Below are 144,179 nucleotides of genomic sequence, written 5' to 3'. Positions count from 1 at the left end.
CCACAGCTGAGCCAACATGCAGACATTTCTTTTCTGTGTGAAGAAGTGACAGCTGTGACACCTTGACATAGTGTGATTACCTGAATATTGGCAGTTAATATTATGGACTCCTTCTGTCAACCTGGTTCTTCCAGTAACATTGAAAATCTCTCCTTCTTTGTTCCCTCGCTTCTAATGTAAAAGTGCATTAAAATGCACGGTGCGGCTGCCATAAATACATATCAATGACAAACGGCAGGCGGGTAGATTAGTGTGCAGTTTTTGATCGCTGTCAAACCCCATTCTCTATCAGCTGGAGCTGACGATATAAATGAGGCTCATTGTTTTGGGCTTAGGTCAGAATATGAATTGTGCGTGACGTTTACACACTGGAGAAGAAATCTCCCATAATCTTCACCTCGAGTTAATTACTGCAGACAAACATTACGGACCGCCAGAGACTCTTATCACGACTGCTTGAATACAGAGGAGATTTGCCCCACATCTGATACGATTTTAAACTCTACGTAATCGTTGCAACAAAACAATCTGTTTGCCCTATTGTCAAACGTATCCCTTTTTTTTTCCTCCGTGAGCCGATCTGAAGGAGATGGATGTACATTCACGCTAATTACCGCAATTATTACTCAGTGATGACATAACATGCTCTCAAACAATTACCCCTTCTCCCTTTCCTCTCTCCGTCGCTTCCTCCCACACCGTCTCAGCAGAACTATTCCCCTGCACAAATATACGCCTGCCATTTATTCCAGCTCATAAGGGAAAACTACAAGCATATCATCCATTACAGTGCACGCCAACATAGAAACTAAACAACACCAGCACCAGGGAGCCAACTTACATCCTGCTGAGCACAAGATGTTGGGATGGTGACACTCTCTATTATGCCAAATTTACAAGACTGCTGACTAAACCTTTCTTGCTTATGCCTTACATACGCAGAAAAAAAAATAATAAACTGCCTGGAGTGCAGAGAGGCATCCACCTTTAACATGCTGTAGTCCTTTACTGACTCAGAGCAGTGTTCAATACGCTAGAATGTTTTTATTCCTGATTTGACAAGGCATAGTTGCTAAAAATACACCCCTATTTACTGCAATAGCTACGGGGTGGGTTATAGGCTATGTGTAACCACGCACGGCCGGGAGCTCCCGAGTACAAACACTACAGCCTTGTCTTGTTGGCCTCAGAGCAGATCTACGACAGCAGCGTCTCCACGCCTTGTTTAATGCCCTGCTCAGGGACATTTTAGCTCACGGTGGATACTAGAGGGGGGATCTTAACACAAACTCTTTCTTCCACCCCGCTGCGTCACGCGTGGCCGAAAAAGCATCTTCTCTCTGCATCATTATCTTTTTTTGTGTGTTTCGTTTTTTCAACTTGTTCTCGATATGCAGCATCACCCGTTGTATTTTGACGTGAAAAGAGATGTTCCAAAAGCAATATTCAAGAAGTGATTCCTCTCTAGGAATGTTTGGACTCTCATCAAAGTGCTCTCCGTCGGTTAGTTTCCTGTCTCCAGCCAGCCTTGTGCGTGCCACATGGCAGAGGCTGTTGAGGGCCTGTGGGGGAGTGAAAAGTGAGTACAATGGACAAAGGCATGTGTGGCACCTCACATCCATTTCTTCTCTTCCTCGCAGCTATTATTGTATGAAAGTGCTGTCGACAGCTTTTGCACTGCACCATGCATTCTCAAACAATAGGAGAGGTACCTGCCTTTTTGCACATGGAAATGATGCCTGCGAAATAAAAGGAAGGAAGGTTACGATTTCTAAAGAAAGACACCCTTAGATCGTGAAACTCACTTTTAACACTCAACAATTTAGAAGTGTACTGCATAATGGCGTGTCAAGTTTGACCCCAGGATTGTACTACGCTGCTGAAATCCTACATTATGGTCAAATTCAGTCAGTTCTGGTGATTGGCAATTACCATCAAATGAGATAATAATTACTGCCACTCATATACACTACCTGACCAAAAAAAAGTCACACGCTAATACTTCATTGGACCTCCTTTAGCTATGATTACAACACGCATTCTCAGTGGCACAACATTTATTGCTGCCCAGAGTTGCATTCATTTTGAACCCAAGACCAAGGGCCGCCGCGTTAAGTGTTCTCCAGCACATCCCGAAGACTCGCAGTGGGGTTCAGGTCTGGACTCTGTGGTGGCCAATCCATGTGTGAAAACGGTGTCTCATGCTTCCTGAACCGCTCTTTCACCATTTGAGGCCAATGAATCCTGGCATTGTCATCTTGGAATATGCCCATGCCATCTGGGGGGAGAAGAAATCCATTGACGGAAAAACCTGCTCATTCGGTATATTTAGGTAGTCAGCTGACCTCATAACGTTGCTGGACCTGAACAAGTGAAGCTACTCCAGATCAGAACATCTTTTCCACAACCACAGAATATGACTTCTGACATGGTTGTTTAATTCATGAAAAGCTACTCACTGCATCAGTTCGGGGTTAAATGACTTGTTGCCAGCTCAAACATATTAATCACAGCAGTAATTATCCAATGGAAGGCTCTTACCTATTTGCTTAGTTAAATCCCTGTGGTGACTTTTTAGTTGACCAGGCAGTGTATTGATATGGGATAACGTCTGCATGACAATGTTGATAATCTGGTACAGTTATAATAATAATAATAATAATAATAATAATAATAATAATAATAATAATAACTTTATTTGTATAGCACCTTTAAAAACAGCAGTTAACAAAGTGCTTTGACATGGCTAAAATCACAACACACACACAAATACAGTAAAAAGCATCATTGTATAAAATGTACAGAGGACATAAGAGGAAATTATTGTTAACTTGATTAAAAAGGTGCTTGCAAAGAAAGAAAAACAATGGGATAAAGGGATAAAAAGATAAAAAGACGGCATCACAGGAAGGCAAGTCTGTAAAAATGAGTTTTAAGAAGTGATTTAAAAGATGACACTGATTCAGCAAGCCTTATCTCCGCAGGCAGGTCGTTCCAAAGCCGAGGCGCTCTGGTCTTGAGCCTCGGCCTTGGAACCGCTAAGAGAGACCCGCCCACGGATCTAAGGCTGCGAACAGGCTCGTATGGGGTCAGCATGTCTGCGATGTATTCTGGGGCTAGACCTTGACGAGCCTTAAAAGTGATCAGTAAAATCTTAAAATCAATTCTAAAACGTACAGGGAGCCAGTGGAGTGAGGCTAAAATTGGAGTGATGTGATGCCGTCTGTTAAAACCAGTGAGAAGCCTGGCTGCTGAGTTTTGAACCAGCTGGAGGCGGGAGAGTGATTTGTTATTGATGCCAGTTAGGAGGGAGTTACAGTAATCTAGACGGGAAAATATGAGGGCGTGGACTACTTTTTCTAGATCAGACTGTGATAGAATATTTTTGATTTTGGAGATGGTTCTGATGTGGAGGAAGCAGGACTGAACAACTTTGTTGATGTGAGGGATGAAGGTGAAGTCTGAGTCGAGGAGGATACCTAGGTTTCTGGCAGTGGGCTTGATGTTACCGGTTAACGGACCAAGACTGATGGGACTGGAGATGGAGTTTGGCGGGTTAAACAGTATTATTTCTGATTTGGAGTTGTTGAGTTGGAGAAAGTTATGGGCCATCCAGCGGTTCACATCTTTCAGACAGTCTAAAACAGCAGCCAGGCTTCTCGGATCGTTGGGTCTCAGCGGGAGGTATATCTGTGTGTCGTCAGCATAGCAATGGAAGGAAACATTGTGCCGCTGGATAATTTGGCCGAGTGGGAGTATATAAACAGAAAATAAAATTGGACCTAAAATAGAACCTTGCGGTACACCATAGGCTATTTGGGTTGTAGAGGACGAGTGGTTGCCTATGGCGACCGCACAAGTTCTGTTAAAAAGGTAAGAACAAAACCAACCAAGTGCAGTTAAATGTCATGATGGCTGTTTAAGTGCTGGAACTAATGCATATTTTGATTTGATTAAGTAATTGATTTACAATTGAAGCCATAACATGTAAAAAAATAAAAAAATAAAATAAAATACCCAATACAGGTTACCAGAGCCCAGAGGGACATCTTTAAATTGCTTGTTTTATCTTGCCAACAGTCTATGTAGATATAACAATGATATCAAAGAGAGAAAAAGCAGCAAAAGCTCAGATTTGAAAAGCAAATTAATATTTGGCATTTCTGCTTGGTAAATGACAACAGATTGAATGCATTTAATCCCATATCATTTCTATCAGATTCTGTCACCATTTCAAAAGGTATTTAGGAATAAAAACTGGACATGACTAAATGTGACTAAAGCAGACAGGACATAGGAGTTCAATAAAAACACACAGATCATTGGCTTGATAATGCAGGCACACTTGTTCTCTGATGTGACCTGGAGTGGGACGGCCAAATAGCCGAATAAGAGCAATAAAAACAATATTATCTCCCACTCAAAGACAAGACAAGATCATTTTTCCTGAGCTTCTCTCTTTCCAGTGGCTAATATAAAGCACACATTGTGGATTTAGTGGTTACAGCTGCACTAGATCTTTGAACCCAGATGGATGGACACGGCTTTACTCATCCTCTTGTCCCTGGTTCACATCGTGGCACAGATTGTGAAGGATTAAAAGATTTGCCATGTGGCCTTCTTTCGCCTTTCAAGGTTTATGCCTCATGTCACAAATATTCTCGAGTTTCTAATGTTAGCATGACAATTATATAATGTCCTATATCTTTCAATTTATCTAAATAAAAACTTGCCGGCGGTATGTTTATGTGAAAACTAAAACAGCGTATTAGTGAGCTGTACGCTGCGATACATTTTCTATGGTGATCGGATGCCAAGACTGCCGAGGCCTTGAGATTCACCTCCAGCCTAATCACACCATCACTGTTCCCCCCCGTGCAAATGTGCCTGTTGATGGGCTGTCTAATGTGAGAGCTGTGGCCGGGCTTGGAAGAAGTCATCCACTCGCCTCATTTGGTCGCTTCATTGCACTCTGGGAAATATTTCATGAGGTCTAAGTGACTAAAACACACGGTGAGCATTTTTTATCACATCTTACATTTTAATATGGTTGAGATATTTTAGAAGTTTGAAGTTGAGGAAAGAAACTTGCGCTCACTTGCGTTGCATGACGTTTAGATCCCTGAAGGAAATATTGCGATCATAGGACGTCAGTGATGATGATATTTATAACCAGAGCTTATTAAAATCTGTGTTGTGCATATCTGATTTATTTGAAATCCGTGGGTTTGATTGGGGCAATAACTACAACTGAGCTTTCAACCTAATAGCAGCTCATCTTAAATGACCGATTTGTATTGTTACTGCATTCATTGTGTTAATTATTATTATTAAGAAGGCTGCCAGCCTAATGAAAACCATTTTACACTTCTAGTTACATTGTAGCAGCTTTGATTTTAAAAGGATCAAATTAATTTGGTTTATTACAATCTGGATTTTCTTAGGTTGTTATCATCTTTTAAACTTTTTAAACTTTGATAACATTATACTCACCAAGTAATTGCTCATGACACCTACATAATAATAATAATAATAATAATAATAATAATAATAATAATAATAATAATAATAATTCATAGGGTTTATATCATACTCTTTTGCATAGATTTTACATGATATGCTGGACAAATACAGAATAAAAAAATAAAATGAAAAAGAAACGAGATACAAATACAAAAATACATAAATACACATACAGCTATCATGAAAAAGAGGTCATACTGTACTCTGAACAATAAAAGACAAGTAAACTTAATATTTTCCACTTGGTGTGGAAATAGACACTAAACATAGTCACCTACTGAAACATGCCTTCTTAGCTAATTCCTATTATTATTTTCACAACAAGAAATCTCTTTTTTCAAGGTTTTCAGGATTGTGAGTCTGGCAGATGTGGAGATCTCGACCACATGAACTGTACTCAACTTGTTTTTACTCCTTAGAGTTTATTTGGCACCTGAAAGGTCCACCTTTACCTAATGACTCCTTCAAGTTGCTGCTCTGTATGCAACCCCGTCTCCTAACGCCTGAAGTTCCCCTCTAGGGGATCAATAAAGGCTCATCTTATCTTAGAAATTATGGATATATATATATATATATATATATATACTGCTATTTATTTTGCCTTGTGCTGTATGTTATAAGGGAAACAATAGCCTGGGTTATGTTATGTGGCAGGGTTTTGTCGGGTGAGTGCAAGGTTGTGTACCGCGCACACGGCGTGGGAAGGAGGTCGGAGAAGTGTGTGGACAAAATGCATGGCTTTGGTACTGGAGACGGGGGGATATGCAAGCTGACTCCTGCATGTGTTTGGGTTACGCAAGTCACTCATGACTTTAATATTCAACCACAATCTTTCCTCAGCCTTAACCAAGTGCTGCGAGTGCCTCACCCAAACCACAGAACGCATGCTTTCGTTGCTACGAGCAGATGCTGGATTGCAATTTGTTTTGTCAGTGAACATTTTGCAAAAAAACATTCTGCAAGCTTTGAAAATTGGCAGAGGGATTTGTTTAAAAAAATGTCCTCTGTAGATAAAACGTGTAATCCAGGTGGCATTGTGTTTCTGCGTTGCATGTAAAAACATTTCTAGGAGTGAGGTTGTGTGGAGAATGTGGCTCAAGAAGACACGTCATATCGGCAAGCATGAGGTTTGACATTTAGTTACTCAAACCTGTGTGCTGTCACATTAATTCCATCCTTATGTGACAGGGGCTACTCACTAAAGGTGTGGCTTGATGACCCTATTACTGACCTTATCACCTTGGGAGCCGCCCCTTAGTGGGAAAATAAATGCATGGACGTGCTCTGTCACAGACTGCAGCGATGGCTGAAGGCAGTGTATGGATTGCTTTGTATCGCTCAGCATGACGTTGGCCACAGCGGGAACCACACGCCAATTCACCCAGAAAATATGGAATGAATTCATGTGCATCAGCAGTTCATCATGCATGCTCAATATGGTGGCTGTCTAAGTGAGAACGTCAGTAAAGCTTCTTTTTTTTATTTGTTGCATCTGTACCAGAATAAAGAGGAGAACTCACAGGCTCTTCACATTGAAGAGGCAATACGACTGCTTGGGTGAAGCGTTCAAGCACACTGCCGATGACATCACTTGTGATCGTACCAAAACGACTCTCAGACCTCTCATGGATCTGCTGCCAGGATCGCTGGCTGACCCTGAATGAAATGATAGGGACATCAAACCGAGCTTTAATCGGTTTGTTGCTGCAGGAAAAGTAAACTGTTCCCCACACGTTTTAACCAAAGACTTTGTGAGGAAGTCAAGCTCATTGATTGAAATATATTGAACAGTATATAAAGTTTAACACACTAGAAACGTTTAAATATGTTTTTAAAAAAGGTTAGCAGTAGGAGACTAAATTAAACATATGTTTAGCAAACAGAGGTAACAGCTGTTAGAAGTGGAGTTTCAGTGTATTCTTTGGGTCCATCAGATGATTTATATTGATTAAATTGATTTCTTTTTATCGCATTTGTATCTTCAATTAACTCTCAAGCTAAAAGGGTCACTGTGTTCAAGTAATTAGTCCATTATCCACATTTCCCAATGTTTTTTTGCTTTTGTTTCTTTGTTCCTTGGATTTTAGTGTCTTGACTCTATTGAAATTACCGACGTCTCGTTCCTCAGCCTAAGTAGCCAACATAATACACAAGAGGCCCAGAAATATGACCCCGTCTGCACTTTCATTATCTTGAGGCTACATGTTAACAATCTCACATTCCCTTCACTTGTTTCCAGTGTTTCGGCCATGGCCTGTGTGCCATTGTCATTATTATTTTTATTTTTTTAATGAATGCCTTGCTGAGCACCTTGTGTTTTTCCACTCCATGTGTCACGCTTATTTTGTGTTTTAAACAAGTGTGGCAGCTGAGTCTTCAGTTTGCTGTATTTTTAAAAAACAACTCTAAATTGGTTGTATGAATATCATCAAATGTTGTAATGTTTCATTGAAGTGGGTTTGAGTGACAATGTTTCAAACATTATATTTTTACAAAATGCTCTTCTAAAAATATATATTTATATTTAAATACTTTTTTGCAGTCTTGACTCTTTTTAGTCAGGAGTCACAAATCCTCATCTCCAATAACTCCTTCACTAATAACCATGACTTTTAATTGATCCCTTTTTAGTTTATTACTGATCAATCATGAAATGAAATAGTTTAACTCAGTTGTTTAATTTGTTGTTGCTTAATGCTGCAGTGTGTGTGTGTGTGTGTGTGTGTGTGTTAGTTTTCTGCCTTGATGAATACCAGATGTGATGTCACAGAATCAGCTTGCACGTGAATATGTTAACTCAGATTTAAGGTGTTAACTCAGATTCAAGGTGAGCACAGAAACGTTTCCCCTTGGACAGTTGAATTTGAAAATAGCCTCCTAGTGTCAAGATCAACACAGGCCTACATCGTTCTGCACAGTGAAGCTCCAATGCAACAAAAAACGAAAAGGATAAAATAAATTTGGTTTAATACAATCTGGATTTTCTTGGTTGGGTTATCATCATTTTAACTTTGATAACATTATACTCACCAAGTAATTGCTCATAACACCTAAATAATAATAATAATAATAATAATACAAATTCATAGGGCTTATATCATGTTTTTTGCATACTTAGACACTTTACATGATATGCTGGACAAATACAGAATACAAAAATTAAATTAAAAAGAAACAAAAATACATAAATACACATACAGCTATTGACTCATGAAAAGAGGTCATACTGTAATCTGAACAATAAAAGACAAGTAAACTTAATAGTTTCCACCTGGTGTGGAAATAGACACTAAACATAGTCACCTACTGAAAAATGCCTTCTTTGCCAATTCCTATTATTATTTTCACAACAAGAAATTTCTTTTTTCAAGGTTTTCAGGATTGGGAGTCTGGCAGATGTGGAGATCTCGACCACGTGAACTGTACTCAACTTGTTTTTACTCCTTAGAGTTTATTTGGCACCTGAAAGGTCCACCTTTACCTAATGACTCCTTCAAGTTGCTGCTCTGTATGCCACCCCGTCTCCTAACGCCTGAAGTTCCCCTCTAGGGGATCGATAAAGGCTCATCTTATCTTAGAAATTATGGATATACTTTTTAAAAAAACACTTGTTTGTGGGGAGAGAGACATTAAATGATAAGTCTGGCATTTGTCTGCATGTTTAAATGTCAACAAACCACATTAAAAAGAGCAAAAACGTAAATCCTAAACTAAAAAAAAAAAAATAACACTAAATTATGAATTTACTCAAACAGGAGTAAAGTGCATTTATTAGGGAGAGCTGTAATAAAAATAAACTACCGTGCCCATGTTCTTCCCAATGGCGGATCATGTCACCCAGTAGCTATAATGGTGCAGGTCACTTATATGTTTATTGAAAAAATGTAATTCTATGGCACAGGAGAAAAAGCTTCCGGATGGTTCTGGTCTTTTCATTCGAGTTGACAGGAAGAACAATATTTTAGTTTTTTTATGTTTTCATATTCATATTTTCATATCACCACATTCCTCAAGCCCAGTTGAATGTCAGAATGACAAAAAATGGAAAAGAAAAAAGAGCTAGTTAAATTTAAGGAGTGGTAGTGAATAGAAAGTGGAAATCAGATTCCTAAGTGAAGAGAGGGAAGGTGATTGTAGTCGCGAGTATTTCACTGCTAATCATGAAACTCCACTTTTTGCTGTCAGAAGTGCTGCCATCATTATTTCCCCTCATATTTGGGCTCCCCCTGTGCTTTTAGCGATTTCTTTCTTAGCAAATACATGTCACTATGTTGCAGTCCTTTCTTAATTTTAAAATGCTCATGTCTCGTATTTGTGTGAAACTGAAACAAGAGGCACTTAAGCAAGCAATTTAGCAAATTAGCAGTAATATGAGTAATTGCTATCCAACCTTAACAGTGGCATTACAATATGTTAATAATCTCAAAGTATTAGAAACCAGATGGAATTTGCAACACGAGGAAAAACTTGTGGAAAAAAAAACTTCAATAGGACATCATCAAATTTAAGAAGCAGAAATGTGGGGCATTCATTACTGCAGTGCACTGCTGGCATACGACTTTGATGTGTATATGATGTGCAAGTAGAAAGGGAAGAGAAGAACCGACACCGAAACGGTAACTACTCCAATAACAGAGTCGAAATCCTGTTGAAAGGGCCATCGCTTTTCATACACTCCAATTACATGACTCTCCTGCATGGCCATCATGAATCATAGAACAGATCATGATCCTTTAATGGAGACATTGAATCACTGACGAGCTGGGCTTGGTTGTTTCCGGATCCTGTTATTCTGTGCTCAGCGGCGTAAGGAATGGACTGAAACGATTCTTACTTTTGGCAAATGTGGTATACAAAGTGAAGTGAAGCACACAATATTGCGCCTTGATTGAGGACATAACTGAGGGGAACGATGAACGATGATGATGGGAAAAATTCTGCTCCTAATGACATGGAAAGAAACAGGAGGGCATATCAGTATTGTCAAGGGTCAACAGTGAAGTGTGACTGGCTTGTGAATTTCTTCATGAATAACGTACTGATTTCCTGCCCGCCTAATGACTGTACATATTGATGTATCTGTTTATGTTAAGAAGCAGTGCTTTTCAGGAGTTATAAGTGACTATGTTTACATGCGCACAAAGGCTCCTGAGTCTTTTTGGCATATATTATTATATATTTGCATATGACCAGCATGACAGACCTGGTTATACAAATGATCGTAACAGTATCCAGGTGATTGTGTGCTTGCACTATATTCAGCTTCAACAATGATGGTGAGAAACCGGGATAAGACGTTTACATGTGCATCATATAAGCAGGATGTAGTCTGTTAAACAGGAGACTAGAAACTGCCTACAGGAGTGAAGAAATCTCAATATGTTTGTCCTCCTCGACTGTGTTCTCCCCCTGATGGATTTGTGATATTGGGCGAGTGTTTAAATGTGCGGCTCAATATTTGTGTGTCGATACGTTCCAGCCAAAGTTTCCTTTGGACGACAAAACATCAATAAGAGTAAGACTTTAAAAAGTAATTCTAAAGTTTTATAAAGGTGAATGCATGTCTGCATATACACCAGCTTTAACCCAAAATCCAAGCCCTATTGGTAGATCTGAGCTGCATAGGACTCCTCTTACACTATCTTTATTTTCCGTTAAAAGAGCATCCCTATATCATGGCAGCTGAGTTTTGAGGTTGGATTCGCTGCCTTCAGGTAATCCTAAAGCCTTAACTGTAGCCTGTGTGCTCTGTCATTTGACTGACTGATGTGCTTTCATGAATCATGTGGCCAGATTTCTAAACTGACGAAATACATTTTGTCATCCCGACATCTCCATCCAAGCATACAAATGGCCCACTGTAGAAAGTTTGCCTCTGAAAATTGGAATTCACCGGGAAAAAAATAATATATAGACTTTGTAATGTGATAAAACAAAACAGTGCTCCATAAATCACCTCTGTGGTATGAAATGTCCAACATGTTTAATTTGGAAATGTGATGTGTTCATTTCAGATGGATGTGGAGCAGATGTCTTAGCTTATTCCACTTTCCTTTTTTTTTCTGGTCTGTGTTGTCGCTCGAGGGCTTTCACATTTTGAGGTCCTTCCAGTGATGCTTGGCTGCCCTGTTTGGAAGAGTCATCCAAAATCAAAAATGCACTGTGTTCTTTCAAATAAATCAACTCATACATTATATCTTTTTCTAGCATCCATTTTCTTTATGCCTTTAACTATTTTTGATCGGCCATAATGATCACTGGTGATCAGGTCAATGACATTCATAAATCATGTTAGTTCTCAATCAATCACAATTTATTTTGAATTAGGTTTTTTTGGCCACATAAAAGTGAATCTCATAACAATCAAACACAGGCAAATTGTCATTTCTCCCATGCAACAGTTTAAAGCAGATGCACACATCTGTCTGTGGCTATGGATACACAACAGCTTAGTATTCGTGTTACTCCTCTTTGGAGTGCTTCAGCTCTGAAGGGAAGTTCACCCACAGTTTGCTTTTTAAGGAGATGAGGGACTCCTTTGACGGGGAGTCAATCCACCTTACAAGCCCCCCTCATAACTTTAAAAACACCAGCCACTGACATGTGAATGTGACTGCGGATGCGACAAGCCTGCATAAGATGTATCAAAGTTGGAGTAGAAATGGTGACAGCATAGGTCCGATCTCAATACCCCCCTAAGGCCTCAAGTCCTGAACCCTTCTCTACCAGATGAGAAGTAATTACTGAAGAAATCTATTTGCCCCAATAAGCAAAAATACATAAGAAATGGTTGATGAACAAACCGTGTGTGTCATACAGCCTACGGTTTAATTCCTCTGGTTCCATGTGTTTTTATGTACCATCTTAAATAATTAATGTTTCTGTGTAAATTAATTTGCCAGGCTGAACATCCATGTGCCATCCTCTATGTTTTCCTTTTTTTTATGCCTCCAGGCGTCCCTTGGTAACCCCATGTTTGACGTCACATGCTATGAATTGTGGGTAAGTCTTTCAGAAATTCAGGCAGTGTGTATAATGGACTTTTCGAGTCTGTGAGTGTGGACATTGTGACTTTATGACTGTAATATGATAAAAGCCACAGCTCATGGAGATGGAACTGGATCATTAAAAGTGTGCTTAATGTATATGCAATAACTGCATTCAGCCTTGATTACTGTAATGCTCTTTAATATTAGGTGTCTGCCCGTGATCAGTATAATAATAAAAGCAACTAGGAATTAACTGCACATCTCCAAAAAAAAGCATGTCTCTAAACAGAGCTTTCTTTTGTGTGATAACTGTGTGCTGGAGTATTTAGTTGAAGAAGAGCAATATCATGGCACCACAGTGGAAACACACACACCCATGGCCATGCCAGGAGACATAAATCAATCACAAACTGTGCCCGTAGTTCCCAACCTGATTCACAAGAATGTCTTTCCTCATCATTCCTGATACCAAACACTGGTTTCCTGATCTTGTTTTCCTCACCGGCTGCTGGAGGAGGCTGTGCAGAGACAGTATATATTAGCAGGTTTGAACGGGGAAATCGGTTATGCACCACTGGCAGTGTAAGACATGTAGTCAGCAAAACTTGCAAATCTTTTAGTGAGTGTCGTAAAACCTCCCAGACATACTTTCAGGGTCACACAGCCACAGAAACACTGCGTATGTATTTTTGGGACAACTCATGCGAGTGCGGGGGAAAGTAGTTCCACTATGGATTTGATGGATGCTTGACTTGCATTTGTCACACTATCGAAATGATTTTTTTTCAAACGTGTATTACTGCCATAAACCACACGTGTCCTGAAAGTAATCCCACCCTTTCAAACAGCACTGAGTGATGCGTCCGTAAAAAAGCTCCACAAACAAGATGTTTTGCAGTGGCAACACTGTTGTCTGCCAGGATGCACACACGTCTCTATGCACTGTGCTGTCCAGAATCAATACAAGGTTTTTATTGGGATTTTAAACTTTTGAGAAAAGAAACTGCTAACAACATTTTGAACCAAAAAAAAAAGCACTCTGGATGAAAATATTATTTGATCGAAAGGTTGTTGATTGGAATTAGTACAGAAGTGAGTCATCACTCCCTCTGCTGCCCGTCTTAAAGACCTTAGGTGTTTACTGAGGATCCGTGTAATATTTCACAATTTACCTGTCAGCTGCACCTTCAGTAGACATCAGCTGCTGCCTGTATTCATGGACCTCTTTTTACCCAGAAACTGATGGCTTTTTCTATGTGAAGGCTTAATCTTTTTAATACTAAGTCAATACAAGGTTAGGAGGTTTTAATATATAAAAACATGTTTACATGTGTAATTCATGGTCACTTAAACTGTACAGTTCATTTTTCAGATTTTGGATTGTGTGTCACCGATCAATAGGCCGTTAGTGCTCAAATTACAGTGTGTAACGGCTTTAAATAACAAGACAAAATCTGCTCTGTGGCAGTGTTACAGGACCCCAGTGTCAGACCGAGGTCCAGATCCAGACCTTTATTATGTGCTGACTTATGTGCCACTCTTTGTGGCAACTGGTGTAAAAAGGCTTCTGCATGTGTGCAAAATGTTACAATGACTGATATTTATAACCTGCAATTTAATGCTGCAGCTGCATATACCGCTCACACACGCGCACACACACACACGCGCACGCGCACACACACACACACACACGCACGCACACGCACACACACACACACACACACACACACACACTGTTTAGCCTTGAAAAAACTGAAGTATGCATCTTGCTTGTCTATTGAGTCTATTGAGGCTGGTAGGGAAATAAATATGGGGATATACATTAAAAGAGAAAAACACTTGTGTTGACTGCATGTGCTTACAGGAGATTCAAAGTGTAGTCAAAGCAATACTAGCTATATCAACATTTACTGGTTGTGATGAGACAATTTGTCATTTGTGCAAACATTTTTTTAGATAGTATGATCAATGATCCAATATGAAAACTATGATTTGTAACAAGTTAGATGTATTTGACGTGTTAAATTGTACCCAAATTAATAATAACAAGCTTACTTATGACTTCATGCACAAAGTGCAATTCTGCATTTTCACACTATAGGAGTTTATGTTTTTGTAAATAAAATACCTTATTGCTTCAGCTGCTGCCGTCGACTAGAAAGAATTACCGATGTGCTACGTTTGTTGCCAGCTTGTCTCAGGTTGACTGCTCATGCAGGTAACATTAACATCAGCCCTCAGTTGCACTGTAACACCCCCTACAGTAACATGTATTCAAATATATCCTGCACCAAAACAAGTTAGACATGAGCGCAGTGATAATTTGGAGTTATAATTTGAAATACTACTTGTTGTCAATTATGCGGCCCCTCAGAATAGCTTCAAGCTTCGCTCGGTAATGCTGCTGATTGGATTTGTTCACATAAAAAAGAGCAAAAATAGAGGCACAAAAATAGTGCCGAAAGTCACTCAAAGGGACGTATTAAAGCACAATGTTTCAAGAATGTGTTTTAGAACATCCACAAATTGAACACTTGAAACACCTGTCAGCGATTCTGAACTTCTGCCTCAGGGAATCAAACTCTCAGTCTCGAGCTGGGTTTTTTTACATGAGAGGCTGTGTTCAACATTGTATAACGGAGGCAGACTAGCCAAGGAACAAACAGCGTGATTTAAAATAAAAAGCAGCTTGTTGACACATGTACAGCCTCAACCTTAGGCATGTTTATCAGTGGGGGGTGGGAGCAAGTTGTCACGACAAGATTAAATACCTTTTCTTTTCTTTTTTTGCCGAATGTCATGTTTTTAACTCTAGCATAAAAGCTGACACCCCACCCAACCATAAACTGTAAACCCACGTTCACAAGTGATGCATATACCGTTAAGACGATTATTTTCAGCTGTTATGAATGAGTTATTAACTATATTGCGAGTGATGCCTCTCCATATGATTGAGTTTCTCCAGCCCTGTGCATTCTGTGGGGAGCAGGGCATCGTGGGGCTGCCGTGACAAGCTCATCCATCAGCACAGCATGTTCAAGTCGCCATCAAATGCCTGCACCGCTCCATAAAGTGGAGGAGGAGAGGTGTCACTCCCTAAACAGGATATATGGTCTCTGACTGAGACACAAATTAGACAGTAAATACATTAGAGTGGAAGTAGCCTCTTCCACAGCAACATGTTTGTAGTGCCGCTGTGCCAGAAGCAACACTGCGGGGCTGGTTAGAGGGGGCAGCCCGCCCACCAACGAGACATACACATTTGCATTAGACTACCTCGGCATCTCGCTCACATCGGAATGGAGCATTGCCACAGTGACAGTTTGATCTTTTAAGGGGGAATTCAATATAAATTAGTGATTCAGTTCATTAAATTTCATGCTCAAAGTCAGTACACATGCTTGGATATTATTTTCAAAATTGTTTTATCACGTTGGCATTGAAATTTTCGAGTTGGTTTGGTAGCATCATTATCATCTCTTTCAACCTTGACTGACCATTATTCAAAGCATGTAATTCAGGAGGCACAGGTGGAATGCAGCCCATCACACATTTTCATTTGGCATGCGCCGGCATGAATCCGTGTTTGAGTTATTCTGGCCTATCTCGCCTTGAATGCTCGTTTTCACACATATAAGTGCACGGTGCACAGACACAAAACAGACACAAAACAGACAGAGCCAGAGAATGTCCCCCCCCTCCCCCCTTTCGCTTCCCAGTTTGGTGCAGCCAACTCCCAGCACCTGCCTCCTCCGGGCCCGGAGAGGGTTTACGGCCGCACATCCTCCGATACATACACATGGTGTCACCAACTCCTACCAGTGAGCAGCCGTAACGTTCAAGAAAGTTAATACGATCCCCCAGAATGTGCTCGCCCCGTGACCAACGGGAAGGTCACGTTTTGCTTTTGCAGCAACAGAGACGACACCGTGCTTCTCCACGAGTGAACATGGCTGTTTGTTGTGTTCGTTTAACCAAGCCTGAGGAAACATGACTGGGGATTGAACCTGCGTTTCTGCAGGGGTGGCGTTTTTTTCCTCTGTGCCACCTGTGCCCCCAGCTCAAATCCTTTGTTGGAGTAAGACATCAAGCAAAATATCTCCCCGAAACAAAGCGCAACGAGCATGAAGAAGTTGTATTGGCCATGACAAGTAAAGCCCAAATTCGGTGAGATGTGTGAGGAAATTACTGGTTTCATGGGCGGCAAGCGAAATGTTGTTATGGAGCTTGAGGATGAAAACCGAGGTGACTTGTCTTTTCTGTGTGATGTAACAGAGTGTTTCAGTGCCCCGAATGCCTGAATGTGAAACTGGAAAGACACAAACGCAGCCACTCATGAATATGCATGCTGCGGCAAAAGGCAATTCAAAGAAATCTGCATTCACTGGAACCGCAACAGGAAAAGTAGGGAAATTTAGGACGAGGTTTATGAACCTTGATTCACATAAACAGAGTTTTTGAAAAGTTTTACAAATCCTGCAGTTGATGTGGAGAGTTTCCAAAACACCGACACACGGAGCTGAATTAATTAGAGTGTAACAGCCAACTGAGGGCCAAGTTGGAATCACTTGAGGCAGAAGAGTTTGCCCCTTTCATCTCAGATACAATTCCACAAATCCGCCTCGAGGCTGCCTGTGCACCAAGTATGTTTGGAAACATTTACTTGTGTAAACAAATGCTCTCCGTGATGAGGCTCAGAAATCATCTCACGGGCCCACCTGACAGGCAAGAAGAGGCATCCATTTTTTATTTATTCATTTTTTTCAAAAGGTGTCTACTACCTGATTACAATGTACTATTTCAGCAACAGCTTTCACATCTATTGTTTTCAAATGAGCGATCACAGTGGAGTCAAACCATAGGGCAGCTGCACAATGAGTGTGAAAACAATCGCAATGAGCGTTGGCATCAAACACAAAGATAGTCAGACCACCAGAAAGAGTGTTGTTTTTTTAATGATTCAGATAGAATAATGCAGCGCGGCGAGAGAGGCCTTGTGTGGCTTCATTTGCCACGCGAGATACAAAGCTGCTCAAATTAAACTCAATATTGACAGTGTGAGGCTCTGACTGTCAGAATGTGCAAAATGATGGAAAGGTCAAAAACATGATTTGGGTGTACATGTTCGACAGAAGGTTAGTGACTGTGTCAGAATAGTTACTGGCTGTCAGTCCATAACAAAGTAACTGGCACGTTCGGAAATGTCACAAACAGGCTTTATTACTCACTGAGATTGAAAATGTGCACCCTGTAAATATGAAATAGTACGAGATATATTTACACGTATATTAGGATGCGAATCCAAGTGGAGTCGGACAAATATATCCTGCATATTTAGGATGACAGTGTTTCTCAGCAGTCAAAGGAGCCACACACAAAAACGAGCAGAGCTACATGAAGTATTAAAAGGACCACGCGCACATCAAACAGGAAAATAATAAACAAAAGAATGTTTTCATATCAACAGCAGATGAACGAATCCCACGTTAAAGTCAAAGCACACAGTATAAATACAGATCTCTAATCATTCTCCCCGATGACCCATTGCATGCATTAATTTGTTTATCCACTGGTGGACACATTTAATGTGTTTACCATATGCATTAAAAGAGCACTTGACTGATTTAAAAATTGCATAACATCGTCGGACTGGCGATGGGCAATTAAAAAGGAAAGGATGAAAAAAAATGTTTGCATCGTAACCAGAGAACCCAACAAGCCCTCCAACTCATACGACCAAATAGGTCGTGTGTCACGTCCTCAAATATACGACCTCTGGGAGCGTATTGCGGAGATTCTTCCGCAACGATAGTAGTGGTTAAGGTTAGGGTTAGGTCGACGTGTGGAGGGGGTCTCTGCCGATGATTGTCGAGGGGCAATCGTCCGCGCACGCGCGGGGGGGGGGGGGGGGTGTAGGTTTAGGTCGACGTGTGGAGGGGGTCTCTGCCGATGATTGACGGGGGGCGATCGTCCGCGCACGCGCGGGGGGGGGGGGGGTAGGTTTAGGTCGACGTGTGGGGGGGGTCTCTGCCGATGATTGACGGGGGGCGATCGTCTGAGACACCGGAGTGTCGATATTTACTTGACCGCTAGAGGGCGCGCTATTTTGAAACGTAACATATGGTCGTAATTCGGTGCTTGACACACGACCTATGTGGTCGTTTTCTCGAGGAGGACAGTCTGAGAGAACCTCCTTTTACCTCCATTACCCACAATGCAACTCGATCTCCACTGGTATGAGGAGTGGGCTACATCTAACCCCCAGAAGTCTTTGATCAAACTTGAATCTATGACATCACTTGAGGTAATTCATTCGACTTATACATAATTGCATTTTTTTTTCTTAGCTTTTTTTTCTTACACCTTGCATTTTTTAATATCTTTATCGCCCTATGTTTTATGGGCTATCACATTTTGCTGAGATGATTACTGCACCTTCGAAACAATTTTCGTTTCAATAAAAAGAAAAATCCTTCCCCGATATTTTCTTCATATCTCATAGTAAAATACAATATGAGTAAATAATGACCACAATTTTGAGTAAAGTTTGACATCTGGTGTCATCTTCTCCCCTCCCACCACTGTTTTAATGCGTTACCAGCAGGGCTCAAGCACATTGACCGCAACAGGATGCTCGGACAGCAGGATGCTCGGAAGCTCGGAAGCTTTGAATATCGTCAGATATTTCCCACAGAAGTTTGGACGCCTCAGAAACAGCATTAAGGACAGACATGGTGGATTTCTACCATGGGAGGAAATGGAATTAGGGAAGAATGGGCTATTAACCAAAAAAATCAATCCCTGGAAAGAGGACAACCTACCGAAACACACAAGCAGCACATCATGAACACAGATAGGAGAATGAAACACACACACACACACACACACACACACACACACAGGAAGAAAAAGACAGACAAAAGGAAAGACTGAGAGAGAGTGAGTCCAGGTAGGCTGACAGTCCAGCAGAGAAGATATGTTTAGGATTTCAAAATCCATAATCCTGATCTGAAGAGAATATCCTTACCTACTGAGCTTTACCACATGTGATCATTTACTGTATACTTTATTTCTAAGAGGCTATAGAGTATCTAGTTCGGTGTTGAATCGAACATTGTCACGTTGAAATTTCCGAATTGATTATTTAACACTCTTCGGAGGGCGTTGCTACCTGATCTTAACCAGTGTTCCCACTCTTCTCTGGAGAACATTATCAGGACTGTTCCATCACATTTCCAGTGATCATCTGATATGACAAATCGTGCCATACACTAATATGTTCCTCTGTGTGGGAGTCTGATTTAAAGGACTTGCAATCCATGGCTATAATTCATGTATGAAACCATCTCTTACATTACATGATTATGATTCTGAACATAATTTAGCTATTTCAGATGGAAATGTGATCCATTGTGGGGAGCTCTGATAGATAGCCCGATAGCTCATTCTCAGTAAAAGAAAAATTGTGTTTTCAATGCCTGGAAAATTGGTCCACTGTTTTCCAGGTTTTCCAGGACGCAGGGAAACCCTGATAACTTTGACAGATGAGAGTGGGGAGAATCGGAAATTAAAGTGACAAGCTGCGTGACATTCTGATTGAAAAAGAGAATAGACTGTAACTTCATTAGTGCCAGCCATCAATCAACTTGAGCAAAGTTTTACAGACATCTTTATGAGAGAACAGACATCCAGATCATAATTTGATGATTCATCAAAATCACTCAACTGCATACAGCTGGGATTTGTCATACAGTACACTTGGATCCGTCAATATTTTTGTCATATCGCAATATTTTCCTTGTTAACTGATACAAATACAAGTTCAGAAATAATGCCATTTATTCATATTTTGTTACTTAGAGTTAAGGGGAGGACTGTGTTGTCGGATAATAGGAGCAGATTCAGAATTGATGGATAAGCCCAATGAGCCTTCTAATACATGATCAATTTGCTTTGGATTTAAACAACCAAAAAAACAAAAAAACAAAACAATTTATGTCACATGGGTCATATAATCATGTGTGATTACACAAGGATATGATACATATATGATGGGAAAGACACAGCCAGTGTCCGGTAGGATGGGTGCTGTATGAAGCAAATGTCTAGCAGAATTAAACTGATAAATCTGCCCACCAAATAGCTCCCGTTTTAAGGATTTATTTGCAGTAACGTTTTGAGCACCAGTCTCTTCCTCCTGTGCTCAAAACGTTACTGCAAATAAATCCTTAAAACGGGAGCTATTTGGTCTGCAGATCTATCTGCTCTAATCCTACTTGATATATTCTATCCTACCGGACACTGGCTGTGTGTGTATCATATACTCATGTATTCAGACATGATCACATGAACTACATGACAATTGTTTTTTAGTTCAAACTAGGGATGCAAACAATTAATCGATTATCGATTAATTGTCGATAAGAAATTACTCGATTAAAATAAATTAATTGCAATTAATTGCGTTTTGAACCCGTAATTCCCCGCCAGTCCACGTGAGGGCGTGCTTGACGCCAGACGTACTTGACGCACATGCGCGGACACAAGCGAAGCAGGGCTCTGACGACAACAAAAGACAAAACGAGAAGCGGGAGCAGTGTTTCCCACCCTTGATAAAATAATTTTGGGCGAACATCAAGACTATGGCGGCCTAAATTAGACTACGGCTCTAATGATAGGCCTAAACAGGAGGGCAGCAGCGCTTATTTGTAAGGGGAAACCCTCGCGGCTGGTTTGGCTCATCAACATTCTGTTTTCCCCCGTCGCCATGGCAAGGCGTCCCCCGCGCCGACCCCCCCTCAGCTGGCCAGTTTGACGGCGCGTATAGCCCCATTCACATCCGTCGCTACTCGCTTTCTCGCTGAATTCTACTCGCTGGCAAAAAAAAAAAAACTCACTGCCGCCGCCGGCTAGTTTCAAACAGCAAATCTCTGTGGAACTCTCCGTTGACGTCAACTGTCAATCATCTCTATTCTACATTCTGATTGGTACTCGCTTCACTCGCATCGCAGAAAGTTACATTATTTTCTCTCCGTCCCCGCCCACATCGCATCGCCTGTCCTGGCCACATCCCGTTAGAACACATTCACATTCATTGACAGCTGTCGCTCAGAGATGGGCAAGTGGAGACGTATGTGAACGGGGTCAAAATCAAAACACCAAGGAAGGCTGAGGAATAGTCACCCACTTATATTAATAATAATAATAATAGTCATAATAAACTAATAGTATAGGCTCAGCACTGTGTTTTAGTCATTTTTTGTTTTCATCTTTTCTGGAATGCTTAAACTCCTCAACCCCATTTAGTATGTCAATATTTGTATCAGTACCAGCAGTTTGTAAGAAATTGGTCAGGAAACGATATGTCATATTTTGGTTCTCAAAATTCCCCAAATTGATGCATTAAAATATTCAAAATATGATTTGCATTTTTCTTTATATCATAAGGATGATAGCATTTGATGTTACGTATACAGTAGATAGAACCTATTCAGAGGGAAATTCAGCTTCTCAGAAGAATTGCCGCTTATCAATTAATCGATCATCGATCGATAAGATGAAACAACTATCGATTAATGAATTACTCGATAATTTGCATCCCTAGTTCAAACCAATTGTACTAACATGTATTACAAGTATCATGGCTCATCAGGATAACATACTTGTTGTTCCCCATCGAGTTGTGAACATAATTACTGCACAATTATAGTATGGAATAACACCTTCTCTGTGCTGTGAAATGTTCTGTGCTATTTTAAAATGCAGTCGTACAATGTGTCAAAAGTGAATTTGCATTTCATTTTGACATTGTATCTCTTCATGTCAGTTAAATGAACAGTGTGAAGCATATAGGAGGATCTACATGCAGAAATAAAAAACAATATTACCACGTATGTTTTTTTGCTGTATAATAACCTGAAATGAAGAATCATGTTTTTGTTAGAATTATCCGTTTGAATCTAAATAAAGAGAGGGTCCTCTTCACGGCTGCGGCTGACATGTTTCGATAGTAGGACAGAACATAACATATACGCAGAACAGGCAAACCAAACATTTCTTCATGTCTGTTTTCATGTTCTTCCACACACTTCAGAACGAGAGAAGTTGGTTCTCAGTTGGTTGTGATCTAATGAGTGAGGGGGATACTGTCACTAATTGCATTTAAGAAATAAGTTATTTACTGAATGATTTTGCAAACATTCGTTAAGAGTAGCAGTAAGCAAATAATACCTTAACACCTGACAGTTAAATTTAAAAAGCAAAACTTTTTGTAGCAATTTGCTATTTAGCACAAAAATGTTTTAGATGCCTTTCAGAAAATAATGATGAATATTAGTGAATATGTAAAAAAGCACGGTATGACACATGAGTCTGTATGTATGGGATTTAAAATGCCAGGAAACAACACACCTGTGTCCTACTGCATAATAATCTGTGTACGGTCTGAAAAGATGGAGCACATAACATATCCGGCATGCGATTGTGCTCATTTGTTCGTAAAGCATTTAGTTTAATTAGTAGGGGTGTAACGGTTCTGAACCGAAACGGAAAACCTCGGTTCAGAGGACTTAGGTTCAGAAACTCATTCTATCTTCCCGAACCTCGGTTCATCCCCGCCCCGACCGCACACGTGTGTCAGGTCACTCAGGTTTGTTTCATTTCTGCAAGATGGCTAATAAACCTGAGCTAGCAGATCCCCTGTGTTTACACAGCTTCTTCTTCGTTGGTGTTTAATAGCAGTCGGCGTATTTCCGTGACGCGAGTTTCACGTGAGAGTATGAAAAGGTTTCATAAATGCTTATATTATCAGGTCGACAAGTGTTGACATGATAATACAAGCATTTATAAAAAATCGGCAAAACTTTTTCATACGCTGGCGTGAAACTCGCGTCACGGAAACAGCTGGGTAAACGCCGACTGCCATTAAACACCAACGAAGAAGAAGCTGTGTAAACACGGTGCCGTCTACGCAAACAGCGTAGCTTTAGCAGTAGAAGCTATCAGGCAAGTGTTCTTTTTAAATAAACTCCTGATGTAATTACAAACTTTAAAATGCCTCGTTTTGTGAGTACACAACCTATGTGTACTACTGCAGAAGTTTGGTAACATTCCATGCATTATTAGTGGGGACATTTACGAGATATACTGTAAGTACCATAGCGCTATTACGAAGCCGTTCGGCTGATCGCCCTATCTTGACCACTGCTGACCATCGCTGAAAATGCTTCCGAGGGGGTGTTTGGCTGGATGTCTTGGTGGAAATTACCTAGGGTGCTTTTTATTTATTTTTGTTATACCTCAGACTGGTGTAAGAAGTTTTTCATTTTTACTTTATTTAGACAATGTAGACTGGTCTTAAAACAAATGTTTATTTTTTGTATTCCTTAAGAGATTAATAGAAGTGTTTTAAAAAAATTGTTTTGTTGTGGACTTGTTTAAAGAGAAGTGTTATACTGTTATGTTCTTGATATATCCTTTAATAAAATCCAGACATTTTTTCTGGAAGTTTTCCAAAAGGTTTTTCAGTATGTTTTTAAAAACCGAGGTTTGAACCGAACCGTGAGTCAAAAACCGAAGTCGAACCGAATCGTGGTTTTGGTGAACCGTTACACCCCTATTAATTAGCATAAAAATGAAAAGAGACAAACTCCAAAACTCTTTAAATATATAAATAAAGCCGACTTCAATATTTTGTGAATGGACGTCGGCAGTCCAAATAAGAACCCTAATTTGTGCAGTTGGCCATCAAGGCCAAACAATAAACAAAGAATCTGTTCTGTTGGCTGTTATAAACACACTTGTTCAAGACATAAAGAGCGTCTGATGTGAAGAAACCATTTTTGTACAGAAAATAAGAAACAAAGAGATGTCTGACTAGAAGACCAAAACTGTTGCAAATATTGCAACACACTTGACATGTGGTTTAGGTTGTGATTTTGTTCCATTTATTTTCCCTTGTATGTGCTATTGATTCTTCTTCTTTGAGCATCTGTGTTGTTTTTTTCCTCCTTTTTTGCAGTGAGGTCAGTCCCATTGAGACCTGTTACCACCTCCTTTTGTAGGTATATATAAATATATTTTTATTTTTTTCAAAGTCAAAGGCAAAAGCATTATGTTATCCAGTGAAACCGTGTTCAGTAGAACGGAAGTAGCTTCATCAAAGATTCAGTCAAATCCTTGTAATTTTTAAATTTGTGCAAAAATAAATTTGTGTAAAATATACACAGCTGTCATATACAAAGTAATTTAAATATATATATATGATCTGTAAAAAATAATTACCCTATTTATATGCCACTCAGCCATTGTGAAAGACCATCGTAAAATACTTATGCTCTTATGATCATCATGTACTTCGCACTGATCAGAGCAATTTTCCACCTTTAGAATACAACATTATCTTGGGAGCACTTTGACATAAGTAATCTGTTTGAGGCACAGCTTTAATTTTCTTAACTACTCTCACAGAACCATGAGAGACTGTTACAGCGCTAGAAGACACAGACAGATGATATGCAACCTGCTCTGCCTCCTCCGTTCGTTCACTGCCTCCCCTCTGGCTACTCCAACAACACGCCAACACACAAGAACGGGAAAGGGCCATTTTAACTTTAGCCCTTTGACATTGTTACAGACCTTGAGGTGGAACATTTCATCATAAGCTACAAACACATTTCTTCTCCGAACTGCAAGAATAAATGTAAAATAAATAAATGAAAATACACAAACACTCCAGAAGCTTGTTTTTCTGCCGTGCAGTGTTAAATCCTCTTTACTAACACTTAAATATATAATTGAAATGTATTATTGAGGGGTGTTAATTATTTACTAAACCTAAAAAATATAAACTACATGTAGGATTGTATTATTTATTTTAACGCTGTGTTAAATGAGAGGGTGCTGCAGGTACTTTTCCAAGATAAAATGGAACCCACTTTTCTTAGTTATTTTCTCTATTTGATTGTGATTGCCATTATTTGGCCTAAATATATGTTGTTTAACATTTTAGTGGATATTTTTGTACCATTCAGTGCTGCCGTTTCAAAAAGCAGCTATTCACTCCCGATATGAATCTCATTCTGGCAGAGAGGCAGCACAGCTTTGCATGATTGGCTGTATTGCCGTCCTCTCACACTCCCACAGACATGCATTTGATTTGTCACCAGCATCCAAAGTCTTATCTAAACACTGCGAAGAATCTCAGAGTAAATGTTCCCCGTTGGCACACTCCAGCAGCACAGAAAAAACAGCTATTCTGCAAAAGGATCTCCTAAGTACCTTTTTTTATAGGGAGATTAGAATGCACTGAAAATAAAGAGAATACATTATGTGAAGATGACTTGGCACATAAAAACATGCAGGCCATGGTACATTATTACCATACGATAAGAGGACTGCAGGAAGTTTTCATTCAATCCTTTCTCGTGAGAGGAGAATGAAAAAAAAAAACAGGCCAAACTTAAGTAATTGGCTTCAGAAGTTGCAGCTTTCTCCTCCACCATTTCTAGGCTGAGAGGGAGAAACCTGCCATGCTTGTCAAATCTTCCTGACTGTTACTGTGATGGCCAAAGAGAGTAAAAATGGCATCCATCTTGTAAGAATAAGGGGGGAAATACAGGTTTATTCATGTGTGAAAGAATGTCTCGTTATGAAAGTGAAATATGTCAAATTGGCAGCTACCAAATTGCTATTTTTGAAAATTAAATTTTTCAATTCAGTACATCGTTAAACAATTTGGAACTTTTAAATATGCAATTTATAGCCACAAAGAATCTTTGCCAGGCGCCAACAGTAGATTATTCTTGTAAATTCGCCACTTTTAATCTCTTAATTTATGTTGACAAAGGGAATTTTTAGACATTTAACACACTGAAGTTCTCTGGCATTCTGTATTGCTTTCAAATGGTGTCCTTACCTGTAAATGTGTGTGTTTTTTGGGAGGGTAACTTAAATGTGCATGTGGCACCTATTCACATGAACAATTAATTAATTTAAATTAATTTATAAACCCCTGGAATTTAATAGCTCATATGTGCTTCAGCAAGATTAAAAAAACATTCCCACATCTGTGCTTACTGACATTTCCATAATAAAGTTTTAATATTTCCAGAAAAGAGCTACCTGCCCTATATTCTGCTGTGCATTGTGCTTGTACTGTGGATACTAGCATCCCATTCAGACTGTGAGAGAAACCCATTTGGGACTCTGGTCTCTGGATGAGACCAGGTTTAGTGCGCTGCTGTTCCACTAATGGTGGAAAAACAAAACTGAAACAACTTCTGATCAGGCATAAATAAGCTTAAAAGGTTATTTTCGACACAAATGTCAACTTTGCCACCTCAAATAAATGCACAGAGCTTCTTGCCTGTGCTTTTAAGTGGGAAGCATCCTGAAATAGGAAATCAGTCCAAAAAAAGGGAAAACATGAATATAATTCAAACCACTGTAGGTTGCCGTAGCCTATCGACTGTCAGGAAATAATGAAACATTCACATATGGCTCAAAGCAACCTACTCTTGTGACTTTATTCTCAAAATACCTTCCCCCCCCCCCCCCCCAAAAAAAAAAAAAAAAACCTAGGCCTATGTGTACACTCTTTTTCTAACTCTCCATCACAGATAATGTAATATAACAACCTGTCAGGCAATAACACATATTTCTAACACCGGCGGTCCAACACACCTAATATTTCTCTTGATAATGATCTCATGTCACATGTAGCATACATGTAACAGGATGTGATTTATGGTCCGACAACTAGTACATACAGTGTTAGCACGAGTTTGAGATACAATCACAATGACCTCTACGGAAAGTAGCAGGCTGCATTCTTTTTTTTATTTTTTACCTCTAAAGGATTTGAATAAGAAAATAAGAAGGTGCAATAGAAATTCCCTCAAGGGGAGAGCAACAACAGTTAGAGTTAGTCGGTTCTAAAGAGGTAAAAGCTAAATGTTTGATTTCGAAGTGATCCTTTTGAGGGGCTGTGCAAAAACTAGCCTTGAGCAATACAATATCAATATGGTAGCATATTGTGCATACAAGTTTTGCTACATGCCATAGCAGATTCCTTCCAAAAAGGAACACTTTGTTGGTGTGCATTCTTTTGTCCCAGCATGTTTAATACAATACCTAACAGAAATGCTGTGGCTGGGCCGCCCAAGAATGCATCCGATTCTAACCCTTTACCTAGAACTGTAATTCTCTATTATTCATTATGAGAGAGGAGGAAAAAAATCAGCAAACATAACCATAAGAAACAAGATACAATGTTCACAGACGAAGGCTACCATTTGTTCAAGAAATGCTGTATAGTCTTATATCATTTCTACTTGCGTCTCCCTCTACATTACATCTCAGTATAAAAGTATTTCTGTTTTTTATTTCCTCTCACTTGTGCACAGAGCATGTGTTTCCATTTCAAGACATTTTGCTCAGTTCACCAAGTTCCAGGCAGGATAAGTAGACAAGTGAATCCAAACAGCAAGCTGTTATCCCAGTCAACAATAGCAGGTATTGTGGTGAAATCTCTTCAACTAAACTCACATTCCGTCACTGTTTTAAGAAGTCCTTAAATACTGAGTAATGAGTGATCGTCATTGGACTACGCTGCTGCCAAGCACACACAACTTCAAATTTCTGGTCTGCATTCCCAGAGACACTTGTAATCAACCGAGTCCTGATTTCCCAAAACTGATTTGCTGCTGCCATTCAGTATTTGGCAGGTGGCGTCCCCAACTGTTAAACCTTCCATGCTGTGGCTCGTATTGCCTGTTTCTGCGAGTTTGTCTCCAAATCTCTCTAAAGAAAGTTCTATCACACCAACTTATCCTTGGTGAGATAGGCAGCACAAATGTATAAGCAGGGACTAAGTCCGGCTCATAGGTAGCACAAAATCAAGCCATCGTCAGTGTTCAATTCGTCCTTCAGGAGGAAATGTGGAGTTAAGTTCTGCACTTGGCAGCCAGATCGACTACATCGTTTTCCTGAGATAGGCTATTTGCAGCTCAGTAGGAGACAAACAGCCAGGCTAGAGGATGTGAGCAGGTGCTGCAGCCTAACATTACATCCTGACTCCTGTAGCCACAGCCACCCCCTACTAGGGCTGGGCGATATGGACCAAAAATCATATCTCAATATATTTTAGCTGAATGGTGATACTCGATATATATACCTTGATGGTTTTTTTTCCAAAAAGATATAACAAAAACAAAGTCAGTTCCAAGTCAAGTCTCGGCCCCGGCATGATTGGAAGAGGTGGATTTGAGTATGGTACGGTTCATGCACAAGCACATGCACGGGTATGCAACGTGGACATGACATATAGTCTTTAATTGATTGGCCGTCCCACTCATCTCTCAGTGTTCAACTCTGGTCGTCCCCCGCTATCGAGCCGATTTAAAACTGAAAGGACTGTTGATGGTTGTGTAGGACACAGCAGGATTCTGGGTCGGGACCGGAGTGACACCGGACTGGTACTTTTATAATAATGATGCCGCTCTGCGCTCTGTCCAAAAGCTCACATGCACTGATCCAGAGGCAGAGTAGAACTATGTGCAGACACGACTTGTCAGTAAAGTTTCATTCATGTTAGCTGTGTTATCTCTGTTGTTGTGTTCTTGAAAGCAGCATCAAGCCATACTCGTGTCTGCCATGTTGTTGCTGCATGCAGGACTTGTGTGTGATTGTGCAGGTGAGGGGAGGGGCAGGTATTGGATTCACAGAGAGGAAGAGAGGTAGGGCGAAGTTGTGTGAGGAACAGAGGAGACGACAAATTGGTGAACTGACGGCTCCAGAAACTTATAACGATATAATCATCTTTTGGGGAGTCAACTCAAAATTATCTTGGTTTGAAATGATGGGTACAGCTTTCAGAAGATTTAAATGTGCAAAAATGGTGTTGCAGTTATACTATTTGAGTTAATATTTTCCAAAAATGGCAAGTTGAGCTCAAGTTGAGATCTACTTGAGTATAGAATGTCTGTACTTTTGATACCTCTGTCCCAAGTAACCTGTATAAAAGTATTACATCCATTATGTCCAGCTGCTTTATAGGTTTTCTACAATATTAAGAGCCACGGGTGTAGATTTTGCTTCAACATTAGAGAGGAGACATTCAGTGGGGGGTCTGGAGGTTTTACCCAAGGACATTTTAAGGATCAAAAACTTAAAAAAAAAAATGTCATGCAATCTGGAGATGTTTTATGCACCAATTAACGATGAAAATGTCTTTATGTACAAATGAACACTAAATCCAGGCACCAGATGACAATTCATAATAAAATGGAATTTAATGCAGTTTAATGCAGTGAGACAGAGGCATTCTGTATCCCTTTTCAATATCTGTTCGTCTGTAGATCAACATTTTATTCTATCTCTGTCATCACACATGTAGGCATGTTTGTTTGCAGAAGTTTATTCTTTAAATGTGTGAATGGCACCAATTTGCGTCAAACATATTTCAATTATTGTATAAACACTGCACCTTAATTGCAATGAGTTCTAAACAAACAAGTCTTGCTGAAATACTTCAGCAAGACTTGTTTGTTTAGAACTGATCGTGCATTCAAAGCATAGCATGCATATCTGTGTTATCTGAGAAGACGTAATATGTTGAGAAAAAAAGTTGGATTTTCCGGGAAGGGTTGTAACTTAATGAGAATAAATTTATAATATTGCTCTGCAGTCCACAGTGCATTTTGTTATTGCTCTGTGCTCCTCTGATATGGTAGTATCCCAATCAGACTGTTATGTGTGCCGCAGTGCAGGCATTAGAGGAAAGGGACCGATTTCAGACAGGATCGGGAGCTCCGAGATATTGCAGCTGTTCACATCACACCTGAAGCAAGTTATTTCATACTGATCATAGATATAGGGGAGTAATGAATTCCCCTCCCCTCCGTGTGTGTTGTAATCAGAGCTTCTCTGTGCGTTGTTTACGTTGCCAGGTTGGGCCTCCGCACTGCACTGCGCTCATATGTCAGCTTCAGAAGTGTAACGCCTACCCTGCGGTAATACCGTTAGCTTTTTCAGCACTGTTGCCATGGTTTCCGCAGTTAACATCCGTTAGCTGCAAGCCGCTGGCTCAGCCGTCGCCATGTTGAGAGCCGCACATATAAGTAGTTTTGCAGTAACATGTTTTTCCATTACCTTTTTAGAAATACAATTAACATGAAAAATAAGAATATGAAAAATGTTTTCATTTATAATTCATAGGATGAAAAGCTACATCCATTGCAGACTTTAATGAGATTGTGAATTACACACATCATACCGTGCCCGCTCAAGACATCTTTACAATTACAGGATTTAGAGAATTACAGATTCACATCATATCGCTTGGAATAAAAACACATTTTGCATTCACTCCGTTTTTGTGCAGGCTGCAGGTACAATGGGGAAAAACTATGGAGAAGATAAAATGTGATACTTCAGCTTCCCCATTTAACAGATTTGCTTCCCATATGTCTGGGGCAACAAAAGAGAGGCTCCTGAGAGGCAAGCACAACCTTCAGGAGTAACACAGGAAACAGATGAGATGGTTAGATCTTAAACATCTAAAAGATTGGGCACAATTCCAAAAAAAGAGCTTTAAAGTTGCAGGGAGGAAGTAAACAAGCAAAAAAAACCCTATTGGCTGGGAACCGAGGTGAGAGGGGTGCTGAAGGAGCAGATAGAATGCTTAAAGCCTGAGGAGGGAGACAGTGATATTCAATTACCGATTTTCTAATACACTAAAGATGTGAATGCAGGGGGAAAGGCGAAGAAGACATTTTATTTCGTTGGGAGTGGAAAAAAAAAATGGAGAGAGTAAGACCTTTGTTTGACGCCTATCATGCACACGATGTGAGGGGAAGAATGAGAGACTTTTAATTAGACAACATCGACAGCGAGAGGTTGTGAAGTCTAATTAGCTGTGTTTGAAAAAAGGGTTTTGAAAGTGAGATCGCCCAACTGAAAGAGAGTTCATTATCGCTGAAAGAAAGAAAGGGATGGACGATGTATTTTTTTTAAAACTTTGGACGACATTTTAGACAGCAAGCGTTTAGCACCTTTGTCTGTTTCATTAGTGAATGCATTTCCTGTCAATTAAATGTTCATGATACAGAGGGCTCTCATTTTGTAACAGAGCAGATCAAGCTCAGTGACCTTGAACAGTTACAGTCTCGTTGGGTAGACGCAGGTATTTTCCTGCCTGCACTCATTTGGTAATTTCATGGCTCTCTAAAGACATTTTGAGGGGGAGAAGACTAAAAGAAATGACAATAAAAAGGCGGGCAATTTGGCATTGAATAATAAGCTGCCCGCTGCTTTTAAGTGTTAAAGCACAATGGCTGCCATTTTGTGCCATTTCTTTTAATTTAACTGGGGAAGGAACAACATACTGTACCGTTTTCTGTAATAATAATTATGCTAACCCTTTAACATTTTGTTGACTCTTAAGTGTTTAATTAACTATGAAAATATCACTCATCTCCTTTAATTATGTCGTCTCCATGATATGAATGGATATTATTGAGGTGAAAACTCACACCATCTCCTCAGGGCCTTACCTTACCCTTAGCTTCTAAATGCTTCACTATGTTCACCAGTAGGGCTGAGCATTATAGAGAAGATCACATATATAGTATATTTATTATTGACTGAATACCTCAATATCGATTTGCAAAAAAAGTTGACTGTTGGTGCTTTCACAAGATATTTATACAAACACATTGTTGATAATTCATCATCGGTAATGAGGAAATAATGACTGAATGGGTAAAGGCAAAACAGCAAAAAAAGTCTAGTGAGTTTAGTGCAATGCAGCTTTTAAAACCAAGAAAAGATAACAATTTTGCCATATTTTGATATCCAAAATGCTATGCAGTGCGATGAATAGAAACCGTACAGTTATTGACCAGAACACCAAAACAAACAGCTGAGAGATGTTTCTCAGAGCTGAAGGAAAGTGTAGTGTGACAATAATGCCTTTTCTAATTACACAGTCACACGATCCATCGTTCATATAAAGATATTGATATTACCCACATCAAATGTCCAGCTGACCATAAGTGCTGTCTGACCAGCGCTGTCTCATATGAAAGTAAAGTACTGAGAGTTCAGGTTACCTTACACAAAGAAACTGGATGACTATGGATATTTTACACCAACACTCTTCTCAATCCATCTCTGATTGATAACTAAAATCTTCATCAGTGAACTATCACAGAGAGAATGAGCCACGGTGCCTTCCTCACTTGTGATTCTCTCTCAATTAAAGTGTAAATAGTTTTGGGGGAGTCCAATACAACTGGTGAAGTGAATGAATAAAGTCCTTATCTGCAAAAGAAACCTTTTGGGAATTCATATAAGCCGACCAATCATTATCTGTAAATGAAACACTGAAAATGTCCCCCTTAGTGATTTTAAAGTAGTGGGATTAAAATATTGCCCACTAAAAGAAAGCAGCACCTAGGTACCAGCTGATCAATATGCCTTTTGTCATGCAGGAGCAATGCTCAACCCAAATGTATTTTCTAACATGACTGCCAATTAGGAGACATACCTCCATCACTGATTATCCTGCAGTTTGTATTCTTGGCAGAGTCTCTCAAAAAGCCTAAAGCTATAGCTGTCATATAGATCTCATATCTTTTCCACCAGAGACATCAATCCCATCTCCAGTCAATATGTAAGCTACTATTTACTTCTCTCTCTGCATTTACAGAGCTGACTCATACTGGCGTGCTCCCACTCTGCTCCCATGGCTCCATTCAACATTGTGCAGGGTGTCTCCCACACAACCTCATTTCACACACGCACATGCACACGCGCACACCTTCACACACACACACACACCTTAATCGCTGCAACAAAACTTCTCTGTACATTCTACTTTTCTATTGACATTTCACAGTCTCATCCGAGCAGGTACTTGAAAGGGCTCACACTTTTAAAGTAGGACATGCACATTTGCTGGCATGGGAGCACTAGAAAGCACACGGATGTGAATTTGCACACACCAGAATATCACCCAAATATATAGCGCGAACACGCTTGATGGGATTGCTCGGCAACAGCAAGCCCAGTATGCAGCGTCTGTACCTTTCATACTCGAAATACTGAACGTTCTTTGGGAATGTTTCCCCCATTCAAATAAATTGATGGAATGTTCAGGGTTATAGTGTGTGCAGAGTGCATTCAGCTGTTAAACTCTTTAAATTGTGTTTTCAATTAACCCTTCACTAAGCCCCCCATCCGCAGCGCTACTCCATCAAGCTGTCAGAGCGCACATGGAGCCCACACTGTCACTAACTGCACTCTGAATTTTAGAGAGAAGCAGACAAAAGGGTCAGCAGTATGAAAATGAAGTATATATCCAGAATGTCAATCTGATTCAGCAGCGAAAACATTAACAGACAAAAGGTAGAGACCAAAATCAAAGTGTAAAAGTGAACCACCATCAGCAGGCGATCAAGACAAAACGACAATGAAAGGGAGCTGCGTTCGAGGGGTTGGACAAAGCGAAGGGTCAATGTGTCCTTTTTCCAAACTAAGAAAAAAATCACCTTCCAAACAATTCAACTGTCAAAGCAAACTGACATACACTGTGCTGCCCCAATATTAACGGAGACCAGAATTGTTCAGGTCAAAACATATAAAGGAACGTATTTTCAGTGGCGTGGGGAAAATTTCCGAGGAAGCCAAGTGAGACACAACCTCTAAGCTGTGTATGTTTTACGGGGGGGGGGAGCAGAAAAACGGATGTTGCAGTTTATATGTTGCTATTTCCTGTGGTCGGATGAACTATTAGAGCGCCCAGCATCATTTTACCAGGACTTACACACGCTGAGCACCGACTCTCTCTCTCTCTCTCTCTCTCTCTCTCTCTCTCTCTCTCTCTCTCTCTCATTATTATATGATTATTCAGGGAGCAGGAATCCTTGTCAAAAAGGAGACAGGGCCAGCAGAATAGCAGCTGTAGCTTGGCGCTACCAGCTAGCCACTCAGTGCGGACGTAATTCTCCTCATTAAAGGGTCCGAAAACCTTTCTTCCTCTCCGTACGGAGCTCTAGTTTTGGTGTTGGCCGGCCGTCAGATTTAATCCTGAGTTGCTGTTGTAGAGGCAGTTTAGTAAAATTATTTTTTACTAAAAACTCCAAATCTCCACCCTCCATAATCGCGCTTAAAAAATTAGCTAGCTTATCAAGAGATGAACACAAAGCAGCAACAAATCTTCCGTTATTTCGTTCATTGACGTTGACGTCGATAACATACTGTGATTTGATTGGCCTGATGCCAACGAGTTCGCGGCTTCCCTTTACACCGCCTGACCAATCACAGGGGAGCAGTGTCGTGACAATAGCCTCACCTGATTGGTCAATCATTCTTTTCTTTTTTTCACCAAGGACAACAGGGTGCAGTAACATGTTTTCAACGGTCATTCACCCCATAACACTTAGAGGGGCGCTATTTTACACATCATGAAACGCTCAATAATTAATGAAGAGAGACGAGGAGGAGACGACAGACACATCACAGAGGGATTACGGAAACGTGATTTTATTAAATGATGGTTATATTCTGAAAAAAACTGAGGAAGCATGGCTTCCCTTGGCCTCTGCAAGAAAACGCCACTGCTTATTTTAGCAACACTCCATTTCCCACATTTTTTTTGACAACAGATATACATTTTTCACAGCAATGCGTTCAGCAGAGTCCACTCTTTATCAATATATAAAAATAGGGGATAGGTATTACGCTTTTTGAATAACAAGTCAAGGTTTGAGAGGGGCCTTTCAGCTTTATCTCCATTAAAAGGTACTTAATTGGAATTTCAGAGCATATCTTTGATTGAGGGGTCGCCTCCACACAGCTCTCAATGCTGCTATATTAATTGCTCTGAATTTTTAATGAACTGTCTGACCCAGGAGTCACTTAGCAGTTAGCATCACCGTGGCAACCTTTAATTGCAGGTGGGGACACACGGCTGATTGTGGTTTGCTAATTAGACAGATCTCTGTGGCGTTCACCAACCACTTGACAATGCAGGTGTTACGTTTGAAAATGTTCAACTGTAACAAACCATTTCCACTGCTCTTATTGCTAAATCCAGCTGGAGTTTGTCTCCTGCCTCTCATGGTAATAATCTCTATTATGTGACTGGTGGATTCATAAATTACATAACACACAGATAAAAAAAAAAATCAAGAAAAAGTGTCGGTGTCAGTTTGCACTCGATACATGCATAGTCTTTTCAAAATAAACTTCTTCAGATGGAGGTAGGTTTAGGCAACCAAACCACTTTGTTTTATTTTAGGAAATAGCATGGTTGGTAGAGGTGGAAGAAATAATCCATTATATGATGTACTGCAATGCTTTGTTGAACGATCTTGAATCGATGCAGTATCGATTATAATTGAATACATTTTTGTTCAGCGTGTCAGTATCAGATGCCGAGGGGACGGCCTCTAACAGTAGTTCCTTAATATTTTGCGCGCCAGTTTTATTTATTTTTATACCGTCTATTCTCCGTGTAAATCCACGCACCAAACCATGACCCCAGTACCGTTTCGGTTCAATACAAATACATGTTTTGCTACACCCCTACTTCTTATGGGTTACATCGCCATGGTAACTTATGCTGCAGTGCTAACCTGCTCCGGATCAGGTTATGTTCCTGATAAGAGATCAACGTGTATAAAAGCACCGCCTACTGACCAATCAGCTCTCTTGGAAGATCCTGTGGAGCTCGGGGCGTGGATCGTGAGAGGGTCTCTTAGGAGAGCTCGAGTGTTCAGAGACCAGCAAAACCCTTCGTCTTTCCCTGATTATGTTTTATATCAGAGATACAGATTCTCATTGGAGGGAACGACTTATCTGTGTCAGCTCCTCGAGCCGTATGTTGCCGGTGCGACACGTCAGAGTCGAGTGCTTACAGTGCCGCAGACTGTACGCATTGCACTGCGTTTCTTTGCCACAAGTACTTTTATGTGTGCTGTCAATTATGTTTTTATATTTATTTTTTATCTTTTACACCGCCGGGATTGCAGCTGAAAGAATTAGGCTGATATAATCATACACCACGGCATAAGAATACGTCTAAGCAGCACGTTATTTTATTTTTTTTAAGTTATTTTTTGGCCCTTTTTCAGAGAGGACAGTGTGAAAAGGGAAACAAGGCGGATTCAAACCCGGGGCCGCTGCAGTGAGGAATTTCGCCAACTCTACCATCACCCACAACTCATGAATTCAATGGAAAACACAAATGTAATTACAGTCAGATACTCGTGTCCTTGTGATGGGGCAGAGATATTATAAGACTATTAACTTACGCATTCACAGATGCCAGTTTTTTGCCAGCTATCCTTAATGCATTTTGGAGCTGAAACAAATGTTGATAACAGAAGCTTACCAGGGGGTTCTGGTTAAGGCCAGATTTTCAAAATAAAAGCCCCCAATCACAAACAAGAGCTCATGGACTAAGATGAAATATCATATGATATAAGCCCCAAGTACCTGGTGACTTTACACACACACACAGACAAAACTCTTTTTTTATTGCATGGCAGTGTTTATAGGGTTTAGTCCTTAGCTGATGGTTTATGCTGGATTCCTTCTCTGTACAATGAAGCTCATGTAAGTCCTTACAGTTTGAGTCTCATATCTACACACTGTATTTCACCCCTTATATCCCTTTGCTATTATTGAAATCCTTCCTACTCCCTGAGGGGCTCCTTCATACATAGTTATGCCAACAATGCGGTTTAGCTCGCAGACATTTATCAAGCAATGCTGTCCACCTCCCAGCTATCCGTGTAGTAATGCTATCCAGCTTCCAGCTTTCCAAACAATGCGCTCCCGCTGAAGTTCCAATGGAATTCTATGGTCTCTCTAAAACTCTCTCCCTCTCCCTTACTCTAGGATATATGACCAAAACATAATGTTTCCATTACATTTAATAAATTAAACCAATTTAAAAAATCAGGCAAAAAATGGCTGCATCACTGCCCAACTACTGCAATGTCCTTGAAACCAGTCGTAAACCACTGACTGCAGCACCAGAAATACATTTCTGATCACAGGACCAGAAGTAAACAGCTGACTACACAACCGGAAACAAACAAGCAGCAATGAGACCAGAAATAAATGACTGACCCACGGAGCTGGAACTAAACTGGTGATCACAGGAGAGTAGATAGATGACTGAATTATCATGCGGTGAACAGGCAACGCTCCAAGGGTTTGACATCGGCGAGCTGCGTGCGTACGCGTATCCCCCCCCCACCCAAGGAGCCGGTGCCCTTTCAGCTGCCTCTTAAAAGACTTGGTCACTGTGAATTTGGTGTCTACATTGACAGTCCCTGAGGAGATAGGCCACCAGTTCCTCCTAAAGGTTACATTCTGTCACTTCAGGGCAGAGGGTCAGCCGTTTGACGATTACAATCCTCCAGTGACTACTGTATTGTAGGTATAGTGTGTGCTTATGTGGAGAGTGACAGGCCAATAAAATGTTTGGATAGGGAGAAAAGTGAGAACACATACTGCACAATATGGAGTACCATGCCTTACGATTTGTACTGACTGCTCTTTGGGGTTAAAGTTGTAATAACAAGCAAATAGCATCTTAAAGGTTCTGAACAAATTGATGATATATAGGCCGACACTACTATCTACTATTGATCAACACTGAAAACACAGCTCAGCAGATATAGTGGCAGTCAATCAATGTTGTGCTGTGGTTAGTACAAACTGTACCTGGGCATTTTACCAAGCCTAAAATAACTGTTGCTTTCTTTTCTAATATCAGGTTTGGCATCTTCCAAAATCAGCATTAGATTAGGAGCAAAATCAGCAGTCTTTTAACAGTGCAGTATGTTAGTTATGAAATTGGTATGCGCGCACATTAATTTGGCAATAAAACTCCCGGTGAAATCAAAGGTTGCTGTAACCAAATAACGTAAAGCCTCACACAGTGATAATATGGCGTTAGGATAATGAGCCAATCAATTATTTGGATCTGCTTGGGTGACAGTTTGGCTCCCACCATTCAGGAAAGTCAACTCATTTCACTGCCTGCTAAATGTCCCCGGGTCTTTCTATTTCACACAGGATTCCACCGTCACCTAAAACTAAATACCCTCAGAGAGAAGAAGACGCATAAAACAAAAAAAAGAAGAGCAACATCTCCCTCCTGGAAGAAAGTGAACCACAACCAATTATTCTATCACCTCGAGGACTCTATAAAAGGTTGACGGATTGTATGAGACAGGTGATTAGTTCGGAGTGTCAGATGATTGGGCTGTGAACTTTGCACTTAACTATTACAAGGACTAATGGAAGGAAAGCTAATATTCTTCTGAAAAACTCCCTAACAAGCTTCCTTACTTTTTTAGTTAAACATAATGAAACCACCTCAAATGTTGAAACAGCTTCCTCTGCCAAACAGCCGGAAACCCTTTTGCGTTGCAGCCTGGCATGAACAGTGAACGGAAACTTGTGAGAAATATTATTATACTTTTATTTTTCGACAATAAATTCTATTTTTTAACTATTATTGACACTAAAGCTGGCATTTGAAGTTACCGAAGATTTCTCTGATGCTATAAATTACTAAAGATTCTGCTAATTAGACTTAATATTTAATTACAAATCATGGCCTGTAAATTATAATAAGCCAAGACTATCTTCTAACAACAGACTGTAATGCCCCCAGGCATTCTACACATAGCTCTTGTTTAACATTTCATTTGCTGTGAGATTTCTTCTGTTCTTACAGATGACTTTGGATGCGTCATGCCATGTCACTTGCTGGCAAATCTTGAATCTTAATGAATGAACACGCTCCGATATCGTGACCTATTTAAGTTCTTTTTTTCCTCCCCCTTCATTTGTATAAGCAATGGGCAACCATGCTTTCAAATCTGTAGCATACGGATCATTTTTATTTATTTATTTACCTATGTTTGGTCTTTATTGGTCTCTTCTTTATTCATATCTTTTTATATCTCTTCTACTTCAGGACAAACATGCATATTTCATGTCTCCTGTCTGCCCAGGTCTTCATTGTGAGGAGCCTCTTCTGTCCTTTTTCTACGGTTCTTTACTGCAGCTTGCACTGACAGTATTAAGTGCCACTCATACATCTTCAATGCCATCCTCCACTCATTTGAATTTGTTTTCCATTCCAATCCCTACCAGGTTCTAACTAGGTTACATCAGTCTCAAAAATGTTTGTTGTTTTTTCCCCCCCTATAATTGTACTTGACAAACAACCCGCTGGCCCAAGTAACTGTTTATCGACTCGCCTCTCTACAAAGTGCTGCTGCTCCTCGTGGTGCAGTGCCACAGCAGTCGTTTGAGAGGCATGAGGTGCTGGCTTGCACCCATCCCCACCCAGGTGCCACAGTGTGTTAATGTAATGATCGATTTCAAATGTGTCCCGAGCTGTAGGGAATGCCGGTGGTTACACGAACTATCCCATAACCACAGAATCCAAAACTCTCTCCTCACTGGGCAACATACTATTTGCTCTCTCATTGCTCAAATACTCCTCCTCTGGCAGAAGGGCTAAATGAGACCTCATAAAAGGATGGAGAAAATGAGTATTTGTGTGCACAGGGATGTATAAGTATGTGCCTGCCTACTCAAGATTAGTCCAGTTGCATGATAAATGTCACTGAAGTGCTTATTATTGTTTTTGAGCCGTTTTCACTTATTTTTAAAAGTTCAAATTCAAACCGTGAAATTCATGACATTATATGCATGTTTGTAATAGATTTTGTCTTCCAACAGTAAATCTCACTGAAATTCAAGTGGGCACTTGAGAGAAAAAAGGAAATCCTATCATGACCTCCAATGTGGAGAGCCTGTATTGGTTATTGCAGAGAGAAGGAGATATTGTAAATGGCCAGCTTAAGCTGTTAATGGAAATGAGAGTGAGAGAAGGGAGCAACTGCTAATGTACTTCAGACATCTGAAGACATCTATGTATGTTGAATACATTTTAAGCAAATGCACACGGTGTTAACTCCATTTAGACCTATAGTGGTGGCTTATTGAATTAGTGCTTGAATGTCATGTGTGTCAGGTTTAGAGATGTAAAGTATTAAACGCACCCTTTAAGAAGGGGTACTGCATGAACTCTCCCTGGCGTGCGGAGAGTTTGGTACTTTAATAAGTGGCTGATTTCATCCAACGCGAATGCTACAGGTCTGCGTGCCTCGAGTGTGTGGGTGGTTTACATTAAACTAAGTGAATATTTGGTGTTCCAGTCAGCCGGGAACATATTTGGACAATGAAATACTGTTTGATATCAGGGGCTCCATTGTCTTTCTACTCCAAATGTTCAACGAGATGATGCTAATGAGGTCAGTTGGTTTTAATTTTAAGCATCTTCAGATTCAAATTAATATTCGATGAAGCACTTGGTCTTTTCTTCTTTTTTTTTTATTTCACTGTCGGAGTCATTATGTGCCTGTGGTGCCTGGAGATACAAGTGCCTCTCAATGAACAAGGGGCTTATTGTGAACAGAGGCCAGCAGCACTGAAGCACCGCTCACCTGTTCAGCCCGACAGCCAACTCGGCTCTGCGCTGCCCTGCCAAGCTACACCACAACCAGCTGGTGGCAATCTTCAATTACAACACCTGAGCCGCATTAACTCGTCGGCTTCGACCCTGAAAGCCAGCAGGTGCATGAGGGAGCGGTACAGAGGGCCCGCTGGTACCTGTGGACAAGGCTTGGCTCATGTCAAAGGAAATAAAATGTGTTTTATTAATTTACCACGGTGTAGATTTCACTTTTGCCTTTATGTGGAAATTGCAGGTTTCTTGTGAAAAATGGAGCTCCAGGTACCTGCACCTGTAGTGAACCGATGGAGCCTTGGTTATCATTACAGCTTTTAAGAATGAAGTATGTGCTCAGTACACTGTTGATATTTTCATTCCCCATTAAACCAATCGTGTAATAGGAATTTGCATTTGCGGGTAGCGAGCCGATCCGTGTTTAATTAATAAATGGTATGCTTCAGTGTGCGGAAGTGATTGGGATCATTCTTTTATGTGTAAGGCTTCAACATTGCTTTCCTAATTTTGGAAAACAAAATATATAATAAAAATACATAGATGTTATTCATTAAAAGCCCATTGTCACAGATACATGATTTGAACCACATTCGGACCGATATCAGTATAGGTATTTTGGTTTTAAAATAGGAAAGTTATGACTTAATGTAATCAGAAAGCATTAGCATCGTAGGAACATAACATGCTTCTTTTATAGTCTCCAGTGTTGATAGGATTATTTTTTTTTCTGGAGAAAATCTTCCAGATAAGCAGCAACATACACTCAACAAAAATATAAACGCAACACTTTTGTTTTTGCTCCCATTTTTCATGAGATGGACTTAAAGATCTAAAATTCATTCCAGATACACAATATTACAATTTCTCTCAAACATTGTTCACAAATCAGTCTAAATGTGTGATAGTGAGCACTTCTGCTTTGCTGAGATAATCCATCACAGGTGTGCCACATCAAGATGCTGATCTGACATGATTAGTGCACAGGTGTGCCTTAGACTGTCCACAATAAAAGGCCACCCTGAAATGTGCATTTTTTTGCTTTATTGGGGGTCTGGGGACTCAGAACCAGTCAGTATCTGGTGTGACCACCATTTGCCTCATGCAGTGCAACACATCTTCTTCGCATAGAGTTTATCAGATTGTCAATTGTGGCCTGTGGAATGTTGGTCCACTCCTCTTCAATGGCTGTGCGAAGTTGCTGGATATTAGTGGGAACTGGTACACGCTGTCGTATACGCCGGTCAAGCACATCCCAAACATGCTCAATGGGTGACATGTCCGGTGAGTATGCTGGCCATGCAAGAACTGGGACATTTTCAGCTTCCAAGAATTGTGTACAGATCCTTGCAACATGGGGCCGTGCATTATCTTGCTGAAACATGAGGTGATGTTCATGGATGTATGGCACAACAATGGGCCTCAGGATCTCATCACGGTATCTCTGTGCATTCAAAATGCCATCAATAAAATGCACCTGTGTTCTTCGTCCATAACAGATGCCTGCCCATACCATAACCCCACCACCACCATGGGCCACTCGATCCACAACATTGACATCAGCAAAGCGCTCACCCACACGACGCCACACACGCTGTCTGCCATATGCCCTGAACAATGTAAACCGAGATTCATCCGTGAAGAGAACACCTCTCCAACGTGCCAGACGCCATCGAATGTGAGCATTTGCCCACTCAAGTCTGTTACGGCGACGAGCTGGAGTCAGGTCAAGACCCCGATGAGGACGACGAGCATGCAGTTGAGCTTCCCTGAGACGGTTTCTGACAGTTTGTGCAGAAATTGTTTGGTTATGCAAACCAATTGTTTCAGCAGCTGTCTGAGTGGCTGGTCTCAGACGATCTTGGAGGTGAACCTGCTGGATGTGGAGGTCCTGGGCTGGTGTGGTTACAAGTGGTATGCGGTTGTGAGGCCGGTTGGACGTACTGCCATATTCTCTGAAACGCCTTTGGAGACGGCTTATGGTGGAGAAATGAACATTCAATGCACGAGCAACAGATCTGGTTGACATTCCTGCTGTCAGCATGCCAATTGCACGCTCCCTCAATGCTTGTGGCATCTGTGGCATTTTGCTGTGAGACTAAACTGCACATTTCAGAGTGGCCTTTTATTGTGGGCAGTATAAGGTACACCTGTGCACTAATCATGATGTCAGATCAGCATCTTGATGTGGCACACCTGTGAGGTGGGATGGATTATCTCAGCAAAGCAGAAGTGCTCACTATCACACATTTAGACAGATTTGTGAACAATGTTTGAGAGAAATGGTAATATTGTGTATCTGGAATGAATTTTAGATCTTTAAGTCCATCTCATGAAAAATGGGAGCAAAAACAAAAGTGTTGCATTTATATTTTTGTTGAGTGTACATACCACCTTCAAGTAACATGGGGCAAAAGTCAAAGATTAATTCCCATTAGAATGCTTTGAAAAGCAACACACTTGGGGTCTCACAGCTGAGTAATTGCACGGGAAGATTTCTGACTTGTTATCTGACCAATTACGTTTGACATAATTAAATATAGTCAGCCACTGTGTACTGAAGAGATGTTTTTTTATAGTGATATCCTTGATTAAAAGTAAAGCTTCCGTCCCGTCACCTCAAAGTCATTTTGCCTTTTCCTTGAAAAACAAATCATTACAACAAACTCAAATTCAATCTCACTCAGTGCCGTTGCATCATAATAAGCCCTCCATCTTGGCCGCAGTGCGCCTCAGTGTTTGAATTCATTTTGAAACACTCTCAACCACTGGCTCTATTTAGTTAAAGATTTACTCGAGTGAAGATATTAGCTTGGAAATGCATTTTCTGGTATTTTCATAGGAGGAACTGAGAGCGATGGCTATTCTGAAAAGGTTTTACATGTGCGGGCTCGATTTGGCAGGAAGTAAATCTGCATTCAGGGTTCTGATAGATTCATATACTTCATCCATAGCTACAGTTGGTCAAAACCTCTGAACGACAAAAATAACCAAAAGACTGGTTGAATTAATCACCCTTAAGATGGATTTTCTGATTGCATCGTCGATTCTGCATGCACCTTAAATTGTTCTGAAATCAGCAATCACGCTTGACCCGACTGTCTGAGGGCTTGTCGCTCGATTGCAAAAGGTCTGTCAATGCAAATGGATAGCTTGTAGGTAATTCAGTAATGACTGAGAGTGTGCTCAGGTGGATGGTAATAGAGTGTTTGGTGAGTGATGCAAAGCCTCACAGACTCAGCTGAGCGCCGACCGACTGCTTTCCATGGCGGTTGATACACACAGAGCATGTTCTCCCCCCCCCCCCCCCCCCCCACACACACACACACACACACTCACACACACTTTTTAGTATGTGCGAGAGCAACCGACGGTCAAGATTAAATTAATGATGATGTTGCATATGAAACATACCAAGTGCACTTCTCAAGAGTACTTATTCACTTAGAGCAAAACGTCCTGTAATGATGATTCACTTAAATTTACTTCATCAATTTTAATGCTCTAATAACATCGTCAGTTAATCAAAGTAAAAATGTCGGGCAGTAATATAGTGCGAGTGTGATCAGACTTAAAGACTTGTAGCCATCATCCGTTCCATTTATGTTTCTGATATCAATCATTTATATAGAAACGGCCTTGAATGGCTGGGTGAAAAGAAAACAATAAAAAAATTCTGTTTCTCTCACCAGTACTTGAAATTGTTGTGCACACACAAGGATGCAGATTTCTGTATTGATCAATCGGTCATTTTTCTCCTCCTGTGAAATAACCGTGACAATGGCTGGAACATTGCTTTTCTTTTTTTGAGCAAGCTTGAACAAGCATCGGAGTAAGAAGGCGGTATCTAATCCAGGTTACATTTGTATTTGTTGTACTAAAAGACATGGATTTTGTAGTCATTCATCGGTATTGCAACCATAGTACAGGCTTTTAGAAACACAGCTCCCAGGTGCATGGTTTATTATATAGAGAGCAGATGTAGTTTGAAGAAACATTGCAATTTGAAAGTATTTAATTGGAGACAGCATTTCCAGACAGCCATCCCTGCCGCTGGTTTTATTCTAATTGCCAGCAGCAACACACTTAATGAAGCGAGTGGTGAAGACTGTGGGTAAAAGAGTGAGAGTGACCAGGTTTCCACGGCAACAGCAGCGGTAGCCGAGTAGTGTTTTCATCTTGAGGAAAAGGCTACAGGAGAGCAGTGTTTCCCTGCAGTGCTTCCTGCAGCTTTATAATGAACAACTATACGGTATTAGATATATATTTGTCAAAATTCTGCAAAATGTTGCTGGAAAAAAAACAAATACAAAAACGTATGCAAACCTGTAGAGTGAGGCCTCTCCAATTCACCAAAGGAACCAGTTCCCTCCAAACACCAGGATTAGACTTGTAGCCACTACTATTCAAGTACAATAGTGCAGCACCTTAAAAGTAACTCTGCAGGGGGAAAGCTTTGAAAGCTTTCTGTTTTAAGATCTAAACAAAGCTAGTCTTTTTTTTTTTTTTTTTTTTTGCCCTGCTTGTCTTACAGATATATATCAAGGCAAGATCTTTGAATTTGCGCTACTTCAAGCACATGCCCCACAATGGATCATCATTACCCCTGTAGTACATTTCTGCAAACTGACCCGATAGCCATACAAAGTATCAGTTGGGGGAGAGGGGGGGTTATTTTTTGGAGAGCACCGGCCTCAGGTCGTCTTCAGGTTTGGTTATCTTCAAATATCATTCATGAAGAATTTGCTCTCTCTTTCCTTTTGCCATTGGTCTGCATCTATGTGTGTCATGTGTTCCAAGTAGGACACACTATGCCCAGCAGGAAAAGAAAAAGAGAGGCAGAGCGTAGCCGATGTGTTGCATTAGCCTAACAGTCAGGAATGGATGAAATAAAGCAAAAACTTGCAAAAAGGAGTGTCTCAAAATCCCCAAATGATTCAGGGAAGGCTTCTTCACTGGAGGAACATTGTGACCTTGCCTGATCCACGATTAGGTTGATGCACAGAACAGCCGAGTCCAGATGGTAAAAACGCTCAAAGTCTAAACAAGCCATGATCTAGCCAGCTCTGGGAAAAGGCATTATTGAGCTTGATGTGAACGCACAAGTTCTCAATCCTACCTCTTAATCAGACTGTGCATTCCAAAAAATGTGAGCCACGATCACAGTATATTCAGGTCCAATTAAGCAGCGTTTCTTTGTGGCACCTGATTTGTGTTAATTTTGTTATACGATTAAAACCTAATGTATTCGTTTTAGGTACATTTTTGAAGACATTTGAGTCTGGTTTTGTTGCAACTTCCTGTCTAATTCTCAGTGGATTGTGTGAAGTTAGTCCATGAATCTGTTGAGAGAACATTACTGAGTTCACGAAGCTCATTAATGGTATTGCAACAGGTCAAGTGGCTATCAACTTCTGAAGAGATTCCACACATGCATACAGAATAAAACAGTTATGTATTTGTCCATTGATCCATCTTTATCATTTGGCTGCTAGTTTTCTCTATCTGAAGAGAAGCTCTGGGCTAAATCAGATTAATTATTATGAGATATTATACTTGAATCTGCTGTCATGTGTCACAGCCGGCTGCGTTTTGTGACTGTGTGACTTGATACTTGGTTTATAAGCTTCTTCCTGCGTCTTAATGTACTGTTTCTATACCCTAGATTAGAGGTAAGGTATTCGTCATAGAGGAATGAATAACTCAAATACAATGTCAGGTTCGTCTCCAGTCTCAAATGTGGTAGTAGAGAAGTAGATTATTTTAAACGACTCAGTTTGGTATTCAGACTTTCTTCAAACTTTAAAACAAGCTCTTATGTTGAGGCCAACCGACTACGCTGTAAACGGAATATGATCTGAATAATGGAATTATAAGTCAGGTCGCCCGTGAGATATGTATGGAGTTATTGATTCAATTTAACATCTTCAATTTATCATCTTCCTGGCCTCATCTTTATTGCGTTGTCAATTACCACATGGTCTCAGGTCTCTCTCGCCCAATCGTAGGTGACTCCCCTGAATAGCAAAACACTTCCATGAGTCAAAAAGCAGATAATAACCATAATACTGAGACAGCACATCCCTCAAGTAAGAGGGTCTCCAGCAGAACATAGACACATTAATAATTGATAGATAGAAAGCCAGCCCTACACTGCAATTGTGAGAAGCCCGGCGCCTGCCACAGGAGATTTTCAGCAGCAAATAGGTCTTGAAGGGGCCAGTTATGTCATCTTTCACTACAACAGTGAAGTGAAATGCCGAGCAAGTCTAATAGACTAATAAATTACAAAATGGTGCCCCTTACCCTTTAAGTTTAAACTCAATGCAGGGCAGAAATGCTGTAATACCTCAGTAACAATTTAACCAGTGTTACAGAGATAACAAAATATCTATGAATAATATAGATATATATTTTTTAAACACTTCTGACAGAAGCCTCCAAAACTTGGGTGTAATACTACAGTTGCCTTTACCTCTTGTTATTTCAGCTGTGTGTTCACTGGGATTGTAGAAGCTACAACACCATCCCCCTGGAGTCTAGCTTTTAGGTTATATGCTATTGATAATATTGGCTTCCTCTCACTCCCTATGAGGCAGGGTAGCCTAAAATTAGCAGCAAGTTAAGCATGGCATCAAAGCTGATAAACTCAGTAAAGTTACTCATGCAGCATCCTTGTACAAGCAGCATGTCGGAAGAGAACCTGAGCAGACTATTGTGTCTCTTCCAGCTGTTGAATTTTTGAACCTGCTGTTTGGAGTGAAAGAGAACTAATTACATCAACTAAGCTTTATTTATTATTATTTTAAATAAACAACTTTGTACCTTATGATATGTTTGGTATAGGGGCGGAAAGAGTTTAGAATAGTGTGCTCAAGTAAAAGTAATGTTACTATACATTTGATTCAAATAAAAGTAGGCTACTTGTGTAAAAATGCAATTAATAAAAGAAAAAAGTGTGTCAGATAAATATCCAGAGTAAAGATTAGGTGGGGCTAAATGTTACATTTTAAAATTGGAGGTGATATACTAGTGTGTCATTTAAAGAACATCTTTAGGTTAGTAAATGCATTGCTTTAAATGTCAACTCAAACACACGTGGAACATCTTCCCCAACCAACAGACAGCAGTCTGTGTCTAACAACTGATTAGCATAACAAATATACAACTGCCTCTCCCAGTAGCCTCACCACAACTAGTCAGAAAACAATCGGCAATAAATTAAATATACATATGGACACCAAGGCCCCGCAACTTCTTTTCGATAATAGAATAAAACCTCCGAGAAGCAGACGACGCGGACATGTAAACCATTTGAACTCCACTGCAGACACGAAGGCAGACTTCTGCTAAGGAGAGAGTGCAGGGCTTTGAGTGCGTGTCGCCTATGGCGCGCACATGCGACTACGTTGCTAGGCAACGATGTGGCAGCTGACTTTCTCATGTGGATTTCAGCAGTGTGTTGTTGTATTTACCTGTCTCAACGGCGCCGCGGTCCTCCACAGTCTGCTCCAGGCGCAACTTCTCTGCTCGTTTATCCTCAAAGCATGATGTAAGCGGTCCACTCGGCCTCTCTGTGAGGTATGGCCGGTCCACTTGGCCTCTCTGTCCCAGTAAAACCAGTCCACTCGGCCTCTCTGGTCCCACTGCGCTCCCCAAATTCGGAATGCATTGGGCTGAACGAGGCCGGTTGGATGTACTGCCATATTCTCTGAAACGCCTTTGGAGACGGCTTATGGTGGAGAAATGAACATTCAATGCACGAGCAACAGATCTGGTTGACATTCCTGCTGTCAGCATGCCAATTGCACGCTCCCTCAATGCTTGTGGCATCTGTGGCATTTTGCTGTGAGACAAAACTGCACATTTCAGGGTGGCCTTTTATTGTGGACAGTCTAAGGCACACCTGTGCACTAATCATGATGTCAGAGCAACATCTTGATGTGGCACACCTGTGAGGTGGGATGGATTATCTCAGCAAAGCAGAAGTGTTCACTATCACACATTTAGACAGATTTGTGAACAATGTTTGAGAGAAATGGTAATATTGTGTATCTGGAATGAATTTTAGATCTTTAAGTCCATCTCATGAAAAATGGGAGCAAAAACAAAAGTGTTGCGTTTATATTTTTGTTGAGTGTATTTTCAGTGGCTCGTGAACGCTAACATTGATTAGTATAATTTCCGGGGTGTCACGTGGAGCTCTGCCCTCCTGCGGCCCAGAGACACCTGCAGCTTCTTCTCTGCTGCAGCTGCTGATTTATCTACTGTAATTTCTTCTGTTCCATTCTCAGTATATATATATATATGCACTGAGAATGAAACAGAAGAAATATACTATATATATATGTATATATATATATATACATATACATAGGCCTATGTTAATGAAGTAAATAAAAACAAAAAAACATTAAATTCTAATGTATATCTCCTCAGTTTATTAAGATTTCTACATTTAAGTTTATTATGAAAGATTGTTTGAGTTCCAGTTTCAGGTTCCCATCCTTTTTATCCTGTTATGAGATGAAGATGAGATTACTTTCACTCTGTGTTACTGTTTCTGCAGTTCCCGGATTCATGTTGGAGAGCTGTCGGGAGAGAGTCATTTGTGTCCAGGAAGGATGTCTACTTTTCCTGAAGAACCTGTCAAAGTCTGGATCTCTGATGAGTGAAACATTAAAGAGCCATCTGATAGGCTGTTTGTAAAAGCTTACTGTGGAGAAGTGAGGAGATAACAGCACGGCCACTTATTACAACTGAAGGGATTGACGGGACAGTTTTGTCCTGTATAACTGAGTTACTAGTGCGGAAAAAGCAGAGAGAGTGGGTGTAGAGGCGTTTGAAAAATATGAATATTAATTTCCTGTTGGATTATTTACACACCAACTGTCGCCAAGATCATACCCCTCTATATACTGTGTACGATTTTCATATCCATCAAATTGCTGTTAAGTCTATTTTGGGGTTAAGATGTGTTAAAATCTCCTCCAATGATAATTTTAAAATCTGTGAAATCGTATTAGTGCGATATGAATAAAATGGGGTCATCTATGTAGGGTCTTTATTTGCAGTTGAGGTGTTTTAATGGCAATGAAACTGTGTTCATAATGGTGGATTCATGGCAACACCTCTTCGCCTTGAAGTGTAGTGAAGAGAGAAAACTTCATTCCACCGACTGTAATCTGTAGTTGTTAGAGCTTGAAGTGTGAGTTACTTGAAGAAGGCATAGATCGGGGGTTGAATTTATTTAAACTAATAAATATTCCTTCAAGCATGGGAGCCAATCCCACATATGTCCCAGCTTAGGAATTTAAATGGGGCAATGATTGAGGGGTTTTGGGATGACGCATCCTGGTGAGTATTTGCCATGAGTGTTTGTGTCTGACTGTGCAAGCTTGTGAGTGTGTATGTGTGTGTGTGTGTCTCTGTGTGTGATTCAAACAAAATATCTTATTTTAGCAAGCTGTCACCAGTTTGTCATATTGGCAATCGAGAGCAACAAGGCAGAATAGCGACAGCTAAAAACAAACAAACAGTAAACAATGTGTGTGGAAAGAGTTGTTATGTTCCAGCATGTCATTACAGTCAGTGATTGGTAGGCGTAATGTCATGTAAGAGAAGCCAGGCTGTGGTATTGGGGTCAGGGGAAAGCTGGCTTTCAATGTATAATTTGTTCACAATTACATTTGCATGTTTGTTGTTTAATCTGTGTGTTTTCTGTATGGAGCGCAGAAATTTGCATTGTTTGCTTGTTTCAAGTGGGAGCTGGTCATTAAGTCCATTCAGTACCTTCCTGTTCCTTTCTTTTGCTGTTAATCCTTGTTCCTTGTGTCTGAAATGTTCCAGTTTGGTGTTTTGTGACAAGCAAATACAGTTTATTGTTGAAGGATTCAAAGGCACTGACCTCAATTTGTGGATCACTTGTGTCTGATGATGTCTTTTTTTTTTTTTTGCTTCCGTTTTTTCTTGGGGATGGATGACTTTTGCAAAGGTGTACAAATAAAGGAGCAGTTTCCACGATGCAATGTTCGCCGTAAAATGCTTTTCCAGTTTGCTCCAGCAATTTTCCTCCAGTTGCGTAAAAAGGGTTGGATGCATATCGGAACACTGATATTGTTAATGAAATGTTGAGCAATTAGAAATTGCCAGCTGAACTTTGAATCGGGGACCTGTGTGTTAGGTCTCCCAGTACTCACTGCCATGTCCTGCCAACATTCATCTGATGTGCTGGAGTTGTTTGTTGCGTCATAGTTGCACTTGTGTATAGGTGATGCAACAGATCTGTAGGTATGATGCACCACATTTCAGTTGCATCTTGGCAATCTTATCCATTCAAATATCCTGGACACTTTGGTCTTCAAATAATTCAGTGGCGCTGTAGTGCAAAGGGACCTCAATCATTATCCATCACTGCAAATCGTATGTCCAGATATTCTGCTAAATATAATATGCATTACAATGTGTCTGCTTACATGGACACCTGTGCTGGTGTGTAACGATGCCTCCTTTCGGAGTGGCTACAGCTTGTCTTAACATCAGGTAAGAGGCTGTATGGAGCTGTGCCACGCCGAGGCCGAACCCTGAAAGCACCGGGAGTCCTCTCAGGTCCAGGATGGTTCGTTTGTGTGCCTTTTCATCCTCCATCTCACAGGGAGAAAAACATGCATCATAATTATACTCTTGGCTTGCCAAGCATGTGAGGTGAGACAAACAGGTGCGCTGCGACGCAGAGCAGCTCTTTGTCTGTTGCACTGTCGGAGGGGCTGCTAGAAGCATCCTACAGAGTGGAGGAGACGCTCTGTCAAGGTCTCCCTGAAAGTCTCTTTTGAACTTCGGTCGGGGTGACCTATAAGCTGTTCCTCCGTTCCTGTTGGCCTACCCTCACATTTATACATGACTGAGTCTAATGTTGAGCTGAATGCGATATTGCATTTGGGATGTATTCACTTTATGTAGAAAATCAGTGATCCTTAACACCTGCAAGATCCAATTAACTGTGACGAGCCATTTCTGTGTAGTCAATTTTTTTCTCCTCAATGTCACTTCATGCCGCCCGTTCACCGAGATAATGCAACACAATTATTGACTGCGACATAAATCTTTATGTAACAAAGCCATACATTGACTTGAGTCGGAGCCGTAATGCTGGCTGGCAGCCATGTCTGAGGACAATGGGCCTAATGGATGTAGATTACCCGGCTTATACAAAAGAGATTGGTGCCTTTATTTATGTCCAGAAGAATTAATGCCATTTACTGGGTATACAACAGTTCTTTTTGGCCCGTACAGTGGTTCAGCAGTCCCAGCGTTGGTTGGACGATCCACCAATCTCCTCCAGACTGGAATATTTCAACAACTACTGGATGGTTTGCCCGGTCTTTTTGTACATTTACATTCATGGTGTACAGAGGATGAATCCTACTAACACTGACGAACACCGACCAACTCGTTTGAGAGAAAAATGTCTCGAAAAATCCAGATGGATTACCAGGTGGAGATATTTACATTTTTTTGGGAACCTTGGTGACCCCAGCACTATCATCCCATCGCAATGTACTTATGTATCATACACTTGACCAACTGATAATATTGAAACAGAAATGACAACCAGTGTATGATAAATACTTCAGAGAGAAAAAAAGAGACTTTATCGCACATTTCTAGCTCATTTTTTACATATTTTCCTTACCTAGCACTAGATATGATATCATAATATCTCAGAAGTGACTTGACACAATGACCTTACTGCTTCCACTGCCTCTTGTCATCATTACCCTGGATTATTTTGGAAAGTGACCATGAGATGCAGTTACTCAAAGTACTGTGCAACCTTGACTCATACATCCTGTGGTGTTAAGAAAATGATATGCACTTGATGCCATTTTAATAATTAGAGGGCAAGGTTTTTTCGTGCCATTTTTATAATGAGTAAAAAACGAGCGCCGTCTCAAAATTCCTTGAGCACAGAGACTGCGAGCGGCGAGTAGTGTGGAAGGCTTGCTGGCACAAAGTGCTATTTTCTCTACACTGCGTTACCACAGTGAGTCGAGACTCACCGTTTGTGAAAGAGGCCTAAGGGGGAAAAAATGGCTTAATCGCTCATGTTACATTATTGTAGTTCACACGTTATTAAATAATATGGTATCTGTGCAACAATGATTAAGTCAATTAAGTTCACAGCTTATGCGCTAATGATCAAACACTGTGGAAATGCATGGTGCATGAATATCAGACGCAGGAAGAGTTCCCCCTTTCACTGAATGCTCTCAACCGTGGATCATTGTCCATTAAATAAATTCTCCTCTCCCTTTAAGAACAGGCACGCAGACCTATCAAAATTAACATCACAAGACAGCAGTGTTGTAAGCCTGGCACTAACAGTGTAGCAACGGGCAGCTCATCAATGCTGTAAAGAGAGCTTCTGTATTAAGCTTAAGTGCGTGATGGCGGCCTGTGTGCTTCTGGCACGTTGTTTTGCTTGTTGGAGTCGTGAACACAGGTCCTGGGACTCTCCCACTTCAAGCTTCCCTCTCAACATTCCGGGGCTTCCTGACTTAGAAATGAGCCACCGGTCCCCACATGACAAGAATACTACTTCCTCTTAATGAGCTTGGATCCTTGAGTGAGACATATTTTTTTTTTCTCTCTCCACGACGCAGCTCCAAGGGCTGTAGAACCTCTTATAAAAATGTAACAGCCAAATCCTCGTTTAACACTCCAAAAAGTGATGAATAATAATGGAAGACAAAGAAAACACTGACAGCATTCACTTTTTCCCTGAAGTGATTTTATTACAAAGTTCATGAGGACTTACAGTATTACAAGAGAATTTTTGTCAACATGCGAAAACAGAACGAAGCAGAACACAGGAGTTTAACAAACTGGTAAGATAAGACGATTCCACTGTTCACAATAAACATAAAAACTGATTAAGTCCTCAGGAGGTGGGAGCCGGTGAATGACTACAGTGCAGGCATAGAACGGCCACATTCACACCGACTCAGCAAAGGTCAATCCATCCAAGGCAAGATGTGCACATCTCAAGAAAACATGTTACAATTTTTATATGCCATCGGCTTTTCTCAGAACTTTTAGAAAGCTTCACTTGTATGTACATAAAACTGTACAAAAACATGGCATCACAAGCATTTTTATCCTATATAAATATACCAACAATTAGGATAACAACTAGATTCTCTCTTGTAAAGACATATCTTCAAGGCAATTGTCTTTTTGTTCTAGATGAACTGTGAAAAAACCATGAAATGTTCAGTTAATTTCCGTTTGTTTTGTGAGAGGGCCGTTTTGAATATGAACCAGCACTGACATTTCAGAAAGTAAAAGAAAAGGGAGAAGAAAAAAAAAAGAGTAAACAGTTTCTACCAATTATCTTTGGAATTCATGCTAAAATCACCGCCTGCTTGACAGCAGACACAGGGTTGTGGAGATCTATGTACACTACACCACCAAAAAGATTTATTTTTTCGCACAACCAGTCTAAGAGTCTTTGATCAGAAAGGGAAAAAAGAAATCCCTCGCCAATTTCAGTACACTAATTTGTCCATCTTTCCACAGAAATGATCACCATACGATACACACTACAGAGAGGCAAAAGATACTCAAGTGAATTCAACATTAAATCAATGTTAAGTACAAATTAAACATTATTCAACATACTTTTTGAGTGTATTCAGGTGCTTCATGATGTCCTCGTACTTTAATCAAGGAGAACCGCTCTGTGTTGGAGTAAGAAGTAAACACAGTTCATTCAGCATGAGTTCAAAAGAAAGGTCAAACCTGGTGATGAATTGTTCCAGGGGTGAGTGGCAGGAGGTCATTATCGGCTGGAGTGAAAAGAGTCCAACTCATTAAGAGAGAGAGGGGGGGAATAGGCCCAGGCTTGTTTTTTTTTATTCTTTTATTTTGTAGAGGACTTTAATCAAACTCGTCATTCCGCTCAGAGCGACAACGGATGATCACGACTTATCGGCTCAGAGTTACCCCCATTTATTTCAGGTATCGGTGATCGAAGAGACAAATCTGAAGAATCCAGATTCACTAAAGCGATATATGTACTTAGGCTGGAATCAGGTTAAGATTTAACCCCGGAGATAACACTGAATGCAAAGCGGTGGTGAATCGAGTCAAGGCGTTTCAATAGATAAAGTTGTGATTGAGGCTATGTGACATTGGTTTTTATCACTCATCGCTATCTTTCTCGCTCATCATTAATTCCAGGTCAGCGATCTCACCCACTGCTCTGAGTTCGTGGAGCGGCTACCCACAGCTCTGAGAGGGGTGCTTGGGGGAGCCGTGGGGGCTTAATCACAGTGTATCATGGCTGTTGTTTGAATTTTATTTCAGACGCTAAATGGCTTTGAAAACGGCATAATGTGTTTTCTCCCCCTCAAGGCAGGATAATCGCCCACCTTATTTAATCACGGCCATGTCCAGTAATTTCCATATGTTTCCAGTTTAATTATTCTAAATGCAGTTTTCAATGGCGGCGTGATGAGGTAAGTGCTGATAAAAATACCCCTTTTAACTGATTGTAGCTGTGCGGCTGGATTTGCATTATCTGGTGGGTGCCTTGTCCTGGGGGTGTGCTCACACATGCCCTAGCTCAAGACTCATTACTCACCCTAATTAGGAAATGTCCATTCAAGGCTCTTCCGCCCTTACTCAGACCCACAATCTCACTATGGAAATACTCTGCAGAGGTGAAAGGTATCTACAAATCTAATCAAATCAATGTTTAAATCAAAGCCACCGGCTAGCTCTACAATGTTGAACGGCAGGCTAGTGTTGTCATCATTAACATCCAATTACTGACTAATACACAGTGTCCTTCAGACATATCCTTCGGATTCACTTGGAACATTTTTGTAAAGATAAATGAAGCCCACGGGCCTGCCCTATTTTTTATTCTCTGTTCAATAGCCAGAGGAGGGAAAATGCCTCATCATTTATTAAGCATGTTGTCCTCGATAGAGGGGAAATCATAATTAACAATTAAAGTTGCAGTGAATGGAGCCTGACTATCTAAACCTATACTTCAGCTCAACAACAATCATTTCAAATCCCTCAAACTATTGACAATTACTCCTAAAATGTCTTAATCTATTCATCAGACTTCTGTATATTGATTCACCTCTGAAGAAGTATCTAGTGAGAAGTGCTACTTTAAAAAACAAACCAAAAAAAGTACTCTCGTGTAGTACATCGAAGTGATATTGACTTCAATAAGTGCTCAATCTCTCAAGTGCCCTTTCATGTAAATACCTTCCTTGTGCATTTGTTAGATCTACACAAGTCCTATGGATCGTTGGGGGTAAAGGACTAAGAGCTTTAGGGGGACTGGATCGTGGGAGCCCGTCTGATTGTCACAAGGAGCTGTTTGAACTGGTATGATTTCATCACAAGGTTTTTTCGATAGGAAGAGCCAATTAGAATGTGTCTGGTGAGCACTCTGCGTTTGGTCGTTGTGACTCCGGGGGGCTGTGGCCAAGTCAACCGTTTTCATGATGAACGAGAGGTCACAGTGTTGAGACTCAGTGGAACATAACGTCAGTTTAAATGTTGCCACACAGCTTTCTCCACCAGTGGCAGAGCTCTACAGGGAGCAGAGGTAAAGGCCATTCTGCTATGATTAGGGGTCGAAGGTGTGTGTGTGTGTGTGTGTGTGTGTGTGTGATTGTGTGGAGCGGATAAATGTCTTCCACAATATCGAGCTCCACTTCTGGAGATGGTTTCAATCAAGTTTAAACAGCAGCAGCAAAGAAAAGCTTAAATATGCAAAAATTCTGAGGCTTTTTTTTTTTTTTCAGCTTATGCCAGACAAAAATATATGTAGAACACACCATTCAAAATGTATTTACAGCACTGTACATTAAGATAAACCGCATCACTTGATTGTTAGTCAAAAGTGTTATGCTTTCTGATTGGGCCTGACTGGCTGGCTATTGAATTATATCTAATAATGGCACAAGAGCACTGATCACAACTTTCAAATTCAAGAGATCACTTCACAGAATGGGACTTGGCTAACTACTACAATAATTAGTCACTACTAACGTAGCAATTACCATCTGCATTTCCTTTTGATCGTTAGAATTATATCCTTCAGGATTTTTGTATAAATAAATGAGTGAGTGCATCAATTAACGTGTGTGGTATTCTCAATAAATATGCTAATAAATTAATAATTTAAGGAGGAAATGACAAAAAGCAAGTGTTCATGCTAGTGGTTGAATGACTCACAGCCTATTGTTACCTACAAAACGGGCGTTGGCTTAAGCATATGGACCGCCTGTATCTTTCTTTTGTTTGTGCACCAATCGGATGATGATACTCCTCACAGGTAAATTTCTCTTTTGGGAGTGTGGGCAGAGGGGGAGGTGGGCGGGAACTCAGAGGCTACGCTCAGGGGCATCTCCTCTAAGGGGCAGTCCTGACTGGCGTCGTGACCACTGTTGGAATAGGCACTGCGGGAGGGTGGAAGGCGCGACCGGTGCTCCTCGCCACCCAGCCTGGCGCTCCCGTTGGCCAGGCGTCCCAGACTCCCTCTCTCCTGGTAAGGCACGAAGGTGGAGAGTTTCGGGGGGTTCCTGGTCTTGCGAACAGGGGAGGGATGCCCGGGCATCCAGCAGGCGTCTGAGTGGCCCAACTCGCTGCACTCGGTTGTACAGTTTCCGGTCATTGCCACATCAGGGAGGGAGCGGATGTCTGTGAGCAGGAGAGAGACAAAACAAAAGAACATCAAGGTGAGCTTCATGGTGATAAACCAGGATAACATTCATAAAAAAAAATGTAAAAAGTTGTAAAAAGGCATTTGTGAACAGAAACGGTGTCATCTGAAACACCCCATGAAACCCACCACCCCCCCTCCTTGATGCCTTTGCAGCTGTTGCTAAGCAGTCAGCAGCAGTTGCTATGTAGCTGTTGCTATGCACTGTGTAATGAGCACTACTGTGTGTGTAGTCCACTAGCTGATGTGATACATTCAGGAGATGGCGTGCTGTGTCTATGTCATTTAGAAGTATCCAACAGCTCCATTTTTCTAGCATCTTTGTAATACATCACTGTATTGTTAACATGTTCAATACAGTGATGTACTGGCTTCCATTAGACGCCATTTGAATGCTGTAAATGGTGCTTCAAATAAGTGTCAAATAAAAAAAACACAGCACAGATGGACAAAAAAGTACACACACACACACACACACACACACACACATACTGTAGACATACAGTGTTTGGCTGCAAATGGAATGGCTGGATCCCTTTGGGCAAAACCATCGCCGAATGAGTCATTGATTGACAGCGCCGAAATGAGTTCGCCGCCCTTGATTATCATCCATTTTTTATTCAACTGTTCCTAATTAAATAAATGGGTCCATGACCCAGTGACCTCATTTAAAACGTACAAGCTGTGAAAAGCTCCGATATTGCTTCAGCGAACGCTCACGAGTACGGCCGCGGTGTTTCTGGAAGTTAAAAACGGCACCGATGGAACCCACGTTATTTGTTTACCAGATATGTGCAGCTGGCAGCTAATAGACCCGTTAAGCAGCCCACCTGTTGACAAGCTGAACACACAGCCCAGAATTAATGGAAATACCACTCAATTTATCTTTGTTATCCCTTCAGACTCAGACGAGGACAGCCGAATCAATGTCTGCGAGACAGAAGAGGAGACAACTGAGATCTGGGAGTCGGCGGCGTCGCCCTCATGTAAGCTTCTGATTTGCCGCGATGAATGCAAAGCGGTAATGCCGTTCGCGGCGTCCACGCCACGGAAAAGGAGGGCGTCCATCACGGACGGCTACAGGACGGCGTGTGGAGGAGAGCGAATGTATTCCAGGGCTCTCCGCTGCACACTCAACCTGCAGAGAGACGTTGCTGCATGCTGAGTGATGCAACCCTGAGAGATGACGTATCACAGGCAGAAGTGAGAGTTCACAAGTATTAGAACAACTGGCACCTCGACAGGAAGCCTATGAGACATACATTCATCAGTATTGTACTCATGACCAGTGGCTGCAGATAATTATCCCCACAAAATGTCAGACCTCTGAGGCTGGAGAGAGGGGAAAAAAGACTGCATCTGGCCCAGCGAGACTTCAATCAATCACGAGCCAGAGTGAGACAGCTTGTGTGATGGCGAGGTGTGATTTAGGTTTTAAACTGCTTAGTAAAAAGAAGTGGAGGGTATTTGTTCTCAATTCACTTCCCTTGTTGATGTCTACAACATTTATTTCTCATGGGTAATCCATATACGATTGTTCATTGTTTATGAAAGAAGTCATAGCTCGATCCGTTGTGGCCATTAATCTCATTGTTCCAATAATAGCAAATGGCTCGATGTTTAGGGCTTCATTTACTCCAGAACAGAGCAACGCCCGGCCCCATTCCAGCCTAATCATATCGTCATGCTTAAGTGGCAAATTCTTTCTCTCTGTTTACAAGGCCGATGTCAATGATTCCTTTCAAATGAATGAACGACACTTTTACGCTTGATTAAAGGCCGACGTTGAAGCTCCCAAGTAAAGGGTGTGCATGTGTGCGCTGCCTCGTGCGTGGCGATGGGAGTTTCAGTTTTTCTCAGCTCCGCTAAGAGCGTCGCCTGTATGCATCACTGCAGCGAAATGGACTCTTGATACAAAAAGATGTTCATGGGAAGAGAGTTGGGGAGAGGGGTTGAGGAGTGTGCTTCCGAGCACAGGCGCAGTCGTGTAGGCATCTACTCCGAGAGGATTTCACACTTGATTAAAACCTCTCCACAGCTTCCAGGAGGTTTATGCCACACCAGGCGCCCTCGTGTAAAAGTAGCTCCACAATTAAAAAGCAGTGTGCGGAGGGGGGGGGGAAAGGTGCCTTTCCACATGTTTTCTAAAAAAGAACCTGACATGCAATGTGTGGGTATGTTTTCTTCTTTAGCAATCAGACATTACCAGTACATGTGCATGTGAAAGGCCGTATTTATGCAAAGCGTTATTTACCAGCCTATGTTTGATGATGTAAGGCGTAATTAAAAGGGATAAAAAAAACACATAAAGGTTAACACAGGTTTGCCACCTCCTCACGGACCGCCACGTTGGTAATTGACTTGAGGTCGACTGTGCTTTTTGAAAATACCATTTGGACTTAATGTAATGAAACGCCAGCTAAAAGAAAGCATGTAATGCGAAATGATGTCATGCACCAGTGTCAGGAATTAAAGCACATCCTGAGCCACGCTCGCCATCATCACAGGCCAGAAAATCAGCAGTGACAGCTAAATACGCTGTCTAGCTTGCCAAAGTCTGCCATTTTCTTCCCACAGTGCCAAAGCACATGTTGCACGTCATCGACGGAGAACACAGTTGCTCTAATGCCAGCTCTTCTAGTAGGCCATTACCTTGTCTGTTCGTGTTTCATCAAAAATATCATATGCTTTTATTTCTAAAGTCGCTCTGACGTATTGTCAGTTCTGAATAGACTATATCTATATCTATCTATGTTCAACCTGTCGAGTCGGAGTAATTGCTGCTTCATGCTGTCATTAGTCTTCTATAGTGCATATCATTTCCACTCACGCGTCAGCTCACACATTTTTTCCCAACATTTAATAATGATGAATTGGTCATGTTGTGATAAGAGTGTATCGTTTGTGAAAGCTCAACGTTTCTGCATTTGCATGCGCGGCAATCGATACTGATAATTAAACTAGTGCGTCTGCCTTTTGCGGTGGCTATTAGCCATCTGTGGCAGGAGTGGCCACTTACAGTGTGGCAGGATACCGTCTGCTCTGCGCATGAAAACACACTCCCACACCCGGCCCAAAAAACCATCATTGTTGGAATAGTTTGGGTGGACGTGATGAAGCAAGATGAGTCAACGCCGTGGTGAAGGGAGCAGCCAAAGGCGCGCTGGGAGGATTGGTATTTTCTCACCCACTCAGGCTTTTTCCTCTACTGTACCTGTACCTGAAATAAATCTGCTCACAGTCTGGAACAAACCCTTTAGAGTTTATAGTCTTGTATGTCATGGACGGAGAGCCAAGGTGGACAATGGAGGACAGATGGGCAAAACCACCGCACTATTATGCCGCTGGCTGGAACAGGCTGACTGGATTTAGGGAGCTTGTGATTTGGTTTTTGAAGAGCCGGTGACTCAATGACATTTTCTGACTCTCCCCTGCACAGCAGAATTCACTTCCTCAAGACTTGGAGGATAGACTGAACCTGTAGCGTTCTCCTTTCATACTGGGGCAGCCCCGTCTTCTTGCTTAAAGCAGTATCATGAAAAATGGAGAGAAAGAAAAAAAGCAGCAATTTCCACCTTCCACCACCTTCAGTGGCACATCAACAACTCGCAGTAACCCTTCGCAAAGCTTCCGAAAGCACCTCCACTGCAGTAGCATAACGTGCAGTCCACAGTGCAGCTACAGAGTGGGGGTACACACAGAGCTTAACCCCCCCCCCCCCTGGCTGACAGATACATGTGAGGGGTGGGTTTGCATGCTGCTTGCATCAGGGTGCCAGTGGGAGGTGTCGAGTGTCTGAGGCAGGCTTCCTCATCGTCTGATCCCCTGCCCACGGGCATGGGGGAAGCTGCCTCTTCCTGAGATTTCACACTGCTCCTCTCCGTTTGATTGCAAATGCTGCCTCTCCCCACCGGCTGCTTTTTCCAGCGTGCGCGCCACACCACTATGATCGATGGCGAACAAATATGAGAGACCCGCAGCTCATAGAGGGATAACGTGGGAAAAGCAGCGACTATCGTTTCTGGGAGTGCGTGGCGGATATTAATGGTATGTTTGTGGCGCCTGCGAAGAGTTTATATGGTAAATGACTCCAAAGTTCCAGGAAATAAAAAAAGGGAGGGAAAGAGAGGAAATATCCCACATGTGAGCAGACATTAGCGTCTGGTTGCTATCAGTGTGTCAGCGGTGTGTGCGAATGCATTTTGTTGTTGTCGTACTCCGTGTAGCAAAACAACAAGGTTTTTGTATTGTATTTCTTTAGCTGTGACATGTCAAGTCTTGTTATTCAAGTGTTCACAACAGTTGCTCACAGTGAGCAGAAGCTACCGACAAAAAAAAAAACTGTTTTTTGGTTTCCTCCAGAGCATTTTCTTCTTTTTTTTTTTTTTTAACAGAGGGAAAGTCGCTACAAGCACACAAACACAGTGTTGACATGCACAGTTTTCCCTGCTTGTCGGGTTTCGACTGCAAAAGAACAATGGCGGAGCTCCTAACCTCAGAGGTTCACTTTCACACCTCAGAAATTAGAATGTGTGGGCCTCGGAGGCTTTGTCACCTCACCTGCACGGGAAGTGACAGGTGATGCCGCACTTAACCATTTAGTCCCAACACGGCGGCATTCTGTACATGATTGGTATGCATTTATTCCACAGCGTGCTTTGCTTCACATACGCAGCAACGCTGGAAAACGTTTATTTTTAGCGAAGCAGGAAAACCAGCGAATGCGTCACTTTGCACATAGAACCCTCCTGCCTCCGACTGGTCTCTAAGAATAGACGCTTGACTGTTTGGGTTTATCGGGTTAATCAGGTCTTGAGCCCCACAGGTGAGGCGGGGATAAGGAGCTGCCAGGTATTGACGTTTAAGGCACACGTCTCCTTCACAGACTCGGTGAGGTCTGAGTTCTCGGCGATTTTGCTCAGCGGGCGAGCCTCCCGCTGACAAAGGCTGATGAGTGGACATGTTGGCCGGAGGCATGTCAGGAGAAGCCGCTGTAAGACGGTTCAGTGGGTGACGGTACACCCTCCTGTCAGCTCTCTCACCATCCACCATTTTGTCTTGCGGTTCCTTTTATTTGAAGACGGCCTTTTTGGTATCACTGCGTTTGACAAAGCCTTAGCACCTGCTGACAGATCACGCCATGCACCAGCTCCTCCAATTGAGAAGTTGATATGCGGTGTGATATGTCAACCAACACTAAGGCTTTGTCAAACTGTGACACGCACACGCACATCTCCGGATAAACTAGATTCAAAACACTGGTGGAAGACGGGGAGAGAACGCTCCTAAATGATGATGTAGTTGCTTTAGTAAGTAATATAATCGTTTCTCTGTTGGTGCGCAGAGGTGTTTGTGAAATGCTCGCGTGGAGAACAGCTTCATGCCTCTGCCCACAACAATATGTTTGGCTTGCTGGCCAATTACTGACTGGAAATTGCATTCTGAACCTTGACACAATATTGATCTGCAGCAGCTGCCAATGCTGAAAAAAAAAACCTCCAAAACAAAACAAAGACATTATCACGAACATGAGAGATTCAGCTTTATGATTATCAAATAATTCCCATTCCCGGTTTCATGCCTGTTGTTTGATTGACTCAAACAGTAACACTTTGTTTGCACCCATGTCTATAAAGCATTTAACACTTATAATGTGTTATTATCTGCTTATAGCAGTGGCTGTTTATTGTTATAAGCACTCAAACATATTAACTTGAGGCTTTGTAATAGTCATAAAACATTATAAAAACCTTAACAATGACTTATAAGGTCAAGTGTCACAAATACTTCATAATTGCTGATCCATGTATTTTTTTAGCAAGGATCATTATCATCATAATTATAACAATTATATGTTATAACTCCCATAGTTATAATGCATTTTAATTACTGTTATCATGCATTGTAATGTCATTATAATAAGATTATAAGAGGTCATTGTTTGATTTAGGTGAAAAAAAATCATGAAATCTTAAAGCAAACAATTGGCACTTAGAATAATTTATAACCACACAAAACTGCATCAAGAGAGTGATTATAATGACATTATTATACAAAACCAGAAGCAGGCATTGTTGTTTTTTTTAACATAACTTATTTCTTCAGCCCTTTTTATTGTGAGACTCATCTTAATTATTTATGGTTCATACAAACAGTAAAACCTCTGTCTGACACGAATGCTACTGACCTGAGCAACATTATTTCCCCTTGTGGATAATAAAGGATATCTACATCTCTATTATTATGTATTACATCTATGAGAATATTAAGACACCTTGATCCTTGAAAGAAAATGTCAGCGAGAGATCTGCAATTATTCAGATTAGCCATTATAAAATGCTTCATAATGTGTAATGATAATCTTTATAAAGCATTAATGTGCATGTGCCCTAATAACCATATGTATGCGACACATATACAATACACTCATTATATAGTGCAGATTAAAACACAGTAGAAGTATGTTAGCAATGCAATACAGACGTAAGAAGTGTAACCCAAATAAAAGCAGTTTGGTTTTTGCAGTCAGTGAATAAGGGCGCGCTCACACCAGGGCCATTTCATCTGGACCGGGCCTCGGCATGATTGCCCCCCCACAGGGGGCCCCCGCTGGTTTGCACTCACACTGCTCCACCCAAGGCCCGTTTGGGTGGAGCAGTGTGAGTGCAAACCGACGAAACTTTACTGACAAGTCCCGTCTGCACATATTTCTATTAAACACTTGGCTTGCATCAGCCCATGTGAAAGCCTACGTCATGTCCACGTTGCGTCCCCGTGCATGTGCTCGTGCACGAACCGTACCGTACTCAAATCCAACGGGGCGCTCACACTGGCCCAACAATCTTTAGGCTCCATCGTGCCGGGTGTGAGTGCTCCCTTAAACTGCAAGGCACCAGACAAGAAAGTGGGTTTCCAGATAATCTGCCCACGACTGCATTAAAACATTACCAACCTACGGCACAGCGTGTCTTTATCAAGGACCGGCTGTGACTCAAGTCAAGCCTTGAGAAGAGAAGAGGCCAAGAAAAGATGCCTACATCTTTTGGCTTAAATCTTTTATTCGTGCAGTCAGCTTGGATGATAAACAGCAGTACTCTATATGCTGGATTCAATCTTGTATTCATGCAGAGAGGGCTTCAGGGAGAGGAGAATGTGCATGTTGAGTTTGAAAGGCATTAGTTAGACACCGGTGCCTAAATTTAGAAAATCGGCATTTGTTCTTAAGGCCAATGCAGGTATTTTATTAATGCTGCTCATTTAAATCTCCATAGCGGGCTGCGCCACATTAACCGTTAAAACACACGGATGCTGATTAGGATTTAAATACCGAGCCGCTTCTTTGCACACGCGTTCAGTATGATTTAAATACAATTGAACGCGACATACACATGGGCAATATTAAGGGTGTGAAATTGCAATACTGGTTTTGACACTTCGGTAACATGTAAGACTGAATAATGAGGGGCATTACTGCATAGGCACTTTAGCTGTCGGAGGTTTATTGGGAAACAGATTTTGCAAAGGGTTACCAAATAGTATAATCTTATCATATGTGATATCCTGCTTGCATAATTACATTTAGGCCCACTCCGCTTCTTCTCCTCCTCTTTCTCTCACTGCTGAAATAGGAAACCTCACATTTCCCATTCACTTTTCTGTGCAATTTAATTAGAAAAGCTCAAAGAAATGTAGACTAAATCCCTGTGGTGTGGGGTTGTGACTGGACGCTCAATAGGCTGATGGTTTTTCTTCTTTTTTTTTGTGCCACAAAGTGTAACTCTATTACAAATTCCCCACAGTTCAAGGAAGCTTAGCCATACTTGGAGAGAAAATGTTCCGAATACCTTCCTAGCCAAACAACTTGATTCACGCTGCTTTGCACAGTTCTGTGAGGGGAAACGCTGAAGTCTGGTTTCTGGCACAGGTTAGCTAATAAACATGCAAGACTTTATTGGCCTTAATAATTGGTGACAGCGCTGAGGTTGGAAGTGAAGGTGGAGACGAGGGAGAGAGAAAAAATACCCGATACACGCGTCTGTGAAGTTTATGACGGATTTAATGAAAACTATTGTCATGATAATTAGACAGACCGTTTTATTGCCCAACCCTTCTCTGATTGCTGTGTGACATTTACTTCAAGAGTCACTTGTCTATTCCTGTCTCTCACCCGAATGTTCTTTCTTCTTCTCTTCTGAATGTCTCTTTCTTGGTCCCTGCCTTTGAAGCTTTCTTTGGGCTCTAGGCTTTCACATGTGCACTCTGTGGTCCTTTCCACCACAGTAGCAGCACTCTTTCTAGCAGGTAGGAGATGATTCATTTTGCAGAAAAAGGAGCCATTCGGTCTCACGGTTAAAAATGTCCGGTGCATTTAAGCTGTTTATTTCCTTGAAGCGAATTTTCCCAGAAACACTTACGGTAATGGGCTTTTCTACTCAGGTCGCAATATGTGACTGTTGTGCTTTTATCTTTATTTGCTGCCCACGTACTAACCTGCGTCTAAGAGCCTCCATTTAACCCATTACAAATTAGCTTTCTTGATTTTCATAGAAAATGCATTTTTTTTAATTAGGACTAGAAGATTAAATGTCCCAATATATACAGAATATGCTGGATTTTACTGTTTCTGTATACAAATTCCAAATAAAAACAATAGGAGTACAAGATCTACAATTTTCTCTTCAACAACAAGAAAGCCAAAGGCTCCCTTACATGTGATGTACAGCTTTAATTATCAAAGAGGGAACTATTTCCCTCACAGGAATCCTGGAGACAATTCCAATGCACCACTTTCATGCTCACTATCTTTCATGGATTGATCATATTGACATGTAAAACGGATGTCTCCCATGATCCATTTGTTGTTTTCTAACCCTTTCGATCAAGATCTTATCTCTTTGCTAATTCCGCCTTTGATTTCCAAAGTGAGTGTGCAACGTGACACATGGTTAAATAGGGTGAGTGTACGCTGGAAAATAGAAATGTGAGGATAACACTCTCTCAAAGCGTTTTTTTTTCCCTCTGCCGTGTCATTTCCCACATTTTCCCACGTCTCGTGTGCTACAGCCTTGCCTATGGCCACGGCTGTTCCAGGACAACGTTTATCCTTCGATCATACATCATCTCCTCAAACCAGAAACCAAGTGGTCAGCCCTCAGGTTGCCATCGGAGTGCTGCGTAGACCGGATGCATTCCAGGCAAAATGCATACATCAGCCCACATGATGAAAAGAGATAACTGTATTATTTAAATCCTTGCTTATTATTATCACAGTCACAGGAGGCACATCGTTTTAATGCCAAGTATGGACAAACATAATCTCACAAAATCTGATCTTGAGAATCATGTAAGCAGTGCATGCGGTGGCTAAGTAACAACCCTGGAGAGGCAAGGCTTTATCTGACCGTTTACTGAAGACGACGAGTCGCTCCATGACTGACAATTCTCTGGGAAAGTCAAAATACTAACGCAGTCAGACGGAAAGCTCTGTCCCCGCAATTCTCTGAACAATACAGCAATGTGTTTGGAGCAGGACAATTCAAATTTATAACATGATGAAATATGAAAATTGCCTTTTGTGTAGCAGAGAGGCAAAAAGGAAAAAGAACAGCAGCAATCTCCCGATGCTGCTCAAGCCGTCTATACCCTCAGCCAGGCGATAGCTTTTCTGACAAGGCTTTGATTAAGACAAGGGGGGGAGGGGGGGAGAATCACACTGAATCAAGAGCATGATTGAATTTATAATAAGTAAAGGAAACTGCACATTTCTGGGCCTAAATATGGACCTTAAGAGAAATGCAAAACACACAGGACAGCAGGGGGTCATCATATCGGCTTTAAAGACCAGCGTGATTCCACCCTTCCCCGTTATTCCCTGCTGATCCTTTGCATTCAGCTGCTCGTGTTTGATTGACTTTTAAAAGCTTCGACATGGTGAGGAAGGGTAAATGTCCACGTCCCTTGATGCTGTCGAACCCCCCCAACAACAAAAATCTAACACATTAACACAGCTGCCCTAATATTTGCTTAGTTCGGGTTGGAGACGTGGGGGAGAGGCTTGTATTGAGAGGCCAAGTGGTTAATTGAATGCAGACCACACCTGCACTTTAGTGCCGTCTCGTGTGTTGAAGGGGAAATATAAATGTTTCATCGCATTCAAATAACATAAATGGACAGGACATCCACAACATTATGAGACGGCAAAATGAAAATTTAATGAGCCGATGGGTAAATTGGGTCATGTGCCGGCGCAGACGTCTGAATGTGTCTGTGACCCTGGGTGTGCGCGGCTAAATCTCCATGTTCGGCTGAAATGGGGGAGACTTGTCAATGAGATTTTTTTAATAATGTTGGGCACATCCACTATGCCGTTGTGTCATGCGAATGTGGCTTGCGGGGAGCTAAATTGGGGCTATCAAGTGCAAGGGAGCCATAGCAATAACAACAATAAAGTGGGAAAGCAGGGAAAGAAGGGCGAAAAAAAGAGACATACTACAGCAAATGCACAACAAGAGTAAACATCACTGTCGCCATCTGTTTTTTCAGTGCCCGTGGTGGCTGCGCGTTTGATGGCTACCTCATCTCCAGGCTAGATACTGTTTCAAAGTAGACAGCTCATCAAGATGAGTGACAAGTGTTGGGACCTTGCAACATGACCATCTTGAGAGGGAGTCAGCCGAAGGGAAAGGGAACAGAATCGTATAAATGGCTTTAATTAAAATGGACCTTTGGTGGCGACCGAGGAGATGTAAATGTCCCTGTTACTGCTCCGTAGGTTTGGAAGCAGCATAAACAATGGAGTCGAGTGAGCCCTCTAATTAGAGGGGAGATCCAGCAGCAGCGATGGAAACAAGCTACATCATCATGCAAAATTCTGTCACAATTACTCGACTTCTGGCTTGAGAACAAGGGGAAGCATGTGGCAGAAAGGGAGCTGCAAATTTACTTTTCGAAGCCAAAAGATCTATAAAAAAGTATTCTGATGATTTTGTGTAATAGTGCAGTAAAAAGCTACATTAAATGCAAAACACATTTACAAGGGATTTCCATTTGGCCCAAGGCTTATAAAATATTGACTCTATGATATACCATGCTAACGCCAAACTGCAAATTAAGAATTGATCCTTTTATCAGGAGGATGTTTCCATTCCAGGACATTTTCACTTCCACTGGATGCAGCAGTCATTGAGTTTGTAAGGTCCTTGAACTGCAGTGAATTCGGAGAGATCCTCTACTGACTGTGAGAAAGCCTTAAAGCGAGTGCGGCTTCATTCCTCTGTAACTCACTGGAAATAAGGAAAATGCATGTCAGACCCATACAGTACAATTCCAGTCCCTCAAGTGCCATCCATCATTGAAGGGCAGAACACTAGTTAGAGGGAGGTTCAGCGGCTCTGGGTCCCCATCACACTATGATGGAGAGATGACCCCCGGGGCCTTTTCTCTGATGCCGGCTTGAGCTGCCCGACCAGCTGAGGTTGAAGTGGACCTGGCCCCTAGCCAGCATCCCCTCCCTGATGCACAGCGCTCTACCTGCTCCACCAGTCACATCTGGGGTGAGACCGGGTAAGACCCGCTGAGAGTTCTGCCGCCACTGTCTATTTCTGCCTCCGTAATTATCCTCAAAGTTTCAACTCGGGGACCCTCCGCCGGACGCTCAGGTAAAAGGAGTGCCTCTCATAGCCACTAGCTGCACTAGGCTAATTAAGAAGGATTTCTCCATGTGTCTTTATAAACGTATACTTTGAAGCCCACACACACACACACACACACACATTACCGCCCCCAAACCTGCTGCTTCAGCATGCTGTTGCCCAGACTCACTGGCGTAGAAAGAGCAGGCAGCGTGCTATCCAATTTTTGCCTAAGTACAGAGAGCCATCCACTTTTGTTAGAGTAATACATGAGCATATCTAAAGCTTAGGGATACTGGCTTAGGCATACTGGGCTCACTCATTCATTTTACAAGCTTAGTGCTAAAACCGGACATTTTCAGTGGCGGCATGGTGTTAAAAGCACTATTTATGGAACCTAATGTGTGCTTATATGTGTGTACTCTTCTTTCTGTGCATAATTCGGAACACTCATCTGATTTTTTTTTATTTATTTATTTTGAACCCATCTACGTTATATAGGCTGCATGTGGATAAGAGCTAGAGTAGCTTGTGCAGATCTCAATTCAAATGAAGAGGACTGGGATTCTGTCCCCAGAAAATGGTCCAGAAATCTGCTACTCAATCACTCGATTATTGCTTTCCTCTTCTTTATTTTTTAAACAACATTTCAAAAGACGTTTTTATTATTTAAACATCAATTTCAAAAAGATGTTCCCTATTGTATTCCCTAGAATATGGCAAAAAAATACTGTATGTCACATATTCAAACAAGAACTACAGCTTAACATGAGGGCAAAACATGCTCTTATCACCAAATCTTCCAGTCAGCTGGACACAATGATGAAACTACAGAGACATCACTTTTATGAGAAATGGAAGGTGGTATGAAATTGAATGCAAGGGGTAGATTTATTGGAATAATGGGACTTGGATTTCACACGTGGCTGCAATCTCTGCTGCAAAAAAAAAAAAAGAAAGAAAAAATCTGTCAGTTCGCTCTAAAAGATACTCAGCCAATTACATAGTTTGCAACAGTTAATGGTCTGAGCTGTGATACCATGTCCTTTCTCTCACATGGCCCCTGTTCAAAGGTCTGGCCTGTCTGCAGTCGCTTGACTAACACTGTAATGTGCACGGCCAAAGTTTGGGATGAGAGCGTAGGTCTCATTGTTGGTGATCACACGAGCGAAAGCACATTTTCAGATTCAAATTGGGCGAAGGGGAAATCTAGACACGGCGACGCGTCAACACATCATCAGTTCCATTTTGGATTCAGCCGCATTCTCCCATAAAGTCATTTGTAAAAGGGCTGCAGTTAACCATTGTCCATGGTGTCGTGGAGTTTAATTCTGCTCCAGTTAGGCTATTCCAGTGACCTATTTGCACCGAAATCAAATTACCAACAATTGTGTGTGCGCGTGTGTGTTTGTGTGTGTATGTGGGGGGGTGGGACACACACACACACACACACAAATAACAGCAGCTGATGTGTACAGAGCATAATGCGTTTGCTAGAATGAGCTCGGGATTAAAAGCGTATTATTCATGACAACTTGCCTCAGGCGACCACTTATAAGGACTTTTTTTTCCACAGAAGCTTCCGCAAAACTGCCAGTCCTGTGACCTGTTCTCCGCTCGGGTGCTGGTGGTTCCAGTGGCGGCTGGCATAGGCCACTGTGCTGGTACAGGCTCATCCACTCAATAGTACTAACAGGCAGGGACTCTGACAAGGCACAAGGACATCTGTCTTGAGGAAACCCACACCTCTGCATCAGCACTACTGGCACCTGGGCAGGGGCCCAAGCTGGCACTCACAGGACAAACAAGCCCCATCATGCTGACGATCTGCCTCTCTGCCTGCATGACGTCTTCCTCCACATCTTTCTTTGTTCATAAACGCCTCTTGTGCCATGTCGCAAAAATGCCACAAACCAGATCTTCACAAGGAAGTCATGCTGTTTAAAGCAGTAATGGCTAAAACGGTGGCGCCCCGTGTGACACCGATATGGCAAGCACTGAAAGCGGAGGGAAATCCTTGACAGGAGTTCAAAGGAACAAATGTACGGCGCCACATGCATCATCTGAGAGATCTAAGGCAGGGAAATCAGACAGCATTACTAAAGAACCTCATTATCATGCAAATGCCATTTGCTTCCGTTTTATCTCACCCTTCTCAATAGCACGTATGGCAGTGAGTCCGCACAGCGGAAGACACAGGGAGACCTCACGCTGGGCAACCGGCCACATCAAAACTCCTCCATCTGTGGTCAAGTGGGTTGTTGTGTGTGTGTGTGTGTGTGTGTGTGTGCACGCTGGTACCAGTCTTCAATCCACCTGTGTCCTATCGGTGCTAGCCCTCATATCACAGCCAAACTGACGAACCACTGATCCCCAGAAGAGTGATTACCGTCTAGGTTGGACGTGACGGAATGGCTGGTTGAACTTGTGTCCCGAAAAAACAGAATACGACTATCAGGGATCCTGGATGACCCAGGTCCAGGAGTTCTTGGGCAACAGCAGGTTAAATCCATAAATGTGTTATGTGACTCCCGGTGGGTGCTGGGGCTCAGAATATGCTCAGTGGCTTTCATGGGAAGTTAGCTAGCATAGATCCCAGTTGTTAGCATCGTGAATATATGACTTTATACATTTGCTACTTCATCTCTCTGAATATTGCCCCTATCCCTCGGCTCCGTTTTTTGTTCTTTCCTACATTGGCCCTAATACGCCATCGCAAATATGTCAGTTTTCCTTATTCAGTCTACTTTTACACTCAATATATCGAAATATCGATATATCGAGATACTCTCTGCTACGATTCGTTGGCGCCAAATATCTAAAAGTGTTGTTTTATTTTTGTTATTAAAATATGCAGGCACTATTTATGCATGGAACCAGTTTTCCATTGGAATGATGGCACATGTAGACGTGTTCAGTCACAGATTTCTTGCAATATATCAATCGCGTGACGCAGAATCACAAAATCATGGCCAAAATATCGTGATATGATCGTATCGTGAGTCACTCTGGGATTCCCACCCCTAATTCATTCACCAGGATCTAATCTAATCAGCCTTCAGAGGCAATTTAGGGTTCAGTATCTTGCCCACGGACACTTGGGCATGTGGACTGGACGAGCTGGGGATTGAACTGCCGATCTTCGGACCGGAAGACGACTCTGTCCCTGCCAATCCATCAGTAATAAACACAGTAAATCACTTTGATTTGACCACTAATCCACATCCGACCAGCGGTGTCTGACACACGGTGGACGGACAGAGACCGGTCACGGGTCTTCCTCTGATTTCACTGTGGAGGACAACTCGTGCATCTGGACAGCAAGCAGACGTACAAGATAAGCAGTTTTCATGCCGTCTGAAGCAATCAATTTAAAGAGAATTAAAGAGCTCAGTGATTATGATGAGAGTCTATTAAAGGAAAATAGCACTGGAATCAAAGTGATTGAGAGTTTTTTACCATCCAATGCAAACAAATACATGCATGCAACCGATGGATAAACACTTCTGAGGAAATGAACCAACAGTTGAGCGGTGTGCGCGCTGCACGCGTGAACATAAGTGTGGAAGGCACACATGGGGAAACTGAAATGGAGTGCACTCTAAAACAGCCTGAAGACAAGAATTAGGAAAAAAAAAATGGGAGGAGGGAGCAGCTGCTCAGGCATACGAAAAAAAGGAACTCCAGAAATTAATTGCTGCAGATCAGGCTGCATACACGTCATATATCAGAATTTTTTATTACTCTAGTTTGAATCTACTCTTAATAACAAAGCCAAGAAGCATAAGGGAATACGCTGATGTCTACTTCAGTGAACCAGAGACTGTTACAGAACACACTCTCCTTCCTCCCCGCCACCCAGTACAATAAGCCAAGGTCATATTACTTCAGTCTGAAAGGTTCTTCAAAACACAGATATATATCTACGTGGATATTTCATTGACTGGGATGCGAATCACAAATGTGGTTTAATGGCAAGTATGCTTGCACATCCCACATGCTGAATGGTGTGTAACAATAAACACCACAAAAGGATATTTCAAATAGAAAATATTTAAATTCACAATACAACACGGAAAAGAAACAAATAGCTTAGAATATGTTAATAAAGTGCCTGTGTTCAGCCACACTGGAGTGCCAACCAAGCTCAGGCGAATACAACTCAAGTATAGTTATGCTCTCACTGACGCCATCATTTCCAAAGGAGGATCTAAAATAGAGCACAAACTACATATTCTCCACTGTAGAAAGGTGTCACCCCTGTCAGGGTTCAACTTGTATAACAAAACACACATCCATGTTAATAATTCCAGGGCCCGGTGATGCAAAGGCTGACAGTCTTCCGTTCATATATTGCGTTTTATCCAACTTAAACGGAGTGACACGTCGTGTTCACCTCCCCATTTTTAGCCTGTCAGTCATTTCTACTGCAATGAATAAAGCTCTGTTCAACCTGTCATGCTGTCATTCAAATGCTTGGGAAAAAAAATAAAGAAAAATACTTTACGTCACTATTCAGGTGGAGCTTGGGAGGAATTCCTCTGCCTCGTTTGATTTTTCTGTCTAATTCTTCATTTTATGTGGGCTCTTTGTTATCTCCCTGAAGTGGGAATCACATTTTAATTAGGTCTATCCTTGGTTAGCGGTTCATCTCTGCACCTCCCCTGTCCTGCCTGCTCATCCTATGGGGTTTGCTTCCTTGTCAGACACTCTTAGTCCCCGCTCCCTGTCACAATCTAACATCTCCCCCATCTTGTGTCATCTTTTCATTCTTCAACTGCTCCATCTCCACTCACAATCTCGCTCTCCTGCTGCTGACAACAAAGAGAGCCCTGGCTGACAAAACCTGTTTTTTTTTCTTCTCTGCAGATGGGAGAAACACAATAATCAGCTATCACAATAGAGGAAAGAAAAACAAAATGTATATATTACACATTCTGTGTATAAGTGCAAAGAGCAAGCGGAGACAGTCAGCTGTTGCTGCAGCCAGCCTGTATATGGGTGACTAATACCATCTATGAAATGGGAGGTTAAGCAATCCCCGACCTCTATGGGGCCGGAGGGAACGGCACTATTGGCGGGACTCATCCTCTGCACCCCCCCTCCCCTACGATGCTAGAACAATGGTGTCACTAATTGACATAAAATAAATAACCAAACAATGCACATTTGCAACACAGATGAATAAGCCAGCTAATGAGTCCCGACGCGATTGTCTAGTAAAGGCAATGCATCAGAATGCATCTACACTAATAATAGAACTTTGTCATCTGCTGCTTTGGCGTGACGGTGACACATCTTTGATCCAACAATGTTTTGCAACTGCAAGTGCTTGAGATCGAAGCGTTTGTTTCACTTTAAAAAAAAAGGAAGAAGAGAAACAGAAATGTCTCTCAGCTCCATTGACAAAAGTCACATCTGTGTCTTCTTACACTGGCACCGTGACAAAGTGACCATCAATGCAGATCAACAGCTTGATCGAGTCTTTGCTGCGACTTTGACTTCCCCTTAAAATCCATGCGCACAAAAAAGCAGAACCACTCACACTTAAAAGCACGACAAACCACTGAAATCCAAATATAAGGAGAAGGCCGAGTCCATCAGCATGTAGAAAGAGTCTAATCCGGGGAGCGGATACTAAATACTAAATTCTATAATGACTGGAAATGCACCATGTGAATCACTTATCATAGTGTGGTACAAGACAGGTAATGGATTATGCTTGGCAGCTTAAGTTGGCAAAATTATTATTACACAGTTCACAGAATATCAGTTACAGCTTTGGCGATTTTTTTTTTTTTAATGTGGACCATCGCTGTTCAGCCTGTGGATTCATCACTGTGCATAGAAATGATGGCTCCCCACACCTACAGTAAGCAGCGGCGTCCGGCTGGCGGCTAAGGAAATGCTTAGAGTAAACACAGCCGTGTCTGCACAGATGTCGTGGCTGAGATTTATTTAGAGGGCAAATCCTCCATTAGTGGGGCTTTTTAATTAGCACACTTGTGAGAGAGGGTCATTAAGGATATCTGACGGTGGACCTGCTGATCGGCAGGATGGAGACACTGCTAACTCCATCCCTGATCCTACACACACACACACACACACACACACACACACACGCACACACACGCACACACACACACACACACAAACACACACACACACACACACACACACACACACACACACACCCTACGACAAGCTCGGCTCTGCTTAAAAACCAATAACATTTCACACGGCCATCGACAAACACAGCAAGTCAACAACACGGGTGCCACAACATTTCCTCTCTAAAATGGCCAAGGAGCACAACAACACACCTACCACACACACACACACACACACACAGAGCCCATTAGAGCCATTTACATTTCAATACATATTCATAAGGAACACGACAGGACGGCGGGGGTTGTCACCGTACCGTTTTCAGGGTGCTCGTTCTCTCCGATGCTGCCATCTGGAGTGGTTCTCTCGTAGTGGTCCTCGGGCAGGGTCAGGGGTCCGATGCGAGGACCAGACGATGACTTACTGCTGGGAGTCTCTGAATCCTCCAAGCCGCTGTCGTAGTAGTTGTGCTGAGAGGCGTCCTGCAGGTCCTGCACGGGGTTAGTGGTGGAGAAGGTCACTCGCCGGTGGGGATGCTGAAAAACAGAGCGAGAGACAACAAAATGAATATCTTCAACGCGGGGAGAGTGTTTCCGGGCTCCACTCCTCCTTCCTTTTGATGCTTCCACGGAGACACCCAGCAGGTTACACCCTAATAGTTTCCAGCTCCAAACTCAACCATTTGAGACTGCCGTCTGAGTTGTGCTGGCCTCATAAAGTTCACTCTTCAAAAGTCAGAAAATAGTATTAAATATTAAAACACTCTTAAATATTAAACAGTCTTTTGCACTGTTATTATTCTGCAGATTATATAAGGTAGAAATATATGAACGGAGTGAGGTTACCGGCTTCAATAATGAGAGTGTGCAAATTAGCAGCAGCGGAATGAATTGAGAATGCACTATTTAAATAGCCCATACCATGGCAGCAACATTTAAATACCTAAACATGCATGTGTTTAAGCATGCTATACTGTATATGTAAAGTATGAATAAAAGCTATGTTAATATCGGAAGAAACTAAAACTTCCTTGTGTTGTAAAACGATGTACGCCTTATCTAAGAAACATTCATTGTCCATCTAATCAAGAGCTCAAAATAACGTCAATACTGTAAATGTGCTTATTTTAGAATTACCCAGACAACTACTTGGATAGAGGTGGATCATATATACAAATAGATTGCTCTGCATGGAGACTATATATTGTCTATGATGTGTCTGCAAACATTTGAAAAAGTGCCACCTACTGTCACAAAATTGAGAACGTGAAAAGTATTATTATTGCTGTTATTTTCATTATTAGTCAGACAGAAGTTCCAGATTCTAACGATTCCACGACCAAATTAATTCTGATGACAATGATTGGTACACTAATCAGTAGCCCCAGTGAGCTACTTCCTATCTCCATATTTTAATATCGCTCCTTTCCACCGCTTTTGATGTTTAGCCGAGTGGAAAGCTAGACAATATTTCTGCAGTTTAACTGAAAAAAACCTACGTATTCCCCAGAAGATCTAAATAAGTTTAACAATAAGACCAAAAACAGAGCTTTGGAAATTCAGTGACAGTCACAGCTTTGCCAGCATTACAATATATCATCGGAGTCGCCTCCACTGTCATACTGATGAGATTTCCATAAAAGAATGAAAGAGTAAATTAACGGATGAAAATACTGATGAAACCCGGAATTCGATAGCTTGAAGAGGAGCGGCGCGGCGGATAATAAATCATTCAACATCACACCCTATATCAAATTGAATGGCTTGTAAATACAGTTAGGAGACCATTAAATTTCCTCTTCTAAAGATCAGTTTACTAATGGCTACTCGCCAACGATCCACAACAGAAAGATGACTCCTTACGGTGTGTGTGCAATCCCCCCCGACTCCCCCCCCCCCCCCCCCCCGACTCCCCCCCGACCCCCCCACCCACAGATGAGCACCTCTCGTAAAAGTCAGGAAAGCACTGATACAGCAGAACAGGGCCTGCCTCTGCTGCACGAGTCAGCCCGGATCAATACCACGGGTCTGTGCTTTCTACCATTCAACCACTTTTCTGGCAAACAAATCCATGCTCCAAATCATTCCAACCATCAGCCTTTTACTACACACACGCCAGACATGAGAAATGCTTTTAGAGCTTAGATAAGTGCTATCAACAGCAACTGTGTTCTTAATGCCTGTAGCGGACTTCAAAACTGTTTCCAGAAACCTGTCTCTCACCATCATCTCTACCGGTGAAATTTGCCTCACTTTTCACATGCATCTCTTGGTTTCTCGTCTCTATTATGTTTGTTTCAGTTCTGGGGCGGATCATATTGGTTCCTCCCTCCAGTACTACTATATACTACATGAATAAATCATTCAAAGTATACAGTAAGAATGCTTCCTTGGAATTCTCTGTTATTTCTAAAATTCAATGGAAACCAAACTAAATGAAAGACCGATGTTTCATGCTTTGTTATTCATAGTTATTTGTATGCTTGGTGCACAAATGAGGAAAAAAAGAGGGCAATGAGAGGGTTTGGGGGATAAAAAAAAACAATCATTTGTTTTCTTTCTATTAAACATGCTCTTTGATTGGTGCATCTATGCGCAGTGGGTAAATAAGAGCACATACACACACATACGCATGTGTTGGATTGAGCTAAATGATGCTGACAACACAACAGTGTGAAAACAGACTTAACAGGAAGTCTTGATGCAGACCTCGACTATAACGTTCGGCCAGGGAGTTATTTTACTTTTCTTTCTGTGATAATTCAATAAACTCACAATTGACTCAAGTGGCTGGGTCAGCAGACGTGATGTATTTCAATAGTGCATTCTATAAATATGATCGGAGGTCGCTGAGGCTCCGCAACTATTTAAATGTTAGGGGGCATTTAGTTGTTTAAATATGGATTCTTGCTTAAACTTCTCCTCAAGGCATCACTCCAGAGAGTCAGCATGTTTCCTGGGTATGATAACTAGCTAAGGCTGCAGAGATGGGAAATAGATTCTCCTTTTAGTCAGAGCACAAATCCTTTGCCAGGCCTTGGGGGCTGCAGGGATGCGGCAAGACGGGAAGCATGGAAGGGGAGGCTGAGCAGGAGTGGGGAGTTGGTCAGGCAGACACGGACGGCGCTTTGGCTGGAGGGGACAAGCAGAAGGATTAGATTCTGGGAGACTGGAGGCGGGAGAGGGGGATTGTTTGGGCATTGTGGTAGGAGTAAGAAGCCACGGGGCTGAGAATGAAAGATGGGACATTTACGATGACATCTGAATTCATATCCCTATTTAGATTGGGCTAAAATGGCCTCATTTATACTCCCTGATATTACAATCCCAACGCAGATGGAAAGATATAGCAGGATTCTGTCTTTATAAGGGGACTAGGACACATTTTAAAGTAGCAATAAACGGCAATCAGCCCCCCGCTACCTAGAGCCACTTTTTTTCTGTCACACTGACAGAAATATTACATACAACCTTCAAACTAAAATCTCCACTGTTGATAAAAAAAAAGCCAGAAAAAGAAGCTGTCAGTGAGACAAACATATTATTTATTCACTTCATTACCCCATGTTTAATATAAAGACATATATCATGGTCAAAATTAAAATGAATAGTGACCATATACACTGTTTTTGGATATACATGAATTTCCCCGTTTACAATCACCAACGAGTGTCTTCCACTGCATATGGAGGGACAAGAAAGAGAATGGCAGCTGCTGTGTGTCCGCTTATTTGCCTCAAGCTATCCGACGCCGTAGATCTTACACTTATCTCCACACCAACGACCCCGCCACCTCAGAGCGATTGTGCTGCTTTATTGTCTTGAACATAACGTCCATGACCAAACAGAGCCCTGTTTTCCTACGTTCGGTGACAACCTGCACCTTTATTTCCCAACTGCAACCTCCATTTACACAACAGCGGTATTTTAAACACACGGGTCACAATACCTGAGCTGTGAGGCGGCTTTGAATGACGTGCGGCCAACGACTCACAACAAATGTTCAATGTTAAAAGGCCTTGTGAAGGAAGCGAAGGGAAAAAAAGTACATTAAAAGTCTTTTGATGTGCTTGTATTTGTGCTTGTTATGTAAGCTGGGGATTCATTGTTAATTAACAGAAGAACTATTGATGTAATACAATAACCTCTAGGAGAAAATACATTTGGCTTCACAAACATTACACTTTCTCTCCCTCTCATCCTCCAAGTGATTTGTACAAGCCAACATTTAAATAGGTACAGGGTGAATTATAAAGAGCACACTTCAGTAATTACAGCTTCTGATGACAGACATTAAAACAAGATGATACAACATCACAGCAATGATCTGTGTGAGTTCCATCATGAGCTCGAGGCCAAAGGTATTTTAGTTTATGTTGAGACAAAAAAAAAAAATGCACATATCAAATCAGATTCAACCCACATTCGCGCGTGGTTTGATATCCGATTTAGCAGTCGCCTTTTCACACCCACATGCAATTTGACAAACAGCTGTGACGTCACGTCCAGGGAGCTGCGAGCTCCGGTAGCTGGCTGCGACTGCTGCAGAAAAACATATATCAACCACCTCTGTCACTAATGTTGTCTGCAGTGATGGAGGACTTCTGCACTGAGACTAGATATTGCTATGGTGTGAAGAGCGAGAGGATACATCTCCATTATTCACCCAGCCTGCAGCTTGCTGTTTTGTGTCTCTATTGGAAACGAAATAAAAAAATAAATAAAAAAATGCACCACCAGTTTTGGGAATGTGCTCACGCCGATGTCGTTTCCACACAGATGGGTTATTGTTAATGGTTATATCTAATCACTTGCAAAGAACAGTCCGGGCCGGTCTGTCCTAAAGATTGCATTTGAAATAAAAAATAATGCATTTGCCCGCAGCTTGAATGAAGGGATAAAAAGAAGGGATTCCTGGGGCAAATGGGGGCTGTGCCTGTGCAACAAGGATAGCGTGGAGCATCAATATCGCCATTGCCGATTTGCACCACTGATCCTGGATGGGGCGGCAGAGCTCACGGCCGCCGCGCTCTCCTGTAGCACCGGGTTCCCGGTCCACTGTGAACGCTACCCGACACCACTCTGCCGTCAGGCGCCTTGTCATCCAGCCAAGTCTCATTGATTGCCGGCCGCACAGGGCTGCTGGTACTTATGCAGATGGGCAAAAAGCTTTTCCATCGTCTCTGCCACGTTTTGAGCAGACATCTAGCAGAGGCGCAGGTGAGTTCGATTTGGAGCCTCTGTCTCGCTCCTTCCAGGTTCTGACCGTGAACATGTGGTGATCATGCTGGCTGGCTGCACGTTAACTACCATGTAGAAATTATTCCCTGGTGTACTTTGTTTCACAGCAAGTGGCGGCTTAATGGTTGGTACATATGGTGGGACTACACGATCCATATAGTGCGGTGGCAGCAGGATATAACAGAATATTAGCATAATAACATACATTTATATAACTCAAAAGATAATATTGTTGTTATTATGGTAGAATACTATTCCGGTGATTTTTCTACTGAAGTACCTCCATTTTATGTGCATTTTAATATCAGTACATCCTCTGACATCTAGCCTGAGATTTAAAGCCCGGGGAAGCATTTAATCTTTGAGGCAATTAACCAAAATGGTTGATAACCCGTTCATAACACTTTGATCATATCGCTATTTATGTTACTCTGACTGTTTGCAAAACATGTCTGGATCAAAGTCAAATATGGCATCATTTCTCATAAATTAGTCATTTAAAAACATGTTCTAGATTGAAGAAGGTAACAAAAAAATAAGAATGTGATAATTGCAGTAATCCAAATATGCCGCTCTATATTTCATTGCTATGAAGGGGAAATCATCTCAAAGCTTAAACCAACAAGTACCCAAGTATATTTAAATAAAACACCTCGTTTCTTCACCTGTTCTATTTACGGATGCCTTTGTGTTTGTCACAGTGAGTTTGTTGCCAGATGTTTTTATTCACATTTTATCACACAGAGGGATTGTAACTGTGTCACTGTGACCAGTGAAACATTCTGAATATTCAGAATTTCAGTTGCAGGAGCAGAAGTGCAACAAGTGCCTGAGTTTCATATCTTTGAAGAAGACACATGAATGCGACTAAACATAATCACGGCCATGTTGAATAGCAACCGAGGTGCCGTTTGCTCGTGGAAAGACGGTTGCTGTGTAGGGTGCAGCATCGTTTCTTGCAATAAAAGTTAAAAGACGCCTATATGTGTCACACAGAGACGAGTGGGGAGAGAAAGAGAGGAATCTGCAAGGTTAGAAAGACAGGCTGCATTTCATTTAGTTTACAATTGAGTGCTTTTAACAGGTTGTGAAGCCAAACAGCTATAGTATACTCTACTGGAATACCCTCAACGCTTCAAGCTGCAGGGAACCTATGTGGCCCTGTTTATCAATCCTGAGCTAGATCGCATGTGTACCGCGGCTGGAAGTCAGACCGCTCCTATTGAATCACGGCTATGTGTCTCTCAGATATTATGAAATGGGTTTCCTGCCCATGTTAAAGGAAACGGCTGATGTCTCAGTGCCCCTGTGATATGAAAAATTCAATTTAAAAGGATGAGAGAAAGAATGGTGCCCGGCCTATTTTCATTCCCCCACATTGAGAGATATGAGAATGATGTTCTGTTGTGTGGAGGAAATGATGCCAATCGTACTGCAGAGAAATTCCTTCATAATTCAATTCAATTTCGTCTAAATCCCAATGGCAAGCCCCTCTGCCAGGGAGAGGCAGAGTGACAGAGACAAAAAGGTAGGGCAGAGACGGAGATGGAAGAAGAGGGACTGAAGATTGAGACTGAAACAGTGAAGAAATAAAGACAGAGAGCAGCCAGACTCCTCTTTAAGGTAAGAGGAGGAGACAACAATACAAAGTGGAGAGGATGTGGTGAGGAGAAAAATGTTTTAGTAGTGATTCATTTTGATTACTGTGGCATTTTAAGTATAGCCAACTAATTTCCTTTAATTACCTCTCTTCGGTGTCTGGCAGACGGAGAGAAAAACATGTTTTTTTCATTATTATTATTGCGATCCAACAAGACAAAAGGCTTTTTGTGAAGAAGTGATCAGACTGGTGTACAGTAAACCATCTCCACGTTCTTCTAACATGATTTAAAAAATGCACATGCAGACTCTCACTAATAGCTGGTGAGAGTTCCCCCAGTGTGGGACCTGGAATGTTTCCATTCCGTTAAAATCTTTGGGAGTACATCCTGGCTGTGGCACTTTTGGGCGTGTATGCAGGAATCAATGAGCTGCTGCCTCTGAAGGCAGAGAAAAAATGAGCTGCACCAACAAATATGACAATGAAGAAGTGCACCTCTCAGTGTATGCAGCAAGCATAAAACCAGAAAGACGGAAGCCGTTGCAAAGGAAATGCATATGGAACTGTTTTTATTTTCCATTCCACCATTATGTCCTCCATTCTCATCCCATCCATTGCTCTCTCTTCTCTCCCTCTTTCTCCACACACACACACACACACACACGCACACGCACACACACGCACACACACGCCCGCACACACGCACCCACACACACACACAGTTGTTTTTGTAGGTGCAATAGCTCCAAGGCAAGCAGCGTGGAATTGGAGTCTTCAAAGAGTCTTGGATTATCAAAGAGACACAGCTACCAGAAAACTAGGGGACACGCTGGAGAGGGGGGAGGGGGGAACATAAGCGAGAGGCGGGGAGGGGGAAAGAGCGAAGAGGAGTCAGCATGGGTTTGGGTGGAGGATGAAGTGATCAGACAGGGGAGGGGTGGGGGTTGAGGGATGGATAAAGACCAGAAGTCCCTTTGTTCCCGTACTGTAAATGGAGAGGGGGAAAATAAAGGCTGGGTGAATGCATTAAAAAACAATCAGATCGACCTTAATGGTCTTGATAGGCAAGACTGAATTTGCATTCTTCACTGTCTGCGATGCCGTCTATTCTGGAGCTTTTCTGTTTTTCCTTCCCCCAACACAGAGGATCTCACTTCAATGGGAGCGCTGGCCTTGAAATCCCATAATGTTGTCACAGTAAAACCAAGTATTACTGCAGCGAGCCTCACCATGTGTGAATGTAGCTGCCACATCTAATGACAAATATGACGGTTCACGCCATTCCATATGACGGGACACGGGAGTGCTGGTGTGAATGCATCACCCTTCGACAAAAAGCTCTCCGTCAGCCCCCCTGTCCCACAGTGAGCTATGGACGTCCCTTTCCCCCCATTACAGGAACACCTCTCACCACCTCTCACCACACATTTCAAGTCAGTGTATGAAACCGATTCCGGTGGGTTCAATGGCGTCAGCTGCGGGGCATCATCCGGCAACGATCCCCGGCTGTCCCACTGCCACGGCCACCACACACAAACCTGACCTGGTTCTGAACTAAATTACACATGATGAGAGTGTAAAATGCTCCGAACACACAATGTCAAAAACAACTCAACAGCCTGCTGGAAAAATGAGCGACGGGGACCAAAAGTGTTCCCCCAGCCTGCATCCATCCGGTAATTTGCAGGAGATGACACATTTTCGGAGGAGTGTGAGAGCAAAGTCGAACTCTCGTCCCCCGGGCTACTTGTATACGAACATAACCACAAAAACAATGGACTGCTGAACCAGTCAGTTGGCATAATACCTGGATGAAACACATGCAAAATGAAGAAAACAAGTAAAATACCAACTGTTTTGAGAACAACAACAACTGTGCGTCACGCTGTTATGTTTTACTCAACTAATTATCAAATAATCATTTTGTGTGTGTCTCAAATAACAATTGCTCAGCTATTTCTTTAAGTTTGTGTGGGTGGAAAAAAATATTAAAAAAGTTAATATACATAGTGTGCCAGAGTTGATTAATTAGACACAATATATTTTTGGTTAATTGGTATTTTTTTCCAACATAATGCAGTTAGATGATTGAATGGGGAAACACAAATGTAATATTCTTTGGTGTCAAGAGAGATTTGGAGCGGAGGGATGAGCTCTGGGGGAACCAGAGAAAGGATCAGTGGTGGAACTTAATTGGGAAGTGCACAGGATTAAAAGTTTGATTGGTTTAGGGTTTAGATGGTGGTCTTCCAACAGACACTGTCATTGTCTTAAACTGCGGGGACTATATATGCTAATATGAGCCCATAGGGTCAAAGGAAATGTTCTAAAATGAACAGAGTTTTGTAGAGTTGGTTGTTTGAACGGAGAAGAAAGGACACAATATAGAGAAAAAGAAGATCGAGGAGAGGAACAGTCAAGATGGAAAGGAAAAGCGAAGAAGAGCAGATGGTGACGTTAAATGACTCAGATGTTACAAAGATCACCAGATTCATTCGTAGGAGTGAAATTCCATATAAAATGATGTGGATAAAATAAGGTGGAACTTAATTGGTAGCTCTACATGTACCTTTAGATTGGGTGAAACAGAGTTTTAATAATGCACTACAAAAGTTTTATAATATCAACGCTGACTGACTGAATTACCACGTTCATTCCCTAACAGGCTTTAAACAGCTATTTGACTTTTAAATGTCACATTGGTAGTTATTGTTGCATTCTCATATTTTTAAGTTGTGGGTTTGTGACCTCAAATTTACATCCATATACTTATCCTTTGCAGCGTGATTATTATCAAATACACTGTATGAATCACTTTATCAGTGAAGGTTATTGCTTTATGTCCCCGATGTAAAGGGTTCACTTCGGGTCGACTCGCTCAGATTTAAACTTTCATCACTTGCTCTTTGAGTGATTAGGCTCCATAAAACGGGGTTCGTTTTAGTTGCTCCTCAGACCCACACGCTAACACTCGCTCGGAGGCCGACGTATATCTGCAGCCTAAACTCCAGCAGCCGTGACAACAGTTGCATTTAGAGGAGAACTGTTGTGAATTAGAGGGACTATATTGTACCTTGGAGCCGGGCCAGCACGGTGCAGGGGGGGAGAGAGGAGCAGGAAAGAGTCCAGGAAGTAGACAGATGATCAGAACCCTGTATATTTACCGCAGACAGACTCGTCTTTGTCCGTGGCACGGTGAGCGCTGGGCTGCGGTTCGCTGCCAAGGCTTACAGGCAGTAGTCTCCTCTATGAAGGCTTTTTTTTATATAGCAACACAACATAATGTATAAGATACGACCTTCGTGATCGCTTAAGTTACAAACTGCCGGCATAATGGAAACACTGGTTGTCTTTATGTCTGGTAGTAGCGAGGATCAATGTCTCCCAGCGTAACTATGGCGTCACATTACGAACACCGCGGCGACAGTGATTTTAATACACCCGGAAATGTGGTTTCAACTTAAAACGCGGCGGCGCATGACCTCAGCGGGATATTTTAGGTGGCGTGTATTCGCACCGTGTGACTGTGTTCCTCTGAAACACGAACATCACAGCTGCTCCGGTGAGACAGCCACTGTTGCACTGGTGTAGAGTTCACTGCTTTAAATGGGAGGGAAGGGAGCTGAGATGATTGGTTGTGAAAGCAGCGAACTCTTACCGCCACTATGATATGTCATTTATCCTAATCTGGCGCTGCAGGTAAAAAAAGAAAACATTTTGGTCAAACTAAATGATCCAAGGCTGCTAACTTGAGCCAGCATCTGGGCTTGAAGTTTGAAGTCCCTGACTTTCTATGCCAAGAGCGAGAGAAATCGAGCTTTACATAAATGTCTGGAATTGGCCCGGAAGTTTGTCAGATCACATCTGGTCATGCTCTATAATGCTGCTGAGCAGACGCTTCGGCAGCTTTTACAAATTGCGATATCTGTGTGTGTGTTTGGCCGGTATGGGTGCTGAGCCCTCCGATGGTCAATAGCAACTACATTTTCTATCTGAATAACGTCCCCGGGGCAAGTTTCCAATTCAATCTCCAACAGCTGCAATCCTAAATAAAACCGAATTAAAGGCAGGCAGAGTTTAAAGGCAATACTTTAACAGAAAGAAGGAGTAAAGTCAATAGTCTGACTTCCCACATTGTGATGTTTACGAAAAAGAGGTCAAAACCAACACACTCGTTTCGGCTGTATGCCACTGAAATAAACACCACTTACTACCTGAACGTCTGGCTCTATTTCATATCAATTCACGGCCTCGTCTGAAATGGATTGTTGCTCATATCTGCAGCTTTCAAAAGATTTTCTATTGTTTTTAATCCCGCGAGCAGCTGCTTCAAGCAATCAATATGTAGCGTTTTTTTAAGCCCGGAGCAGAAGTTGCACAGTCACCACACCTTAACAGCTGTCTGTGGGCCGATGTACACTTTGTCAGTGCACTCAGCAAAGAGTGGTAAGCTCAGTTGAGCAAGGTTTATGTCATGTACCCACTTATACACTCTTATACTTCTTCAATCACCTAGCAGGCTGCAGGTAGTCAATTAGCCCGTACATCTCCAATTTCCATTTCCGGCATACGGTGTAAAATAAGCATGTAGCAAAGTGTCTCTCTGAACGTCATATCAGGAGTTAATAACGCCAGAAGGGAAAGATAGACAGAGAAGAAGATGGGCTGATGGGTGGGGGGAGTAAAGAATCAGACATGAGAAAAAAATTAATCCTCAATATCCACTCCCTGCTGGGTACCTTATTGCCTCTCAAACTTCCCATCCTCAGAGTTAATATCTCTATTGCTGTAGCATCTGCTGAGAAGCATGCATATACTTCCATTTGTTTGAACTGGAACATAATTGGATTGGGGAGAGGGATGAAAAAGCCTTCAACCATACTTAAAACTTTTCCCCCCTCTAATATGCGCATGAGAGTGCGATGCAGTGCTTTTGGCGCGATGCAGTGCGTGTGCATGCACATGCGTCGCTATTTATAGCATCTCTCACGGTCTCGCTTGTCTCCATTTGTTACCCTGCATCCGAGATGTCCCGATTGGCAACGCGTTCCGAGAGCTGCGTGAATTGGGAAAATGTGTCTGCATCTCGTTTTGCTTGCGCTCAAAGTAATCCTTTCCGATGCGACTGGATGGGGAGCCCTCGTGCTCCTCCAACTTATCAAGGAACTGAAAAAAAAAAATCATGCTTAATTAGATTCATAGTGACCTTTTTCATCTCTGGCTACAAGCACCCAGTCGCTGCGGAGGCAAGATGTGTTCTCAACATTGATCTTTCTGCAGACCCGGGGATTGGGAAGAGGGCCCGGCGCAGTGAAACGAGGCAGAAAAACAACATATCAAAAATCATCAGATGAAGAGATTACTCTGTTTGACTGAGCTGCTCTGTGTGTTGAGGCCTCTAGGAGTTGGCGTGAGTTTTTTTTTGCGAGAAGAGTAATCCACCTCGTGCAACTCAATTGTAGTGCAAACAGACTGGCACGGCGAGTATCAAGTCCCTGCAGTGTCTCATCGTCCATTTGACATGCACATGTAATCCTACGGCCTCTCTCGCTCCTGGACCCCTACCTCCACTCGCTCCCCTTCTTTGCATCACACCGCGTTGCCTTCCGCTCTCTGCAACTGTGAAATGATCTCGCTGCTGGCTTTCACTGATCTGCCTTTTCCAGGGGAGAGTCGGTTCTCAAATCTTCACAATTCATGCATTTTGCAGCACATATCGCTCAGAGGTCAGTTACGTTTCTCGAGGTGTGAACATTTCTGGATTCTGGTTTCATTCCCGCTCTCCGTGAGAAACTTCGCTGCGTTTTGCTGTCATTGACTGCCATGCTCGTCCCCGTCCGCCGCTCTCCTGGGCTGGGCTTTGCACACAGTGTGAGTGTGTGTGAGAGCTGAGAGACCGGCATTCAAACGCTCAGCACTCAGCTAACTTGTTGCTCTCACTACCAGTCTCCCACAAAACGTACATGCAGGCTGAAATTCAATGGAGGTGTTCTACTAGGAGAGGCAGTGACTTAAATCATGTAGGAGAAGAAGAACCATGATTAAGGAAATGTCCGCTAGCTACTAAGCTAATTCATGCAGTGTAAAACGCCTTGGGCATTCAGGAAATGCTCTGTCTTCGAGCTGCTATGTGAAAACCGTATTTTTGTAGAGCTCACGTATCAAGGCTGAGGCGACGGGACGAGATTAGTGATCAACACGATAATGCTTCTCACGTGTTCACCATAACAGAACGGTTATGTGATGAATTCCGCTTCCCTTGCTTTTTAAAACCTCATCGTATCAAACATTAGTAACAACATGCTACCTTATGTTGGATTTTGTGTGATTTCTGGTTAAATAGATGTCAGATGCTGCTAGATCATCATTGAGACAAAAACGGTTTTGACGCAGTGAAAATGTCGCTTTTGAAAGCTTAACCGCTAACAAATATGGATTGAAGCAGAATATTTGGATTGATAAAAAACATAATAGACCAAAACGCTTCATGGTGAGTAATCAACCCTCAACCTTCGGGGCTTTTGCAAAGGCAACTAAATAAAACGGGTGGTGAGACTACAAGTGTTATATTGATCTCAGCATTCGTTTGTGCAAAATGGCAAAGAGTCAATTTCTATGATGAATAATGTTCATTTCAAACGTTCTGATGAAATGTGTTTGTCGTTTTATTTGATCTATTTTCCGTGATGCGGATTGAGGCGATGGCGGTGAGGATGTCAATACAATACTTCAAATGTTTTTGTCACTTCCCACCTTCTCTCTTTCTCAAACACAGCGAATACAGATGGCTGCGACCTCGGACTTGCTGTAAAGCTGCATTCCTAATCATCCAAACCAGAGCCAAGATCGTATGTGAAATAAGTTTCACTAAAAATGACATTTCTGCTTTGGCTCGACAAGATTAACTGAAACATCAATAAATTAAAAAAAAAAAGATACAATGAAGAGAAACCGTTTATATATACTGACTATAATGTCATTTTATTGTATTTTTATCACCTAAAACTAGATTGAAACTATGAAAAATGAAAATGACTAAAATGTGATTAAAACAAATTTCCATCTGAAGTCTAAACTGCCAAGATGACCTCTACAAATGGTCCACACAGGTACCGGTAGTGAAAGATGCAGGTTTTTATATCATGTTGGAGTCTGATTTTTGAAAGTGCTAAATAAATATGGGGTTGAGATTTCTCCGACAGCATGAATTAATTGATAAAAAAACTTAATGATGCGACGCATTGAGATGTGCCATTGTGAATTCCAATCATCATAATCAAATCCAGATTCACACGTCTGGTATACGCCGTTAAAACCGGCAAAAAGAAACAAACAAAATAAAGTTGCAAAGCAATTTGAAATTGTGTGATATAACTAATATGAGCACATTTGATATGTTTGTCACACTCCCTCTGCATCTTTGATAACACCATGGGGGAATACACTATACACAGTTGATACAGATATGGTATGATATTGATGACAGATTTGATTTATCTCCTGACTGAAGTTTGGTGTGAGTGCTCCACAATGGGCTTTAGCCTGAGCCCCAAAGCAGAATATCCAGTATGAATATTCTATTGCCATATCCTTTCAGAGCTCATTTGAGTCATATCTGACATATTTATGGCTCATCATGTCATATCGTAGCCATCAGAGTACGAGCACCATGAACCATTTAAATACTGTGGGCCATGCTGTCATCTCCTGTTAGAAACATATGTCTGATAGATGCATAAGAAGAGGCACTCAACTGGATACATGCGTAGTGCAGCAGAGGAGCCTGGACTCGGTGAATTCACTGACAGGAAGGATTTTTGCAAAGAGGAACCCGTTTAGCTGAATGAAAAAAAAACACCAGCTTCATCACACTGAATAGAATGCATGAGGGTCAGAGTCACTGGGAAAACACATGGGCCTCATCTGGATACAGAACGGACCATATCTTTTTAAAGAAGTACAAGTTAACAGTTGGATCCAAGAAATCTATAATGATCCATGGTGCGCACCTTAACAGAGTTGCCTGGCAACGGAACTCGAGCTCTGCAGTGAATTTAACTGTCAAACAAAATACATTTGTAATTTGAAAGGCAACGGATTCAATTTGAGACAGTGGGAGTGCCTCTTGGACACGATTTCCAATAGGCGAGGTGAGCAAAGTGAATTGGGGGGGGAAAAAATGGCAAATGTGCACCTTAATAACTTTCCGGAGCCCCGACTTGTACCTGAGCGCTCGAACGAGCAGAAAATAAGCACAACTAATTAACGGCGTGGTTTTAAAATGGGCTGTCTTAATGGACGCCGTTATTCATCCGCCTTCAACGGGAATCCATGAAATATCACAAGGGTGGACGTGAGGCTGATAAATCATGATAGCATATAGATCAGTGTCATGCCTTTTCCCCCTGAATTATTGATTAACTCATAGGCAGAGCCGCTGTTTGAAAACACATTTCCTGCTCGCATTTGACCACTAAAAGCTGCTTGACAAATACCGCATCAAGAACGGCTTCATGGACAAAAAAAACAACGCTTCCAATATGCTTTATGTATGAATGAGATGAAAAATCAGAGAAACACTCTCGCCGCCTCCCCCAAGTCCCCCTCCTCTTTGTCTCAAATGCCACACACACACACACACACACACACACACAAATGAATGTAAATGTTGTAAAAGCAGACTGCTTATTTTCTGCTAAACAATGTTAAGCATTTACACAAAGGGACCCAAATGAGCCCCTGATTGAAGATAGAATCAGCGCCCAAGCGACCCATCACAGAGGCTCTCAATCCCGCGTATGCATGATTAATACATCAAACAACATTAACCCTCCTTCCTCTTCCACTCGTCAATGAGCGCGCACACACACACACAGTATAGGAACGTACACACACACACAGAATGTACCCAAATCCTTACAGGACTGCGCATGAACACAGACACTGCCCCCTCCATCATGGTTAATACATCAAACAGCATTAGCTTCCTGGATTCCTGAAGCTTAGACAGACACGGTTCTGACAGCCCATGATTCCTCACTGGCTGCCTCCCCCACTCGCTTCCCCCACTTTTCTTTATTCCCTATGAAGTCTGTTTGGGTGGTTACAGAACATGCTGCCAAAATAGATTCACTTACATATTACCTTTTGCTTTTTGTAAGCTTGTATAATGTCATGTTAGAAAGCCGTCCTCTACAATAAGATGACACCGCCGAGGAGCTTTAGAGGCTCGGGAGATGGAACAATAATAAGCGCAAGCCCTGATCAACAAACTCTTTATTTCAGCAGCCTTCCATATTCTTCTGACATCAGCAGGTATTTATAACCGCGTGTATCCGAGGGTTGCTTTTGTCCCACCGGTTCGTGGAGATGAAATGGGGTCCCAGATCAGCATAACACCAACGGGCCACCGAATGCATTCAAATCTAACCTTTACAATTCAAATGTTTTTTTGTTGTTGTTGTTGTTTTGCATACTGTAACATCAATGAGCAGGTGGCCTATTGGATCAAGGTCTAATAAAATGGACACTCATTAGTATATCTTTAGCATAAAGTGCTGGGTTATTACCATGAGAGGCCTGTATCCTTACAGTGCACTCCTGCATAGATCTCCATTTGATTTTACGCCGCTTTCAGCGTGATATTGATTCGGGCACAAAGGAAGTATTAGCCCTAATATATCTCCCCGATGTTATCGACGAACCGTCACTTTTTGTGATGCTTTCAACATCAAATGAATAAACATTCCGTTCCCTTCAATCTCCATCTGTTTTCAGTTCCCTGCCTACGAGGTGTGTATTATCACACAAACACAAGCAGGCTGAACGTGTCTGAAAGCCTCGCAGTTTAAAGTCAAATATATGCCTTATTCCAATACAAACCACACATACTGTGACGTGTAAAGCTTTTTTTTTTTTTCAAGTGATTTATGCACCAGCATCTCAGGCATGGAAGACAGATGCAGCACTGATATTTCTCCACAATACTTTCATTGGCTTAAAGTAGTAACGTTAAGGCACTTAGCAGATTGCTTCATGACGTTGAATGGTAGCCAATGAGTGTAGCTCCTTGATAAATACAAGGAAACTAAATGAGAAGAGGCTGTGTGTGTGTGTTATGTGTTATGTGTGTGTGTTATGGATAGCCTACTGGCCTGCTGATAGTGTAGCTTAAGTGCAGAGGGACTCACATGTGGTCCGCTATACTGCAAATCCTCAAAAAGAGGATGAAGAGGCTTTAAAATCACATTTACAGCACAGGAGCAGCATCCCGCAGATAAATACAGATCATGGTATTTGACCCTGTCCATCAGCACATTGCAAGGCTCACAGCTCCCAACACTATAGTCACAAACCGGGGCTTTGTCACTGACAGATACAGGGCAACACTTCAATAACTCTGAATATTAGCACCGGTTTGTGAGACCGACCGGGGGCATGTCGACGATGACTCCTGAGTTTACCAGAATTCGGCGCTGACCTTTTATTTGATCCGTTAAATGAAAAACATGGTCTTGATTTTAACTCTCGTGACTGACTTGAATGCAGAGCCAGTTGTGAAATATGTTGCACGTCACGCAGATCGATAGGCCTCCTAAAAGCCGGCATGCCACATTTGTTCCCTCATGACATTCTACAACAACCTTAAATGTCAATACTGATCACCATCTGCCAGACATTTTCTCTACCTGAATTAACTTCACAAGATTACAGGAATCTAACAGCAGCAGCATGGATCTTCCCCGAGCCATGCACGCATTGTTGTTGCTGAAACCAATAACCTTCCTAAGGTAATATGAAACCTGCAGCCATTATTGGGCCAATGTGTCACATTAGGATTTTAAGTTAATAACGCAAGAAACCAAATTGCGTAGATTAGCCGGCAAACTAACCTGCAGTTTAATCAAATCTGGCAGAAGGTAATATTTTATATTTATTGATATGTATCCTGACAGAGGGCTCAAAGTGTGCGGCTGTTCGTTCATTCATAGTTCTGTTTTCCTGGAAAGAAAACCCTCTCAAAGCCGTAATGGATATAATTAATGGATATGGAAATGATTTGTGGGTTTCTGTTTTATTGTTTAACATTGAAGTTTCATTTATTAGAAATATTTCCCCACAATCTAACGGGAAGAAAGACTGTGGCTCCTAACTGTCTCTTTAAGAGTTTAAAATGCACATCAACTGATCTAATTTTGACTAAACAGCAGGAAATAATGCATTTCATAACTTTTATCATTTTCAAAATAAAATCATCTGTCCTGAATACAGGGTGTACAGAATCCTCCTGGTGCTTTATGCGGGGGCACAGCTCCTAACAGATGCATATGTAGAATTTCAAAATATAGAGATCCACATTAGGTTATCAGGGGGGAATTAAATAATTCAATCGGACGGGAAAACATCATACGTGAGCTGACATCTCATGTTTATTCAAGTGTAAAAAATTGACTGGAACATTCTAACTCTTGTCCCTGGATGGACTATTATCTAAAAAGAAATGCATGCAACAAAAAAAATACATAATTAACAGTGCAAAGAACAACCTATAAAAGGGAGAATTCATAAAACAATGAAAGTAGGAGAAAAGCACACACAACCCAAAGGAAAGTTGGCTGATCACGCTTCAGAAACGGTTTCAAACTGACCTTAAAATGGTCCCGGTAGAAAGTTGTTCCACATATTTACCCACTGAATAAAGAAATTTCTCGGAGTAAGTGAGCCGGCCAGAGGTTTCACCGTGTCGCTGAGCACACAGAGCGGTTACATAAACATTTATAGATACAGTGACTTTAGCATTGCAACGTCAATGAAGATGTCCTGCTTAATGTTTTGAGAATATGGGAATAATGAGGTCTCACAGGCTTTCCATCTGAAACCTTTATAGTTAGGGCTGCCTGATAAAGTCTTAAGAATCTGGATTATTGGAAAAGATGCTTGAAACAATTCCTGGTGCAGCAAATTAAATGCAATGAAAGGCATTGAATTTTGCAACATTGCTCACCGTTTCTGCATGTTTCTGAATGAGAACCTGACATTCCAAGATATTTCACTTTACAGAAAGCTGTTTTGTCCTTTAACAGGGATTTTTTTGTATTATTTATTAATATCAGCCACCCGGCCTCTCTACGGTTTTCCCTTTTATGTTAAGTCTTAGATATGAGTTTTCAAATGGTGACGCTATAGATTGCAGAAGCTGCCAAAATGGCATACATCATGGCACTTCTGCTACTTATAAATAGCTCCAGCTGCAAAGCCAATAAAGCTACTTTTTCCCTTTGAACTTATGTACTGCCATTGGAATTCAAACGCTGTGGATCATCAGATAAGCCTCGGCTTGATAGCCGTGTTATTTGATGGAGATAATGAACGACCACTCCAGGAATTCAGCTGTGTTTTCTTCTTTCAGACATTAGAGGCATATGAGAAAGAAAAATAGCTCTATTTCCCCCGTGGCATTTTAGTGACATTTTGATGCGAGGCGTCTCTGGTGAGTTGGAAAGAAACGTTGTATGTATATATATATATATGTTCAAATAAAAAATCTCCGTCCGATAAACCACCTTGTATCATCTTTCAAATTGATCGCTGGAGCCAAAATCCAGATGACCACCCTGAATCAATAAGAGGAAATTAAACGCGGGTTCTTTATCTAATCTTCATAGCGCTGCTCTCATAACTAAAGTGTGTCATCACATTGCGCTGGTGGCTAGCGCCGCTCCTGTGCTAATGGAAGCAGTGGCGGGGAGGTTAAGTTCTGGAGTAAATACAGTCATGGCAGGATTTCATGAGTGTTGGAGGCGGTTTGTCATGCTTTACCCCCTTTCCAAAAGTGAATGAGAACAGACCTGGATGACTCATTGGCACTATACAGTAGTAGGTTCCTGCTTTATTTATGAGAGCTGGTGGTTTTCTCCTGCGTGTCTCCTAGGCCCAGTGATTCATGAATGGACCAGACAGCCTGAGCCTGCAATTGTGGAGGTGCATTGGGAGCAGTGGATATTGAGGATTAATTTCCTCCGTGTCAGACTGTTATTCCCAACCCCCATCAAATCCATCTCTCTCTTGCTCTCTATCTACAATGACTTCCCCATTTCTTAGTTTAATAGAGTGAAGCACAATTATTTGTCCACTGCCTGACAAATGGTCCGAATATTACGATAGAGCAACCCTATGATATACTGCGTGGTATATATTACGTTGTTGTTGGTGGTAATGATTTAGACACCGCCGGTCAAATCCCGGCTCGTTTTCGGAGCACATATGGGGTTTCATTACTCGCATAGAGGACGAAGGCAGAAAGAACAGTGGGCCTATTATTCTGTGAAGTGCTGCAATCGAAAGGTTCACAGAGTGAATGAAACAGAATATCTGCCGGTGCTAATGCACCTAAGCTCAATGATGTCCTGGCTACAGCAGGATCTGGGCATCTTCTTGCGGACTAAACCAAACTGCTTTGCCGTGGTGATGAAATGGGGAACGCCCACTCGTTTGATTGGCTTGCACGACGAAAACCATGCCACATCTCGTCACAGTTGGAACTGGTAGACGGTTTACTTGAAATGTAGCCCGTGTCTCCAGTTTCAGTGACACAGTAGGTGTCCAGAGGCATCTTTGAAATAGATGAATATGTCCTGGTTTCAACAGTGGGTGTCCCCTGATATTCACTTTTGGCAGAATGTTAAATATTCCTTTCTATGTAATGTTCCTTCTGCATCCTGACCCACAAAAATCAAACCGTAAAACAAACAGCTATAACCCCGTGTGGGGTTATTTCTGCAGCTGTTGACGGTTGCTCAGCCGCTGACATGCCAGTCAATCACAGCAGAAATAGTTTGAACCGTCCTCACGACATTGATTCTGAAGCAAACCCCTGCTGTCTGACAGGAGAGTTAGCTGACATTTTGCATTTCACCTCACCAAAGACAAATTGTTCAACAAAGATCTCTCGCAAGGATTCCTTAATGTTTGGTTCACAGTCAAGTACCTTATATAGAAATAGCTGTTAGTATATCTCTGTAGCAAAAAAAGAGAATTAGAACCTATATTGAAAGTAGTGCCAGTTCACTGGAATTCACTGAATAAATCCATCATATACTTCATGATTACGTTTGCCTGCATTTTGCTTGGTAATGCCTACAGGTATGAACGCTTTTTATATGTTTTCTGAGGCCAAAAACGTATTTGCATGAAGTAGAGCAGAAGAGAATGCTGATTCCTGGCTGATCAATGTGTTAATTTGATTTATAAAGAAGAAGATGTATTGAACTTATAAAGGCATGCACAAGATGACTGCAGAGAAGCTCCATGCACACCCACATTCTGTGTCACAGTGTAGCTTTGATCTGCAGGAAAACAGATGCAGATCTGCACACGTCCTTTACATTCTAATCCTATTTCATGGTTTAATCTGTTCTCTCATAGTCCGCCCGTCGTTCAACACTCATTGTCAAGTCTCGCTATTTTGACTGAAGAGCATGACATAGTTTGAGTCAATGTCAAATTTTAACAGATTAAAAGATCAGTTGTTCACATTATTTAATTGTTAAAACGTGAGTTTGCTTAGTTCTTGGACACGCCCCTCTTACTGTTAAACAGCTACTGGCTAACAGGAAGCAGGAGCTAACAACCCTTAAAACAACGGACTCTGTGGCTCTTTTCTTATGTTATCATAGTGAGAATAGACCGGTCTGTGCTGTTATATAATAAATAAGCACATAGGCAATGCCGCTCACAGGGGTCAACACCATAAGAAGAACTCTGCAATACAACGCTGCTTCCAAACTCCTATTTCTTTCAGTGGATGTGATTATGGGTAGTTTGTGGGCTTGTAGCTATGATGCAGCAGATAATATGGTGTCAAACTGTCACATGTCAGCCAAGATTATACTTCTAGACTTGAACACATAAAGTAATAAACGCGATGTTTTGCTGATGATGAAGAGGGGTCAGCACTTTGTTGTAACACCACATTATACAGTGTTGTACTTCCCAATACCAGCCTCTGATTTGGACTGACACGTAGCTGCTGGAGCTCAGATGTCAGATTATCTGTCAGATAAGCCAAGCATCTTTTAAAAATGACTTTTCATTTGGGAGAGATAACTCCCACTGGAAAGAACAAGAGCTGCTTTCCCCTCAGTCAGACCGAACTACACAGCCAGGAGGGTTGTGTTGAGAACATGACCAACAGGACTCGGACGGCCCTGGAGCCGACGCCAGGTTTATCATAAGATAAATATTAGAAGAAAGAGATGGAATAATTCCACGCGGTTTGATGGCAGCCCGAAACATCGTGACCCAGCCACTCTTTCTCATCAGGACATCTTCTTTTCTACAGCCAAGCAAATAATATGAATTTCCTCTGCCCTTCTTCCCATGTCTCACTCTCTGGCCCTGGTGCTCCGTCACTCAATGTCTGCGGTCTGCTGGGTGTAAGAGCATGTCTGACACATTTCCATTAGTGGGGAGACTATTCAATTACCATAGCTCCAGATATTTAAACCTTGCCAATTACTGAACATCTCCCCTTTAAATTATGCATACACAGAGCTGATAAGGTTGTGCGTAGTGATTTCTCCTTTTGACACGTTGCACTTTGTTCTGCTGTGTCAGACTCGCTCCTTCTTCAGAGCGAGGACGTATTAGTTGCGTCCGTACACCCTTTTTCACTTGGACACCCGGAGCTTGCATCCACGCATGGCCGTGGCTTAAAACTTGCAATCAACACCTGAAAGGCTTTCTCTCTGTGTGAAAAGTGCAAGGATGATCATTTTTGCGAGGCTTTACAAAACACGGTGCACATTTTCGGGTGCTAAACTGCTGATTTTGCTTCGTGATCACAAAATTGCTAACGCCTGGTGATTCTCTCTTAAACAAGTAATAATCATTGGCTTTAATTTTCTCGACGCCAAATCCAGTCGACAAATTGCTCCGAGAGCATTGCCTCGTTTCCTAGCAACCCCCTCCGTTTCAAACAATACAGTCGTTTTCACACATCCGCCTACTCGCCAATCCCACATACCTCTCCCTGGCCTCCGTCTCTGCACCTGACCCAATCCCCAGGTGAGCAGCTCCCTCCAGTCTCCTACTAGCCTCTTTCTTCACCTCAACCCACACATTGTTGTGTGTTTTTCTCTGCAGATGCACATAAATAAAATAATAAACACAAACCCCAATGGCCCTCTGTTTTCTCTCTCTGTCACGTCTGTGTTCTACAAGGAAACTGTACAGTTCTGCATTTATATGCCGTGTAGACTTTGACACGTACAGTACGGTCCGGCATGCTGCCGTTCGGCTCTGCGCTCACTCCAAGACATGCCTTCTTTAAAAAGACATCCCTTCCTTTCATACTTGAGAAGAAACGTCCACGCTGTCTCTAAATCGGATGATGAAAGAGGCATGAAAAATAGGGGTTTGCAGGAGAGTCTTCCCACTGATACGAGTTCAAGGAGAATCTGCTGTAAGACAAACTGAAAACTACAACATAAAGGTGGTGAAGGTATGGGGCAACATTAAAGAAGATCTCCTGGACGGTCAGAGCATTCGCTTGAAGAAGACACTCCAGCTCTACGGCCAGTGGATTATTATACATAATATACTGTTCTAAGGGATTATGCTTATGGATTTTATTATACAAATCAATACAATATTTGTCCTAAATCATTAATTGTCATTGCTATTATATACATCGTATGCTGCTCCTCCTTTTTTTTGCCCTCAGTTACTCAAACAACGTTGGGAATAACTAACTATGGAAGCCTTCAATGTCATAAATCCCTGTCAAATGTTGCTAAACACTAGCAGTGCCATTCAAAACAATGCTGCTGAATATTAAAATATGGTGAACAGGTTGATGAACTGCACATTATTCATTATTCATTATTCCTACCTTGAAAGCAACACTTTTTTTGGAGTATTGTTTAAATGCTAAACTCACATTGCTGGACTTCCATACATTAAAAAACAGCCTATTTGTCATTAATGAACATGTACAGAGATAAGGTTTCCTCAACAGGTCTAATTACACTAATGCTAATTACAGATGTATCAGAGATGATTTTAATCCAAAAAAACACTTCAGGAGATTTGATCAATAATGCAACTATATAGTTAAGTGGCCCTCAGAGAACAGCTCCGTTGGATTATACATCTCTGTCCCCGTGAAGAGTGTTGATGCAGCAGGCACTCAGGACAGTCAGCGGCAGGACAGACCAAAACAAACGGATGAGCTGGGTCTTTTGCTCATTAGTCTTAATGACACACAAAACAGAGTGTCACTGCGTTAGCCGATGCTTTATAATGAACTATAGATCTGTGTTGTGTGATTTTTTAGTTAAATGCTCCTTGTGCATGTCAACTAGCATGTACACGCTAGGTAATGGTTATGTTATTGGTAATATATCACTCTGGAGCTAAAAGCCTTTCCTTACAACGCAGCTTCTAAGACGCTGCAGCAGCAGCAGCAGCAGCAGCAGCAGCAGCAGCAGCAGCAGCAGCAGCAGCAGCAGCAGCAGCAGCAGCGTGCAGCCACTCAGGAATGAGCGGCACGTCCACGTGGGCCCGACTGGATCATGCATGTTGCAAAATGTCAAACATGTTCAATGTGTCGCCGCCACATTGCTTTCCTATAGCCGAAAGGGAAAAGGGGAAAAAAGGGAGATCACCTTTCCGGTAATTCTTTCTTGAGCCATATGTTTCTGTGAGATCCCGACTCTCCTCTCCTCTCCCCGAGCTCTGTGTGCAGTATAAGCTTTGACCTAACTGCTGAAAACATTACAGAAGCCCTTAATTATCAGAGAAAAAGGGAGTAGCCCAAGGAAGGACTGGAATCAGTCCTGAAATGCTCAAGGAAGGGAAACAATTAGGACCAGAATCCTTTGCAACAAGGACAAGCTTAATACTGAAACTGTAAAAAACTGGAGGGCATCATCACCTCAGCTCTGATCCTATCCTGTAAAAATGACATATCAAAGCACCGATTTGATAAGAAGAAAAGGCTGATATCAGGGAAGGGAAAGACATGACATGAAATATTGTCCCAAAGCCCTCAAAAGCATTGTTTTATACACTCTTATTATTATTTTTCTTATTACAATATTCAGGTGGTTTGAGATGCTTGACATAACAGCAAATGTCATCAAGATGTAGATTAGAGGTGTCAAGCAGTCCGCGATGTACTCGTGGCATATTATTAAATACATGTCAAATTTAAACTATGTGAGGCACATTCTCTTTTCCCAACCTATTCAATCATCTGTATTGTGACTGGCAGGAGAAAAACACTTTAAAAGGGGGAGACACGGGTGGAGGAGGAACACACGCGACGATTCAGAGCGCGCTCATTTTGTCATCCGGCTCTTCACTGGACGTTTTGATAAACAAAGTAAGGTCTCAGTACAAACCCATAAATCATCTCAAATGAGTGGAGAAGATTAAGGACTTTCACGGAACTGCGTCTCCAAGAAAGCAGAAAAAAAACAAGCCAACGGCAATGCTATTCTCTCGTGAAGAAGCGTATGTGTTTTCATAGGAACTCTGTTATGCGTTATTACTTGTGAAATGAAGGAAATTAATTGAATCATATTCAAGTCATAAGGGTAATTGTTTCTGAGTCAATGACTGTTTCCGACAGTGAGGCAGACAAGCTGAAAGACACAAACAAGCTCCCAGCTGGAGAGATACATGCACAAACTCAGAGTCAAGCAAATTGCAAATGGCTATAATCAAATGCATACCCTGGCAGTATTAAAAACACGCTGAGCTCCAACTATCTCTGTGCCGTTATCAGATCTTTTTTCCCATTAATCTAAACCATGAACCAAATAAAATAATCCAGACCCTATTATCACAACCAGACATCTTCCACACCAGTGCAGCAGGTTGACATTTTGGCTTAACCAGATATAAATACACGAAAAATGAACAGTTGTTATCACAACCTCCGCTTTTCCATTGAGGCAATAAAATATTCAGTTTGCAATGCTGCGCCAAGGGCACGGCTCAGAGTGGGAAAGCTTTCTGCAATTAGAGAAGGCTTGTCACCGAGGCGTCGCAGGTGTCACACGGAGCGCATGCAGCTGCAGTGTTTCCCCCCCGCTTCACCAAACTTTGCTCCATCCTGCATTGTGACAAGTTCAAGGCAAGGCAAGTCATGATACTCCGTTACAAACAATAAATGCACACAGAGTTGGGATGGGAAACATGTTAAATGCACAGAGAAGGCATGATCAAAGGCACGGGCTTTATAGAGGGCTACAGTGAAATGTAAGGCTTATCACACACTCGCAGCAGCGCATTGTGAGATTGTAAGACATGTGCTTATCAAGCACATAAAAAGCACTGCTAAACGCATGGACTCTTTCTCACATGTTCTTGGGTTGGAGGCCTTCTCAAACAGACCCTGAAATGTTCCGATTTTTTTTATATATATTGTATTTGAGCTTATCCATCTCTGCAGTCTGCTTCCCAGTTAACAAGGTGGACATAGTCAAAGGAAGCACACGACTGAGAGAGGATGCAAGACGCTTCCTGTCAGATAACAAACGTGCTGGGGTGAGTGTGTATTCTTGACACAGAGTATATCACCTGTACATATCAAGAAATCATGGATCTTCTTTTTTTTTAGTATTCACCATGAGCCCAGAAGCAGATTACTTGCTTCATTTTCAAGCATTTCTGGCTTCGACAAGCCGCACAGGGAGAACGGCAATACCGGCAATACCGGCTTCTGTGTTCTCCTCGAGGAAGTGGAACCTTTCAATAACTTTTTGTAATCATCAAAGTGCTGATTGAAACTGCCCCTGGTGGGCCAATGTAGCTTAACACCTGATGACTGTTGATGCCTTCGAGTGTTCAGTAGAACTGCTGTTCAGTCTGAGTGCAGTCGACAGGAATGGTCGCGCAACTGCAATTGGTGAAAAGAGGACCTGGCTTTCTGTTTAACACACACATCAGTGTGTTCTCCTTTTTTCAGGGAAGGTGTTGATGTTCATTCCTGCTTTTGGCACCTGAAGCATCACTTTGTCTTGTTTCAACAATAAAATTACACTTTTTGCAAACATGCAAAATCCTTTTTAGTTGCCTGTTTAACCTAATATATAAACTATCAAATCTGATTATCAAAGTACTACTCACGTTGAATTTAAATAAAAGACTAATAATTAATGATCATTAATTAATTAATCAATGTTGTTTAGCACACAAGCTGCTATTTTGCTGAAATCCTGTGTGGGATTTGAATATGTTAACCACACGGTGCCCTGCTCTACATTATATACATCCACAGACATGAGCATTCATGCAATAGTGTCGGGCCGCTCTAACAGCTGAGCTACTGTCCCTCACATACGAGTGCATCATTACTCATGGGGAAAAAAATGGAAACTGTGAGCATTCAGTATTTCCACAAATGTGAATTCAACTTACAAAGATGCATTATCTGCCCGTGGCAGCTTCCTGTCACTGCTGTGTACGTGCCCTTGGAACTCTGCATGTTTTATAAGAGAACAATAAGTGAAGGTGCTTCGGACTCTTCCACTCCATCGCTACTGCCGGTACGTAACGGTGGGAGAGCACCACTTTTAAAGAGGATAAAGGAGCCCACGTGATTGGATGTTACAGACACTAAACGACCCTCACACACACACACACACACACACACACACACACACACACACACACACACACACATTATTTGTTAAAATTGATTTGCTTACATTCAACCCTGCTTCCATGTCCACAGCGCTGCATGCTCTTAGCCACATAACATTATGCTCCCACTGCCTCTGCACAATGAATTCTCAACTAGACTGGGCACCTATTGTATCAACAGCTATTATGATTAATATTTTCATTTGAATTTGAAACATGTTGCGATACACATTTTCTTATTATTTTTTTTTAATTCTGAATGACGTCTACATGATATCAGATTATTTAATCCACATGATGCTCACTTCTCTTGACTGCTACATTGTAGCACAGCTCTGCCTGACTCCACCTTCACGTAAAGGGGCCATATTCCTCCACTCTAGCCTCTGCATGCTGATGTGACGCCAACAAACGGGAAATAGGACGTTAGGGCTAATGACTGTTTCTTTGCTTTTTGATTAATGGACTAGTTAATTAAATTGTAATTTGGTCGTGCCCCAGTGCAATGTCTCGGAGATTGACGGAGCACCTTTTCAATGAAGCATCATTTATTGGACAAAAACCAATTAAGAATATTTATACATGTATATATTTGGTCCGTCAGACTAAAGAAGTATTATTAAGTCCATCAATTAGGCTTCCATCTTCAACTCACCCGATATCTATCCTGTCTTTTAGGAGTCTGTGGCTACTTTGATGGTGAAAGGCTTGCTGTGAGGCAGAACTTAGTCCTTCTGTGTAAACTTTTATGCTAAACAGACAGTAACGCAGGGTCCCATAAATATGCTGCAGTGGATGGGGAAGAAAAGTAAACTTTTTAATAGTATAATATGCACTATTGATGCAGGCAGATAATGTATTAACGTATACCCGGCAGAAAAATAAGCCTGTGCTAAAAGTATTGTCTCAATGTTAATGCCATTAACAAATTGATCCTCATTGTCTGTGAACAGTTTTCATATTCACCGAGTCTCTATAGGAGGCTTTCAACACGAACTAAATTGCGGTTTCAGTTCAGTTCACCTCGTGAATGCCGCGGTCTTAAAGCCAGGTGTTTTCTGCAGCTCGTTGTGAAAGAAGCAGAAAACTGCTGATGTGGCAAGCTGCTTTGTGGAAGAGGTTCTTTCTCCTGGTGGGTCTCCATTTAGCTTGAATTTTGGGAATGTAAGATGACTGCATACATTTGGTAGAGTTCTGAAGGTAAAAACAGTAACAGACTGCTAACCACTTGCCACACACACACACAAACAATGAACACATAGGCTTGAAATGCCTGTAGAATCTCAATTTGACAATATGAGATGCATATTTCTATGATTATAACGGAAGTATTCACAAATGTATCTTTCGGTACGCAACAGTGACTGCAGCTGCAGTGGATGCATATTGTTTGAACTAAAGTGGAAGCTGGACAATCGTCATACTGTGGGATGCCCTGGAGCTCAAACTGTGCAATCATGGAAATATCTATGCGGTGGGCAAAAGAAGCCTTAGATGCAAACCCACTCCAGCTGTGCCACCGAACCTCTCAACAGCTGTAACCCAACACTCCAGCCTGTTTTATCGCCAATTCGCTGCTGTACAAGTACCGGGTTTTCCATGGGAGAGCCACGATGGTTTGTAAATGCATGAATTATAAATTATTTAAAAAATAAAATAAATATGAAATGGTTTGAACACCGAAAACGATTGATCTTTGGTCCATGGGAGAACATTGCAGATGCATTTATCAAAGAAATAGCGAGTAATGGTATGATATGATCGGGGCTCATGCCTGAATGTAAAAGCACAACCGTGAACAAGACATCAAAGGGAAAAATGAACGTTTCACCATCCTGGTTGTTGCATAACTCTAATTGGATTGAACTAGAGCTAACCTGCAGCAACACATCGCATGGTTAAGGTAGTTATTAAAATGGACAAATGAAAACTATTGACCCTTTTTCTTCTGAATGTATATGAATAGAGAATGTAGCTAAATTTGATGCAACCTCAAAATCGTAGCATTTTTTTTTTTTTTTTGGATCAACATTCATACTGGAAGCGCCTAAGGCAGTGCTCTAAAATAAACCACATCCAAAACACGAGCCAGTTGTTTGCAAGCCCACGACAACTGTAATAAATATATTTGAAGATGTGAAAAAAAGGAATTGGAAGAATGTTTCATGTTGACATCATAGGTTAAAATAACAGTTCAAATTAGTTCACCCTATATTGCTTTCTTGCAAACATGTTATCATAATCTTGTTCATTGTTTGTTGCCAGTGTGCTTAAATAAACACGCCAGAGGAGAATTATAGTAAAAAAAAAAAAAAACTGTCTTCATATTGGCATTGCAGAGCTGATATTACAAGAAAAAAGAAAAAAAGAGCACGGCATCTGCTCGGCTGTGTGATATCAACTCTTACAACAGTGTAAATTCTTGGCCAGTGACACAGTATAATCTGTTTAATAGTACGAAGGCTGCCAGTTATTCTGACCTCGAGACAGCCGAGCCCACATAATTCTTACGGCAAATAATTAGTTTTATCACACAATGACACGGGTCACCCGTAAGGGCTTGATTATAACAAGAGAACAATATAAGAAAATGTGCCGTTCAGTGGGGCTCTCAAAAGGGATTGCTTCTTCATATCTTGTCAAATTCCAGATGACATTTCATATGACTGCAAACCAGAAGCAAGCCTTCCCCTGTATGAGCTGCTGCAGCCTCTGAGAGTCATTACGCTGAGAGCTGAAATTCCACACTGCAATGCTTCAGTCCTCGCTCTAAGTGCTTTGTTTGTTCTCATACTTAGCGGCGAGGAAGAGGAGACAGAAATCAGATTTCTAAATGAATCTTGTTTGCTGGATTTTCTTGGGGAGAATATGCAAATATAAATATGGAAACAGAAACATGGGGATTGTATTAATCTATTAAGAGCGGCCTTGTCCTCTATTAATCTTTACTCCTAACTGATTGACAGTCTTTATTTGTGGTTGTATAATTCATCACCGTTTCCATTACCCGTGGCGAGCTGTTCTCTTAATGGCGCTGCACATTGTGCCTGCCCGAAGGAAATGGTGTGGCAAACATGCACATTTTGCTTTTATTTCACTCTCAACTCCAATCTGTACGGTATTGACCATATGTTGAATAATATAGCCTACTATTTGTTATTCCAATTACATTCGGCACACAGTATTTTTTAGCTCTGGCTGATGGATTTGCACTCATCTAATGTGCGCAGTGTACTGCTGCTTTACAGACTCAGAATTTACATTATAATGATTTAGAACACCAATGCATTTTTAATGCCCATAAACAAGAGTGTGTACTGTGGCTTTTTTTCCCCCCTCACAGAATATGTTTACTCCCCCATTTAACTGTGTGTATGGTCGAGACATTTGTAGCAACTCCTCGGGATGAAATTGCCCTCGCTTTTGTACGAGACTAATCGTGAGCTGGTGTGTTAACATGAGGGGAGCTGCAGGGTTAAAATGACACTGACTTTGGGATGGATCCGGATGGGAGCTTGCCTTTAAGAGGAACTTCTAAATAATAGTACTTTTGGGATCACAGATGACTTTTTTTTCTTTTAAACAAAACTTAGGGACGGGATGTACGTCAACACTGCATTTGAGCTTTTTTTCATCTAGACAGATTGGCCCCAAAGGAGATGCTCTGCATGCCATTTAGTTATCCACATATTAATAACCTGTCACTGGAGTACATTTCTAAAGATTGCACAGGGATGGACAGCGCATGCATGATACATTCATCCTGCTATTCATTTGTGTGCCTCTTCCTCCATTTTTATCCTGAACAGAATTTATGTTGGGCAGTGAAGAGAAAAGCAGCAAGAACACATGATAGTACATTACTATAATGAACGGCGCTGTAGCTCCATAAAAACATGTCTAGGAATGGGGATTATGTAAATGACATCACCACATAAAAGTATACATTGACTATCCAATGCATTTTCTTCTTTTTCATGTTTTCTGCTTGTTATCAATGAAAAGTACGCCTGGCGGGAGACTTCAAACACCAACGCAAGGCAACTTAACTCACACAATGGACCCACAATAAATGCATGATAGTCAGACGAGTCTCTTAAGGTATTAGGGTGGCCCTAAGCCTTTATCTTATCAGGTTTCAGTCCAATACACAGGAGGATGGGGGCGGGGACAAAAGGAAGCCAAGCAATTAATTGTCTTCTCTGCTTGGCATCTCATTTCAACACCCCAGAAGGTCTATTACAGGAGCAAGACAGTCATTAAACCTCGACAATAATCACTGCTGAGCTATGCCTCCGTCCTTTGTGCTACTTCAGTGTCTCCTGCTTAATGGCACTCCTCTATGACAATTCCACTCAAAAGCAATAAAATATTGATACATGCAAGGTGATTTAAAGCATTTAAATGCCATGTTAACGTTGCGTCGGCGACATGAAACACAAGCAGGGAAGTAATATTATTGTGTCCTACAATCAGTCTAATAAACGGACTAAATAATCCCATAAAATGACCACATGATAGAATGTAGCAGGACGTCTTCAGATGCAAAAACTTCCAATACTTCTCGAGCAACGGAGCGATGAAGGGAAAAGGAGAAGGTTATAGTGGGAGGCAGAGAACCAAAGTAAAGTAAAAAATGTAGAATTGGTGGGTGAAAATGAAGAAGCTAGAGGCTGTGGGCGCTCAGAAGAGAAAATGGTGGGGGAATGGGGATGAGACTGAGGGTGAGAAAGGAGTCGGAGAGGAACAAAACTGGCAGTTGGCGAAGAGGAGATGGTTCATTTGTCACTGTCAGTTCAGTTTGTCTCTCCTTCATAACTGCAAGGACGAGATCTGGCCCACAACCCCGGCCCTCGTTCCTCCCTGTTCTTAAGCCAACCACCCATCACCATCCATCCTCCAACCTCCACCAGCACCTGCCCTCTCTCCCAGCGCTGGAGACGAGGACGCAACCCAACGCTACACTGCACTCCGCACACACACAATCGTGTCTGCCTGCGTGGACATGCTCACTGAGCTTAATCCAATGTATGTCCCAGTAACAGCAGCAACCTATAGCCTGGAGTAAAACCCTCTATCCAACGGCATGTCTGAACGGGATTAGCATTTCTTTTAGAAGCTCAAATTAATAAGTCATATCTGTGCAATTATAGTCTTTTACAAAGCTCCCATTCTAAAATAGAAGATTAATGTTTGATTTTCCTGCATCCAGATGGAATACAGCGGGGCTCAGTTTGACCATGGCCCCTCTTTCTTCTCTATACGTACCTCCTGCAACGAAGCAGAGGCAGCATGCTGATATTGCACTCGTGGATGCATCACAGGCAGAATTCAACAAACTTTTATTGGCTGAGTGTCTACACCAACGTGAGCCCCGTAATGAGAACTGTGGCGGCGCTTCCACAGTGAAAATCCCTCAGTTGGAGGCTAAAAAAAACACTTTCTTTGGCTCAGGAAGCGCGGCGTGTAGTTGGCATTCATATTGCATGTTCAGTCCCCGGTGGGTAATGTGTCTACGCATCCTTCACCAGGTATAATTAACCTGAATTGTCTGTGGTGTGTAGGTAAGCCTGCAATTACTGCACCTAAATGCGAGATGTTTCTGCTGCTCATGCAGTTATCTGATGAGTAATTCCATTTCCAAATGATAAGAGCGGCCGTGAAGCGCTTGCAAAGGGATACAATTTATTACTTTGGAGTCTATCTTTTCTTTTACTAGAACCATTTCCTCTTGGCTTGGCCTTACAGCTTCTATCTGCTCATTTCCTTTATTTGCTACTTCTCCTTATATTTTACCCCATAATTCTTCTCCTAAACGATCCATTCATCTCTCCCGATCTTTTAACAACGCTATACCGATGCTGAAAAGACCGAATGACTATCAGCCTATATGTAACAATGCCAAAGTCAATGTCAATGAGGACGCATTCAATATTTAAAGAAATATGCACTATTTTAAGATATTTGCTTGGTTATCGAGGATGAGATTGGAGGATCAATAATATACAGTGCTTGTATTCTCTACGTGATCAATACAGTGATCGTTATGTACAAGGTGTCATTCTGCTTGCAACCCCACGATGCAATGCATCCCAGTTTTAATGAGGAGGGTTGTGTAGCTGTTGTTGATCGAGAAAAAAGTTGCCCGGCGTTGCCGAGCTGTTTCTACGTGTGTTAAAGCCAATCTACAGCTTTGGGCTGCTTCCTCTGGGTTCAATCTTTAACATAACACATCTGAGAGCTTCCTCTGTTAGGAATGACACTTATTTCTTACTTCTGAGAAGCTATAGCATGTTTACAGGTGCTTCTCTGACAGTTGTTCCGAGTCCAAGAAACGTTGCTGTGTTACTTCACAGCTGTTGTAAGTGTTGCAAGTGTCAAAACGTTCTTCCGTTGAATCTAACTTCGACAATCCCTAATTGTTTTACAATGTCAGAAATATAAATGCAAGTCTTGGCTGTTCCGCTAATGAAGTAAAACCTTTTTTTTTTATCCCTGAGAAATGTTGATTCAACCTTTTGATTCATATTTCAAATGTTTCGCACATCACACTTAATGAGATTATTTCCTTTTGACAATTTCCATTTTCTTCCTGTGTCTCCTCCTCGTCTGTTCACACGTTTAATAGCAGTGCGGTCTGTAATCAGAAATGTAAATGGGAATGAGCGACTGACTGTTGTCTCAGCCCCATTCATTTCTCTTTCACTTCCTTCACAATGCATTTCAAACTCAAACACTAAGTACTCATCGTTGTGAATTAGATGTTGGTATCAAGTCACACTTGTCAACACCCTTTTTCACAGAGCCATTCCTCATTATTCTATTCTTGGGTTGCAGAGACAGACGCACTGGGGCTCAGACCACATTCAACAAGTAACTCCTCAGATACATCCTGTCAAACGCCTCAAAAACACAATATTGGAGATATTTGAATGTATTCTAATGATTTTATTCTATCACATTGGGAGCTTCTGTCAAGCAGTGGACCATGCACAATAATCTGTCGTACAGTCTTGTATAATGTGTGTAAAGTGCAAAAATACAATTGAAAGAATGTATTTAATTTTGAAGTGTTCATCCATCATCGTCTCTTTTTAAACGATTAAGCCAAAGCGAAACAAATTGTACTTGTAGCTGAGGCTGTGGGGGGAACAAAATATATTTGCAGCTATTAACTAAGTAAAAAAAAAAAAAACAGAATGGGACACATGAAATTAATCAGAACCCCATAACAGTTTGTCACAAGTAAAAATGTGTCCTTCCCCAAAGCTAATTAAAATCCATCCATTAGGCAGTGCTCCTGAAACTGCGTGTGGCCACACAACTTTGACAGGAGAGTGTGGCTGTGATGCATCACATTGCTTTAAAACCTGGGATACACATTGGCAGCTGTTGATAATGTCCGTTAAATGCCACGAAAATGTCCCAAAAACCCACAAATGGTAGGTGGGATGTAACGGCCCCACAGAAATGCACCAGAAATAGCAATTTAAGGCCAAGTCAGGGATTCACCTTTGACTTGATCTAGGCTTTAGAGTTTCCAACTCGCTGTGAAAAATGTGCCTGCCGCTGGGAGATTTGGGTCAGACTCATCAAACGTAATAAGCGGTGCTCTGATCACATGAGGGGCCGTATGCTGGAACCTCTCAGCTGGATGCAATTGTTCCAATTGAAGAGGGTGAAAGCGCCGCCATTGGCTGAAGAGCGTGCTCGGGCAGCTATAAAAGAACGAGCAAAATCTCAGCTGGGATTTGTTTTAGCTCAATAACGCTTATGCCGATTCATATTTATTGTGGTCATTAGCATTATGGGCACGTTTCCTAGCGTCGGCTGTGCAGCTGTCACCAAACATCACTGGATTGAGTGGTGATTAACACTGACATGTACCATTTGCAATTCAATGTCTGAAGCTATGTCACAACCATGTAGCAATAGTGCTTGCATTACGTGATATGCCTTTGCATGACAAATCAAATAAGTTTTTACACCATCTGTTACTGTGCACCTTTGTGGCTGACTGGCCTTAAAGGTGTCTGTGGGCCAGAGCACTACCCTAATGGACCTTAATGGGTTTTATGGCGCACTGCAGGCTTCTAATGGGGTAGTATGTCTGATGGGGATGCTGCACTCTGGTCCTCCTGGGCCCTGTCTAGGTTCCTAATGTGACCTGAAGAGAAGAATGCATAATGTATCACTGTCTCTCTAAGTCAGAGGTTATTACCCAGAGTTAAAGAAAGTGGAGAAATTTGGGGGTGAAAACAGCGAAATGTGAGGTTATGAGAATGTGCAAGTGCACGAGACACGCAAAGAGAAGCCCAGGAGTCAAAGCAGCAGGAGGAAAAATAAATAAATAAAAAATAGCATGCCATATTATTGAGGGACACTTTGGTGCTAAGCTGCTTATTGATAAAAGCACTAATCTGCCTGGCAGAAGGTAAGGAGGCTGGGATGTGTGGTGATATAATATCTCAGCTAAAGGCAACGCCATCAGGGAGCTGAGCCTCCACGCAGCTTTACCTAAAAGAGTTGCTCATTTTATTTTATTTTTTACATAAAAGACGGAACCTGACCGCTCACAGAAAAGCGTATGCAGCCGGAGGAAAAATGAGAGCAGATCAGTGTGAACCGCTGGCTTTTCATCAGACTTGATCGATAGCGAGAGACCATCACTTTTTAATACGTATATAGATCACTAGCGTCACTTTAATTATTTTCCCTCTACATCAAAGAGCAAGTCAGCATAGCCGGGCATTTTGATGACATCAAGCGAGCTGGCAGTCAGCGGCGGAGCTGCACGGAAAGTTCACTTACAGTCGCCATTCATCAGGAAGACTCGCAACGGCTCCTTTGCCCTTAAATCAATACATTGTTACATTATTAAAAAAAAAAATGTTCGATGCATAATCACTACATTAAAAGCCAACATGACGCATGAAACTAAAAGGTGTGGTGGTGGTTACCATGGTTACCGGGAATATTCTTTGAGCGACGATTCAGAATGTTTTTTTTTTTTTATGGATTATGATTGGCCACCAAACTGTGACATTCACCTTGGCATCACTCTGAACCGTGTTTTTGTAGTTTAACCGCGTCATTTCATTCTATAAGAGGATGAGTTTATTAGTTCTGAATGATGACTTTTCAGACAGTTTGTTAAAAGAAATAGTCCGACAAATATTCAACATTCCATGTCTTCTGCTGCTCATCTCGTTTTCAGGTTGTAGGACATTAATTAGGCTATTCAAATTAATGTTAATCTACCATCCACCACTGAACACCGTAGAGTTTCTAGCTTCTCGCCCAACAGGTGATCACAATAAATATTTGACTTGTGATTGCTTAAAACTTAAGTCACTTGCACATTATGAAAGCTAAACTAGATGAGGGATTCAAAATCCTTTGAATTTGAAAACGTGGATTTGATTAAATGCTCGGTTGGAGACACTCTATACCCTGCTGTTGACATGTTTATTACATTGCCTATCGCACCACTCTTGACACGCAAATAAAATCTGTTCAGGCCAACTGGAATTAACAAGTTTTCCACAGTTACTATTTCCATGCACCAAAATCAACAACACAAACCTGGTGGCATCACACTTCACTGGCACAGGTGTTGTACTGCTTTGTGAAAAATAAAGAACAACATCTTGTCGCTGCGGAGAACAATGTGTGGAAAGTTACAGATTTCAGCAATAGACACTCTGGATTGCCATTGACATATGATTAATTATGCGTTATATAGTGAAAAGTATACTACTCCCTCCTGTGCATGCTCTTGGCCGGTTATCTATACCTGTCAGTCCTGCCACACTAAGGCTAGGCCAGTCAATCTCAGAGGGCCAATTCTAATCATTCAATCTATGGTGAAGTGCAATGGAATCAATCCTAATGTCCTAGTCCAAAGGATGGTTCTCTCATTAGGGCAAGCCTGTTAATTGAAGTCATTTGCCTCCTCGCTGTCTCCCTCGCCCTGCCCATGTTGATCATCCCTCTAGTTAGAGGCTGTTTTTATTGGGAGCATTCTCGATCAATACTCTGTTACCTGGAGTGGTGGCAAATCTCTAAATATGATCCACTTTGTCTGCAACTGTTTGCAAATCATTTCTCATCTCCGATGTTTTTTCTGACAATAAAATGTTTTTTTTCTAAGTCATGTTATATAAATTACCTCACTTCAAATTGATTGTGATTTCTTAGCATAAAATAAAAGACGAGAGAAAAATAAGAAAGACCTGACGATACACAACGGAGACCTGATGTACTTTGTTGCAACTACTACGAGTACGAGAATACTGCTCTGATGTACTTGATTTAGGAATTAAGCACACGTATTCATTCCCAAACACTCCTGAAAGGCCTTCGTGCCTTCTCCAGAGTTTAACAGATTAAAGTGATTCTCAGTGACACAGAGTGATGTACTGTATATTTAAACGGCTACATTAAACAATGAATGAATAATAAGTTACCACATGCAGAATATATATACACACGCCATCCTTCCCAGTGCTGTCAGGGACATATCATGTTGGTCCTACTGGGATCTCAACGTCTCACTCGTTTCTGTATTAATGTCATTTTTAATATAAACCCAATTTACACTTTCAAGGCCTATGATAAGTAGCCTCCTGCCTGATGTGCACTTGAGGTGGTGATTATGTAAACCCAGGCGTGTCCGACGTCACATCATAATCCAGGGAGTCTGACTTTGAGTTAAGTCAATTTTTAATCTTCTCTCCCCGACTACCTGGAACCCACCAATGCGCCCGACACTCCCAACTGGTCTGCTGGCGTAAAACCAGACATCTGCATGCTCATGAGCGTCGCACGCTTCAAACAGGATTCGACTTGTTAAGTTACAAGAAACTTGACGAAACTCTGTCCCTCCCAAGTTTGGACAGCTGATTGGCCCCAGAATAATCAGGATGCATCCTGATATTTGGGCGCTCCAGTCGTGTAGTGAACATGAAACAAGACAGCATCAAAAGGGTGCGCGGAGGGTGCCAAGAAACTGTAAAAATGTGCTGAGTATAGCAGGAAGCCTGTGCACCCGGCGTTCCCGCATAAGCCTTGATTATTGAGCTGTGCCATCGTTTATATTGTGCAGAGCCAGATCGCACAGCTGACATCCGTCTCCGTCTACTGTAACTCAAGGTAACGCACACCCTCCATACCCTGGCAACATACTTCAAAGGCTGTCTGGGGATGTTATGTGAATATTTTTGGCCTCAATCTCCACCTGCCTAGCGCCGTTTTTAATAGCAAGGAGCAGACACACCACAGAAGATGTGAAGGGGTGGAGTTTAAGGATTGTAGGCTCCAGACTTATGCAGTGGAATTAAGAGCAATAGAATTAAAGTTATATTCAAGGCAGATGAGTTTTTGTGGCTGTATTCATTTTTGGGGTTTTGATCATTGGCTTAGACATCGGCCCTTTTGTGTCCGTTGTGTTGATTCGTAAATACTTTTGTTTCGCAGAACCAGAGGAGGAATATTTTGAACCGAGTCTTTCCAAGGCCTTTTTCCTCATTTATTTCGGAGATGGCTTCGTTTCCAGAGGTAGTGGTGTGTATGCAAAACATGAACTAGGGCTGCAACGATTCATCGAGTTACTCGATTAACTCGATTATGAAAATTCCTCGAGGCAAAACATCTGCCTCGAAGCCTCGTTAAATTCCTATGACGCGCCTATGTGCAGGGATCTGATTGTTCCACACGGACCGTTGTTCAGGAAGCACACCAGCGCGTCATACACGGTCATTCATTCTGAATTTTGTTGGCGCGATGGCGGAAAGTCAGCCTCAGAATGTCCGTAAACGACAGAGAGTATCGGGGCTAAACAACGGTACCCTGCTTGCCCATGTGAGCGATTTATTTCTGACAACAAAACGAATGCGTAAAGTTGTAAAATGTGTGACTAGATGTCTCCTCGTCTCCGTGGCGCATTTCTCCGTTTTGTTGTATATCGATCACTTCTCATCCGCCATCTTGCGAGTGACGTATAGAGTTACGTTTATGCATCGGACGCTCGTATTGGCTCCCGTAGCAGCTTTTACAGCCAATCGGAAAGCCTGATTTACGCTTGGCTGTGAGTTGTTGTGTTTGCCCAAACGGACGGAGGAGTTAAAAGCAGAGAAAAGAACGGTCAAACAGTTACTGTAGTGATAGAGAAAGCTAAATACATAAATGGCACAGAAGAAGAACACTATATACACACATATTTAGGGCAGGGAGAGGAAAGGGCCATTGCTGGCAAAACAAAACGTAAATTAAATATTATCCATGTTTTATCCAAGTTGATTTAACTGTATTGTTGTTAAATTCTCACTGGCACTTAATAAATGGGCTTAGTTTTGGAGCCAAATTCTGTAGTTGGAATGAATACCTCTGTTTATTTTTTTTTAGAAATGCTTGATCATTTTACAGCCACATCATTTTCGTTATGCATTATTTGTTTTGGTTGTTTAAAAACGCAATTTTATTTTATCGATTCCTCGATTAATCGATCGATAAAGTGCTAAATGAATCGATTACAAAAAGAATCGATAGCTGCAGCCCTAACATGAACACACCAAGGTTTGGGATGAGATTTGTCTGTAGTCTTACTTTATCGGCAATGATATGTTGTGGTTTCTTTCTTTTGACAAATGTACTTATTGTAAGTCGCTTTGGACAAAAGTGTCTGCTAAATGACCTAAATGTAAATGTAAATGTAGTGCTGATTCTGGTTTTGTTGGCTAGCTATTTCTCTAATCGAGCTAAATGATGCCTGTCTGTAATGCAGTCGCACAAGCCAGACTGCTGGAGCTTCGGCTGCAGTTCCAACAGGCAGGTCGGGGACGAACCCTGTGAAGAATGAACGGCAGAAGTGTATTTGACATGCTAAATACATGCTCTTGTACATTAATGTGAAGGATGAGTGTGGCTCACCGACTCGGCTGATGAGCAACAGGAGATTGAAGGATGTATCAGGGACATCTGCGCTACTAACGCCAAACCTAATCTACAGACCGCTGTACATTTAGTGAAGACACGTCTCTTGTTAATAATGTTCTTATTTAAATTGCAAAAAAAAAGATCCAAACACGTCTCCGAGGGACGTCTGCCCGGCTAACACTGCAAAAATGTAACTTGACATGAGTCTATTTATCACTTAATTTCTCAGGGTTTCCTCTCACTCTTCTTGCTGCTGACACTCTGGAGGATTATTTGATACTGATCACCAAATTAAAACAGTTATCGAGCCAACTAGCTGCAAGTCAACCCGTGTCCTTCTTCCGTCTGAATATCCAGCGAGCTACAGAATTGAGTTACATGCTATCTATTTACAAAAGGAGTAAAATGTAAATAAAAATGTTAAGTTAAGAGAGACATGAGATATTTATCATTTTAAAAGCTTTGCTTGTGTGTGGCTATTTTTTCCGATTGAATATTCACTTGGTGTCGGATGTAGATATGCTAATAAGGGATGCTTACAGCCCGTCTATGAAGCCCAAAGTATACTAGCCAGTGCCATGACAAACAACATCAATAGAAAGACAAAGAAGTTGTTGCTTATAAAATATACAGTTAATTAATTAAGTGTACAACTTTGAGCGGATATTTCTACGTGCAGAATAGCCCGCATGCTTTTTGGATGTGTAAAGAATATTTTATTATGCTTTAACTTAATTATTGTCTCAAGGGGAAGTTGCCAGTTCAGTGTTCGTGTTCAGCCATCCTAAACAAAATGAAATTAGAAGCACACAGTATTTAAAGGCGATGCTTCAGCAGAAAATAATGAAAAGTCTCTTGAGCCTTTGGCTTCATTTTCTAATGGGAAAAAGTGTGGATGGGTGTAGTTCAGTGTAATTCAACAGTGTAATGCAGGGCAGTTAGTATTTTCGTTTTTCTCACCCACCACTTGATGCCCAGCTTATTGTTGTACCGACAAGCTAAGCTACAAGGTCTTGTGCAGTCAAATGGACATTGTGTTCAAGTTTGTACTTAGCTCCTCTATTATATGCATGAAGTCTTTCACCAGAAACACACATTTGTGTTTTACTTCCACAGCTCGGCCCAGCAAATACACACATACATGTGCCAAGAGTCCTGGTGCTCACTGCATCCTCCTTCTGTCTTTGCTTTCAGGTTCACGTCCAGACACAGCCTCACACTGCCTCTCTCTTGTCTCAGCGTAATCAAGATTTTTCCTTTTTCTGTCAGTTCTCCCTTGCACACAGTTCCCCTGCACTGTAGATACTCTGACCCTATCACCTGTCTCCCGGGCTGCTCCTCATCATCAATTAGTCCCAGTATTCGCTGTCAGGTTACGTTATCTTTCAGTCCAGCCATCTCTCTTGTAACCTGAATGTTTGATTCCAGTTGTTGATATTGCACCTTTCCACCAGTCCTACTTAAATTTCCCTTTGGCCATTACTGCCGTCCATTAGCGTTCGATGTGTCAGTTACCTGAATGGTGTGATCTGGCCAGCCTATGGACCTGGCAGTATTTTCCATGGAGCTGTATGAAGCATCAGGACAAACAAGTCCATTTATTATTGTCTACCCTTGTGTTATGTGCTTTCAAGACTCCCAATTATAAAGTACTCAAACCTTTGAAAGTGTCCTCTTAGATTCTGCTCCTGTCATCCTGATGACTATGTTTGATCCAGCATTGCCTTGGCTCCATCAAGTATGAATCAGAGTACCACACATTCAACAGTGGTTTCTGCTCTTAAATCTACCTCTCTGTTTGTTTCCATCTCAGAAACATCCAATTATCAAAGCCAAAAGTAATCATTTCTATGTTCTATTTTATATGCATGCAACCTACCACGTATACCTATTTCTTTTTTAAAATGCAGATTTTCAAATAAATACAAATATTTGTTTAACCTTAAGAAATACAATGAAAGCAACACCCATGTAATGTATGGGTATAACTCAATTAACTGATTTTAAATGCCATATATATATATATATATACATAATCAACTATATGACTAGAATTATGTGTGATAAAAACACATCAACTAAGGTCACTATTCTTTATCTGACACAGTAAACTAACACACTACCGAATGGGCAAACATCTGGAAATGGTGTTATTAGGATATATAATGCAGCAGTGTTGGTGACTAAACAATATATGGTACTTTCAACACAATGCAGCACACAACACAATGTATTGCATCATGCTTTTATGCTATAAAACAGCAAACATAACATGCAGTACGGGCAGGGTAAATTATTCCAGCATCTAAAATGCTTTTTACCTCACTTTCCTCCGAGCCTTCCTTTTCTGGGTAATCAGCCAGGGCAAATATGTGGTGCACAAAGAGCCGTGTGTGTGTGTGTGTGTGTGTGTGTGTGTGTGTGTGTGTGTGTGTGTGTGTGTCGCGCCTGTTTGTGAAATACTGGAAGGCAGATTGAAACCAGAGATAGGAAAACATCAGGAAAATAAGTCAGCGGTACTACTTTCTTCGCCAACTCTTCACCGAAATGCAGATGACACATTTCCAATGATGTCTAGGTTTCACTGGTCTTGAGTTCAGGTAAGAGACAATGATGTGTCAGAGAACAATTGCAAATGTTGCCTCTGGCTTCGCCTGAAATACACCTTTGCTGAGTTCAAACAGCAGTATTGGGCTAAATTGGGCTAATCCCAGCTCAAAGGGATGCCTAAAGTTCACAAAGCGTGGGCCCTCCTTAACAAAGAAGCAGGTTAATTAAGACTCCCAGTGACTCACTCTACCTCCCGTTCCTGCACTCAGAATCCGCTCGGCTTTAGGTAACTGCAGAGAGAAATGGAGATGAACGAGAAGCCCGAGGGGGAACAACACTCATCCCTTTAGATAAACAAAGCATTTTAATAGTTTGAATGTATATAAAGGAAGCATTTAAAGCTTTTCAGGCAGTCATGATTGCTGGTTAGCACAGAATTTGGTGTTTAATACCACTCACAGCTGGTCTCGTTCAAGAACCACTCCTACAAACAGATTTGCTTTAAGTAGCTTGTACGAGTGCTTTAGGAGAATTTGCATTCACCAGTTTTCTTATATTTAGATTTTTGTCTTATGCATTAACACACTTTATGACCTGACAACACCTGTCATAGAATTCATGTGCAATTAGTCGGCTGTTATCCAAGCCACGTTTCTCACTAATGGCTTATATATGTATGATATTATTTAGAAGTAGGGTTGAGAGCGATTTGCCCTAAAAATAAAATCTATATTTTTTCAAACTAATGGACAATTTTCCATTTAAACCTCAATTTTTTTCTGTTTTTCTCTAAACAAACTAAAAAGACCAAGGCAAGTTTAAATACATGTTTTCTTTGTTAACACAATAAAAATAAATGAGATTACCAAGTAGTCAAGGCCTATGTCAACAAATAAAAAATTGTTGTCATTCTTGTGCAAATATTTTTTTTAAATCAAATTGAAAAAAATGTCTCTTGTAGGCCGTCCCTGAAGAAACTTGTTAAATGAAATACAAAAAATAATAATAAGTAGCCCGGGTGTAGAAAGCAGGGATTCAAATATATTCCTAAATAAGTGCAGTAATAAATCTGTAAGATAGCTAAACTAAAAGTAATTTTGTTTAATAAAGAGTTAAAATGGTTAACTCACAGATTAAGACAAATCAATCATAAATGAGTAAATTATTGTAAATGTTTGAAACAGTAAGGTAAACTGTGGAAACATAGAGACTGTGCCTTTTATCTGTCAGTGTCATCTGTTGTGATTGGCCGCGGGTAAGGAAGAGCCCGGGGGCGGGGCTTAAGAAGGAGGGGGGGGAAGACACCAGAGGGAAGAGAGAGGAGATAGGTTAGCGCTAAGGAGCAGTAAAGAGATCGCAAACTTTTGGAGGTATTCTCGTTAGTTGGTAAAAGGACATTTGAGTTTGTGGGCATTTTTATGCTACGCCTGTCGGGGCGCGGTAGATGTGATCGTATGTGAATTTTGTACGCGTTCTTGAAAGTGAGAGAGTCGTCTACTACGGACTCCCTTAAAGCAAAACAAATCTGTGGATTCTAGAACTGTCTTTAAATCGCGGTTCAGCCAGTTCACAAACCGTAGGAAAGTAAAAAATGCAAATGAATCAATTAAATCTCAAAAATTGCCCAGACCTATTGAGAAGCAGTATTCAGTTTGAAAACTTTATATAAATCACACTTTGTAATTATGTTGACATCCTGTTTCATATCATTCTAAATGTATTCATATATACAGCATAACACCATTTATTAAATTAGCTACTATATCAATATAAACATCTAAAACAAGTTAAATTATTTGACCCCATTGCAGATGTTTTTCATACTGATCCTTCCCTTCTCTATTTGAATAAAAGTATGACCCTCAGCTGCACTCGTTATTTTCCCCCCATGCCTTGGCTTTTGCAGATCCTTTCATTCTACTGCTGCCCCTGACAATTATAGACTTTCCTTTATGGATCTCTGAAAGCAGGACTTCGCTATAGGACATGGAGTGCTGGGCGCTCAGACTTACATGGTAGTGTTCATTATGCTAATTTGCTCGTGTCATGTTTATGCTGGTCATTTACACAGTTAAGTCAGTAGAAGTTGGGGGTGAATGGTTGAATCTGACGTGGCACTGGAAATGTAGGGGACATTTAAAAGTGCTATAAACGAGATTGGGGGCATTTCAATTGCCCCTTAGCGGCTCTCAACAACAGCTCCATGTTAACGCTGATAGCAGCGCTAACAGCACCACAGTGAAAGTGCCGAAGATTAGAACTACAGATTACAACACACACGGAGGGAGAGCAACCTTATCCTCTGCTCAGGTAGACATTACTACACTAAACAGTATCTTTACATAGTCAATTCATGCTCTGAATCCTGCATATTGCACCTCTAAGATGAGAACACACAAATGTTCTTGCTTGAGGTCCAATGTGTTTTGTTCAAATGCAGCATTCTCATTAACTGATGTGTGAAAAAAAAGACTCGCCAGCCCTTGGACCCAAAAGGGCTAATTATCAGCTCTAAAGGCCAATGCGTGTCACTGGTAACTCCAGCAACCATCACGCAATATCACACATCTGAAGGTGACGAAGAGGGAGCTGAAAACTACAAAGATAGTTTTTTTGCAGGCGCACAGATTTACAGATTTCTTGTTTTAGAAATGTAACGCTTACCACATCATTTCAAGAAATGAATGTGCAGCAGTGTGACAACGCCAAGACACATTCCTTTTCCATAATGATTCGGGCTCTCAATGTGATTCGACTTCAAATCACATGAATTTAATTGAACAAATCACTCATAAGCTCAAATGTACTTTCCTAAAGAAATTCTCAAGCTTCCATAACAGCGACTTTCAATTAGTAGGTGTGCATATATGTGTGTAAATTGAATATTTATATTAATGCATTATTATGGTAATATGATAAAGTGGTAGAATGCAATCATAATTCAGGAACAACTATTATCTGCAATGTCTATTAGAATAATACACACATGCCATGCTGTGCAACATGCATTTAGGCATTTATTCCTATATTCATAATGATCCATTTGAAACATCCATACTTTGCTGTATGTAAATGCATACCACGGCTCAATAACAACATCGTGACACACACCTAAGAGAGGTTTAGCTTGAAATTCCCAATGTCCCCACTTTAATTATAATATCACCCAAACAGGTGCAAGCAGTATGAAAGTGACTGTAAAGACCTCTGCTCAGCCCAGGGAAGCCCATTCAAAGAGCTCATGTCTGTTTCAATCTTGTACAGAAAGAACATTTTGTGGGATTTTCTTGCCCCCATTATTTTTATTTTTATTTTTTTTTTATCAGGCATGGTTCAGAAAATGTCTCAGGTGTTTGTCATGTTTGGTATAATTATATAATTCTACATCAGCCTTGTGCGTCGCTGCCATCTTCCTCTTACCTCACGATGCAATGACACTCCAACTGAATAGAGGCTTTGGAAGCAAAAAGAACTGTCCATGGTTCTGAATTTCACTGGATCTCGACAGATACCGTACATCACAACCGTTGGATACAGTGGTGTTTACAGGTTTCAGATGGCTCCAACTATTCCTGTTATTTACTGGTTTGTATATTTTTTTGGAACAAGCATTTCAGTTGTAATATATTTTACCCCGGAAACAGCATTTCAGGAATTCTGTGCCAAAGTGGGTTAATCTAAAACAATTAAGAGCGCTGGAAATTCTCTACAGAGTCTTGGGAGAAGATCAAAATCTTTCTGAATTGCTAGCAGTACTAGCTTATATTGTAGGAAACAAAACAAATGTTGCTTTGCACGTATAGATGCCACTTACTTGGATAACGCTGTGATGAAATGACGACATCTGAAACATCTGTTTGGGTTTTAGCACCCAAAACAAGACATTCTCTATTAAACAGGAGTTAAATATTCTGCAGGAAAAGAATCGACTTTGGGACCTATCTTACACCCCCACATAAAGCGGGACGCAACACAGTGCAACCACTATCACTAGTTTCAGATGGACACAGTTGCGATTTTGTCGCCCATTAGCAAGTAGTAAATGTGTTTGCGCCCATCTGTGCCCCCGTTGGTGGGCTGGCCTTAAAGTGACATATGACTTTAAACAATTGGTTTACTGCATTCTGGTGAATTTTTATGTGCACTTCAAGGTGAAAATGTTTTATTATTTAGTGAAGGGAAACACAAAATCCTCGGATGCATTCAGCCCGTGCATAATGCAGCCATTGACATTAAATTCTAAATCAGCATGTGAATGCTGCGCAGCTTCTTTTTTTTACATGTCTATTCTATTTTATTTCTACACAGCTGTACAGCTGTTATATGTAGAGTCAGATTCCAGTGGTAGGATTGTTTACGACTCGTGTGATCCAAACATTTCCAATAGTTGCCCAAATGTCTAAAAGTAAAAAAAGATAGATGTCATCATTTCTGCAAATTCACAACATGTTGTTATCTAACAAAATATTTTTTCTTCAATACATATTTGTTGCCAGTTAGCCTTTCAAAGACGAAATTGTAACTTCAGAAAACACCAATCTTCCCTACTCAAATACACTCATTCTTCTTATTTTGTGACAATAATTAACTAGCAAATGCAGAGTTGATTATAGTAGTTATAGTAGAGATCGCTGTAAGTAGAGATATTTTCCCTGAATGCACATTAGACTATTCTCGATCGTATAAATAAGAGTCGTTTAAATAACCTCCATCCTAAATTACCTTGAACCTGATCTAATTCTTACCTAAACTCTGAAGAGCAAGTCCTTTAAATAAATTGAGATTCGGCAGAATATCCTGATGTTTTGACATGTACACTACTTGTGCAATGAGACCGTCTGTGAGGTAGAGCTGTCAATGTTCCTCTTTAAAACTATTCAAATTGCGTTCCATATTTCTTTTTCAATATTCAAATTATATACACTACAAAGATTTATACATTGCCAATGCCATTATCAGCAATGTGGTTGTTTAACTTCCTTTCCACTAGAGGGCGTTCCAAAAACATGACCAATAAATATGTTGAATTACCAACAGGTGACAGCTTTCTAGATAAGTAATACATTCTGAAAATCAGTTGAGCCTCTGATACAGATTTGAAAAAAGCATTCCGCGTGGGAAGGGACGAGGTACAGGGGAGACGAGGGGATTGGATGGAGCGTACGAGCCAATGGGAGCCTTCAGGAACAATGGTTCCCATTGGTCAATTTCTATGCAGGTAGACTGATAGACTGAAAGGATGTTTTTTTATTCCAAATCATAAACCATAGCTTTAAGAAAGTAAAACAACCACATTGCCGTTCTCCTGGGGACGCTGTGTCCCCGTTGCCATCGCTACGTCCTCCTCGTCTCACCGTCAGCTCTACTTTCACTTTCTCATTTACATCCTGCTGTCGGTCTCGTTCCGGATGAATCAGCCGATGGAGACGCGGGTCGATCTAGCTAGCAGTAAGCAGCATGAATGGATCTTTGTCATGATGCATCGCTTCTAGAGGTCCGTCCATATCTTTGTTTCATTTCACCGAGCGCTGCCGCGCGGTTATCTCCCGTGATGTCGGCTATTTCTGAGAGTGAGATTGTGATTCAGAAAACGTTATTGTTCATCAGACTTCATGTGTCAAAAGCTTCTGTTTATGCGGGTAGGCCAAGGCGAGGAGGGCGAGATTTGTCAACGTTAGAATACATGTTTCTTAAAAAAAAAATGTAATACTAATGTCAGCATTCAAATTATTATTTTTTTATTTTTTTATTTTAACTCAAACTAGAGCCACACAATCACACGCATTGCAGTTTCAGACTGCTTTAGTTTCTTGACTCAGATTTCCCCCAACAGTAGAGTTAGGTGCAGGGAGTCGGAGGAAAAGGTATGATAATGCTGCAGATAATTACACAGCAAAACTCTGAAGAAAACTAGAAAAAGAGTTTGACTAAATATACCGATTATATCCTGTACTGTAAACATGCAGGGTTTTACTTTCAGACACTAGGGAGACGTTTAGTACACCTGACCATGCTCCCAATGAAGAGCCATTGTCGAGTATAGCAGAGTTAATTAATGCAAGGGCACCGCTCTACATCTGTCACATCACTTGGCAGTTACTTTAATTATATATTTTGGTCAATCTGTTCCTCCTGATGTGAGAGGGGATGCCATACATGAGACAACATCTGCTGAGGTATGTCACATGAGCTTCAACATCTGTCCATGTTTTTACACCGCCTGTCAATCACTTAAGTCATATCTCATACGCATTTGTGTTATCATATTGAGAAAGCACAAACACTGTCGAGTGCTGTGAGCTTACATCTGTGCCGCAGTTACAATTAACACTCTTTTACTGAGCGGTGAAACTACACACATACACACACACACACAGATTGACACTACACACAAATACCCAGACACACCCCGTGGCTTGCAGTCATTTTGGTCCCTTATGTTGTCCATCAAGGAGACAGTGGTGACTGTTCTCTAAACTGACTCCACCCACAAAGGCTTGTGATCACCTACGCTGTCAGCAAGCATCTGCCCAAACTACCAACCAGCCAACTGTGATTCTGGCTCTGAAGATATCTCCACAGAAAATGTGTCACCTACACATGTTCAGAACTCAGCGGCATACTTCTCCACTTCTATTTTTGCTAATTTTCATGTGTCAAACTTCATCTGCAATGCCTCGGAGAGTGTCAAACTGTTTTGTATGTTTGACATCGTGATTTGCCGATGGAAACATCTTGAAAGACAATGTCAACTCGCCTTGGGTGAATAAATTCTATACATCGCTGTTGAATGTTTTTTCGACATCAAAAGGATGGTTGTTTCTGAATAGCGCTGCAACATGAAGCTTGTCATTATTGTGTGAGTCACACACACACACACACACACACACATTAATTTGGTTGCTGTACATGGATGCCCTGCATTGAGAAGTTATCCCGCTGTAGCAGCCTTTGGATTTAGGTGCTCTTTGAAGTCATCTGATACTCTTAATGTTACCTACATGATTTTTTTAATCATGGGGAAGAGAGATATATTTCAATAGTGTGTATACAGCTATCTTGATAAACTGATAGGATCAGGATGTTGTATTATTTAAGGATAATGTTAGTCTGCTTAATCCCCCCTAAAACACACACGCACACACACAAACGCCTACACTTCTAGTCTAGTCCGAGATGCACATTCACACACTTGCAGATGACACAGAAACCTAGAGACACAATTGCCTTGTATCCCTAGACTCTACAATTTTTCTTTTCGTAATCCCTTCTGAGTCTATTAATATTTCTGTTTCCATGGCGATTCAAGCCTTGCCAAATGTTGTACAGATAAGACGAGATAAGAGCATAAGGAGCAGGGAGATAAGAACAAGTGACCCGCAGAGATCAGAGCACTAGAGGTCAGGCAGAAGAGCAGAAGTAAGTCACTGAGAAATGGACCTTCCCGGCTCAACTCCACTGCCAAACCCATGATAAATGAAAAATGAAGGACCAACTAAACTTTCTAGCAGTGTGATGTTTGAAGACAAACTTGGAGTTCATTTTTGCAGCAACTATCTTTGTCTAGCAAATTTCACCCTCCAGAGAAACATGAGAGGGCGAGCATGTCACTGCACTTAATATTAACATAAATAGTACTATTATATCTATTAGTGGAGTGAAAAAAAACTGTAAAAATCCAAATTACATTATTCCCAAAACGTAGTAAGATTTCCCATGTGATCAAAGAAAAACACAAATTTAGAGGAACACCATGTCGTTTCATTTTAAGCAGGTTATATGCTTTCCAAATGAAAGTATACATCTTGGCTCTTTTTAATCTGTCATCTGCCAAATACTGTACTGCAGAGAGTACAATTGTAAATATGAAAGAAGTGACATTAAGAAATCTGCAATCTTTTTGTTTGACATTTAAAAAATTTGGACTGAGACAATTATAACTAAAGCCATCCAAATAATTCCATTTGATTTAATGTTATTATCTTTTAAGTTGAACATATTACTGTAGCTGAATTCTATTGGTAACTGTAGCTGACAGCTGACCATATGAATGATATATATGTATGTATGTATGTATGTATGTATGTATGTACTTCTGAAATGTATGTGACACACCACATAACAGTGGTTACATTCGTAAGGCAGGACTTACCTGTTTGTTGTTGTACTTCAGCTGGTTGGTCTTGTAGCTGTAATCTGAGTACTGGTCTGAACCAGTAGAGTTGTCATCTCCTCCTGTTCCTACAAAGGTGTTGGCGGCAGGAAGGTCCTGGACAGCTTGGTGCTTCTGTGAGGCTGAAGGGGATTGGGCCTGCAGCTGAATGGAGGGTAAGGGCGAGTTGGAGCGATAGTGCCTGCCTATATCGGGGCTTCCTGGTGAATATGTTAAGGGCAGGTGTATCCTCGGGCTGTCATTGACTCCATCAAGGTTGAACTTGAGACTCTTTTGAAGGCTGACTTCCTCGTCTTCCCCGAGTGGCTTTGGGGACTTTTGGGGTTTCCCTTTCCGTCCTCGTTTGCCTTTGGCATGCTTTGGTGCCTGTTTGGGTGCATATAAGTCCTTTGTTTCCTTCTTGCCAGCCTGATACCCACTCTTGGTTTCTCTCTGGATGCGGTGACGCACAAATACCACCACCAAGATTAACATGACAACACCTGCCACACCGGCGAGGCTTCCAAACAAAATGTTACTACGCTGTGCAGCAAAGCCGTTGTCAGGATCACCAGCGATGTCCCTTTCCAGTGGGGTGTAAAGACTGTGTCCTACTAGGGCCTCCACTAAGCTGACATTTGAAATGGTTTCATTGACATAGATGTGGACCAGAGCAGTGGCGTGACGTGCAGGCTTCCCCCTGTCACTCACTCGCACCACAAGCCGATGTAGGCCGCCGTGTTTTCGGGTCATCTCTTTTGCTAGAGTGATCTCCCCACTGGAGGGGGAAATGCGAAATAACTGGTATGGGTTTCCACCAGCAATGCTGAAGAGCAGCTCTGCATTAGGCCCACTATCCAGGTCTTCAGCTTCCACGATCTCAACATGACTATCTGGGGAAGCTAGAGGTGACAAGCGCCTGAACGAAGAATTGGAGGGCTTGGTGACCACAGGGTCATTGTCATTTTCATCCAGTACGTTGATGGTGACGCCCACATATGAAGACCGAGGTGGTACTCCTGCATCCACTGCTTTTAGACGGAAAGTATAGCTGCTTTCTTTCTCCCTGTCGAATGAGATGCTTGAAAGAATGGTGCCTGTTCCATTTTGAACAACAAACTTCCCACCATCTGGCTCTACAGAGAGCTGGACATGAGCGTTCTCCCCTTTGTCCACGTCCAGGACTGTCACCATGCCAACGGGACTGAGGGGAGGCATGTTTTCCAAAACTGAAAAGCTGTAGCCACTAAGCATGAACTTGGGGTCATTGTCATTGCGGTCAAGGACTTTTACTACAACGGTTGCTGTTCCTTTATGAACAGGTGATCCTTTGTCTGCTGCAGTGACCCGAAACTCATAGCGTTCTTTATGTTCACGGTCAAGCGGGCTTCGGGCTCTTACTTCCCCCGTATTTGGGTCAATCTCAAACAGACCTTTGATGGATGAGTCTGCCACTATACTATAGAGGAGTTCCGCATTGGTGCCACTGTCGGCATCCGAAGCTATAACATCCAAAACCTTCTCCCCTGGTTGGTTCTCTTCAGCAAAATCTACCTCAAACAAGGTCGGGGAGAATATTGGAGAGTTGTCGTTCACATCAGTCACCTGCACCTTGAGAGAATTTGTACTAGAGAGTGCTGGATTTCCAGAATCCACAGCCACAATCTCTACTCGGTAATCCCTCACCCTTTCGTAGTCGAGGGGAGTGGTGGTCTGGAGAAAATACTTCCTTTTGTTGTCACTGGAGGAGTCGCTGGCAGGGCGGAGCTGGAAGGGCACATCTCCTGCGACCACACAGGTGACCACAGCGTTCTCTCCCTCATCCTTGTCAGACACTTGCACCAAAGCCACGGCTGTTCCAACTGGCATGTCCTCCGAAATGTTAGCCACGCCTTCACTGTGTGTCACAAGACCGATCCCACGGATCTCCACAGCCGGAGCATTGTCATTCTGGTCCGTCACCTCTATGGTTACAAATGTCTTTGAGCTTTTAGGTTGAGGACCCTTATCCCTCGCCACTACATAGAAGGACAGGCTGTTGATGTCCTCCCTGTCCAGGGATCCTTTGACATAGATGATGCCGGTGGACCGATCAATTCGTAAGAGTTTCGGCACTGGCTCGACTGCTTGGTGAAGGGTGTACTCAATTTCTCCATTAGGGCCCATGTCAGAGTCATTTGCTTTGACCTAGAATGAAAGGAGTTCCATGGTTAAAGGCATCATTTATGTGTAACAAGTTGGGATTTGAATTCAAATGAAGCCAGTGTAGGATTTTCTCTAATGATCATTGGTCAATGAATTAAAGTGAATGAATCAACGATGGCTGACCACTTCAAAGCACAGCAAGTGAACAGCTTCATTAAGGTATATCTCATTATTGCCCGTTCTCTCTGTTTTTGCTGGTTATATCACTGGCCTTTTTATCTCTTCGCCCCATGTCTTTTATTCCAGAAAAATGGATAGAGAAAAGGTTCATATGAAAACATATGGCATAATATCAGGGCTACTATTTCTTCAGTCGGTTAAATTCCACAATCGGTATGCAGAGAAAATCCTACACAGAGTATCTTACTCCTACACTCCAACATTGTGTATCTCTAATTCTATTTCTGCAAGTATAATAACATAACAAAAGCAATAAGCAGCTTAATAACCTGAACAAGCATAATATGATAATGCTCTAATACTTACAGTATTACTTGAATATGTATATTAGTGTAACAGGAGTGAAACAACTTACATGTAACATTTTTAAAAACATAGGATGTAAATTGCCATGCACTATGTGTGGCCATGGTTGCCATGAGTTCCACATTAGAGTTTGAATTTTGAAAAAAATTATGTTTTAATAAAGCACAATAATTTGAGTTTTCATATTAAGACTACAGGAATAAGCATGGTACAAACATACTCTTTTTTACCCTTGATACATTTGCTTATGTTTTATTCAAGTCTGTCTTACTTTGCTTAGTATATAATTCAAAGTAACAGAAACAATTTTAGTTGCAATGTCACTATTTACCTCAGACTGGAATTTATTTTAAATATGTTTCTATAAGCAAGCATATCTGCATCACAATCTTACCTGCAACACCGAGTGCCCCACTGGACTGTTCTCCAACACCTCCGCCTCATACGTGGACCTTTCAAACTTCGGAGAGTTGTCGTTGGCATCAGTGACTACCACTCTCAGCAGGGCACTGCTGTAGCGCTGCGGGTTTCCTCCATCCACTGCCTTGATGGTGAGGTCATAGGAATCCTTTAGCTCACGGTCTAGGTTGCCCAGGACAATGAGCTGCGGGAGTTTCCCTCCCCTGTCGTCAGCCACCTGTAAACCAAACAGGGTTGCTGCGTCTGGCCCTGCGGTCAGCGCGTAATCTGCCACCCCATTCCTTTCCGAGTCCCTGTCTGTAGCTAGAGGTATGGAGAAGAGCGCCCCCATGATCGTGTTCTCAGGGACAGAGATAGTGAGCACAGAAGAGGGAAACTGTGGAGTGTTGTCATTGATGTCCTGCACTTCAATACGTCCTTCAATCAGTCTGGGGCTCTGGTTTTGTATCAGATCTGTCACGGATACTTCAAACTCCAGGTAGCAGGGCTTGCCCTTGGTCAGGGATCGACAGTCCCTTAAGGTCTCTCTGTCTATGGGAATCTCTGTGGTGAAAATGTCTCCAGTCTTTCCATCGACACGAAGGTAAGGGGCTCCCACCTCCAGCTTGTAGAGATGACCCGAGTCTGGCAGGCCCTGGTCTGCTGCCAGGCTGCCAATAAGCGTGTTGGGAGGCTGCTCCTCCTGGACCCGGTACAGGATACTGCCTTCAGCAGAGCTGCAGTACAGCACCAGGACCCAGAACAGCACTTCACCTAAGTTCAGTTCCATTAGGTCATCAGAAGATCTGCCTGCAACATGACAAAGAGTATTTGTGTCACAATAGTGTCTTAGAGATTGAGAAATACAACAAACTGTCTCAGTGTATTGTTCTATTGTAACGCTGTAAAATGTATGATTTGTGTTAATAAGTAGTATCAAAAAGCTGCAGGTCTAGAAGCAGGATATAATAATTAGACAACAATAACAACACAGGGAAAAAAGGCATTTTTCAAAAGTGCAATCATAACTATCTCCCAGCTTGGTTTCTTTTTCAATTCCAGAGTTTCAATATCTTCCGTGAACGTCTCAGCGTTACAAATTTCATGTGGAAATTATTGTAGAAACACAAAATGTTATCTTGTGAGCTCGCACACAAAACAAACTTGAGGGCCGGTGTGGATTGTATTGTTTCAGCCGCGTAATCAAATAAAAGTGTAATAAAAAAAATCAGACCGCTTAAGAGACTCATTATTTTGGTATTACACCACTAAACTTTGAGCGGTGAAGGAACGCAGCTCCAAAGTAACCTTTAGCAGAAAGCATGCCCTTACACAAACATCCATACCAACCTGCCAAGACAATGTCCAAAGTCAGGCCCATTTATTGAATTATCGCCTCGGAAAACAAGTGATTGCATACTAAGGGTCTCGACAGCAATGAGGACAATTCTTCTCACGCATTTTATGCAACTTGGCTATTTTTTTTATCACATGCAGCTTGAAACAATGCACAATGCAGACATTTCCATCCACGCTCCATTACTACTGGCTGCCTCAAACACTGTTATCATTATGTTTGATTTTGAACCTTTCAACTCTGTAATTACGACCCATTATTTTAGTGTCTTCTTTGATCTGTATTCCCTCCAGTGAAAGAATTCTGTCTTTTCTCATGCTACAATGATTTTTAAACTGTAATTATTTCCTCTGTGTGTGTGAAGAGTTCTATTGGTAATTGAAATGAGAGCAGAAGTGGAGGTTAGGTGTCAAGGTCCAGTGCTCTGGAAAACAACATTTTTACCAGTTTTGTGTGTGTGGTGCATCAGTGAGTGTCTACAACATCCCCACTTTTAGTTTTGAGTACAGGTACTGGATCTGATATTGGCCAGTACCCTGAGGGACCCTCAAGGAAAAATAAGTGAGATCAGTGCAGCCTCAGTATGTGTGGTTGTGAGAGAGATGAATATGGTCAAATAGCGTTGAGCTCAAATCACTACATTCCATATCTCCTCACATGAAACGATACTCCAGAGAGGAGCAAAGCAAATGTGTATTAAGCACGGCGGCGGAACACAAATATACAGAAATCCAATGCAAAAATCCAATTCCTTTTGAATACATTAAAATTGGAAGTGCAGGTTATTGATGCACTAATTGCTCGGTTATCGATGTGTCCCTTTTTACATCTGCAGGGGAGAGCCTCGAGTCAATGTGCCATGAACGGTGAGTGTGCATTCTGTGTGTTCATGTGTGCAGGGAAAAATAGGCAGGAGGGAGTAAAAACATAATCAGTGGATGCGTTCCACAACGCATTTATTATACCTACAATTGACGGTTAAATTTGAAGCATCACCATTCGTGAAATAACTATAAACAAAATAGCACTAAATCTAATTGTGATGGTTTCATATTGTGTTCCCTGCTTACATTTAACTTGCTTGTAAACAGGTATGTTAAATAAAGACAATTCATTTTTACATTGCCATTAGAATAATGTGATCACACTCACAGAATGACTCTGTATATGATGCACTGGTCCAGAATGGCATGGTCACATGATCTCACATACATTTTTCTTTGTCTCTTTTAAAAACATATATTTAATGTTCAATTTATGTTGTTTTGCTGTTGTTTTTCTTTTGTTTTTTTTCACAAATGGCCACTTCAAAGTGAAAACCATAATTAATGTCATAATGTTTTGTTTGGCTGTAGCTGTGCCCCTGCCATTACAGCCACTCCTAGAATGAATAGGCGTGCTTTGATAGTGACATGATTGTTATGGTTGATGACACTCATGACTTAATGTCTTCCAGTTGGCCTCATGCCTGTCTTCCAGATGGCACCGTGCCTGGCAGCCACAGCGAATTGGGGTTCTTTTTCTTTGTTTACATTGACATTAAAATTCATGTCGTTTGTGAAATATGCATTTTGCCATCACTCAGTGAGAGTCTCTTATTGGTTGAATATTATTGACACCTCGCCTTTGGGCTTCTATCGCACATTTCTCAGCTATCTCACAAATATTTTATCAAAAGCTTGACAGCATCCTTTCTTTTTTCCTTTTCCCACAACTCAAAGCACTCTGAGTTGCTGGCGATGGGGAACAGGTGCTGAGACTCTCTGACTACTGGATACGGCACATCTCACCATAGTTCACTACCTGAGCAGCAAAACGGATGAATTAGAACTGCTGAACACAACTAGGCGTGACATTTCCTGCGTCTCAGCGTTTTTCTCCCCTCTGAAACACTTGGTTATCATCTGCCATTCCAGATGGTGTGGTAGACCCACAAGACTACAAGCTGATTCAGGCAGATCGAGATACATAACTCAGCATAAAATCAAAGGGAGGAACCAGAAGTTAATTCTTCCAGTTTTCAGATGTGCCTGTCATATTCCGGTCCTGGTCAACCACGCTAACCACTGCTTCTGTAAGGACGGAGTGCTGCAATATGAACGCCAACGCCGTAATCTTCAGGAAGTGCGAGGCTGAGAAATGAAATCCTTTTGTCTATTGAAACTCACCCCGTCAACACCCAAGAACTGTGGCAGCACGGTGGTGTGTAACCGACTACCCGTTACCGCTAGAAAGTCGCAGCTACTCTGTGGCAGCTACACCACAGGACAGCTTAGACCTGGCTAATGCTTGGGTGGTTCCTACTGTAATACAAGTTGCATGAGTACAGTGAGACTGTACTTCCTTAACGTGGAGCTATTATGGCTATATATGGCCTAACAGACTCATAACAACATAATTCCCTTAAGCGCCATGTGCTGCAAAAAGCATCGTGCACAAATAGCCGAACTGAGAAACACACTGCGCCAGACACCTAGGGGGAAGCAACAAATTCTGAAGAAATATCTTTCCCAATACAATCAAGGCATCCACCTCTTACTGAGGAGAAAACTTTAACTCTACCAGCGAAGCAGCATTCAGCACATTGCCTCACGCTGTGATCATGCAACGGTCCAGATGGTTCCAACATGGAGAAAAACTGAAGGCAGCCTGTACCACAGTATGGAGGTGGACTTTCAAAGACAGTTTCAAACTGCCTGATGGGTCTCCTACTTGCTACATCTCCTATGAAGATGTTTAACTTTGCAACAAAATATGTAGTCAAAGTAAACCGCCCAGCAATGGCGTTTAAAAACCCCTTGGAACATCACAGAACAAGAACACTTTCTGGCCTAAACCCAGCTTATTAAGACCAGCGGGTGCCAAGTCTAAGTACAAGAGCAGACTAGAAAGCTTGTGATTCATGTATCATTCTCTGCATGGCCATCACCCCAGAGACTCACAAGCTACAGGAGAAACTCACCCAAGCATCCCCCTTCACCTGCCAATGACCTCTATAGATAACAATGACTCAAAGAGAGCAGGGAAAGTGATTGTCATCCCCGCCCGCCATGTCAGCTGGGACGCTGCTGTCATTTCTGTTGAAGTTTCACCGAAATCTGCGATTGACTGTGTGCCTGTCGCTAAGGGTAAATTAAATATATTTACTTCCAGGTAGTGCTGTTAAAAAGAGACAAAATATGACTACATTAGATGTGTCAAATGAAAGTTTTGAAAACTGTCAAACACTTGAACACCTTTCAAATACAGAAACTAATCTGATCAAATAAAAGTGCGGGGGATGACTATTTCATGAATTCAACCATGGTATTTCAAGTAAATAAGATTTGTTTTGAAAAAAAAAAGCAAAAAAAAAGCAAAAAAGGATCCACAATCAGAATATTGGAATCGTTGCTACAACATCAAAAAGGACAGAGAAGAATTTCACCAGCGGATACAGAAATGCTGTAAGGAGATGTCTCTTAATAATGTGAATCCCTTCCTTCTGATCTCCCTCTCTAGCCTCGTGGATCTACTCGCTCCCTCCAATTTTGAATGACAGTGAACTCCAAAATTCCTCTGAGTGACTGACTGCAATCTCCCTCCACCTCTCCCTAAGGCTCGGAGCCAGTGCTGCTGCTCTGCTCCTCGCAGAGGAAGGGGAGGGGGGAAGACTTCTCTGGCAGCTTAGCATCAGTCAAACTGCAAGGTGTGATTGAGCCTCACCTGGAGCCCTCACACAGCGCACCACCCAGCTGACCTCATGGTTGAAGAAACACTTCACCTCCTACACGCCTACAATCACTGACCCCACGCAGCTGCACTCTTTCCCAAGAGGGCTACCATTTTTATGTCTAATTGAGGCCGTGGGTGCTGAACCCAGCCCAAACAATGACCTCTGAAAAGCTGGTACCATCCTCTCACGAAGCCAGAAAAACAACTCCTCCACCACCTGGAGTGTATTTGCATGTTGGTCAGAGGGAAATAGCACCTGCACCTCCGATAAGATTGTTTTCATTTGCTGTGACTTGGAAAAGCATCGCCCTAAAACTGTTTGGCCAGAAACCTTTTGCACCACAAGCAGCTGTCAAGCTGTCTTCGGAAATGCTGACATTTTATAGTTGGGAGGACAGAAAAACCTAAGGTTAAGCTAAGTGTTATGATTCTCAATTCGAGGACAAAAAGTTATTGTGGACAACGCAACCACATGAATTGAATCTTAATAGTGAAATGCCACACAGATTTTGTCTGGAAAGGTAGATCCTGTTTTCATGTTACATCAATTACCAATGCTAATGATTATAAGGAAAATATATGGTGTGGAATATAGAAATAAACAGACTGAGAATGAATGAACATGTAGGCGTTACATTTAAAAAATGATAGGTAAAGTGGTAATTAAGTAAAAAATAGTCAAATCTGTAACGACCATCCTGAATTTCATCAGTTATTTATTGGCAAAATGAATAACATCATCAATCTCATCATCTATGCACTACGAACATTTCATCCAATGTTTCCAATTTTAATTTCCAATTATCATTTTAAGAGATATTGAAGGAGATTGAAAGTCCTACTTTTTAAAAATATAAGTATAAATGATAAGTATAGAAGATGAAGGTATGTGTGGCTGCACACCACATGCGAGTGTTGTCATAATTCATTAATGAAACCTATTAATAAAAAAAAACTGAAAAGTATAATTGTGCTGCAGAGCATGTGCGCCCGTCCTGGTTACCATAGAGACAGACTATCTACCGACTGAGTCAACACAGTGACTGACTGGGTGACACTTGCTCTTTGAGTTGAACGCTCCACAGGTCCAGCAGAAAATGACTCATGCATAGAATCAACTGAGGCGTAATTGTGAAATAATAATATTTCAAAGGTTTAGGGCTGTGTCATTAGCAGCAATCACACACGTATGGGAGGAAACAGCATGATCTAGCAGGACCAGCAGCAGAACCTGTTCTTTCACCTGTTACTCCGTACAAATCAAGCTCATGAAAGTCTACCACAAGATGTGATCGCCCCTGCTTCGCTAGTGTGGAGAGATAACGGGAGACGTAATGATTTTCTCAACTGAGGTGATTTGAAATATTGGCTGACTCGGCGCCTTTAGCTAGTATAACAGGTAAAACCCATTACCCTCCCACCAGCATGATTTATGATGGGTAGCGTCACAGCTTAGGCCTCCTTACAGCTGGCCTACCGACAGAATTTACTGCTAAACGCTCCTCCGCACAGTTCTACAGACTGTACACCCGGCTGCTGGTAATGAGAGAGCGATGGCCTTTTGGGTGGGAAACACTTGGTATGGGCAGGAGTGTTTAGCTATTCATGTAGGCTGTTCCACACAATAACACTGATGGAGGGTCACCCCCGCCACAACAACAAGCGGCGGCATTCAGACGTGGCTTCACGGGAGATATGAACACACGGACAGGTCGTGTGCTTTCTCATCCTTGTTGGTTCCGTGCGTGAGGCTGGAAAAAAAACGGATTTCCTTGGGGCTCTCGAGTTCAAATGGCTCCCGATGCTTTGATGTGTTTCAGCCAGACGGCAAACAGGTAGCAACTCCATTACATGACACAACGCGTGGCACTGTGCAGTGTTCAGAGTGTGCAAAGTTCAGCAATGATCAATTAGGGCAAGTGAATAACATGTTGAAAGTATTAGACAGACAGACAGGGCTAATTGTTCACAAGGATTTTTGCAGAACTAATCATTAAGTCTGTTTTTTTTTTCAAACTCCCATCATCTCTGCTTCATAATCGACTGAAATCATGTGGTTTATGTCTTCTGAACAGTTTCTTAGATATGGGGCAGCACTGGGTTATTAGGCCTGTTTTCCTCTAGCCTAGAGTGTGTGTGGGAACTCGGACTACGTGGAGCAGACTATTAAAATGTGCCTGGTGGTCGGTGGAGGGGTGAGAAACAACACCCCAGACCCGCGCTGGAGACGAGGGGAGATTACCCGTGCAGATCCGCTGATCAAAGATCTTTCTTCTTCTTCTTCCTTCCAATTACGAGCGCCAATTCTCTCCACGCAGGAAAACTGCCGATGACTTCTCAACGCGGCGACAGAATTATTTGCGTAAAAAGAAATCGTCACTCGCTCCAAATGAAGATCCGCGAACGTAAAGGCAATAAGTATGATGTTTGAGGCTATAGAAAAGAAATGACGAGGCATGGGATGATAGGAACGGATCACATTTCCTGCTCCGCGGAATCATAAGGGTTTCACAAGACGCAATTAGCCGATCGGCAGTATGCATCCGCGTGTGCACTTATATATGCGGACTTAATAATGACTTAACAGCATCACTCAGGCCGGAGGCTACAACTCTGGGTGCCGGGTGTGTTTTCATTGCGATGCATCGTCTTATCACGCAGGCAGCGCGTCGTTCTAGTGGGTGACATATGTGGCTTTCTATCACGGCGTCCCCTCAACCTGCTGCTCCATCGGCTCCGGGGTTATTAACGCAACTTGTTGTAGGCTACAAACGGTGTGTTCGGACTGCGTAATTTGACACCAAGAAAAAAAAAGAAAAAAACTTCGCAACACAAATCCCCCAACAACATCGAGCAATCACGACAACTTTGCAGTCGCTCCAGTAAGCTACCTGAGCCGGAGACTTCTGTGTGAGCGCGCCGCGTCGCCGGTCCGCCCGTCCGCCCGTCCGTCCGCAGCTGCCGCGTCCGCCGGTGATCCCGGAGGCAGGTGTCTAACCCTCAAACCTCCGTCACAGTGCCGACATGAAAACCACTCACGCAGGCAGCAACAAATCCAATCACAGCGTTCGCAACTTTACGCACCAGAATGCAGGATTCTCAGATGTCTCTGTTCGTGGAAAAAAAAAATTATAAAAAGATCAGAAGTTGTTTTGTGTCCGATGGTTTTATGAGAGCGCCGGGAAACGAAGAGTCTCACTCCACAGGGATGATCAACTGTGTGTCATGTCCGATCCTCGAGAACTGATCCCTGCCAAGATGCGCACTCGTTGGCGCAACCCTCCCCCCCCTTTGGTCCAAGTTTCTGCCGAGCGCTTCCCCCTGACGCGAGCGGCTCACAACGCACTCACAGGACGCACTGGGTGTCTGAACGACAGCAACACTGATATCATCTCTTTAATTTTCTTCCTTTATATATTTTTCAAGCAACGTCAAACGGACTGGCTAACCGGTTCGGAAGAGCGAGCCCGTCTGAAGCATTCCCAGAGAGCAAGTGGTGAGATGCTGTGGGTAGGTTTAGTTGCTCCCCTCTCTCCCTCTCTCCTTCCTCTCTCTACTCATCGGAGCGTGGGAGGAGGTGGGGCTCCCATCCACCGCGGCAAACAGCAACTTCACACTCTACATCACATTATGCCCAGCCTGCCTACCAGCAAATTGTGTGGTTCCGACAGTTTAAAAAGATCTCATCAAACTGGGTCACCTCAAATAGGGGGAATGCACCTTTTTCTCTGTTGCAGAAGCGTGTCACGCTGCCGCTGCATGTGTTGTCATTGCTGCTGCTGCAGCGCGTCAGCTGCTTCTAGGTGATACAAAACGCACCGATTTGTACACATCGCCTAAATTTGATGTAACAGGTTGTCTGCGCTGACTTTTACTTGTTGATATGTATTCCGTGTAGCAAAAATGAATGGCCCAAAATGGAAGCCGGTCGGCCACTATTTATTCATTTGGCGCCACCCTCAGGCGGTTCTATTAAGGGAGGGAAATAACAGTCCTCTCCATCAGCTGAGGAAATCAGGGGGATTCAGTGGTAACATTGATGTTGGAGTAACATTATAATGGGGCTTTTTTTTTTTTATCCCAGTGATGACAATGAAAATGCTGTTAGTGTTTATTGGAATAATCTTTGTTATGTCTAACATCATCTGTTAAAACTGCAGCAGTGTAATATAAAAAACAACAAAAAAAAAACAATGCTTTTGCTCTGGGCTTTAAATCAGCATGGCTCAGCAGGGAGCGGAATCCATCCCACACCACAGTTGTTCTCTTCCTTTCTTCCACAACACTGATGTCACTGATCATAACCGCTTAAGCACAAGCAATGGACCGAGAGCAACGAGTCAAACGCCGGGTTTGTCACAAAGGAAAGCCTTAAGCAATCACCTCCAGAGAAAACTTGATTTGCTATCTTCAGCAGCCATTCTGAGGCAAGAGTTTATCAGAGTGTTTCCAGTGTGTGATCCTTTACTCCTCCCCCATCTCTCATTAGCTGCAAACACACAGCTGTTGGGTTACCTCTCCAGGGCTCCCATTAGGGGCTGCCACTCAGGCTTACAGTGTCCCTGAGCCAATCATATTAGAGCTCCCGCCCACGCACTGCCACCGCTATGCTGCTCTTCACCAGCCATACTAATAACGTTTAAGTATTTTCACAGGTGGCCCATAAGTCTTCTGAGAAGAGAGAGGGTAGAAAGAGAAGGGAAACAATGTTGGAACAGACGTCCACATGTATACAGCATGTATACACCAATATCAGACACATTCATATCATTAGGACAGCTTGGGAGTCAACTGTTGTTTTGAAGCCTCATTTATGGGTTCGGGAAAATATTAAATCCATATGTCTTCTTAGTAAACAGAAATTACGTTTGTAGTTTAATTCTTTTTTAAAGTTAATCAAAAAATGGTAATTGAAGGTATAGCGTTTCGGGCTAATTAAGCTCAAACTGACTACATGTATCGTCATCTTATTGAAATTCAAGCTGCATGGCATCCATAGAATGCATTTATTAAAATGAATGCATTTCTTTGACCAAACAGCAGAGACAGACGGAGGCCAAGTTTCAACGGTGTGTTGTTTGTTTCAGGTATAATATAGAAATAATAAGTGAGCGTGGGCTGAAATACGGCTTATGTCTTCAGTCGGCTTGGCTCAGTTCGGCAGGTCTGTTTGATTCCCATTTACCTTTCTTGTGGCCATACTACACTATGAGACAGGTAAAACGAGGACGAGGCAAGGGTAATCGCCGCATCGGAACAAAGGCAGAGAACGCCCTCACACACCCCCGAATTTCCCAAAAGAGTCCGCCCGCCATGCGGTATCTGGCCAGCACATTGTCTGTGGCTGCTGCCCTGAATATTACAGCCTCACACTTCGACGGGGAACAGATCTTTCCCCGATCTGATTTACTAGTATAAACACATTCAACAAGCACCAATTAAGCATTTGGCTTTTTTTTTTCTAAAAAGTACGAGACCTATCTCCATTCAAGTCAATTTGATGCAGAAAACTTTGGCTGCTTGAATTCTCTGTAGACAGACGGAAAGTTCTAATTCTAAGCTTGTGGTTTGTTGGCTATTGCAGCACACAACAACACAGAGCATGAATGTGATCTGTATATATTTACATCCATTCTCTTATCACATACCACACCTGCATCACCTTTCCTCACCCGTCGACAGGAGATATAGTAAAAGGAAGCAAACAAGAGACAACAGACGGACGCAAAGATGCACATACAGTATGTTATGGAAATGAGGATATCTAAAAAGAAGAAAAGTAGGGAGAAGTATAAAAAACAGGCACAAATCTATATTTTGGGGATTAAATCCACACTGAATGGAAAACGGGCAAAAACCTGCTGTACGGCTCTATAGGTACAAATGTTAACGAATGTCGTACCTCTGGACACGTCCCAGCCAGTAATGTCACAGTGGGTGTTTTGCCTTTGACAGCTGATTAAAAACACCCACTGTGACATCACAGGGTGTGGCCCGACATAAAGCAATCAGGCAATCAATCACTGCGGCAGCATTTCCTCTTTTCACGATAAAAAAAAGAGTATGGGATTTCATCCTCGGCTGTGAACTCAAACAGGAACACGTCGCATTCGCATTTGTAGCACATCCACTTGTGGAGCACGAGCAGTTACAGATGGGTCAACCGAGAGATAGAAGGAGCAGTGATGCGAAAAGGAAACTTTATCGTTGAACTGCTCAGCCCCGGGGCAAAGCCTAGCAACACCCAGTCAGCAGTTTATGAGGCAAAGTTGGCACTGTTTCCGATTAGTGAATAGTTTTCTTCGCTGGAATTAGGTCTCCATTTACTTGTGAATCTATACAAATTGAAAAGAATATATAATCATGCAATATTTTTTAAATGCAACCATTGATTCAGTAATAGGAGGAGGAGTAGTATGGAGTAAAGGCAGTTGGGGAATACTGTACAGCCAAACACTAATTTGAAAGAAAATACTGAATTCCGATCCGAAAATTTAAAATGCAAGAAGTCGGTGGTTAAAGATTGTAGAGAGTCTCAACTCGTTTGAAAAAAAAGAACATCATATTATTTAATCAGAATCATTTTTAAAGGTTTGTTCACACCAAACATGGTGCGAATGACACGAATGATGCAATGAGAATGAGGCGTGCGTTTGTTTTGTTTTTTAAATAAACATTTTTGTTTTGGGTTCATGCCACTGTAGTAAACCAGCCGACGTGTGTCCTGCTATTCACGGTGAATGTAGCTCAATTCAATTCACAGAGCACCATCTGGGTGATGTTATGAACATCTGGGACTTCCACAACATGTACAAAGCAACAATAGTGTTCATTCTAGCCATGACTGCTGAAACATTGTCGTTACTAGCACGTCTTAAGGTTGCTAATAACGATATTCGATTGCCTCTTTGTGGCTCTCAACATAGCGATGGCTGAGCTGGCGACATGCAGCTAATGGTGCTAACAGCGCTAACAATGGCATAACAGTGTTCAGATGAGGGGGCGCAGAGGTTATTCAGGGATTCATTACACACCTTCAGGCTGCACTTGGTGAGAAGAGTAGGATGTGATGCTTATTTACAGTGTAGGTGCAAAGCAGGTTTGTCTTTGTAAACCTTCTTAAGGAACATGTTACTATTCCATTTTACAGGTATTAATACCTCTGTAAAAAGACAGTACAAATGTCCTTTTATCTTGAACGGGGCGTATGCTACACTCTATCTACACTATGTACCTTAACAGTACATCAAGCTGTCTGCTTTTATTCTCACAGGATGTTAATATGTTTCCGAGGTAGTTTAAGATTGCATGTCATGATGTCACAAATCTCTTTTCAAAACTCCACCTGCTGATTCTGACAGTTGTCAAAATAAAATGGAAGAATAGAACATCATTCTCTGAAGGTTGACATGATGTTGTGGCTGAAACGTGTTAATGGACAACTGATTTCCTAATGGCCCTGGCATCCTAGGAGATTTAAAAGAGGTGTGTTTATGAAGCTGTCAGCACCACATGAACAACTCGCTGTCATATCTGTCATGATGTAGCTCGCTGTGTGTATGCGCGTGGTGTTTGTGATTGGCAGTTACAAAAAGGCTGAACAATTTACCCGCTAATATTTCCAGCAGCAGCTGTCCATTCCAGTTATCACTTCACCTCGCGTTGTTTATCTTTTCCAAACAATATCACACATGAGAAAGGTGGATGCTTAGCAGTAAGATAAGCACTGATGTATAATTTTTAAAACAGACAAGAAGGAGAAGAAGACAGTCGGTGGAGATGACAAAGGCAGCATGAGTAAGAAAACAAGGGTGGGTAATAGAGACTGGCACTTTTATTCTTTCTCTGAGGTCTGACCTTAAACTCCCCATAGCATCCCACAAATAGATATATGTGAGATTTATTCTATATGCAACCTCTGCGTCTTGCTCTTATTCACCGAGAGACTATAGTGAACTTAAATCAAAACAGGAGAGCATTTGGACTTATGTTTGGCCCCGTGTGGTTTGGTTAATTAACAGAAAGGGTTCTCGAGGAAGCAGAGAGTATTAAGAGGTGGGAGGATCTGCATCACTCCTCCCTCTTACAGGAAATGCAATATCTTAACTGGGGAAAACAAGGTGTTTTGGAAATAGTTCCTCTATCCTCAACAAAACTGGGCTTCAAAAGAGCGAAGCCCATGAATACAGTATTATTTTTAAATGAATATTCTAATGCGGGGAGTACATTGCACTGTAGGGGTACGGTAATCCTGTTACTGTCATGTAAACATGTCTCTATGACTTACACTCATGCCTCCTTATCATAGTCAGTGCATTCCAGATTATACGCCGCGGTGCTGGATGTCAGTATTTCTCTTTAAGGGTTGGCGGGTCGCAGTGTGTTTAAATATGCCAGGAGCTACAGTAGCTTGCATTTCCTTTTTTTTTTTTGTTCATTGTTTATATTTGCCACTGGGTTGGGATTATATCCACATGACGCTGACAGTTAGGCACACAAAAGCATCAACAATAACATTTCTGATAGAACAAACAGTAGGCTTTAAACACTCCTGCAGTCATTTGCTGCACAACACAGCTCCAAGCCCTAGACCACATAAAGAAAGGAGGAATGAGAGATTGGGTGTGTGAGGGAGGGAGAGAGAGAGAGAGACAGAGAGAGAGAGAGAAAATTAAGCTACTTAGCATTTTTAGTCTGGCTTTTTAAAAAGATTAAATTATGTACAAAGTCATAAATAAATGCTATAGATTGGAATGGATTAGCAAACGGTTGCATTCATCTGGCGCTGCAGTGTGAACCAGGGGCCGTTCAATTGTTGATCTATGGAACGTAAAGTTGTTTTGTCTCGTTTTCCAAACTTGTAATTTTTTTCTTCTTTTATTATTTACTGTGTGTTGTGCCAAAGCATTCAGCTGATTACAGACTCGCTCTAATGCAGTGGAAGGGTTTCAGGATTTTTATCTCCTAGTTGATGCAATTGTAAGGAAATGATAGAGCTCTTAGCCATGAGCTTTAAGTGCAGTATCATCCACTTGGCCAGATTCTCACTGGGTAACTGCAAAGCCTAAAAATATGATGGAAAATAATAATAAAAAAGTATATTTGCTCATACTGGTCCAACCCAAATAATTAAAAAAAAATGACCAAGAGCTAGGTAGCACTCATAAAGTAATATAACACAATAGCAGATAACAGTTAGGGATTTAAACATATCTCCAGGTCTCTCGACCAAAGGGCGTATGCATTTCATTTTAGATTCAAGTGAGTAATATATGAATGATATGCTTTTAATATTAAAGATTTCAACATGTCCTGGCATCA

At 41.7% G+C, this 144,179-nt stretch overlaps 1 protein-coding gene across 1 annotated transcript; it reads right to left on the bottom strand.

Annotated features, from left to right (window-relative positions):
- Positions 1-53,852: 53,852 nt before the first annotated feature.
- On the bottom strand, positions 53,853-137,885 carry pcdh1a (protocadherin 1a). Its single transcript, XM_084029105.1, has 5 exons — positions 137,750-137,885; positions 129,783-130,597; positions 126,698-128,884; positions 75,884-76,103; positions 53,853-57,804 (listed from the first exon to the last, which is right to left on the bottom strand). The coding sequence occupies exons 2-5, from the start codon at positions 130,575-130,577 to the stop codon at positions 57,434-57,436; spliced, it is 3,573 nt and encodes a 1,190-aa protein (XP_083885231.1). The 5' UTR covers positions 130,578-130,597; positions 137,750-137,885; the 3' UTR covers positions 53,853-57,433.
- Between the last annotated feature and the right edge of the window lie 6,294 nt (positions 137,886-144,179).

The sequence above is a fragment of the Eutrigla gurnardus genome (assembly GCF_963514095.1).
Source record: "Eutrigla gurnardus genome assembly, chromosome: 15".
Taxonomy (NCBI): Eukaryota; Metazoa; Chordata; class Actinopteri; order Perciformes; family Triglidae; genus Eutrigla; species Eutrigla gurnardus.
This window is presented reverse-complemented; position numbering and strand designations above follow the sequence as displayed.

Excerpts from the sequence above, each read along its gene's own strand:
- pcdh1a (XM_084029105.1), bottom strand. The coding sequence starts at position 130,577 with ATGGAACTGAACTTAGGTGAAGTGCTGTTCTGGGTCCTGGTGCTGTAC. Across the intron at positions 128,885-129,782 it reads TGGGGCACTCGGTGTTGCAG|GTCAAAGCAAATGACTCTGA; the intron begins GTAAGATTGTGA and ends CTTTCATTCTAG. Across the intron at positions 76,104-126,697 it reads TGAAGTACAACAACAAACAG|CATCCCCACCGGCGAGTGAC; the intron begins GTAAGTCCTGCC and ends TCTGTTTTTCAG.